The following is a 144,179-nucleotide window of genomic DNA, read 5'->3' as shown; positions in this document are numbered from 1 at the left end:
TTCTGACTACGGGACATTGGGACATCGTCTCCATCCTAGCCTCTGTGTCCTTCCTGTCCTGACAATGTCCTCTGAAAAGGCAGGGTGGGATAAAATCCTCGATCTGTCATTGGCTAGCTCTGTGCCCTTGAGCAAGAGACTCCAACTCACTCAGCTTTGGTTTCTGCATCTGTAAATTGGGGGGTTAAAATTTGCCTCCAGAGGGCCATTGAGAAGAATAAATGAAATAACCTGTGCTCATTGTGTGGTAAGTACTCAATAAATTCTCAGTTGTTTCCCTTTCCCTTAAGGTACCCTTTTACTTATCCTTAAAGCAAATCGACATTGAGACATGTTTACTTTGGAAGGAGGGCAAGGAAGCATATAGAATGGTGGGGAGAGGCAGGGAGCAGGTCCATCAAGAGATGCAATCGTCAGTGGCAAAGCCGTTCTCTGCTTGGAGCCTTCTGCTAGTTTTCCTTGCTGAGCAAAGATTTGGGTCCCAGAAGTGATTTGATTTGCATGCTTGGGGAAATAATAAAATAACCCTATTATGAAATGAAATGGCCTGTGATCTCATTGAGGAGTGTGGGCTTGCTGCAGAGAAAGCTACTGTCCAATGCAGCAAATGACCCCTTGCAAAGAAAAGGCAGGAATTTCTAAGAGCGAGCACATGTGAAGTTGCTAGGGCAAGGTATCCTGCAATGTGTTAGCAGGGACAAGACATAAAGCAAAACTTGTTTTGTGATCATCTGAACAAAGAGTAAAGGTCTCAGAGTGTCCCCAGGCTCAGTAAGTTTTGAGAAAAAGTCATCTTAGATAAATTGCATTTTTGTAGTAGACTCTTATGGAAGACTTTTGGGGAAATTATTTCTGATTTTGTCCCTTGACATTGCCATTTGATTTAATTGTTTGAATGAACATTGAGAGCTGTTTTCCTAGAGAATATCTCCCCCATGGAGAGAGGTGGGAAGGAGACTTGGCCCGAGGAAAACAGTTGATGTGCTTACATCCTTGGTGTCAGTTCTTCCTGGAGCCCAACTGCATCCCTGTCATTTCTCATAATTCAGAAAAACAGCTCTTTCCTCTGGGAGCTGGCCTGGCCCACAGAGCTAGACCTTGGTGCACTCCTGTTGAACATAATTTCACAGAATAGCAACCTCAGACAAGGCCACGCCGTGACCATGATGGATCATGACAAAAACAAGACAGCTCCACCAGGAGCATAAACTTTGTCCAGACCACCAAATAACAAATGTTCCACCACCCTGACTGATATGTGTGACTGTTCTATTTGATCAATTACGGTTTACCCTTTCTCTAGTCTCCATCCTTATAAATGAGATTTACTAAAATATTCAATCACAGAATTGCCCTGGCCACCTGACAGCATTCAATCCATGGTACACCTTCACTTCTTTAAAACTCCACAGAATCACCCAACCAAAGCCCAAACCCTATTCTTTCTACCACCCCTTTATTGAGATGCCCTACAGTTTCCCAAGGTACTCATCTTCCCTTGACTTAACTTGTTTAACTACAGGTGTGTCCCTGGTAGTCTGGCTGGATGGCATTGGCCTGCTGGTCAATCCAATCCCTGCTCTTTTAGTACAACCCCGGTATTCATCTAAATGATTTTCTTGTTCCCCTAAGCTAGTTCAAGTTGGGTTTCTGGCATTTGCCACCAAGTCTCTTGACAATGCGATGCAGTAAAATCTCAGTGTGTAAACCACATAGCATTTGGTTCTTCTCTGAATTAATCAAACAATTTTGCCTCTCTATACGTTTGTGTATTGAAATTTCATTTATTCCATAGATTGAGTTTCCACTATGCACCAGGCACCGTCCTAGCTGCTAAAGGCATGACAGTGAATAAAACACATAGGCACCCTGACCTTATAGACACTACATTTTAACACCATGTGGTTGGCTCTGCCTGGGGTAGGATTCCTTACCTTGCTGAAGTGCTTCTCGTCCTTCAACGCATCAACTAAGTGTCACCAGATAAAAGAAAGCTTCTAAGATCGTCAGCACTAGTTGTTTTGTGTTTATGAACAATGTGGTAAAACATCTATGGTATAAAGCTAAGCAAAACAGGCAGGAAAAATAAGTATGTATGCAGCAGTGAATTCCTGCCCCTGCTCCAAGTCTCTGCTCTGTTGGAGTTTGTGCTCCCATAGGGGGAACTTGATAATAAATATAGATGAGCTATCTCAGGCTATGCAGGAAAATGTTGTCCACTAGGGCATGGAGATAGCCAGTGGCAGGGATATTATTTCAAGTAGGGTGATGGGGGTGAGAAGGTTGCCCTGCTTAGAGGGTGGCTGAGAAGCAACAGTGAGTTGTGCACTACTTGGGGAGAGATTTCTCAGGCAGAATGCACTGCAAGTCTGAAGGCCCCGAGATAGCAGTGAACTCTGCTGCTCGAGAAACAGCAAGGAAGCCAGGGTGGTTGCAAAAGAGGTGGTGAGGGTCCAAGTGGTGGGAAACAAGGCCAGAGAAGTTGTGGAGAGGCAGTTCATACAGGGCCTTAAAACGTATGGTTAGGACTTTCAGTCCCATTACTAATGAGATTGGAAACTCGTCAGAAAGCAGAAAAGGGCATGCGGTGACTTCATGTTTTCAAATAGTCTCTTGGCTGTGTGGACAGTAAATAGTGGTGGAGTTAAGGGGTTTAAGAATGAAAGCAAGGAAATTGATTGTGTTTAGAAGCTGTCTAGGGGAAGATTTTGGCTTCAATTAGAGTGTTACTAGCCGAGGAAGTGACAAGAAGTGGTAGGATCTGGCTATCATTTGAAGGTGGAGTTAATAAAATTCGTTGCTAGATTATATGTGGAGTGAGATAAAAGGAAAAGGGTTGAGCTTGGCTCAGAGAATTTCAATATATGAAACTGGAAAAGTGGAATTGCCATTTACTGGAAGAGATGAGAAGGGAAGGGTCTTTCGCAGGGTAGGAGAATGGGTGATTTAAGAAACAAGAGTTTAGTGTGGAATATGATGTGTCTGAGATATCTATTACACATCCAAGTATGAAATCAGGCCACTTTGTAGATTCTTTAAAAATGTAAGTTTCCTACGACTTAAAACTTTTTCTCCAATACAGACACTTTTTTCCATATTTTCTATCTACAGAAACTCTACTAATTCTTCAAAGAATAGTTTAAAGCCTTCCTTGCCTACAGCTACATTTAATATTTACTCTCTACCAGAAACTGGGGCAGTGAGGTCCATACAGGAGTTCTGCTCCATGAAGTCATTCAGGGACTCAGGTTCCTTCCATGGCGAGGCTCTGTCGACCCCGAGACTGTAAATCATTCTGCTGGATTCCCTACATCTGCCTGCCAGGATGGGATGAGAGGAAGGAAGAACTGTGATAGAGGTGGACATGGCTGTCAATTTGCCTCTATGTAGAACATAGACATATGTTCCTAGCTAATGAAAAGTGAGCCTGGGAAATTTAGGTTAGTTATATGGACAGGAGAGGAAAATGGGATTTGGTGAATACCTAACATTATTTAGGTTACATCAGCTACACCCCAATATTATGAAAAGATACAGTATTTTGTTGAGTAGTCTGATGGGCTCTCTCAAGATTGAGCCACAAGCATTTTAGGGCCCTTTGTTAATAGGGGTTGGATGTGATGCTGTGGCTGGTGGTCCCAGTGGTCCCAGCAGATGGGGGCTTTGGACTCTCTAGCTCTAACTTACCATATGACCAGTTCACAGTACCTTGGCACCCTTTCCTGTCCTTCCCCTTGCATGTGCATATCTGTGTTATGCAAAAAGGAAGAAAGTAAAGTCCCAAGGAGAGAAACAAAGTCCATTTGGGAGCCCTCATTAAGTGATGCCCAATAAATACGTCACTCCCAGTCGGGCCTTTTGGATTTACAAGATTTAATTCTTCTGCTTCTCTGGAATCCCTCGTGGGTAATTGTGGTTGACAGGTTTACACCTCATGACGGGCATTTTGTCACTCAGCTCCAGCCCCTGCAAACAGCTTTACAGTCCGTCAAGCCTAAACCTCTTTAAGCGGTGGCAATTGATGTCAGATAACATCCCTTGTTGTGATTCAAGGCTGAAGCTTACTCTGGCATGAAATAAATGGAATATTTACTATGGAAGGAAATGGGAAACTGAAGGAAGGAGGACGTCTCTGCAGGGAGATGAACAGAGGCTGGCAGAGGTGGGTCCACATGGCACCTGACACATCTGTGCGCTGCCAGGGCAGGGCAGGCTGCGAGGTGTCGTGGAGATTGCCTGTACCTGCCATGAGACAGGCCTGGGTTTCAATGCAGCCACCTCGGTTAGCTGTTAAGAGAATGCGTGCAGGCTCCTACCTTGTCTCTAGTGCTGAGCTGAGAAGCTGGGGCACCTTGGGGAGGTCTGGGGACAGTCTTGCAACTTCCCAGAGCCCTGTTGCTGTCTTCCAAAAAACAAGAATAATAATGCATGCCTCACGGGGTTCTTGGGAGGATATAATGATAGAAATCATTTACTCACGTAAATATTTTTTAAGCAGCAGCTATAGACCACTCACTGTTCTAGGAACTTAGATAGCATCCTAATTAAACAGTCCCTGCTCTTGTCAGCTTAGATGCTAGGGAAGGGGTAAGTGCTAATTGCTATTAAGAAAATGAACAAACTGTCAGCTGAGGGCTTTAAGTGTTATAGAGAAAAATAAGGCAAGGTGAGGAGGAGAGACAGGGTTCTGCAGTTTGTTAGCCAGGGACCAGCCTGTGCTCGTCCAGGGCACCCCCATCCCTTCCTGTGCTCTCCATGGGCTCCTAGGGGCCTCTGGTTCTTGCATGTGGCCCCCTAGGTCTCAGAGCCAGCAATAGTGCAGTGAATTATTTCCATGCTTCAAATCCCGGAGCTCTCCTTCTGCCGCATCTATCCTGTCTCAAGTCAGAGACAGTTCTCTGGGGATTCAACTGGGTCCACCTCAGTAATCCAGGCTCATATTTATTTTAAGGTCTGTAACCTTCATTACATTTATGGAGCCCCTTTTACCATGTACATATTCACAGGTTCTAGGGGTTAGGGTATTGATGTCATTAGGGGGAGCCATTATTCTATCCACTACAGCTGAAGAGGCAAACATCAAGAATGGCTCCAGGGCAATTTGACAGCATCTGAAAATACTTGGCATTGTACCCAGAACCTTCTTATCAGACAACGGTTTTTCCCTAGGACATCTACAAGATGACGCTTGTACAGATCCCCTAATACAGCCTTTCCAGTCTGTCCCATCTCCATTTCTATAGCCTCAGCTCCTGATGATTCCTTGTTGTCATTCTTCTGCCCCAGCAAAGATATCCAGGAGCTACTTTTGACCACTCTGCCGACAAATCATCTCTCTCTGTCCCTCACACTTTACGCTTTCATACATAAAAAATGTACTGAGCACTAACCATGTCCCAAGCCCTGCTCCGGGTTCTGGGGACACAGCAAGCAAATGAAACAGTGCCTCTCAGTCACAGAGCTTACCTTGTTGATGCTCGTCTCCACCTGGGGAACTCCTACTCCACTGCCAGATTCCAGGCCAAATGCTTGCTCCTGTATGGAGTCTTGTCCAACCTTCCTCACAAAAGAATGGCAATACCCCTCTGTGTAAGTAACTCAGAAACAGTTCTCTCTGGAACCCTTAAAAAAGCATCACCAGGAGACAGTACCCTGCTGGTGTAAGCACTGGCTACGAAGAGAGGCCACGATGTTCTGTTCTACCACGAATGCCCGTCGCCCCCAGCACTCCGGAAGTCAAATGACTGTGCTCATTCCCATATTCTAGATGCTAACTGGTCTTATCTCTTATGCCAGCCAAAGCAGAAGGCCTATTTCAAGTGTCCACGAAAGGACACTTCACTTCTATCCCTTAATTCTATGCCATATTGAGTAATATTTAGTTAATCCACCTGGTTTATACGTCCCCCACAGGTCCCCATGACCTCCACACCCCAAGGTGACCATTATCCTCTTCCACTCTCTCCCAGGACTGTCCTTCCTCCACCTTACTGGACTTCAGGCCATACTGACTACTCTCCCCTAAATTAGCACCACTCAAGCCTCCGCAGGGCCGCACCCTCACTCACTCTTCCCTGGCCTGAACTGCCCTCCCATGCACGTGAAAACTGATAAGAGGAGGGAAAAGCTGAAGGGCGTGTTCCCATTCAGGTGAAAGTCTTCTCCCCTAATCCCCCTCATCTTCTTTTTATAAAGGACATTTTCTTTTAATGGGCAAGACCTCCGATGAGAATGAATATTGAAGGTTTTGAGTTACGTTTAGAACATTTATTTCAGAATCATAATGTTTCAGGTTTGTAACAAATGCAAAAAAAAAAAAAAAAAAAAAAAAAAGATGGGAGGTAGGAATGTTCAGGATAAACCTGACACCAGGCACAAGGACATGGTCTAACCCCAAGATAGAGACAATGCTATTGCCACAACACCCCCACCTCCAAATCTACATGACTCCTAACTCATGCCAAGTGAGTGAGACAGACAACCAGCCTAGACCTGTTCCAATCTGCCTCCTAGCCTGGGGTGAATCATGTCTTCATGCCGTTGTTGACCTAGCCCTGGTGTATCTCTCAATCTAATGGAAACGATGGTTTTATAAAGATTGTCCTGTGGTTGTCAGGAATATTGCAGTCTGAAGATAATTTTAGGAAAAAAACAATTTTAAACCTTCCCGGGTATCCCATGGCTTTTGTATCCTATTGGCTTTACTGAAGAGAAATCTCAGTCTGAGGCAGCAGCTTTTGGAAAACTTGATTGCATCCACAGCTCCTCCCCCAGGAAAGGAAGTTTCTGTCCCAAAGCTGAATTTTAGTTGCTACACTAGAAGCAGAGCCTACTTACAATTTTTAAAATCGAAATTCATCTTCTAAGAAATATCTGGAACTCCATACACATTTTTATACATATTAGGATATATGTATAGGATATATATGTAGTATACACATGTGTACTATACATCTATATCTGTAATATGCACATTATGGCATATGGGTTATATACGGGCTTTCAAAATCATGCCATGTAATCCTTAGTCCTATAGCATCACCCATGGTCACTTATGAATTATGAAATTTTATTTTCTTCAGTCCTTCAGTCCAAAGTTTCTATCTCAATCTTTGCTCTGTCTTTGCACTCCTGCGTGACCTTGGGAGAGTCACTTAGGATCCCTGAGTCCCTGTTTTCTCTTAGGCAATTTTAACCATAAATATGCATAACTAATATATGCATGGGCTTTACAAGTCTTCAAATGCTTTCACATGCTGTATCTCTTTTGCTATACAGAACAACCAGCAAATGTGGGAAACTCTGCTGTACTTTAAAGATGAGGAAACTGAGGCTCAGAGAGTTTAAGTTACCCGCTGCATCCCCCAGCTGGACACTGGGGCCTGAACAGGTCAGGGTTTCCCACTCGCGTCTTTTTTTGTGTATCTTGCAGTTATCCAGGGGCTAGTGAGTGGGCTTGGAGGAAGAAAGGCAGGAGGGAAATTCATAGGGCAACAGGTCAAATTATTGTAATAGTCTCTCTCTCTCTCTCTCTCTTTTTTTTTTTTTTAACATGGTTCATGGAGAATAGAACCTTATTTTATTGGCTGAATATATACACTCCCATTTGTTTTTCATTACATCACTGTCTGATAGGCATTTGGAGACCTATTTAGAGAGATTCAACAAGGTAATTGGAAACTCCTTTGCCTAAAGTTGCACAGCTAGTAGTGACACAGAGCCTGATGTCAAGCCCACACTCCTTCAACTATTCCATGCTGCCCTTTAAAGACAGAGCCACATAAGGAGACATACTGCTAACTGCCATGCTATGGTGTGTGTTTACAGCTGAGGGAATTTGACCATCAGCAATGCAGAGTTCTATTTTGTGAGTCACCAGCCAAATAGCCCTGCCTGCAGAAGTTGAGTTAAGACCATCTTATTCCCAGTTTCTTACTTTAATCACGAGCAACGCTGCCCACTACCACTTTCTGAAAAACTTCCAACCTTATTACCTTCTCTTAGATAGTTTTCTGCTGAAATCTCTTGAGGCAAACTTTATCCGTTTTTTTTCCCCCTTCTGCTTTTTTGTGGTTAGGGTCTTTCTGTCACTTGGCTGCTATTAAGTTTCTATTACTCTGCAGCACACATCACACAGAAGCAAGGGCCCCTTCATTTAGACAGAATGCTGCAGCTTTTGTAACCCAAAATACACATTTTAAATACAGCTGCCTCTGCAGATCCTAAGCCAGCATTGGGGTTAGCCCTGGAATAGTCTTGCAAACCTTTATTCTACCTTAGCTAGTGATGTAGAACTACAATTAAGTAATCATGCTGATAGATCAGTGTAGAACAACGTATCTACAATCGCTTCAATAAGCTGCTCAGAGCGAAACATTTGGAAGGAATTGTTCTTTTGTGTGCCAAGAAAGAACTTACTTAAAGGGAATTATGAGCAACAAGGTCTCAGCCAATATGAAAGTTAAAGTATTTACACTTCTACATACTGCTAGTTGACAACTTTGAGACATGTAGTATAGGCATTTATTAGCTACTCAGCCACCTTAGACATTCACATAGTATATTACATCGAAGTAAAAAAGATGAACTCACCCTACAAACACATACGAGCTTATTTGTTTTACTCTTTTTTTTTTTCCTTCTCTCAGGCAAGCGGGGATAGAGATGGAGGATTCATAAAACTCCTATTATATGATGGGTATTTTACATGTAAAATATTATTTCTTTTTCCCAGCATGGTGCAGATTGTCATTTTCATTTAGCAGGTGAAAAACGGAGGCCTAGCTAAGTGAAAGGACTTGGTGATAACAACAATGCTGGGATTCAAACCCAGGTCTCTGATGAAATATATTTTACATTATATCTCATTGCTATATGGGAATTCTCAACCTGGAAAGGCCATTCTTGTGAGTGCTGAAGATATGTTTTATTTCTTTGGTGTCACAGAACTCTTCACCCTAGTGCCCACAGTCACAGCCCTGATTCATGCAACCTGGTGTATAGTGAATGATGATGCCAAGATCCAAAGGTAGAGTAAATAGTCATTGGCCAGCACGATTTCTTTCTTCATATGCTAAAGATGGCTGTTTGATGCTGCTTCCCAATTAGGTGCAGTTATTCTCTCTGCTCTACATTATAATTTCATTTTGCAAATAATTTCACTTTTTCTAGGGTTTATGATTACATTTTACCTGATTCAGCTTTATGCAACTACATCATATTTAATAGACATATTACTAAAATAGGAGTCAATATTTTTAGGGCTACTTCTGCCATGTACTAATGAAGTGATGTGGCATATTACTTCACCTGCCTGAGACTCAATTCCCTCAGTTACAAAATTCAAATACATAAAAACAGTCTGAGTTATCTCTCAAGATTTTAATCAAATATTGCCTGAGAGCAAAGGTCACCTGGGTGCATGGTAAAGACTAACTGTTAGCACAAACATCACAGACACCCATTAATCCTGAAACTACCATGTTCAAAATTCTTGATTATCTTCTTTTGCCAGTCTATAAAATCTGATTGGTAGAGCATGCTTTTCTCTATACTTACAGCTGTTATAATTGTATAGATGTCAACTACCTTCTCACAACTTGACATTCTTGCTTCCACTCTATTTTTCTTATTTCCTTATTTCCTCTATTTTATTTCTTTCTCTCTCTACCTCTCCCTTAAGGTGTAAAGAGGGAGGTGAGAGAATAGAAATGTATTCAATGAGATTACAATAAAAGAAGGATCTTGACCTGTTGCAGGAGGTGTACAAACAAAAAGAAAGGGAACTCTAAGGAGGCAATAATTATATCTAGTTCTGTTGGAGGTGAAAGAGAATATTCTAACAAAGGAAGGACAAGAAAAAGCCTCAAAAGGAAATGACATTCTACATATTTAATAGAAATAGAAACGTATTACTAGGGACAAAATGGGGCTGGGGAAACTGTTTTCAAGGTAGATGAAACGGCATGATCAAAGACTCACATCTACAAAGCACGAGTCCCAGAGAAAGTTTAACACACAGTTTCTACCCCACTTTCCTACCTTCTTGGGTAGTGAGATGAACTCAGACCTTCCTCAAGCACTCTCCCTTTCCAGCTCCATCCACCCTATGCATATTGTCCAAAAACAAACAACTTCCATCAGGAAAAATGATCTGATTAATATATTTGGATAGGGTTCTAAGCTTTGGAGATGGTACACAGGAGCCATCCTCAGCCACACTCATGAACTTTTGTAATTAATGTAGACTCAGCTGGAGGAAGGGCCAGCAGCCACCGCATGCCAATGCAGGGACCCAGCAGGACATGATAAGGTCCCTGAGCATGGACTTCAGAGAATAACCATGGCTGCCACTTCACTCCAACCTCCTAAGTCTTGCACAAAATGTTTCTTGAGGGCAATGTTAGCCATGCAGGGAAGGGGATTCTAGAAGATGCAGTTCCAACTGAGTGCAGCTGACAGAGTAGAAAGCCACCACAGTAAATATGAACTTAGGTCTCAAAAGTAGTGAGGACAGGAAGTTCTGGATCCAACCCACATGAGACTTAGAATCTAGACCTTTGCATAAAGCTCTGAACCCTTTGTAGAATGGCTTATAGGGCCAATTTGAGATATATTGTATTCTCAAGTGAGTCTATTGGTCACCTTCTTTCATTTGTACATATATTGAAAAAAGTGAACTATGATGTTAGCTGCCTGCCTCATTTTAAGACTGTCTTTACATCTTTTTTACAAAGATTAAGCTAATTGGGGTAATATCAGTGATGTCATAGTGGGGAAATTATAGTGAATCACTTTATCACCATGGTAGGTAGGTAAGATCAACCTTATATGATAGACGTAGTTTGTAAGTTATGCAAAAATATACAGTGTAAAATGTACCTTCTAAGAACATTTGTTTTACATCAAGTATAGCCTAGTGCCAGTCTCAAGGTTGCAATTCAAGAGTTCTTGTAACTGCAGTATTTTTGTAAACATGCTTTCAATATAGTAAGAGAGGTCTTTGCCTATTTTACAAGTCATTTAGAAAGAAACTAAGCTCTATGATGACAAGATCCAGAATAAATACAGATTTGACTTAATTTTTATGCTAACAGGTTATGCTGATATTTACTCATATTTCCCTTTTTATCTAGAAGGTATATTGGTTAGCTCACAGTTAATCATCTCAAAGTATCCGAATCAACAGACTCTCAATTATTAAAAGTTCTTTATTAACTGTTAACTGGGTTTCATTTAGACTCTGCTTCAACTATATTTTCTAGCCAAGGATGAAATAATAATAATGTTTATAATTAAAAGTTTCCATAGGACAGAATTTAAAAAACCTAGAAGAGAGAGATAATTTCTGCCTGGGGTCTGGGGAAGGAAAATTAGAGACTTTCCTGAGAATAGAAAACCCAGCACTGGGCTTCATGTGGACCTGGGGCTTGATTTAACACTACCTGTGTGCGGCAAGAAATCCCACTCAAAGAAAGTAGCATAAAAGTCAGCCCCAGCAGCTACTCGGGAGGCTGGGGCAGGAGAATGGCGTGAACCTGGGAGGCGGAGCTTGCAGTGAGCCAAGATCATGCCACTGCACTCCAGCCTGGGCAACAAAGTGAGACTCTGTCTCAAAAAAAAAATAAAAAAAGTCAGCCCCAGGCTGAAGATAACCACTGGAGCTCAGACATCTTGAGGGAAATACAGATGTCCCTTGGTATTCATGTGGAATTGGTTCTAGGACCTCCCATCTGAGGATGCTCAAGTCCCTGATATAAAAATGTGCAGTGTTTGAATATAACCTACACACATCCTCCCATGTAATCATGTCTATATTAATGATACCTATACGATACAACTACTTTGTAAATAGTTGTATTAAGTATGAAATAATGACAAGGAATGAAAGTCTGTATGTGTTTAATAAGGACAAAGCTTGTTTTGAATATTTTTTATCTGAGGTTGGTTGAATCCATGAATACGGAACCCACTAATTCGGAGGGCCAACTGTACTCAAAACACACAACAGGAAGGATTTTCAAGGGAAATTTTTTAAAAAAGTTTCATATAATAAAGTACTTTCATAAAAAAGTAAACAAATAATAACAAAATGAAAAATATTCACTTATGGAATAATGCAGACAAAACAAAACTGATTAGACTACCTAGAGAATGAGATAAAAGACAGTCTGAAAATGAATACAAAATGTGTATATGTAATATAATTAAATACATAAAAATTAAAAATTAGAACAAAAAATCCAGAAATACTAATAAAGAACTGCCAAATTTGAAAAAGAATATATTCAATGTTCTACAATAAAAATATTTCTATTGAGAAAGAAACTCAAAGGGAATAGGTAGATTAAACATCAAATTAGTTACACCTGAAGGAAGAACTAGTGCACTGGAAGCTCAGTCCTAGGGTAATTACCAAGCCTGTAGCACACATTAACAAGACAGGAAATTTGAAAGAGAGATTAGAAGACGCAGATAGTAGTAGATAAAATGATCCAACTTATCTCTAGAAGTTCCGGGAAGAAATGATGGAGAAAATAGAGGGAAAGACATCTTCAAAGGGGAAATGTTTGACCATTTTATGGAACGTGTGAAAAATATGAATTCTCAGATTCAAGAACAATGATAAATACAGAGTCAAAATAGAAAAATGAATTCACTCCTAGACATATCATATTGAAACAGAAGACCAAAGGGAAGGGGAGGAGGACTTTTAAAACAACCAAAGAGAAGATACAGGTTTACTGCAAAGAGGCATCAATTCCACTGATGCAATTTCAGTGATTCCTCAAGAAAAACTACAGCTAGCTATGATGTAATCACATCTTCAATGTGTCAGGGGACCATATCAATCTAGAATTTTATACTGAGCTAAATTATCACTCAAGAATAAGAAGAAATAGGCATTTCTACAACTTCTCCTCTCCCCAAAAGAGAGAAAATTCCAAGAGGATTGCCCCTCACTTATCTCAGTGAAGGATACACCAAAGTCTGGAATACAGCTGCCCTACCCCACATGTGGAAAGTGGGGGCCCTGCCAAGGCCAACTGCATGGGTGATTGATATGGGGTCACAAAATGTATCCATATGGAAGAAGCGTCAGATCATGAGCCCCTGGATAGGTAGTTCACTTTCCTATTGGAAACTGAACTCTGAAAGAAGCAAGGACAAGCAAAGAAATTGATCAACATGTGAGAAAACCCGAGTGAGAATTGATCAAATAAAACAACCCTTGCCATAATGATAATGAGTAATTTCAGAGTTTACATACAATGGGAAATTAAAATGTTAAATAGCATCCTTAGTAAAGCAGGAGAGGTATAACTGGAATTAAAGAGTTTTAAGATCCATGCACAATTCAAGAGAAGGGTAGGGATATTAATTAAATTTAGATTTGCTAACGAATATGTGCTTATAAAAATTTAAGGTCATACACTGAAAAAATATAATTAAACTGTCTATAGATTATAGGACCCTTCTTAATGGTGAAAGGCAGGAAATAAGATTAGAAATAGACTCCAGAGTCATTTATAGGTTATTTATTTATAGGCAGTCACACCTTCCGTGTCTTCACTGGCCCCATGCCCAGCCACATATCCACAGCATGGATGATCTATAAGTTGAAAACTGTAAACTTTATTGCAAGACATCAACCAATGCCAGAATCAGTTAAGATTTTGAGAACTCTTAGAGGGAGAGAAACACAGACCAGAAGAAAACGGCCAAAACGTAAAAAGGAGTGAGGCTGTTTTCACTGCTCTGCTTCCCCCAGCACAGAAAAGGGCCAGACAGATGCCGTATCCCACACTTGGAAAGAGGGGGCCCTGCCAAGGCTGACTGCAGTGGCAATTGACATGGGGGCCTAAAATGTATGCATATGGAAGAAACATCAGAGGAGCTCTTGTAGAGCTAGTTTACTTTCCTATCAGAGATGTGAATCCCTTCTGGAATATCTTTAGGAGGTCAGCCCTTATGCAAGGCAGTGTCCACTGAAATGAGTGAGAGTAAGAACCCAGATGTCCAGAAATGCAAAGGGTCCAACTTAGAGAAAAGGGGGTGCTTCTGAATGGACATCCTTTCATACCTCTTCCATGCTCCCCTTTCCATATCTCATCAGTGAGAGTCAGAGAGGTTATTAACTTTTCCGAAGTCACACAGCATCTAGGGGGCCAATGTGGAACTTAAACTCAGGTCATTTACATTCCAAACTCTTGCCCTTTCTTCTAGACTACACCATATTTCTAAATTTCCTAAACATTTTTTTATTTCTCTGCATTCTTTTCTTTTTGGTCTGTTTTTAGAGAGCAACCACACACACAAATACATGAATGCACATACACACATTTAAATCTGCACATTGACAAGCTCAGGTCCACTCAGCTAGCATAGTCCTGCTCACCTACAAAGAGGGTTTCTGTTTTGCGGGTCTGAACATTTTTACCTTAACATTCTGCTCCTGTGGCAGACACATGGTGCTTAGAATTAGCAAGATAACCAGAAATAAATCTGGCTCTTATCCATCATGTCTTCTCTTTGAAACCAGATGAAAGGGGACCAGGAGGCAATCCAGGGGCTGGCACTTCATCCGTAGCTCTGTGGGGTTTTTAAGCACAGTTTCTCAGCACAGAAAAGCCCCAATTAAGGAGAGAGAAGGAGGAGGTTTTGAAGTCCAGTCTATTGTAGGTGATCCACTTACGGGGAATGAAAGGATAAATCGTGAAAACGTAGCATCAGTGCTGAAGGAACATTAGATGTCAGTGTGAAACAGGGTCTCAGAGCACAGGCTTTGGGGTCAGAGGAGCCTGGATTTGGATTATAGACTGGTCTACTACTGGCCATGTGAGTTTGGGTAGGGGACTTATGCTCTCAACTTCGTGTCTCAGTAAACAGCCTCTGCTTGTTTACCTCTTTGTACGTGGGCTCACTGCCTCACAGAGCCTCCTTTAAGTACATTATCTCATTTATTCTTCGCAGTAACCTAATGACATAGGTCTGTTAGAAAGTTCTTATTCATCCTGCACTAACTTTCTTCCTTGTGGTTAAGAACATGCAACTGAGAGTCATTCAACCTGGGCTTGAGCTCTAGTTTCATCGCTTACTTACTACACGTCTTACCTTGGACAATTCATCCTTCTGGTTCTCAGCATCCTCATATGCACAAGGGAGAGAGATTGTGGATCCTGATAGGCTTGTAGGAAGTTCTATGTGTAAAGTGCTTGGCATGCTGCTTTGTGGCCGCTGCTCAGTATTTGCTAGCTGATACCTCTCACCAGGACCATTTTCCCAGTGTGCGGGTTCTGGCCTTGTTCTTTTTAGACTGCTCACCACACTGTTGTCACTATCATCTTTCTAGTACATTATGAATCATATCACCTCTCTGGCTAACTTTTAAAACTGAGCTCCTCAATAGGATCTGGACTGTACGAAACCTGGCATTTGAGGCTCTTCCTGGCCTGTCCCTGACATCGTCCTCTCTTCTTTGCACTAGAAGACTCTGTTTCATGAACACACTCACCTTTTGGGATGCTCATGCCTGCTGCCTTGAAAGTTCTCTCCTCATTTTCTGACTGACAATCCACCACTCATTTTTAAGGCCACATCAAAAGTGAACCCCTGAGAAATCTCTTCCCTGCCCCATCAGGCACTGATCTGGATTCCAAGAGCACTTTGTCCATTTCTCCAGCACAATGCCTGCTATATGTTGAATTTTTCTGTTCCCTCACTGGACTGCAGGGGAGGAATGAAACCCTATTCACACAAAGGGATTGGAATACAGCAGGTGCTCAGGTCTGAATAATTTCTTCCCCTTCAAATCACACAGTCTTTGTGCCAATGATAGTTTTTCGCTCCAATAATTCAACTGCTGCTAATTGCATTTAACATTTTTTTTTTCCTGCAGGAATTTGGGCAGTGTACCCATGAGTCTCTCCTTATCTCTTGCACTCTTTATGCTAACAGAACATGCTGAAGAACCTATCCTGGCTTCCACACTCACCCTTCAAAAGGCTTTTCTGAAGGTTTTACCTTAGACTCTAACTCCAACAGAGACCCTATGTTAGAAGTCTGGAGTTGAGGGAATCAGAGAGCCTCTGAACCATATACCAATAGTTCCCAAAGTTGCAGATTCAGAATCGGCATTGATGTTGCTTCGCCATGCATAATTAGATGCTGGGAAATTGATTTTAATTAAATAACCTCAACTCAAGCCGATTGATAAATTATAATGTTCTGTTACTAATTCTGACTGAAAATAGTCCAGAGTCAGCACATCTTGGTGCGAGGGTCCCTGTGGAAGATAAGCACGGTCCCTGTGTCAGCAGTAATTGGGAATAAAGTGGGTCTCAACCACAGCTCGATCCTCCCCACTCTCAGGTGTGGGAGAAGGAGTTGAAGATGGGGAGGTGCAATCGAAGAAACACCTGTGATTTTCCTTTACGTACCTTCACCTATCATCAGCCAAGGAGAAAGAGAGCTGCAAGTAGCGTTAGAAAAAAGTGTTTGTTTTAGCAATGTTCAAGGTTTATCTAATTGATTTCCAAAGGCATTGTACATATATTATCACACTTAAGGCCCTTCAAAACCATCAGCAGGCAGGTTTATTTGTATCCATTTTTAAATGAGAAAACTCAGAGCTCAGTGACTTGCCCCTGACTCATAAAAGCTTTAACTTGTGCTAAGTCATACAAGTAAATTTCTAAACCAACTTTGATAGCAATAAGAAACTGTAATTATGTGTTTTAATTTATTTGTTACTTGTTTAATGTCTCTCATCCCCATTTAAAAATAAGGGCCTTGTCGTCCTGTAAAACAAAACAAAAACAACAACAACAAAACCACGCTCACTGGTTTAAAAAGAAAAAAGGGCCTAAAGGTCAGATGTGGCTCATCCTATTCACCACTCTATCCCCCAAATCTGGACTGAGTTGGCATATAAAGCCTTCACCAATATTCATAATGCAATGTTTGATTACATAATAATAAATGCATATATGAAACCTAAGAAATACACTACCCTAAGAAACAGAAACAAAAGATTTGGCTAAATCACATAGCAGACAACAAAGCTGATTTGGAGCAGAGGATTTTGTTGCTCCCTTTTTGTGCCCATCCTCAGTAACTTAGCCCCTTCTACAGAGAAGTGATAGCCAGAAAGAAGTCAGTGCTGGCCTTTGGCACGAAAACTGAAAATATAAGTGAAAGTAAGATGAAACAGATATGTATCCTAAGAATTAATTGTCCAAAGAAATTCTGGAAGGGTCTTGTACAACTACTTCATTATAAACTCAAAGTAGCTTTAGATAGAAGGGTTTCTCCAAAAAAGGTCAGAAAGAGATGCAAAATTAGAAGGAGGATAACATAAGGCAAATGAATAAGGTTAAAATCAAGTAAGTTAGCTACAAGACTGAGAGAAAAGGCATAAAATAGATTAAATTATAAAAATAATTAAATCCACCTTAGAAGCAACTAAATATCTGCAAATGAAAACAGCTGGGCATGTGTTGTCCTGTCTTAAAGAGAATGCCTAACACAAAGTGGAGAGTAGTGGTAAAAATAATTATAGGGAAGCTAATGAGTAGCTAAGGGAAGCAAAGGAGTCACATTCTGAACTTGGTTTAGTGCTTCATCAGATGATAATAGAATACGAAAAGTCCAAGAATATATTTGAAGATCCAATAGAATGAGACTTCTGAAAAATTAGGAAAACCTTTCAAGATGGGTTCATGTATTTCAGAAATATGAAGCACCACAAGTGAACAGAGCAATAAGGTTCCAAGAGAAATTTTTACCCAAGCATTTTACACGAAGTTGTTCCTCCAGCATAGAGGCTGGAGATGAACATCCTCCAGTATACAGTACTCATGAACACTTCTTGAAAGAATTTGAGTAACAAAATTCAACTGACCAAGATGTCCTTCAAAACAATATGCTAAGGATTGGAGAAAACAAGAAATAGAGGTTGGAGAGAAGTAGGAGAAAACACAAGTATGTAGATTTTGTTCTATTTTTCCACTGCTTTTAAAAGTAATGAGCATTTATCATTTTTATTTAAAAAGTAAAGTCTTTATTTTATAAGTAATAAAATTTAGCCCCATCTTGAATAATTCCAGTAAGTCCCTGTTGAGGTATGCTAGGACCTTGTTAACAGGCTAGTAGGAAAAGACAAAATGAAATCACTAAATCAAATATTTCTTACATTAAGCACAGGTTTCTTGTAGACTACGTGCTTGGCTCTGCCCAGTAGGCCATGATACTGGCCTGAGAGTGCTGTTCTTGCAGGCAGAGCATGAACACACTCAATTCTTAGTATCCTGCTTCCAGGCAGGATGGTATGATGATCACAGGAGGGCCCTACTGAGACACAGGATTCAAGGAACAAGGGTTACTCATGGGGAAAAGGCTAAGTGCTAAAGCTCTAAGACTGAGAGGTAAAATATGAGGTTGAAAGGAAAAAAAAAGCAAAATTGAAGGTTAGCCTGAGCGTGCAGAAGTGGTTTAGCATGAAGGCAGCAACTTGGTGTGCTAACAGTTTCTTAGTTCTTTTGGAGTTATTGTAATTCTGGCATTCAGACCTCATCCTTAAGCGAGTTGAATCTACTCTTGCCCTGAGTCAGATTGAGGCTGTAGGTTATGACCACCTGTAACTAAGGTAATGATTGGCTGAATAAGGTAGCACTGAGAGCACAGGTGGTCCAAATTCACTGAGTTGATGGAGGGTGATATGGTTAAGCTTTGTGTCCCCATCTAAATCGCATCTTGGATTGCAATCTTCAGGTGTGAGACCTAGTGGGAAGTGATTGGATTATGGGGGTGGTTTTCCCCATGCTGTTCTTGTGATAGTGAGTGAATTCTCACAAGATCTGATGGTAGATTTTCGGGTGCTGACATGGGCTGTCTCTCACCTGTTGCCATGGAAGACATGCTGCTTTCCCTTTCACCTCGACTGTAAGTTTCCTGAGGCCTCCCCAGCCATACAGAACTGTGAGTCAATTAAACCTCTTTTCTTTATAAATTACCCAGTATTGGGAAGTTCTTTATAGTAGTGAGAAAACAGACTAATACAGAGGGCAGATTGTGATTGAAGAAAGCTACAAGTCTGTGTGCTATAGGTCATTAGCCCAGATGTGATAAACCTCTGCCTCATATTAGGTAAAAGCAGGGTAGACAATAACAGAATTTTAATAACCTAATTATTAACTAACTTCTTTCACTCCTTTCTAAGGATGAACTATTGGAGAGGAGTTTTGCCATAAGCATTCAATAAATACTGGTTGTTTAACTGTATTCATTTTATTTGTCTTCATTCTCTTCTCCAGAATCCTCTCTTCCCTGCCCCAAATTACACTCTTTTCAATGATACTTTGGCAACATTTCATGCATTTATGCCTTTCTCTCTATTCCATTATAACCACCCTAATTCAAGCCATATTCATCTCTCACCTTTGGTACTGTAAAACCTCCATGAAGCAGAGACAGTTCTTGTTGAAGAGCATCCATGTGCTCTTCTATTCTCGTTAGCTTCCCTTGCATTTGGGTTGGCTTTATGGCTAGTTCTGGGCAATGAAGAAAGGAATGTGTGTTACTTCCAGGTGTAGATGGTTTAATGAATGATTTGCCAGATAGTTTTCCTAGGTAATTACCCTCTGACCAATGTTGAGTTCCACTTGCATTTCACCCATGTCAACAGTCTTTTTGCCATTTTAGTGTGTCTATGCCATGGAAACACATTGTGGTCTCAGTTTTTTTGTCCCTGATGATGAATAATGGTGAACACTTTACAGTGTGCTTAAGGGTCATTGGTATATCATCTTTCACAAGTGTCTCTTCAAGTCTCTTGCCCATTTGTTTTTAAATTGGGTTGTCTTCCATTTTATTAAGTTGTAAGATTCTTTTGTATATTCTGGACAAAAATATTTTATCAGACATGTATGCTGCAAATATTTTCTCTCATTCCATGGCTTCTCTATTTTCTGAACAAAGTCTTTTGGTAAGCAACTGTTTAAAAAAGTTTCATAAAGTTCAGTTTCTCAATGTTGAGTATTTTCCCTTACCTCTCGAAACCTATTTTCCTACTCCAATGTTATAAAATTTTTATCTTAGGTTTTCTCTATAAAACTTATAGTTTTAGTGTCTATGTTTAGATTTGTGACTCATTTTAATTTAGTTTTGCATATAGTATAAGAGTTGATATTCATTTTTTTGCCACTTATTGAAAAGTCTTTTCTTTCTCCCATTGAATTGCTTTGGAGTCCTATTAAAAATTATTTGACTGTATAGATGTGGATTTATTTCTGGACTCTCTTCCAATTCCATTGATGTATTTGTCTATTCTTTCAACAATACCACATGCTATCTACTATAGGCTCAGACCAAGTCCACCTTTTTGCCCTTATTATAATTGCTAAGGCCTCCTGTAAGCAGAATGTTAAGTACAAATGGTGAGAGCAGACATCCTTGCATTGTTGCTGATTTTAGAGGAAAGATGTTGATATTTCATAATTAAGCATGAAACAGGCTAGAGGGAATTCTCAGATGTCCTTATCAGATTAAGAAAACTTGCTTTTATTTCTAGTTTTTGGATGCTTTACAACATGAGGGAGTTATATGATCTTTTCTGCGCTTATTAAAGTGATCATAAAATTTCACCTTTATTGTAATCATTTTGTGGACTATGTAGATAGTTTTCATAGGTTATACCATCTTTGCACTCCTATAATAATCCCTACTTAGGATATATTATTTTTTATATAAGCTAAATCTGGTTAGCTAATATTCTGTTCAGAAATTTTGTGCCAATGTTCTTGAGTGATATTAATCTGTGGTTTTCTTTTAAATATCTTGTTCTGATTTTAGTAACAGGGTTTTGCTGGTGTTATATTCGAAATGGACAGATGAAATAGTTAAGATAAGCATAGTGTTCCTTTTTTTCAATGTTGTATAGAATTAACCAGTGCTATAGATCTTGTATATTCTTTGGGGGAATATTTTTAATTAAAAATTAAAATTTCTTTAAATAGATATAGGTTTATTATTTTCTATTTCTTGTATTTGGTGAGTTATGGTTTTTCTAAGTAATTTGTTTTTTATGTGAGATATCAAACTTACTGGCATAAAGTTGTTGATATTTTCTAATTACCCCTTTAATGTCTGTAGAATTTATAGTAATGTCACCTTTGTTATTTCTAATAATGATAGTTTGTGTTCTCTCCTTTGTTATTCTTTCCAGTGATTTTGCGATGTCATTAGTCTTTTTAAATAACCAACTTTTATTCTGATTTCTCTGTTGCTTGTCCATTTTCTGTTTTGTTGATTTCATGTCTTATCTTTATTTAGATTAATTTCTTTAATTTGTTCTTTTTCTAACCTTTTAAAGTGGATTTGAATTCTAACTCTGACAATGCTATAGGTAGGACTTAGGCAAGTAACTAACTCTGCCTCAATTTCTTTTGCTAAAATGAAGAAAATGCATTAAATGGTTTCTGTGAAAGATAAGTAACACAGTACATGAAGAGTATTTTCACCCAACTCTGTTATATGGTAAGTACTTAATAAGTGCTAACAGTTATTAGCCACTTAATAATAACAGCAATAATATGCACTTACTGACTGCTTTAACGATAGGTTCAAAATAATCTCATGAAATAGGTAGTATCATTTTCACCATTTTGCATATGAGAGAACAGCAACTTAGCAAGAATTCCTATTCAAAGAAAGAGAGAAAATAAATGGCAGAACTAGCACTAAAATCTAGGTTATTCTAGCTCCAAAGTTTTATTCTTAATCACCATGTATATTGACCTTTAACAAAATAAGTAACTGCCACTTATTGGGTAAGTAGCCTATACCACCCCCTGTGCTGAATATTTCACGTTCATTTTTTCAGGTCTTCTCTATGCATTGATGTGACTTTGGTAGTATTGCCTCTGAATTACAGATGAGGACAATGAAATGCAGAGAGGTTAACTAACTCATCAGATGTCTTGTGGCAAGGAAGTGGAACAGTAGACATTCCAACAACTCACGTTATTTGACATGACCTTTTATGCTCTTAGCTGGAAAACTAGACTACCTCTTTAGCTCTTTCTCCACTTATTTTTATTGTCCAAGTGATAACTCAAGGATAGGCTACTATTTACCATGAATGGTTACCACATCTATGGTCTAGATGTTCAGCCGATTTTGACATGGCCTATTTCTTCAGTCGTATAAAACAAATATAGGACAGATCATAAGTTCTCCAATATGTGACTTGTCTTCCCCTGTTTTTCAAATATGTTCTTTTAATGCCAATCTCATAAACTGCTGTAGCATTTTATATGTTCCATTTATCTGAGATAACTGTCATGTCTGAGCTACTACACTGTTATAAGTTAAAGATATATATATAAGTTGTGTTTTACAATAAAATGAAATAGCAAATGACCTGATAATGTCCTCTTTATGGAATTAATGCAACTTCAAGTGTGATGTTTATGTACATTTTTAGAAGTCACCCTCCAGATCATTTTAAATCTAGATCATGTTATACAAGCCTATATCTCTATGCTACTCTCCCTCCATTTCTCACTCATGGTTTAAATTTTACATCTCTGGTAGCTGTGATTCTGATATCCATCTTACAATTACTAAAGTATTATAATTACCCATTCAGAGAAATGGTTGGTTGGTTTGGTTGGTGGTTGTTAGTTTTTGTTGGGAAGTACATAGGGACAGAGATGGAGAGATTGCAAGTCTTATTTGTTATTAAATGAAAGAACCCCTACTATACTTTGCATAGGTTATTATTTAGTTCTCACAAGAGCCTTATAAGCTAGCTATTTTCTTTATCTGGTAAATAAGGAAATTCATGCATACAGAAGTTAAGTGAATTTCTCAAGCCCATAGAGTTGTCAAATAGCACACAGGAGATTGGAGTCTGCATCTGTAAAACTGCAAAGCCTGTGTTCTTCTTTTAACATATATTCTGTAAATGAAAAGTCCTCAGATTTTCCTCTGTTCTATGAAGGGCACACATTACTCTTTTCTAGCCCTTTCTAGATTTAAGGCAATAATTTCATATTTCTCTGTACTACAGTGTGTTACCCCAGAGAGCAACAGAATCTTCATTTGGGGTTTTGTAGTGCAGGGTCTTGTAAGGCTTCTCTACTCCATGTAGCCCACATAGATCCAAGTGCCTTTTAACTTACCCCTTCATCATCCCTGGCATGTGACATTCAAATTTGTATCTGATTTCCAGGCAGCAGAATAGAGAAAGAAGCAAAGAATAATGGCACATGCAAGTTTATGGTTTTGTGATTCTACCAGGGTCTGGTAATAAGTTCAGACATCTTTATCACCAAGAGAATTGTTGGTTGCCTAAAGGGCTTGGCTTTTAACAAAAGTCTAGGCACGTACTATTAATTATCCTATTGTAGTTTGCAATAGACTTCATATCTTTATTAACCTGTCACTGACACTTTGAGCACCATTGGATCTGGTGGATCAAAACGCAGCTGCTTGAACTGCAGAGCATCCCAGCTGGAGAGTCTTCATGGCAGCCCCGTCATAAACCTGACAGCCTTATAGTTACTCAGTAAATAGGTCAGATCATCATTAGCATGGTTATTTTTAAGGGGTGCATTTCCATCTAGCATTTATGTCTTACTTTACAATATATTTACGACATTTTTTATTCTGTTATTTTTTAATTGACAAATTGTATACATTTATGGCATACAATATAATGTTTTGATATGTGTATACATTGTGTAATGACTAAATCAAGTTCATTAATATATCCATTACCTTAAAAACTTATTTTTTTGTGATGAGAACACTTAAAGTCTACTCCCTCCACAATTTTCAAGTATATGTTACATTATTATTATTATCATTAACCATAGGCCCTGTAATGTATAATATAGTTATCCTGAATCTTTTCCTCTTGTCAATCTGAAATTTTGTATTCTTGGACTAACATCTCCCCAGTCTTCCCCTCCACCCCAGCCCAGCTTCTGGTAACTACCATTCAACTTGCTTATATGAGTTTGACACTTACAATCTATACACAAGTGAGATCAAGCAGGTTTTCTCTTTCAGAGGCACTTTCTATTTTCTGATCACCAGATCCTATCAGTAAGAAACCAAATGTGTATGTGGACCAGTAATGTGTTCTGTGGCATATTAAAATGATCAAAGTTCTGTAGACTGAGTTTTGAAGAGCACGTTAGAGTTATCGTGGCCTGGGATAGTTTCAGAAGAGGTATACTGATGTTTATGCTAGGTGAAAGCAGCCTGTTTATCATCTTCATTTTGATAGGGCAGGTGTCAACAAACTTTTTCTAAAAAGAGCTAGATACTAAATAGTTTAATCTTTGTGAGCCACAATCTTTCTTGCAGCTATTCAACTCTGTCACTGTGGCATGAAAGTAGCCATAGGCAATATGTTAGGGAATGGGCATGATTGTGTTCCAATAAAACTTTATTTATAAAAATTGAGGATCAGATTTTACCCATGGGTATGGCTGTGGATCCCTGGGATAGAAGTAAATAATTTTTTTTGAATAATTCCATGCTAGGTTCCAAAAGCTATGTTTATTTGATCTAGTAAAATGACTACAGCTGGAATAGCAATAGCAATTTTGGAGTCAACTCTGTTATGTTTGCAATAATCCATTGGCTGTGTCTGAAACCCATCTAACTTCTATAAGAATCAGACAGGCAAGTTAAGTGGAGATGTGATAAGACTCACCTCCACCTTGCTTTTTTCAAATTTTCAATGGCAACACAAAATTCTGTGATTTCCCTTGATATGATTTGGCTCTGTGTCCCCACCCAAATATCATGTGGAATTTTAATCCACATGTGTCAGGGGAGGGACGTTGTGGGAGATGATTGGATCATTGGGGTCGGATTTCCCTCATGCTGTTCTTGGAATTGTGAGTTCTCACTAGATCTGATGATTTCACCCTTGCTCTCTCTCTCCCGGGCTGCCATGTAAGGCATGCCTTGCTTCCCCTTGCCCTATCTCCATGATTGTAAGTTTTCTGAGGCCTCCCTAGCCATGTGGAAATGTGAGTCAATTAAACCTCTTTTCTTTATAATGTACCCAGTCTCAGATAATTCTTTATAGCAGTGTGAAAACAAACTAATATATCATACATCCCTGCAAGGTTTTAGCATTGCTTTTGCTTCTATCATGTTACTCCTTCCATCCATAATAACCTTCACTCTATTAGTGAGGAAGTCAGCACAGGGAGTTTAAATTGTATGTGTTTTTGCAAATTGAAGGGCATGCTATCTTTAGAGACCCTGTAACACGGCCCTCTTGAAACTGTCAAATGGATCTCCATGACATACAGCTCCAATTCCTTAGTAGGGCAGCAAAGACTTCCATAAGGTGAGCCCACAAGTTTACCTCCCCCTAGCCTCATGTCTTCCCCTTACCCCTTCACATCAGAGTCAACAATCAAACTGGGCTTCTTAGAATTCCCCATTAACCAGGGTGTGTTTGTTTCTTCCTTGTTTGTGAAGGTCTTTTTCTCTTACCTGCTTGGTGAACAGTTCCTAGATTGTGCTACTTCTTCATTGAAGACCTCCTTCACTTAAACTGCTGGTCTACCAGCCATAACCATGATTTTATGAGACTCTTTGTAGAGTCACTTTTCATAGAAATGTATTGGACATATTTGTATACATATATTTTTGAACACATAGAGATGTTTTATTTGTATGTATGTTTAATACATATGTTTAATGTTTGAATCCCAGGAAGCTAGTACAATGCCTGTCAGCAGTATGTGATGCTGGTGGTGGTGGCTGCTGTGTTATTCAGCACTTAAAATGTGCTAGAGACTCTTTATAAGTATTTTACACGTTAATAGATTATGTCAACTGAAAGAATAAGCACACCCTCATCTCCATGTAACATAAAATAGCCATCCTAGCCCTTCTCTTCTCTTTGGGGGAATTAACATAATTTCTTAATTTTTCATTTACTCTGCCTGCCAATCTAAGGCAAAGACAATGGCCTTTCCCTCCTTGGGGGCTAGGTTCTTGAGATCCGATGAACTCTTTACCAAGAAAACAGTCAAAGTGGAGTGTCTCAGAAGTCAACACATAAATAGAGAACAACATTTATTAGCTAGTTTGTCTCTCCTGGGCACAGAACTGACTCTAGCCAGACGCCTGTCTGCAGTGCCCTTTCCAGGTGCCACTTTGTATGTTAATTGCACACCCTTAACATTTGTTATCAAATCTGCTGGTTTAAATTTCTCAGATGAAGGGTAGAAGGCCGTCTTCACTCAGGGGACCCATCTTCTGTCACTTCATGGAAATGAAACCTGGAGTTTGTTTACTGCTGATCTGTGAAATCCCAGGTGGGGAAATGTAATTGTAGAGAGGGAGGCTAAGGCTGAGTCAAATGTGTCCCATAAAATTGGTTACCCTGGATGCCTGAATTTGGATTCTTCTCTGCTCACAGTAACACGATTAGATGATGGCATCTTTTTGCTTCATGTGCTTTATATCATCCTAAAAAGCATACATGGCAAATAGATTATAAGCATGCAGGACATCTTATCAGAAGTGTTTAAGTCATGTCAATTATTCAAAGCAGAAATGGTAAGCAAAAGCCAAAATATACATCAAAAACTGCTTGGCCTACTCTCACATGTTTTTTATAAATGCATTTTCCAGGCTTCATTTAGATCTTATTTATTGTTGCTTTAACATAGTAATAACATGTTCAGAATTGATTAAAGCAGATAGACTTTGAGAAGTAACTGATAGCTGGTATAATATTTAAGAAGATAGGCTGTAGGAGAAAGTCAGAAAACTCACAATAATCAGTTTAGGAAAAAGCTGCATTCAGTTTAGGAAAAAATAGCCGCATTCATCCACATAAACTGTTTATAATACTACTTTTATATTTTCATTTGCATTCAATTCTGAACACACTACTATAGTTTGGCATTGAAAGTGGCATCACAGTAAGTACCTTGCACCATAATGTGGAGAACAACACATGTTCCATAACCATATAGAAGAAGAAAGCAAAATGATAGTTGTTGATGGGTATGCTGCTTCTTGCTATTTATTTATGTTATCTCTGTATTTAGATAATCATGCAATTAGGTTAAAATCTGGTCACCTGTTGAGAGCCTCCTCAAATAGGATAGGGTTCATTTCTCATCACCTATTTTCTTTGATAAAATTAAAAATAGACACCTGGTCATTATAACTGTGGTTATTTTGGAGTGATATGTTTGTAGGCAGGAGAGGACTGGCCAACTTTTGTATCTGAATCAAAAACAGGGAAGTGTTATACTGACTAATTTAGGAGAATTTACTTAATGCCAGAAATTTTGATAACTCCCTTATATTGCATTTTTTTCTTATTTTTTTCTCCCTCAAATTGTAGATTGCATATTCTACAATATATCCATTTTGTAGTGAGAGAAACAACAATGGTATTTCAACTTGTGACTCTATGCAGCTTCTAACACAGTCTACCTTATGGTATAAAAGTGTGTTCAAAAATGTTATTGGACCAGAAAGAGGAAGTGATTAATTCTTCCAGGGTTACTTGGAAAGACTACATAAATTAAATGACACTTGGTCTGTGGCTTCAGAAATTATGTTTAATTGTTACCATCTCACTTATTCTTGTCAAACCTAGGATGTGATAGGCTTGAAACTTCATCTGCATTTCATGTGCTATGTGTATAATATTGGACTCAAGTACCATTGAAGAGAGATAATTCTTTCTTCAATAAATGTGAAAATAAGACCTCTTATCAGCTCGATGTTAATGAGACGCAAATGTGTGCCAAGAGAAGTCTGAAATGTCCTTTTTTTTAAAATTAGGTCTCTCAGCTACCTCTTGCTTCTTTTCTTACTGTTATTGCATTATATAGCAAAAATTCTGAAATAGATACAAAGTCCTTCTATAGTGTTATACTTCTAATGCACAGTTCCCAACACCCTTTGACACTGTCTTCAAAAATCTGGTGAAAAAGGTGCTATTTTGTTACGTCTTTTAAACACCTAATTTGGTTTAGTTTATCTCTGTATCTGTGTATCATCTCTCCTATTTGAAATCTTGCCTCTACTTATAACTATTTAAAGAAGTTTAGCATTTAAAAAGAGAATAAATGGGGACATAGACATGATGGGCTTCATGTTGATGATTCTTAGGGGAAACTCCCCTTGGTATTATAGTCTCCCTTTTGAAATAAATCTCTGGGCAGCATGTAGTGATGAGGCATGTGTTGTTTAGCCAGAGAGTCGTCCCTGGACTCTCCTTAAAGTCTGCTTTCTGTTGGTGCTATTGCAATGAGAGAGAAGCTATGTAATCACAATTACCTGATTGTAGGTTATAGAGGCCCAGATTCAACTGGCCTACCCAGGAAAAAGGGCTGTAGCCTGACAACAGGCACCAAGTACTTCTCTCGCTCCTTCTTATCTTTGTTCTTCTTTGCATGTTGCATTGAGTTTCTTTAACTTTAGACCCATTTTTTTTTTGTCTATGATGGGGGACCTGGCCAATGACAGCATATACCCTTATAGGAAAGGACACTTCTTTTCCTGGTGCAGGTTAGAAAATTATCCCAGAGAAGTCCCTTGATTGACCTGAGTTTGGTTATGTGCACATTGTAGAGGCAAAAGAAATTCTAACTTTGCTTTCTGAAGGCTTTCATCTTTACATTTGCTAAAACTAGCAACAGACAGATTAACAGGAGAAAAATGTTCAAATTTATTAATGTGAAAGCACATGGGAGTCACATTCAGCATGAAATTCAAAGAAGGCCAGATGCTTGAAGCTTAAATACCTCTTCATAGGGGAGAGAAAAGTGGGAGGTGTAAGCACTTTTAGAGGAAGAGTAACTAATATTTAGGGGAGATGAATGAGCCTCAAGAACAGGCAATAGCTTGGGACAAATTTCCTCTGGACTCTGGAGGAGGTGGCAAGAAGTTATGGGAAGGTGAGGGGCAGAACTGCACAGCCAACAAAGGTTTTCTTATGCAGATAAAGTCTTTCAGATAGCTGCCCTCAGAAGAATAGATGAAAAGTCTGTTCAAGGGAGTGTAGCATGACCTTTAGTTTCTTCTTCAGTGATTAATCTTTCCTAGTTAATGAGATTTCAGACAGGAGATTGAAGGCAATTATGTTTCTTTTGGAAGTAGTTCTGAGTCAGATAAAGGAACTCAGAGAGAGCCCCTCCCCACACTTGGGGACAGAAACAAGGAAAGGTCAGAAAGATTTTGATTTTTGTGGCAGCTTCTAAGGCCTTCCAATTTCCCTTAGTTCAAAATTCAAAGTGCTCAGCATGCCAAAGCACCATTTGGGGTATTCTTTTCTGAGCCTAACAACATCCTTGGATAAACAAGAAGGCAGCATTCTCTGGTTAGTTCAGTGTCCACCCTTTGACCAATTGCTGTAGCAAGGAGATAAGATCATGTGCAAAGGTTGCAAGTTCTCTTTTGAATCCTATAGCAAGCAAATACAGAGGTAGGTCTTCTCTTAAAAAGAAAAAGGAGGGTGGGGGATGAATGCAGTATAACCACAGGAATATTCTAATGATTGATGATTGCCTTTTGTTTCCAATATATATTTTCTAATTCTCAACCTGACATCCCCAGGATATAGCATGAATTTTCCTTTAGGACCTTGCCTCCTAGTATTTTTTTTTTCACATACCTTAAACTTTCTGCTTGAAGGCCTTTGCTCCTATAGATCCATCCACTTGAAATGTCCTTCATTTCCATTCAGTCACTTAACTATCCAGATATTAATCACCATGTGATGAGATAGGTACTGCTACAGGAGCAACAATGAGACACTGTCTGTATTTTAAAATATTTACAACTGGGGGATAAGACACACATATTACCAAGCAATGTGAAAATATACAGATATAGGGCTGTACGTGGTGGCTTATGCTTGTAATCCTAGTGCTTTGGGAGTCCAAGGCAGGAAGATTGTTGAGGCCAGGAGCTTGAGACCATGATGGGCAACATAGCGTGACTCTGTCTTTACAAAAATAAAAATAAAAGATTAACCAGGTATGATGGCATGTGCCTATGGTCCCAGCCACTCAGGCTGCTAAGACAGGAAGATTTCTTGAGCCTAGAAGTTCAAGGCAACAGTGAGCCATGATCATGCCACTGCACTCCAGCCAGGGCAAAAGAGTAAGATGTTGTCCCTAAAAAAAAAAATATATATATATATATATGTGTGTGTGTGTGTGTGTGTTATATAAAAATATATGTATATAAATAAATATATATTTAATATTTAAATAATAAAAATAGAAAATACATAGATTATCCCTGTTGTAGAAACACAATAGAGGTAAGTGACCAAGCCTGGAGCTACCAGGGGAGGATTTCTGGAGAGGATGATGCCTAAACTGACTCTTAAAGTTAAATGCTGGAGAAACAAAAGAAACGAGGATCACAATGAAAGTAGCAGTGTAGATACTAGTCAGAAGTTGAAAATGTATAGTCATCAGATGGAGAGGCTAAATCCTACACATCAGTCAAGACATAAGATACATGTGGTCCCCTTCAGTAAGATTTCCCTGTCCTAGAGAATTAAAAAATAATTTCTTAATCTCTTATGCCACTTTCTCTACACTTTTTAAAAGCCCTGTTACTTTTTACATGTGTTTAATTGCTTGTATGTGCTTTTCCTTCTCTCTAAAATGTGAGCTTTTTAAAGAAAGGTATTGCATTAAGAAAGGTATTGCTTAAAATGACACATCATTTTTTAAGTATCAACCAAAAGAATGTCTCATATATATATTAATATATGTAGACATTAATAAACATAGCTCATTGAACCTACGCAAAAAATTAGAAATGTACCCATTTAAAATATGCACAGTTTCCCCTGGATTTAACATAGAAGTTGCCAAGGGATTCTTGTAAGACAGAATGCATATAAAGTAGTTTCCACTGAAAGTTCTATTGATCTTATAAGGAAATGAAAACGCATTTGGGGAGGGAGTGGTAGATATATTTTGATCTATGCTGTAGGTCATTGTAATAGGAAGAATGGAGAAAGAATTTCACAGGGAAAGACTCTCCAGCTGCCTATAACTTTGGCTCAGCAAATGTCACCCCACAACTCTTTACTACAATATTTATTGTTCTGTCATTAGCTTATAAATAACATCAGCCTAAAGACCTAGAGGCGATGCCATGCAACAGCAACCATGATAGGATTGTGCAGAAAGGCAAAGAAGCTCACATTGATGTCTGAGGAGGAGGTGCTAAAAGTAAACTCTAGCAATTACCAAGAATCATAACTTTCCCCATAAAAACAGTCTGAGCAAAGCGTAAATGGTGCTTAAAATAGCATTTCTCGCCAAAACTCCCTCATAAAAGCACAGAACCCAGTTGAGATAGCTATATCTGTCATAGGCCTTCAGCAAATAAATCTCAAATTGATGGGTATGATGTCAAATGGAATTCCTTTGAGCTTTCATATTCATGTTGAAATTCTGATTCCAGGCACCAAATGAGAGCTGAGAGCCAACTGGCTTATGAGTTGTGTTTTTCTAAGAGAGAGCTGAGGGTTGTAAAGAAACTGGGTGGGTGGTGGTATGGCAGAACGTAAACCTAATCTTGATCTCCTGTAATATCATTTATAAACCCCGAATGCTTTATTATGGCCTCTTGGAATTGTAAGCTAAATTTACATTTTCCCAAATCAGTTTTGTTTCTCTGTTTTATCATTAGAAAAATAATATTCTAGAATGAGCTGAAGCCATGATTCTAGTCAACCTCCAACCTCTCTGATCACTCACTCTCTTTCAAGCCCCTTAGGTTTCTTTTAATCATCCACTCTTCGAACATCAGAGATCCCCATGCCATTCATAAGTGGAGCTGTATCTCTTTTATCTTTGAGTCTCCAGGGCCTAGTACAGGTCCTTCCCAGCGAAGAAGTCAGAAAATATGGAATTAATGTGAACAGATGGATGAAGAATGCACTTCTTGGTGCATGGTGTGCAAGGCATGAGTTGCTGCTGACACAGGAGGTTTGGTCTGGCCTTCCAAGTAGTAGGCTGTAGACATAAGTCAATCATTGCCTCTCTGGCACTTCCAAGCTGAATGACAGATGAAGAACTATTTAACCTCTCTGCATCTTGGTTTCTTCATTATCAATACAGGGATTGTAATATACTTTTTTAAGGTTTGCTGTGAGGATTAAGAAGCAAGAAAGGGCCTGCACAGCGCTAGTCATGGTGCCTCGTATCCAGGAAGCACACAACAAATGATTGCTTCCATAGGTAGTTACTTAACTCACGTTTAAGTGGGTCTGTTAGAGAATCCTGAAGTGATGAGAATCTTCTCTAGCAATTACCCAGAAAGAGTATGGGCGGACAAAGCCGACACTGTTGGGTTGTGGAGCAGCACTGCCATCATAGCTAGGGTCCCCATGAGCTGCAGGAAGGGAAGAGGCAGTGATCAGAGCCAGCACACCCACAGAAAAAGCAGCAATCTAAGTTTTCCCACTGGGAAGAATTAACACAACCGGCTACCACCAGAGAGTGGCAGTGGATGTCTGGTCAGGGGTGGGTGGAATCACCTCCTAGTCATCAGATTCCTTAAACTATTTCTCCCTAAAGACACAGGATCCCTTCTCTCCAAATCTTCTCTCCTCATTGCTCTGCCACTATTTTGAGTTCAACCACTCTTCCTTTTCTTCACCTACAGCAAAGTACTGAGTTGTCTCTCTTATCAACTCCTCTTATACTCCCATGTAGCCTGCCTTCCTTTCTTTTCTGAGTTGAAACCATCCACTCAAGATGCTCTGTTCCCATGCAAAGGTGCCCATGACACCACACACCCTCCTCCTTCCCTTTCCATTCATCCCTTTTCACTGCCTGCATGGAGGAAGCATATGGTAAAATTCAGTACAAATGGCCTGCATTCCCCTCCTTGTTTGCCCACTCACTCATTAGGAAAGATTTACGATCTTAATTGCATCCAATTTTTCTCATTTGTAAAATGGGGATGATAATACCAGAATCACAGCATAGTGAGGATTACATGTATTAACGCAAGCAAAGCATTGAGACTGGTCCCTACACCTAGGCAGTGCTCAAGAAAGGTTAGTTATGGACCTGGTGCAGTGGCTCATGCCTGTAGTCCCAGCACTTTGGGAGGCTGAGGAAAGTGGATCACTTGAGGCCAGGAGTTTGAGACCAGCCCAAGCAACATGACGAAATCCTGTCTCTACAAAAAATATATATATATAAATTAACCAGGTGCAGTGGTGCATGCATGTACTCCCAGTTACTCAGGATGCTAAAGTGGGAGGATTGCTTGAGTCTAGGAGGTCAAGGCTGCAGTGAGCTGAGACCACACTACTGCATTCCAACCTGGGTGACAGAGTGAGCGCCTTTCCTGTCTTAAAAAAAAAAAAAAAAAAAAGTTACAAATGAAACAAAGCTCAACATTGAAAAATAAGTGAAAAATAGGATCAGAGGATTAAGGGCTATGGCAACCATCTTTACTAACTGACCCCAGTTTTGCTGTATCCTAGACATGTTCTTGATTTCCCGTCTTCTGGATGAACAGCTTTTTCAGTGAGATCTCAGACTGTAGTTCTGAAATTGTTCACCCCCGTTAACTTGCTCCCAGGAAGAACCTCCATCCTCCCACATCTGCTTACCCTATTGCTGCTGCTGCTGAAGCCAGCTCAAACGTTGAAATCTCCTAAGGGCTTCAGGACTTTGAGATTCTCCATTAGTGTTCCTCCAAGGGACACCCACATTCTCAGAAGAACAACTTATCCTCCACAGTTGCATCCTTGGAGTTGTTCTGATAAAGTTTTTATTCTGTCAGTCTAATAGCTACAGTGATTATGTCTTTTGTGATAGCTTTATCTGAGGCATCTGACCCATTTTGATTTATAAATATTTCCTGTGGGATGTCTGAGATAATGTCTACGGCCAACCATTGCCACTGTGCTATATGATGACCCCGTGAGCAGGTGGGGGAGACTTGCATACTCTTTTGCAGAGTGGGAATTATAACAAAGATATTTGGCCCTTGACCCAGCCTTGCTAGATTTTTGTGAAATGGAATGAAATATTTGAAAACTCATTCCTGAGGAAGCAGAGGTGGGGAGGGACAAGGTTCACGTGAATATTTACAAGAAGAGCTCAAATTTTCTGACCACATGAGCCTCTAGCCTTAACCCTACCTCTAGTGAAATGCTTTTTTTTTTTTAACTATAGGTACAAGAAAGATAAATTAAAAGGCAAAAAGGAACAGTGTAAGCTTGAGCAAAATTTGGAAAAGGTCTGTTATTTTACAGTACACACAGAGCAAAATTGTCAGCTTGTAAAATAGAAGCAAAGTAAAAATGGCACTGGGCATGAGCCATCTGGCTGGTCCTGCAGTCTCTTCTCATGGGCCCTATGGGATTTGATAGTAAAGGGCATCTGTGTTCTCCCAAGAGGGACAGCCCAGCCAGAAATATGGTATCTGACACAGATGAACTTTTCTATAAGCATTCTTATTAATAATTTGAAGGCCTTTTCATATACTTTGTTAATAAACTGCACTAGATAAGATCTAGTGCTGGAAGTCCCTTTGCAAGAATGACTGGATCTGAGCTGTGGACGGTCCTTCACCACTTCCGTGTTCTCTGGCCCAACTTCCAGTTGGCAGCACCCATATCTCCTTGCCTGAGGGATTTCCTTAGCTACCAGGGCCCACTTTGCTTCCTGTCCAGCAGGACAGAAATGCCAGGTAATTCACACCTCTTTCAGGGAGTTGCTGTATGATACTCACTCTTCCGTGCTATTTGGGTGAGATAGTCCTGAGGTTTTTCTCACCTGAGAACCCCTTTGATCAATTCCTTCCCTCTCAGTCTCATTTGTCACTTCTCCATCAGCGATTTCACCTCCAAGATAATCTGCTTACCCTTGAATCCTGGTCTCAGTGTCTTCTTTTGGAGGACTCTGAACTAAGGGAGGAGGGCACACAATCCTCACAAGAATTGATGGCAGAAGTGGGATTTGGTTGAAACAATGTTTTCTTTGGAAAGCAAGTTGTATTTGTCCATTGTCATGTTGCTGATAAAGACATACCCAAGACTGGACAATTTACAAAGGAAAGAGGTTTAATGAACTTACAGTTCCACATGGCTGGGGAGGCCTCACAATCATGGCAGAAAGCAAGGAGGAGCAAGTCACATCTTACATGGCAGGCAAAGAGAGAGAGCTTATGCAGTGAACCTCCTGTGTTTTTTAAACCACAGGAAAAGACCCACCACCATAATTCAGTCACCTCCCACTGGGTTCTTCCCATGACATGTGGGGATTGTGGGGGTTACAATTCAATATGAGATTTGTGTGGGACACAGCAAAACAACATCACAAGGCAAGATTAAAAACAGAGTGATCCCAAAAACTTGGATGAGAAATGGACAACCAGTGGTTGATGACAGTGGCCACTTGCTGAATCACTACAAAATAGTCAATGCTAGTGACAATAGCATTGTCCCAAGTCCCAGGCTGGATGGGGATGGAGTACCTGAAGGTAGCAGTCTGGATATAATTAATCATATAATAATTATATATCTTTTATATAGATATTATGCATATATAGTGTGTGTTATAGACACACACACACACACACACACAAAGAACAATTAAAAGGTGCCATGGAATTGTCCATATGATGTAAAAACAAAGAAATTTATAAAACAATTCTAACCATGAGATGGGACTACAAGGGAATATATGGATATTCTATTCCTTTGGAACCTGTTTCTGTTAGTTTAGACAATGAAACAGCAAATTTTCATAAATTAGTTTCCTTTTGCTGCTGTAGCAAATTACCACTCATTTATTGACTTTAAGCTGTAGAATAAATGTGTACTATATCAAGATCTGATGTCAGAAATCAGATTCACAGATCTAAGGTCAGGTTGTCAAGATGGCTGATTCTTCCTGGAGGCCCTGAGGGGAGGATCTGTTTCTTTGCCTTTCTGTGCTTCTAGTGGATGCCTGTGTTCCTCGGCTTGTGGCCCCTTCCTCCATTTCTAAGTGTATGTCTCCAATCTCTGTGTCCATTGTTACATCTCCTCCTCCTCTGATTGACTCTTCCTTCCTCCCTCTCTTAAGGACCCTTGTAAGGTCTTGGGCTCACCTCGCTAATCTGGGATAATCTGCCCTCCTCAAGATCCTTAATTTAATCCCATCTTCAAAGTACATTTTACCATATAACATAAAACTTATGAGTTCCAGAGATTAGGATATGGATATCTTTTCAGGGGGAGGGGGGCATTATTCAGCCACAGCACTTCAGGGTCCTATCACGTGGGTTACTTAGACATAGGAGTTTGTTTTGCAAATTATGATAGAAATATAGCCATTTAAACAGAATTGAGACCGTTTAGGGATAGACATTTGAGGATAGAGACTATACATTGAAATGATACCCTAGGGTCTTCTTGATACTGTGATGGTCAATAGAATGTTGATGAATAGAGCATTCACCCATGTAGGAAAAAATGGCGGTCCTTCTACAACCACTGTTAAGTGCTTCCGTGAAAAGCCATACAGCGTCAGCTGGGAGTGGGAAATGCTGGAGAATGAGAAGGTATTTTTGTTTCAGAATGGCTACATGGGGCTGTGAACTTAGGGAATGTCCTCAGAGAGATTTCTAGGCTTAAATGGAGACGGCACTACTCAGAATGCATCATTATTAAAACAATTGGCTAGAGGTAAGTGAATGCAAAATTAGCTGCAAAGTAGTCAAACATCTTGTGGTATGCTATTAATTGGAAAGGAAAACTTAGTACTGAGGGACCCTGAAGTTATATAAGATACAGATTTCTTTTCCTTAAAACGAAAGAAATGCACATGGTGTAAGCTGAATTAACCTTGTTTTATAGTGTTCAAAGAGAACAGAGGCTTATTTGGGGATCTTATGCAAATAGTTAGCAAAAAGACGATAAATGCAGAAAACAAAGGGAGGTTTGTGGATATTTTTAATTTTTTAAAAATGTGTTTTTATTTTTAATGGACAAATAATAATTGTATATATTAAGTACAATGTGATGCCTTGGTATATGTATACATTGCAGAAAGATTAAATCAAGCTAATTCACATATCTAGTACCTCACCTACTTACCTTTTGTGTGTGTTAAAAACGTTGAAAACCTACTCTTCTAGCAATTTTGAAATAGTTGATAGTGTATTGTGTACGATCACCATGCCTTGCAATAGATCACTAAAACTTATTTCTCCTGTCTACTGAAACTCTGTACCGTTTGACCAACATCTCTCCTTTCTCCGTCTCCCTGCAACCCTAGCCTCCACTATTCACCATCTTACTCCCTGCTTCTGTGAGTTTGACATTTTAAACTGTGTGTATTTGTACTTTAAAAAGGATTGTCAATGGTTTATATTGGTGGAAAGCCCACCAATGTTAAAAGGAGTAAATATAGAAAGTGAAAGCAGAAGATCTCTCTTCCAAGTTATGTAAGCCAGTACCCAAGCAACCTCAAAGCCTCTGTATCACATGAAATTAAACCAACCTAATGATTAGACAGCAGGCTGAGACTAACCTGGAACCTCACTGGTGGAGGATCAGAAGTCTTATACATCAATTAATTTACCTGGCCAGGAGGAGGAGTGTGCCAGTGTTTAATTAGAAGCTGAGGTCCAATTTGCAGGTCCAAAATCCTGGAAATGATTTTCCAGGATTTGAGAAACTTTTCAATGAAAGGATACTATTTTCAGAGGTTATGAAGTCATTGAAATGTAAAAAAAAAAAAAAAAGTATGTTTTCTTCTACAAATTTGTAGTTTTAGCTTTGCTATTTAAGAGTCTTATGATCCATTTTGAATTGACTTTTGTTTGAAATGTGAGGTCAGAGTCAAATTTCATTTTTTTCCATTTGGATATCCAATTATTCCAGTGACTATTGTCCTTTTTATATTCAATTACCTTAATGTCATGTCAAAATGTCAGTTATTCTCTTCTCCTAAGCTGTATGACTATCCTTATGTCTATGGACTGTAATCTTAGAGTAAGTGAGTGTAAGTCCTCTCATGTATTTCCTTTTTTCCCCAAAATTGTTTTGACTATTCTAGGTCAATTTCTACTGATAAAAATTTTTTAAAAATCAAGTATTTTGATTGGAATTGTTTTGAATCTACACACAAATTAGGAAAGAATTGACATCTTAACAATATTCAGTCTTCTGACCCATGAACACAATATATTTCATTTTAATTAAATGTTCTTTATCTTCACTAAGCAATGTTTTCTAACATTCAGTGTAAAGTTATAATATGTTAAATTTTCTGTATTTAATGTTTTTGATACCATGTTAATAATATTGTTTATTTTACCTTTTTTGTAACTGTTGTTCAGAGATACAATTTTTTTATGTTGACTTTGTATTTTTCAGCCTTGTTAAACTCATTAGTTTTAGGAGTTTTGTTTTATAGATTCTTTAGGACTCATTAATGTACCAAAGCTTGTCTATGAGTAAAGATACTTTTACTCCTTCCTTTCCAATTTGTATGCATTTTTTTTCTTATCTTATTGCACTAGCACGAAGAATTTTCAAGACATTTTATATAAAAGTCATGACAGTAGTATCTTTTCCCCCTTCTAAGTCTTATGAGGAAGGCAGTCAATCTTTCACCATTAAAAATAACACCTCTAGAATTTTGAAGATGTACTTATCAATTTGAGGAATTCTTTTATTTCTAGTTTGTTGAGAAGTCTTCTCATGAGTGTTGAATTTTGTCATAAATAGGTGTTGAATTTCATAAAATGCTTTATATATTAAAATATTTTTTTCTTCTGTTAACATGGTGAATTATACTGATTTTTGGATATTAAACTAACTTCATAATCTTGGCATGTACACGTCTTAATTATGGAATATTCTTTTCTATATATTGCTAAATATCTATTTTGAGAATTTTTGTGTTTAGGTTTGGGTAATGAATATTACTGTAATGTCTTTTTGCTGTAATATTTTTGTCTGGTTTTGATAACAGGTTAATCCTGCACTAATAAAAATACTGTATCTGTTTTCTTAAAAAGCTTGTGTAAGAAAGTTATAATTTCTTCCTTAAATCATTAGAACTCACCAGTAAAGCTAGCTGGGTGCTGTGGTTTGGATATGCTTTGTTTGTGTCCACTAAAATTAAATTTGATCCTCAGTGTATGGGTGTTTAGAAGTGGGGCCAAATGGGAGGTGTCTGGGTCATGAGAGTGGATCCCTCATAAATGAGTTGGTGCTATCCTTGGAGCAGTGAGTTATTGCTCTCCCAAGACTGATTTAGTCCTCTGGGAATAGATGAGTTCCCAAGACAGCAAGTTATTATACAGCAAGTTTATTCCTCTTGTTTGACCCTTCTCACACAAGTCTGCTTTCCCTTTGACCTTTGCCATGTTATAAGGCAGGACAAAAGCCCTTGCCAGAAGCCAAGTACATTACCTGAAACTTCCCGGTCTGCAGAACTGTGAGTAAGTAAGCCTCTTTTCTTGAAAAAGTATACTATTTCATTTATTCTCTTATAGGACTACAGGACTAAGATACTGGGCTTGTAATTTTCTTGGTGGGAAAGTATTTAATTGCAAATTTGTTCTCTTTACTAGATAAAAGTTTATCAGGATTTCATTTATTTTCTTTAGAATCTTTATTTTTGTTGCATTTTAAAAATGATATTGAATAATAGCAAATAATTCACATTTAGTAAAATTCATTTTTCTAGTGTATAGTTCTTCAAGTTTTGGCAAAAATATACAGACATGTAACCAACACCACAGTTGAGATATTGAACAGTTCCTTTACCCCCTAAATTGCCCTGTACCACTGAGTAGTCAGTCACCCCTTTCCAACCCTTAACTCCTGGCTACTATGGACCCAGTCACCAGTCCCGTAATCTTGCCTTCTCCAAAAGTCATGTAAATGGAATTATGCTGTATGCAGTCTTTTGAATCCTGCTTCTATCACTTAACATAAAGCATTTGAGAGGCATCCCTGTTGTTGCATGTACTGCTTTTTTTTTTTTCTTTTATTGCTTGGCATTATTCCATTGTATGGATATACTACACTTTGTCTACCTATTCTTCAGTTGAGAGACATTTGGTTTGTCTCCAGTTTGAGGCAATTATGCATTCTATTATTACAAAGTGTTATGTGCATGTTTTGTGAGAATGCTTTTATTTCACTTGGGTAAAAATCTAGGACTGAGATTGCTGAGTTGTCTATATTTCTCTATATAAGAAACTACTAGATAGTTTACCTAAGTGGCTGTGCCATTTTGCATTTCCACCAGTAGTTTATCAGAATTCCAGTATCTCCATATCCTCAGCAGCACTTGATATTACCCACTTTTATATACTTCAGACATTTTAATAGGTATATCTTGTTGTGATTTTAATTTGCATTTCCATACTACAAATTATAGTGAGTATCTTTTTGTGTGCTTATTTGCATCTATGTATTTCCTTTGGCAAAGTTTGTGTTCAAACTGTTTTAACTATTTTTAATCCTATCTTTTCTTGAATCTTGAGACATCTTTAGGTATTTTGGACACAAGTCCTTTATCATAAATATAATGTGTAAATATTTTCTCCCTATATATGGGTTATCTTTTTATTTTCTTAAATATCTTTCAAAAAATAGATGTTATACATTTTAATGAAACCAAATTTTACTGATTTCATTGTTTCTGTTGTTATTATTAATGGACCATGTTATTTGTGTTATGTCTAAGGACTCTGTGTAATCTAATGTCACACAGATTTTCTCTTAGGTTTTCTTCCAGAATTTTTTATTGTTTTAGGTTTTACAATTAAGTTTATTATAATTTTGAGTTACTTTTGTTTTAGAGGTTGCAAGGTATAGATTATTGTTGCGGGAAGTCAGGGACCCCGAACAGAGGGACCGGCTGAAGCCTCGGCAGAAGAACATAAATTGTGAAGATTTCATGGACATTTGTTAGTTCCCCAAATTAATACTTTTATAATTTCTTATGCCTGTCTTTACTATAATCTCTGAACATAAATTGTGAAGATTTCATGGACACTTATCACTTCCCCAATCAATATCCTTGTGATTTCCTATGCCTGTCTTCAATCTCTTAATCCCGTCATCTTCTTCGTAAACTGAGGAGGATGAGTGTTGCCTCAGGACCCTGTGATGATTGTGTCAACTGCACAAATTGTTTGTAGAACACGTGTGTTTGAACAATATGAAATCTGGGCATCTAAAAAAAGAACAGGATAACAGCCATGTTCAGGGAACAAGGGAGGTAACTTTGAACTGGCCTCCGATGAGCCAGACGGAACAGAGCTATATTTCTCCTCTTTCATAAGCAGATAGGAGAAATACCGCTGAATTCTTTTTCTCAGCAAGGAACATCCCCGAGAAAGAGAATGCGCCCTGAGGGTAGGCCTATAAATGGCCCCTTTAGAAGTCTGCCATCTTTTATGGTCGAAGCCGAAGGGATGAAATAAGCCCTGGTCTCCTGCAGAGCTCCCCGGCTTATTAGGAGGAAGAAAATTCCCGCCTAATAAATTTGGTCAGACAGGTTGTCTGCTCTCAAACCCTGTTTTCTGATACAATGTTATCAACGACAATGCGTGTCCGAAACTTCATTAGCAATTTTACTTTCACCTCATCCAGTGGTCCTGTGATCTCGCCCTGCCTCCATTGGCTTTGTGATATTTTATTACCTTGTGAAGTATGTGATCTCTGTGACCCACACCCTATTCATGCACTCCCTCCCCTTTTGAAAATCGCTAATAAAATCTTGCTGGTTTTATGGCTCGGGGAACATCACGGATCCTGCCGACATGTGATGTCTCCCCAGGACACCCAGCTTTAAATTTCTCTCTCTTGTGCTCTTTCCCTTTATTTCGCAACCCAGCCGAGACACTTAGGAAATAGAAAAGAACCCACGTTAAACATCAGGAACGGGTTCTCCTAATAGATTATGATTCGTTATTTTTCATATAGATATCCAATTATCCCAACACTACTTGTTGAAAAGGCTATTTTATTAAATTGCTTTTGCATCTTTATTGAAAATCAGTTGACTGTATACTTGTCAGTTTCTATATTTTATATTTCAATTTTTTATTTATATGTCTATCCTTTCTCCAATACTACACTGTCTTGATTACTGCAGATTTATAGTAAATCTGAAAAACATTTAAGCTGAGTTCTGTAACATTATTGTACGTCAAAATTGTTTTGGCTATTCTTTTTTTTTTTTATTTTTTATTTATTTTTTTTTTTTGAGACAGAGTTTCACTCTGTCGCCCAAGCTGTAGTGCAGTGACACAACCTAGGCTCATTGCAACCTTTGCCTCCTCGGTTCAAGCAATTCGCCTGCCTCAGTCTCCAGAGTAGTTGAGTTTACAGGTGCCTGCCACCATGGCTGGCTAATTTTTGTATTTTTAGTAGAGACGGGGTTTCTCCATGTTGACCAGGCTGCTCTTGAATTCCTGATCGCAGGTGATCCACCCGCCTCAGCCTCCCAAAGTGCTGGGAATATAGGTATGAGCCACCGCACTCGTCCTGTTTTGGCTATTCTATCTTCTTTTCTTTCCATATGTACTTTAGAACTGTAACCGGGGACCTTAATTTTAAAAACATATTTTAATCACCCACTTTCTTTTTCTTACTTCCCTCTTTTCTAACCCATTATTCCTTCCTTCTCTAGACACTCCCCTGCATAATTACATAAACACATGCTTATCTAATTGTTTTTGCTTAAGAAATTCCAGAGGCTAATCTTGAAACAAACCAGGCACAGAGCCCTTACAAAATCTTCCCACTTAGGAAAAGTCATGAACAATTAATCTACCACCATTGGGCTGAAGTCAACATAATGTTAATTAGACCTCTGTATGAATAATTACCCAAAATAGCTATTAAAACAGACACACAGACCCTGTGCCCTGCACTACACCTCCCATAGCAAGTTTCCCTTTAAAAACTCTATGGTAAATTCAAAATCGTAAGATGGTATTTTAGAAAATTAGTTCACCATCTTCTTGGTTTGCTGGCTCTCCACTTAAACCTGCTTTTCCTTCCACCAAACTTTGTCTGTCGTGACTGGCTTTCAAACAATGAGCAGCAAACGCTGGGTCTAGTTACAGAACCAGCTTGTTGATTTCTACCAAAAATTAACATTGAGCATGTTGATTTAAGAGAATTGACATCTTAACAAAATTGGTTCTTCTAATTCATGAACGTAGTGTATCTCCCCATTTATTCAGGTCATCTTTGATTTTTCTTAACCATGATTTTGTAGTTTTCAGCACACAGATCTTGTGGTATTTTCAGAAAACTGTAAGTATTTAATGTATTTTGGTTCTATTATAAATGACATTGCTTTATTTCAATTTCCAGTTGCTTGATTCCTAGGATACAAAAATTTATTGTATATTGATCTGGCGTTTTGCAACCTTGCCAAATACATTTATTAGTTTTGGGGGGTTATTTTTCAGATTCTTTGAGATATTCCCTATGGGCAATCATGTTATGTATGAGAAGAGACAGTTTTATTTCTTTCCAATCTCTAGGCCCCTTTTATCCCTTTTTTCTTTTCTGCTTCATTGTACTGGCTATAACCTCTAAAATAATTTTGAATAAGAGTCATGAATTACCTTGTTTGTAGGTTAGAGGAATTCAGTCTTTTGTCTTTAAGTATGACGTTGATTCTCATTTTTTTTTTGCTATATCTTTATTAAGTTAAGAAAGTTTATTTGTACTTTTACTTTGAGAGATTTTTTTTAAAAAATCAAGAATGATGATTCCTTTTCCAAAGGATTCTTTTTGGTTTGATTGCACCTTTTTCTTATTTAGTCTGTTGATAAGGTGAGTTTTATTAATTGATTTTTTAGATGTTGAACTAGTCTTTTATTTTCAGGATAAACCCTACTTGTTCATAATACATTATTTTATATATTGTGGACATCAATTTGTTAGGTTATTTTTGAGTGTTTTTTATTGATCTTTATAAGAGGTCATGAGATTGTGACCTGCAGTTTTCAGATTTTTATATTTTTTGGTCATTTTTGTCTTTCAAGGAATTCATTTTGACCAAGTTGTTATATTTATTGTTGTATTTATAATATTTTCTTCCTGCAATCTCAATGTTCTGGAAGCTAAGGTAATATCCCCTCTTTCATTATTGGTATTGGTCATATGTGTCATCTCAATTTTTTTAAATCAGTTTTGCTAGAAGCTTATCGAATTTATTAATCTTTCCAAAGAACTAACTTTTGATTTCATTGGTTTTCTCTGTTTGACAATGATTTATTTCATTGACTCACTTTTATATATTTTATTTTTCCTTATTTCTACTTCTATTTAATTTGATCTTCTTTTTCTAGATTTTTCTGATGTAAACTGGCCAGCAATGCAAATTTATTTGGTTAGCTACTAGCACAGCAGTGATGTGTAATGTGTAATTAGCACTTTAAACTGTAGAACCAACTCTACAGACCTGGCAGGATTTTACCCTGAGCTGGCTGCTGGTCAGCTGGCAGCTGCTGGATGTGACTAGAGGATGTGACAAAGAAAATAATGAAAAAAATCACCAGGGATTTAGAGAACCTCATATGCAACTCTAAGTAATTGCACTTTTCTAAAGGCTATTGACAGATTTGAGTTGCACAAACATCGTTCTTTTTTCAATGAGGAGAATAGCAGAGAATGGGCCTGAGTAGAGATCCAGCTCCCAGGTGGATCCTACAGTCACATAGAAATGTGATAACACAACTCTTTATTAGACACGGTGGAGATGGAGAGAAAATACAGGCTAAGAAGACTGGAGAGGTCGACTCGGTGATATGGATGCTAGTGAATGAAAGAGAAGAAAGATCACACTGTGATGGGTGGCTCAGCCAGTGGTCAGAAAATAAACTTGATTGAGAATATAGAAAGTGCCACATATAATGAAAAAATATGAATATATACAGAGAAAGAGAGCATGAGTTGGGTTTTCTAAATCATTTTTATTTTATATATTTAAGGTGTACAACTTTATGTTTTGATATACATATAATTCAGAAGTGATTACTGTAATCAAGTAAATTAACATATTCGTCATCTCATACAGTTACTTTTTTGTGGTTAGAGTACCAAAAATCTATCTTAGCACATTTTCAGTATGTAATACATTATTAACTATAGTCCTCATGCTTTAATTTGATCTCTAAACTTACTTATCTTGTGTAACTGCAACTTTTTGTTCTTTAATGGATATTTCTCCTTTTTTTCTCCAACCTCCACACCCTGGTAACCACCTCTCTACTCTGTTTCTATGTATTAAGATTCTACATATAAATACCATCAAGCAATATTTTTCTATCTGAGATTGGCTTATTTTATTTAGCATACTATCCTTTAGGTTGATCCTTGTTGCAAATGGCAAGATCTCCATTTTTAAGGCTGAATAATATTCCAGTTATTCAATTCCATTAAACATCTGTTTGATCACTGAGCCCCTCCATCAGTCCTCTCTTCCCCACCCTGCCTTGGGAACTGCTCACCCTCTCTGGGATATGCCACAGTCTGCAGATAGCCCACACTCTCTGCAGATCAATCTGTTCAGTCTGTCCCCAGTTGACTGAGTAATTCTTGGGTGTTGGGGGGGTCTACCAACATCTTTCAGAAAGACCCATTATTTGGAAAAAGACAAGAATGGAAGGACTGTCACCCAGAGCATAATCCCTCCCTAAAGGAAACTGCAAATCCCATTTCTTGTCACTCCGAGCTGTGAGGGCAGTATCACTTCAGAGCCTGTCCATTTAGGTGACTTGCTGGGTCCCAGCTAAGTCTTGGCAAAGATTGTCAGCCCCAGCAGAAGCTGTGGGATGGATTAACCCTCACCACTATGTTTTCGAAAGAGTGGTCTGTGCTGAAAGTTTCCTCTGCCCTACTGAGAAACAGATGCCAGAGGAGATAGAAAAAGCCTTTGCCTCTCTCTCCTTTTTTTAAAATACAAAAATATTATCATTTATCCTTTAAATGAAGCAGAGCAAGGACCCAACATGTTTGCCTTAAATCACCTCCCTTGCAATGTGATAATCCAGGTTTCTAGAACAACCACAGGATTAAAGCAATAAAATGCAAAATCTCCAGCTCTAATTAGCAGAAGGCTCAATAAAAAGCTGGATTTTGTGGTCATGGTCAAAGCTACAGATTTAATCAGACTCTCTACATGTGGAGTTGAATCTCAAACAAATTACTTCCCACACTTTAAAATTCCAAACTCATAAGATTTTTTAACTAAAAAAGAAAGCTGACAACGAAACTGTAAACATCACATTTCTTGTCTCTTTCTTGCCAGAAAATTTAAAGCTTGATTCATTAATCAACCATGCCACACATGGCAACTGGCTCTGGAGGCATCCTCCTTCTCCCCTCTCCTTTGTGGAATTTGCTTTGCTCTGTCATTCCTTGGTTAGGTGTTTCTGGCCTCTACATAATTATCTCTTCATGTCTCCCTGACTCTTCTCTGGTCCCTCACAATCTATCACATGGAGTCACTTAGGTTTCCTTCCTGAAGGAATAGCAGGCACCTAGGTCGCAACCAGGATGCCAAGTAACAGTCTCACTCTGGATGGCTGCTGGAGTTGCTGGTAACATTTAAGTTAGGCATCCTGAGATACTCACTGAGCTGTAGCATGGCATGACCTTCACCCCACTAGTACCATAATCCAAATAATTTTCTTCTTGAGTCTTGTAATTAGTGGAGAAACATTAATATCCTTTGCTAGACCAAAAACCCATATGGCTTACTTACTTCTGTATTTATAATGCTATTAGATAAATGCTTATTGAATGAACTGTGCATGATTTCCCTTGGACTAGAAGACAACTGCCCTATTTCTCCTTTTTCTTCCTCCAACAAAACTGTGAGAGAAAGAGAGAGAGAGAGTGTGTGTGTGTGTGTGTGTGTGTGTGTGTGAGGGAGTGGGGGGTGGTGGTTAGAATCACAAACCGAAATCCTAATGCCATTCTAGAAATAGGATGACCAATCAATGTTGGCCATTGATGGTTTGAACCATCTTTTCCTGCACGTGTGAATTTATTTATTGGCATTATACCTAATACTTCATTCACTCATAATTTATCCATTCTTTAAAAAATGGGTTAAGTCTTACTATGTGTCAATCTCTGTACTAAACTGGAAGTATAAGTGGTGAACCAAACAGAGGAAGTCCTTGCTCTCATGGAGCTTACATGTGATGGGGACAGAGGAGGCAGTAGACGGTCAAATGACTATGTAATATACCTACATTAATACAATGTATAATTTTCAATAGAGTGATGGGACACAGTTGTGAGCAAAACAGACATGGTCATTCCAATGGCCAATAAGACAAAAGAAGTCAATAGGTAAAAACCTAAAACAATAGGAAGTTGTAGTTAGTGCTGAGAAGAAGCAGAGGATGAGTAAGAATAGAGAGTACTGTATCTGGATCATTTACATAGGGAAGAATGAGGAAAAATCTCTCCAAGGGACAGTTCCTCTTCCTGCTGCCCTCCTCCCCTCCTGTTCATATCCCATCACAAAACTCAGCATGGCCCATAGGAAGTATTTAGAAAGTATGCTGTGCCCTGTCGGAGCCATTTTAAACTGGGACATGTCACATAACTGCTGAGCCTCACCTATGGAATGGGATTCACCACAGGGTTCCTGAAGGGATTAAATAAAGTCACACAGGTAAAGTGCTTGTACAGACCCTGGCATATGGCAGACTATTCATTGTAGGCTGGGTTCTCTGAGACAAAGACTGAGATGGGACTATGATATAGGAGCAGGAGCTTTATGGGGGTGTGCTTTAGGGAACCAGGGAAGCAGGATGGGCAGATTGAGAAGTCAAATTGGGACATAGCCTCAACAGAGGCCTCCTCGGCTGGCTCTACAGGAATGTTGAGGGCTAGATGACCCTCATGAATTGGGAAAGGAGAGCTGGGCCTTCAAAGCCTCTCACTGATTAGTCCCTGGTGGCTCTTGGTAGGTTTGGGGGTGAACTTTAGCAGAGGGCAGTGCTGGAGGAGGGAGGGATTCAGCTGTGAATCTTTAGCAGTGACACACCCAGCAGCTAAGGAAATGAGTACTTGAGTCCTGAACAGCAGGTGGGGGCAGCTCCCCAAGGCATTCACCACTATGACCCATGTATGTTATATTTTCACTTCTACCCTATGAGAAGTGTCCAGTGCAATGCCTGCCCCCTAGGGGATGGCCCTCATTTTATTGTTGCTCCATGGTGAGCCCTGCTATGAATACACATCTACTGAGAGCCACGGAGTGAAGGCATCTGGACTGGACTTTGAATAGGACATGGCCTTAGTGTTCTCGCAGAGTCTCTGCTGGAACTGATCTCCTGATTGCCTATCAAGGAGGAAACTGAGGCACAGCCCAAAGCCACATAAGGCAGTCAATGGTGGGCTCTGGAATCAGCATTCAACGTGTCGCCCTGACTCCTAAACTCAGGCTCCCTTCGTGACATGTCACTGCCTCTTCCCCTGCATAGCACCTTCTTCCTAAATGAGTTGAGCAATTGAAATCAGTGATGGGCATCAGGGAACTCTGGCTATCTTCTTGGGTCCCCCAGGAAGGCAACATGTTCAAGGCTTCTCTGGAGGTCCTAGAGCTCAGAACACCCATGCCTTTAAGCGGGTGGGCATGTAGGTGGCATAGTTCATTAGTGACTACACTTCGGGTAAATTCTCCAGCTTCAACCTCCCTGCTTTCAATGCTGCCTCTGTTCTCTGTCAGCAGAGTTGATGGGAGCTGCTGAAAATTCATCAAGTTATTATGCCATTTGCCTAACATGACTTATGATTGACAATTATACCTGTCAGAACCCAGAGAAGATATGGTAAGTCCCTAAGGCAAGGCAGCAGCCTGGCTGCCTCTTCACCCCAAGGCCGCCTGCAGGATGGAAGGGTGGTGGGGAGGCTGGGACAGTTGGGGTCTCAGCATTAAGTGTGGCCCCTGGCCTCCCACCGAGAAAGGAAAAAACTAATAAGAATGTTTCACAAAACGTGATCCACCAAATCATTTTTTTAGTGCATGTGAATAACAGTGTCTTTGGGAAGAGTGTTCTGTGGTGAAATAAAGGACAACATTTCTGGGCTAAACACAGATTAACTGGAATTATTTGGCATTATTTATACAGGACTGTATGTAAGCATTTTTCAAACATATTAAATACTCCATTTAGCCTCTTTTGGAGAACATTTTTTGCTTGTTTTTACTGATTTTTTTCTTTTCTTTTCTTTTTTGAGATGGAGTCTCACTCTGTCCCCCAGGCTGGAGCGCAGTGGTACGATCTCTGCCTCCAAGGTTCAAGTGATTCTTGTGCCTCAGCCTCCCATTAACTGGGTATTACAGGTATAATCCTGAGTAACTGGGATTACAGGTGTGTGCCAACACGCCCAGCTAATTTTTGTATTTTTAGTAGAGACAGGATTTCGCCATGTTGGCCAGTCTGGTCTCAAACTCCTTACCTCAAGTGATCTACCCTCCTTGGCCTCCCAAAGTGCTGGGATTACAGAGGTAAGCCACTGTGCCTGGCCTAGGTGATTTGTTTCTATCACATATTCTTTGGTCTCCAAAACAGTTTGTGGCTTAGTTGTATTTATAAGTCCCGTTCTGCAAATGAGAGAAACTGAGGTTTGGGAAAATAAATCTTTCTGAGAGCCTTTTCCAGGAGTTTTCCGGGGGCGCGCAGTTCACAGGAGGCAGCACCTGTGTCCTAGTGCAGTTTGATGCCTGAGGATCGGTGCTGGATTTGCTCTGAGGCCCCTCCTACTCTTGCCATCTTCACACTGGATTCATCAGCACTCACTCTTAGAGGGGTTGATGAGTTTTAAATGTAAAGGTAGAATTAAACACAGAGCTCTGTATGAATGCTAATTACAACTTTGAGAAAGTACATTAGGCCTAACATCCTCATGTGAAAATTCAAACCTTTGGCCTACTTGCATTTTTCCTGGTTTCCTTCAGTGGAATAGCTCTCTGATTTGAGTAAAAAGAGAGCTAGACTAGGGTCACGTCACCAGAGCTAAGGCGGAAACACGTTGTGTTCCTTCTCTGAGTTTCCGATCTGGCTTTCAAAAATCTTTTTTTAATTATTTTTTTGTAAACTGTGGATAATGCTATTTTCTCTGTCTCTCTTACAGAACCTTTTGGAAATTGAATGTGATGATGAACACATAAGTCATTGGATGAGAACACACTCAATTGTCTGTTATTCTCTTCATGAGGACATGACGCCAGTGACTTATGGGTCATTTATGTCTGTGCCCTCTCTTCAAAGAAAGGGACGCACCAATAGCAGGGAGAGACACGGTGGTGAATAGGACTTGTATGAAGTCAGTCTTTCATGAAGATGAAGAAGGGTCTTTGGGGCAGACCCCTGGCTGCCTGGCTGGCTGTTAACTGCTCAGACAGAGCTCCTCCAGGCCTCAGAACAAGCAGCACATTATGATAGAAATGAGAATCATTTCCTTCCAAGGAAGTATTGTCCTATTAAAGCAAAAAGGAAAGGAAGTTGAAAAAAGTACAGAGGACAAGTAAAAATTGGACAGAGTTTAAAATAGTTTATTAAGTATTTTTTAAAACAGAAGTAGGTATTTTTAGGTAGGTATTTTTTAAAACAGAAGTAGGACATGAGTTGTAAAAGAAAAAAACATCACCTAAATTTATACAAACAGTATGATCATAATATTTTTATTAAAAAGGCAACACATAGACTGACTGGGGATTTATCTGTTCCAAACACATTTCACATGTTATCATACATATTCTTCAAAACAACCCAGCTGAGTAAATTTTATATTCTATTTTACAGATAATAAAACTAACAATTTGGAGAATTTTTTGTTTTGGTGGCCACTGTGTCTTTCTTTAATGTTTCACTTTGTATGCAGGTATTGTTTTATTTTATTTTATTTTTGAAATTGACTGATAACTATGTGTCATGATTATTTCAGCTTACTATAAGGTTCAAATTGAGCAAATCATGGGGAACACAATTTTCCTTCTTGTTGTTCCCCCTCACTGACTTTCTTCCACAACAACTTTATGAATGTACCTCTTCCCTTTACCTTTTACTACATTTCCTTTCAACCTTTGCTGTTTTGGGGACTGAACTGTTTAATCTATTCACCTGGCCACATGGTCACATTTCTACATTCTGTGACTTATAAGTTGCTGAAGTCATTTCTAGGGGAACCTTACAAAGTGTTTGCAGAGCCTATTTCTACAAAAGGACTCAGTGAAGGAGAAAATTAGAGGGGATTTCATCTTATCCCAGTGTCTATCCTGCATCCTAACATGGAGTTTTGCTGGGAAGGGCCTCTGCATGCCTTTGTAAAGTCCCAGATTTTCCAATGGCTTAGCTCAGAGAATATGCACCCTCTGAACACTGGTCACCCCCTCAACACCCCCACCACGCTTCTCCCCTTCTCCAGATACTATAGGCCATTCTCACCCAAATCTCTGACTGCAGGGTAGGATAAATCAATCAGTGTAACTTTATAACTAAAAAGTGATAGTCAAAGTTTTTAAATTAGGTGATAAACACTGTTCTTAGTATTTTACACCTATTAGTAAATTTACATTTTTAATGATGCTAAGAGGTAGATAATATTACCTCCATTAAACAAATGAGAAAACTTAGTACAGAGAGTTTAATTAACTCACCTAAGGCAACACAGCAAGAAGGAAGGGGACTTCTATATACATTCAAGTATATTTAATTAGACTCCTATATAAACAGTTTCTTAACCAATACAGCAATGAGAGGAAATTACTTGGGAAGGAAGAAGCAAACCATTTCAAGCCCCATTCCCTCAATAACCAAATATCAAAGCCAGGCTTGATGAGCCTGAGTGACAGCAATGCATCCTATGTACTAGATGCCTGTATACTATCAGTGAGAACTTTAATGCAAAAACATTAATGATACTAGCATCTTCACAATTTTAATCATTCAATTACAGTTATTGCTTTCTAACTTTATTGTACTGAGGTCAAAAAAAATGTTCTGCGTGCTACTGATTCTTTGGCCTATTCAATAGCGGGCCAACAGGCATTTTTTGTGCCAAGTGTGCTGGTGAAGAATGTATGTTCTCTGCTCGGTCTAAGGCTCTATGTCCTATAAAACACATCTATTCTATCTTACATCAAGTGAACAATCCTTGCTTAAGATTTGATATCCTCCTCAACAAGGCATCCATGTCTTTCATCACCTTGGGAAATTCATAGTCATTTGAACACTGTCTCTCAAATCTCTCCTACCCTGCACTTTCTGGGACTCCTGCTAGATGTAAATTAGATTGCTCATTTTATTTATTTATTTATTTATTTATTTATTTATTTATTTATTTAATGTGAAGTGAGTCTCTTGTAGGCAGCATATACGTGGGTCTTTTTTTTTTTTTTTTTTCTTCTACTTTTAGGTGCTGGGGATACATATGCAGGTTTGTTACATGAGTAAATTTTGTGCTGCTGAGGCTTGGCATATGAATGTTCTCATCACCCAGATAATGAGCATAGAACTGGATAGGTAACCTTCCAATGCACACCTCCTCCACCCTCCCCTCAAGCAGTCCTCAATGTCTGTTTTTCCCATCTTTGTGTCCATGTGCATTTAATATTTAGCTCCCATATATAAGTGAGAATATGCAGTATTTGGTTTTCTGTTCTGCATTAGTTCACTTAGGCTAATGGCCTCCAGCTGCATCCATGTTGCTGCAAAAGACATTTTCTTTATCCAGCATTGATGAACATCTTTTATGATTCTGACATATTTGCTATTGTAAATAGTGCCGCAGTGAACATACAACTACATGTGTCTTTTTGGTAGAACAATTTATTTTCCTTTGGATATATTTCCAGTAGTAGGATTGCTGGGTCAAATGAGAGTTCTAACTTTTTAAAGAAATCTTTACACTGCTTTCCACAGTGGCTAAACTAGTTTACATTCCCACCAGCAGTGTATAAGTGTTTTCTTTTCTCCATAATCTTGCCAGCAGCTGTTTTTTTGTTTGTTTGTTTTTTGGGTTTTTTTTTTTTTTTTTTTTGAGTTTTTAAAATAATGGATTGCTCATTTCAGTCTCCATTTTCCCCAAGTTAATTTTCTATGTCGCATTCTGGGTAAATGTATGCAGTTCTACCTTCCAGTTTCCCAATTATGTCTTCATTTGTATACGTTTAGGCTGTCTAGTTTGTCCATTGTGACTTTAATTGCAATAACTACATTTTTCACTTCTGGGAGTCCTATTTGGTTCTTTTCACTTCTGGGAGTCCTATTTGGTTCCTTTCATGATAAGTTCTTGATTGTATCTCACTTTTTAGTTTCATTCATACTTTAAAATGTTAAAAATATATTTATTTTTAAATCTCTAATAGTGATATTATCTTATGGCCTAAGACGTTTAAATATCTTGCTTGCTTGTTTGCTTTGTATTTCTGCTCCTCTCACTGTCAATGGCTTATATTTTTCTTTGCACTTTAATTTTTAATTTTGAGCTCATTCACTCTGATTTCACCTTTGTGAATCCTGAATAAAGTGGATTGAGAGTGTCCCCTGCCAGAGAAGATTTGAGAGTATGTTTATCTTGTGCCTCTGGGGCATTACAAGTCTGGAACTGTGTGTTAATATTTAAGCTTTAAGAATCCTGGACTTTTGCAGTCACTTAAACTTGAGCCCCATTGTGGCAGAACTGTGCTGCTTTTCAGATGCTCTGTAGATCATTTGTTGAATATAGTAACTGAAAAAAAATGAATGAGACAATTATATTTTTTCATGCTTTCTTTGAAAGAACATCACCGAAATTAAGCCAGATATTTTTTAATCAAGAAAAACTAAATGTGGTTCAGACTTTTGAAGAAGACATGCCTCTACAGTCTTTTAAAGTGATGCAGTTTTATAGTTCCTAAATCAGTATTGACTAAATCAGAATTTATATATTCCTCTGATTAATTATAAAACACTGGAAGCTAAGTGGGAGTTCCAAGGTCATGCAGGCCACCCCTCTCACTGCACAGGCAACGAAGGGTCATGCTGCTTCTCTGAGGCCAAGTGTTTGCCAGTTACTCCCAGGAAATGATTCCAATTGTTCATATTGTACATCAAATTGGAAAGAGCAAAACGTGAACAGGAGATAAAGCTTAAAGCTCAAATTCACCTTACCCAGTGAGACTTTGTATCTCAGATCACCAATTAAAACCATCCTGACAACACATTTTTGCTGTGTTTTCTCCCAACAGACCTCACTGTGGATGGCCTCTTGCCTACCAAACTGTAGGGATATTTCCAAAGCAGCACATAATGTGATTGAACAGCCTGCCAGCCTCAGGCTTAAGGATTTCAAAGGATTCAGCCCTAATTTACCACAGAAGCAGGGCATTTCAATGACTTTAGAGATTTTATTTGATCTTTCTAATATTTGCTGATTCTGGAGGTGCAGACCATTTTTATTAGTCTTGTCTCATCTTGGGAGCACAAAAACCAATTCCAGGGCACAAGTGACTTTTCTTTTTACCAATCTATTATCTAAGAGCACTTAGCATCAGATAAGCCTCAGAAGGATTGGTTAATTGGACAGTGTGGAAGTTTGCTAATGAGTATATCTCTCATCTGATTCTTTCTGGCTTTTACCTGCTCCTGATTCTTTGTTTGAAAATCTTGTTTGCCTAAACAAGACACACTGTGAGGTGAGGTGGTTCAGCCATGGTGAAACATTAGCCTTTTCTTGGTGTCCATCTGGCTTTTCCTAGCTGGAGTGATTGTTTCTATGATTGTGTCTGGAATGAGCTCCCATCTAGTCTTCAAGGAGAAGCTGAGAAGGAGCCACCATCCTGAGGCCTCATAGGTTTAAAAAAGATGCCCATCTGGGGGTCCAGGCATGAGGAAGCCAGAAGAGGGATACATAGGGTCCCTTTAGTGAATTTCAGAGAGGCTGGGCAAATGAATGCTACTGATAATGGGACCAAAGCCATTGCAGCCCCTAATGCTCCCAAAGCCTCAAGCCTTTTCTCCCAAACATTGATATTGCATAAAATCTAATCAATTGCCCCGCTTTGTTCTCTTGCTGATTTTGTGAACTGGAAGAGATAATTTGACTTTTCCAAACTTCAATTTCCTCACCTAGAAAATGAGGCATATTAAACCTGATCTCAAAGATAAACTCAAACACCGAAGCTCTGACTCAGGTTTCATCATTTCTTAGGTGGGGAGATCAAGGCCCTGAGAACGAAAATGTCTTCCCCAAATTGACATGGTCAGTAAGTGGCATTACTCAGGCCAGAGGCTAGGGCCCTTCACAGACTCTGACCCCCAGGTCCAGCCCCCTCCCACCACAGCCCACTCTCCTGCAGGCACAGAAGGATTCTTACATTCTGCAGTGAAGGGAGGAGTTTGGAGGCTATGGGCTCATCAGAGACCCTAGTTTTCATATTCACGCAATTTGTCTTTCTCTTTCACAGTTTACATTTGTTAAATTGTTTATGAAGTGTTCGTGCTTTGGGCAAGTCCCTTGTCTCCTAAAAGAAAGCAGAAGTAGATTATTCATCCTTTCATAATTAAAGAGTGTCAGCATCATGGACTGGTCTTCATACACTGATGCTCCTGGTCAGCCCCATCTGGGGCTCCAGTGATGGTGCTGTGGACCCCACAGATGGGGCAGCACCTGCTCCCCTTCCCTTCCTGGATCATCAGAAGCCAGAGCTCAAAACTATATTCCTCCCTGTGCAATTGGCATCTATATAGTAACTCCTCTCTGTGTTAGAATTAAGAGCTGACAGCATTAAAATATGCTGGCCATTTGATATAAAACATACAGGATGTCTAGTGCATCAGGAAAGAAAAACACTGGTCAATAAAGCCTGAGTCCTAGGCCATATACTGTTAATTTACCAGCTGTGCACAAATTATTTCGTATCTTTGACGTTACACATAACATCTGCAAAATTAAGGATTTGAGAAGGTCAGTTTTAAAGATTATTTCATGGTGTAAAACAAGGTGCATTAACCTTGGCACTATTGATAATTCTTTGGCTGAAAAATTCTGTTGTGGAAGCTGTTCTATGCAGCTATATCCCCAGCCTATGCCCACTTAATGCCTGTAGCACCCCCTACCAGTTGTGACAACCCGAAATGTCTCCAGATATTGCCAAATGTCCCCTGGGGAGACACATCTCTCTACTACAAATCTCTGATCTGAAGTAATGCAGAACTAGAATCTGTACATTTTCCCAGGTACACCGTCACTTTGAGATATAAATTAAAAGAAAAACAGTCCTTGAATTTCTCTTTCACTAATTTTGTCAGATTTTTATTCGGTGGGCTAGAAGCATTTTCAAAAGTTTATTGCCTGGGATGTGGAAGTTATTAAGTCATTATCTACTTTAGCTAATGTAAGTATTAATTTTATATTAGTTCAAAATCATATTGTTAGAGATTAAAGCGGCAGAACATAGATAAATTTAGAAACTGCAAAGCTAAGAAATACTTTTTACTCATAAGCTGCTTCACTCCTTGGTGCTTTCCCATCTGGGGCTGTTTCTCATAGCCTCTGGATTGTCATCTCTCAAATGCCATGCCAAAATGTCACTCATTCTTGAAGATGCATCTTACATCCCACTCGTTCCATGAAGCTTCTAGCAATTCCTCTTCATAGAAATAATTTGGTTTACTTCTCTACTCACTGGGAAATGTGTTCGCGTTTCCCTTGTAGTCAGCCTTGTATGGTCCTATCCAAGGGCCAGGCTGTTGCAGGCCAATGACCTCGTCCATTGCTGCATCCCTTTGTAACCCAGAGGAAGCGTAATGGCCCTGCCTTTTCTTCTCTGGACACGTCCCAGGCCAGGACCTCATTTCCTGTTCCCCAGATTATGGCATTACCTTTCCGGTTAATTTCCTCTTCTCTATTGGGTGCCCTGGGCTTTGCTGGCCAGGTCCTAGCTATCCCTCCCCATTTGTCTCAACAACCTGGACTCCAACATTTGTAGACACAGCTTACCTTTCTTGGACAGCTCTTCTTACCTTGCCTGTTGAGAAAACATATTGTTCTTCATAATCCAGCCAAATAATTTGGTTTACTTCTCTACTCACAGAGAAATATATTCACGTTTCCCTTGTAGTCAGTCTTGTATGGTCCCATCCAAGGGACCTTCACAGAGGTGATAATCCTCTGTGAAACCTTCCTGAGTCATGCCACTTTCCCAAACACAGAGAAATTTATTCCTTCCCTTCCCCATGTCACCCACAGGATCTCTGTCAAAACGCTCACCCTGTGTCCTCCTGCCAGTGGGTCTCTCATTCAGTATGAATGCTGTCTCTCCCCCCACCCCTCATTCAGTGAACACTCCGGCAAACTCCAATTCTCAGCTCCAGATGTACTCCTAAGGGAACCCCGTCCTGGTACACGCACTCCCCCAGTGGACAGTAAATTTCCTCAATTGTACACTGTATGAATTTTATTTAGTAACTATTTTTCTCCAATAGATTTTAGCCTTTATGATAGCAGGGACATGTTTTTATCATCACAGCAATTTTTCAGTAATTTATTGATGCAGGTTAGAAGCTCAACAAATAGTATTGAATGAATACGTCTACTGAGACGATCTGTCACTTCTCTTCCTGCTGGACTGCAAGTTTTGTGGGGTGGGGACGTGCTCATTCATCTCGTGACTTTGTGACTTCAGCATCTGGAACAGTACCAGGAAGTTAGTAACTGTTTATTAATTCATCAATATCATTTTTATTGTTACTGGTACTTACTAAATGCTTAATGTGTGCTAGGTAATGTGCTAAGCACTTTACAGAAATTATTTTTTCTAACCCTCAACCACTTTTATGAGGCACGTGTTATACCCACTTTAGAGATGAAGCAACTGAGAGTTAGAGGATTCAAATAACATGCCCTGTTCACATCCTAAATCTCCTCCTCTTAACTGCTGTTTCATGAAGTCTCTCAGATTTATGCTACAAATAAAGGAAATGGCCCAGAGCTCTCTGATACAAGTGATTGAAACCAGAGGTGCATTAGGTAAAGGAAAAATAGAAAATACGGAATATTTCTTTAAATTACATATATAGCTTGAGAATTTTATTTTAAATTACATAAATATAAATGTAATCATACATGTATTTATGAACTCTGAGGTAGACCAAGGGTGCTTCTTTGAGAATGGTTTATTTTCAAGAGTTCTGCCTTATCTAGTGTAAACTACCTCTGTAAAATGTCTCTACCCTTTCCAAATTTTTCTTTCTTTAGAATGGAGAGAGTTTAAGACATTTGACCGGCCAGGCACAGTAGCTCATGCCTGTAATCCCAGCACTTTGGGAGGCTGAGGCAGGCACATCATCTGAGGTCAGGAGTTCAAAACCAGCCTGGCCAACATGGTGAAGCCCCATCTCTACTAAAAATACAAAAATTAGCTGGGCATGGTGGTAGGCGCCTGTAATCCCAGCCACATGGGAAGGTGAGGCAGGAGAATTGCTTGAGCCTAGGAAGCGAGGCTGCGGTGAGCAGAGATGGCGCCATTGCACTCCAGCCTAGGCGACAGAGCGAGACTCTGTCTCAGAAAAAAAAACAACAAAAAAAGACATTTGACCTGCATTCTCAATGCAGGTATCTTCTAGATTTTTATGACCTTGCCTCCAGCTTCTTTTTCCAGGTATAAAGTCCACACGTAATTGTCTGGTGATTTTTAAGGCAATCTATCTTTTTTTTCAAAGTCTTTGAAAGGTGCGAAGATTTTCATTGTAGTTTTCATAGAAACAATATTATCTCCTTCTTCCCTAATGTATCTTTGGCTTATGAAACATTTTTCAGAGAGCTACAGGGAATCTTAGCATGAGGCAGATCTGTGGAGAGTTGTAAAGCATCCCACTGGCTGAGGCGAACTCACCCACTGAGAGCTTTATCCTAGAATGTTTTACAGGGTCATTGGGCTGTATTGGTTAATCAGAGAAGTCAGCTAAATAGAGTAAGTTTAGAAGAACTTTTATTATAAATGTTTTCACTATTCAATTAAACAGAATTGAGGGGTGTAACTGTTCCAGGTAGTCAACAATTACTGAACATCTCAAAGATGCTGTAAGGAAGATGGTTGAGCAGAAAATAAAATAGAAAAATGATATAATGTGACTCCTCCCCAAGCCCGCTGGTTCTTGGGCTCCTAATTGTTCTGTGGAGATTTATGACACTGCTGATTCTTCCCCAAGCAGAATGTCTCCTTCCTCTCATCCTGCAGGGCCTAATGAAGATCTATGCACCTGCATATGGCCAGTCAGCCGTTTTCAATGATGGCAAAAAGGAGAGATGCAGCCAGCATGCTCCATTAGGATTTTACTTTGTGTTGATACAGATTGTCTTTGGCTAAGTGTGATCCTTTGCACCTCAATACAGGAGGCAATGAAGAGAGAATAGGATATCATCCTTGCCACTCTGAACCTCTAGATCAATATAAGCTAAAGATAGCACTGATATGAAGGAAACTGAGTCATAAAATAAACCACAGGGGTGGGGAAAGGGGATTACTGCCTTTGTTGCCTAAGAGGCCAGACCCCTTCAGTTGGGAATTCTGTGAGGTGACAATGAGACCCGCTGGAAATCAAGCCCAAGTGACAGTTTTGGATCCACTAGGACCTCGTCCCACACTGGTGTAGAACTGGCTGGACATGCCTTCCCAGCACATTCTGGAACAATTTCACCTGCAGGAACTTGTGGGGTTTTAAAAGCCTGGGGAACAAATCCCATCCAGATAGCCACACAGCAAGAGGAACAGGAGGGGCAGGGTGTGGCAGCACCTGTAATCCCAGCACTTTGTGCCTGTAATCCCAGAACTTTGGGAGGCTGAGGCAGGCGGATCACCTGAGGTCAGGAGTTCGAGACCAGCCTTGGCCAATATGGTGAAACCCCGTCTCTACTAAAAGTGCAAAAATTAGCTGGGCATGGTGGAGGGTGCTGTAATCCCAGCTACTCAGGAGGGGGAGGCAGGAGAATAGCTTGAACCCGGGAGGTGGAAATTGCAGTGAGTCGAGATCGCGCCACTGCACTCCAGCCGTGGCGATGAGAGTGAGACTCCATCTCAAAAAAAAAAAAAAAAAAAGGAACAGGAGGATGGCAGAGGAGGTAGGGAAGGAGGATATGTACCCAACGACCCCTGTGATCAGCTTTGAAAGGAAAATGGTGATCCCCAAATGGATGGGGTCAGGTCAAGATAATACAACTTTTCACTAGAATCGGGATTTCACATTTACAACTCAAAAAGGTACCCTGTGAAACAGGGTTGGCATCTGTATGAAAAACATACCAGACACTGTATGGGGTTATTATCTAGCATAACAATTACCCACTTTCTCTCAAATTGCTTCCCTCCTGTAAGAGTGGGTGCCTGGGCCCCTGGAGGCTATCCTCTTTAACCATCGGCGGTTAGACCTGGCATGGACTTCTGACCCAGGTGCAGTAACCCACTTCCTTTCTTGGCGATTCTGAATTGGGTCTGCAAGTGAGTAAGTGTGAAATGGTCTTCTGCACAGAGGAGATGGTATCATGGGAGGTGTGGAGTGGCAACTGTTACCTCTGTACAAGCCCGGAAGGGTAGGAAAAACCAGTCCACAGAAGCTGTGAGGAGACAGTGAGAGGTGGAGGGAGACTTCACTCTAGGCTCTTGATACATTTTCATTTTTAAATTTCCAGAAACTTCCTGAAACCAAGTCTCATTCTCAATCTTGACTTGAAAGACAACATTGCATTTCTTGATATAAAAGTTTTCTTTTTGCTTAAGCTAGAATAATTCACCTTATGTCTATCATTTACAATTAGAGTATTAACAAAAATAAGTAACGTAATTTTAATAATTCTGTATTATAGACATTTACTATGTGTCAGATAATTATTCTAAGTGGACTGCTATGGACTGAATTGTCTCCCTCTCTCCACATTCATATGTTGATGCCATAATGTCCAAGGTAACTGTATTTGGAGATATGGCTTTTAGGAGGTAATTAAGGTGAAATGAGGTCATAAGGGTAGGTTCCTAATCTAGTAAGATTAATGGCTTCATAAGAAGAGGAAATTCGCTCAGTGTGTAGGCCAGGAAGGGAGCCCTCATCAGAAACCAAAGCAGCACAGCCTTGATCTTGGAATTTCCAGCCTCCAGAACTGTAGAAATAAATTTCTGTTGTTTAAGCCACCTAGACTGTAGCGTTTTGTGATGGCAGCCTGAGCTGACTAATAAATGGACAAGTCATTATCTAATTTAATCCCCACCACAACCTGTTGAAACTAGTGTCATCATGCCTCATAGATGGGAGATGGAGGCTCTGCATGGTTAACTAACTTGTTCAAGCTCCTCCTGCAGGTCTTTCTACTCAAAGCCTAGATACACTAATACTGCTGCATTTCTTGGGAACTGGATCCTCAAACAGCTAGCTCTAAACCCAGGCTGCTCATTAAAAATAACACTAACCATAGAGAGAGCAGGAGAGACAAATCCCAGGGGAGAAATGCGGGCGTCTACCTTGGGCTTCACAATTGACAACCCTGGGTGAACAGGGCACATGGTTACCGTTTTTGAACAGGAAACCTGCTTCTAGCATCTTGTCCACTAGTCTGAAAGAAGCGTCCACATGTGTAGTGTATGAGCGTGCCCTGCAACCCCAAAGCCCCATGGCACCAAGACTGGATTCATCCATGAGAGAGAGGCAGTTGTCCAGGATGCTGACTGTAGGGAAAGAAGCCTGCAGTAGATTCAGCTTCAGGGCTTGCATCTATGCCTCAGGCTAAACATTTACATGGGCCCAGTGTTTCCCAGGAGCAGTGAGAGGCAGATGGGCTGACAGGCGGAGGATGACAGCCTCATAGATGGGCTCAAAATGTCAACTCAAGATATGCACCAACTTAAGCTAGAACAGTCCTGCTACTTTTCCTCAAATATTTTTAAAACTAAACTTAAGTCAAATGTTTTGTACGTAATTGTAGATTCACATGCAAAGAGATTCCTATGTATCCTTTACCCCCTTGTCCTTAATGATGATAACATCTTGCAAAACTGTAACGTAATATCACAACTAGAATATTGACACTGATACAGATCACTGATCTTATTCTTATTTCCCCAGTTTTATTTTTACTTGTATATGTGAGTTTAGTGCTATGTAATTTTGTTTTATTTTTTTGAGACAGGGTCTTGCTCTGTCTCCCAGCCTGGAGTGTAGTGGTGCAATCATGGTTCACTGCAGCTTCAACTTCCTGAGTTCAAGTGATCCTCCTGCTTCAGCCTCCCAAGTAGCTGGAATCACAGTTGCATGTGACCATGCCCGGCTAATGTTTTAAAAAAGTTTTTATTTGTTTTTGTTTTTTGTAGAGATGGGATCTCACCATGTTACCCAGGCTGGTCTCGAACTTCTGGTCTTAAGCAATCCTCCCACCTTAGCTTCCCAAAGTGCTAGGATGACAGGCATGAGCCACTGCACCCAGCCAGTTCTAAGTAATTTTTTATCACCAGTGTAAAGTCGTGTGTCCACCACCATGTAATCATACAGTATGGAACCTTTTACTCGGTGTAATTATCTGAACATTCATCAAGGTTGTTATAGATATCAATAGTTCATTTCTTTGAACTGCTGAGTGCCATTACATGGTATGAATAAATCAGAGTTTGTTCAACCCTTCCCTCATAGAAGGGCATCTGAGTTATTTCCAGTTTTGGGCTTCTATGAACAAATTGATAAAACAATAGTTTTTTCTTGTTTGTTTGTTTTTTGTTTTGTTTTGTTTTTTGTCAGCACAAGTCTTCATTTCTTCAGGATAAATATATTCAGGAATGCAATTGCTAGGTTGTAGGTAAGCCTATGTATAGTGTTCAAAGAAGCTGCCAAACTGTTTTTCTATAGTGTTTTTTATAGTGGCTCTACTATTTACCATTCCTACAGCGATATTTGAGTGCCTTAGTTGCTCCACATTTGGTGTTATCACAATTCTCTTAATTCAGCCATTCTGCTAGTTTCATGAGCTTGCCATCTCTATACCTCTTCTGTGACGTGTCTGTTCATATCATTTGTCCATTTTCTAATTAAATTTAATTGAATTATTTTTTACTGTTGAGTTGTAAGAGCTCTTTATATATTCTATATTCTAGTTCTTTGTTGGATAAATGGTTTACAAATTTGCAAATATTTTCTCCCAGTCTGTAGCTTGCCTTTTCATTCTCTTAACAGAGTTCTTTTACAGACAAAAAGTATTTAATTATGATGGTATTTGACTTGTCAGTAAGTACTTTCACGAATTATGCTTTTAGTATCAAGTCTAAAAACTTGTTGCCAAATCATAGACACTGAAGATTTTCTTCTACGGTTCTTCAAAAGTTTTTTAGTTTTATGTTTAGTTTGTGTGTGTGTGTGTGTGTGTGTGTGTGTGTGTGTGTGTGTGAGTGATTTTTAGACAGAGTCTCACTCTGTTGCCCAAGGTGGAGTGTAATGGCATGATCTCAGCTCACTGCAACCTCCAACTCCCGGGTTCAAGGAACTCTCCTACCTCAGCCTCCCAGGTATCTGGGACTATAGGTGCATACCATCATGCCCAGCTAATTATTCTGTATTTTTAGTAGAGATGGGGTTTCACCATATTGGCCAGGCTGGTCTTGAACTCCTGACCTTAAGCAACCTGCCCACCTTGGCCTCCCAAAGTGCTCGGATTACAGGTGTGAGCCACTGTGCCCGACTCTACATTTAAGTTTATAATCTGAGCAATTTTAGAGAGCGAACTAAATCCAACCAAACCATAGAATTTAACAAAAAGAGAAATGTAACCTTTTAGCTTTGTATTCACTCATTCATATCTATAGCATAAGTCTACTCTCACCAGGGTTACTTACAGTTCATTTGGCAGAGAACACAGTAGCTGTCTCTGTTATGTGAACCCCCCAAACAATTATAACAAACCCCATCTATGAGCACCTATGGTTACGTCAGATATGTCATTTCTGAGCCTCAGTTTCCTGTCTCCACCTATAGTATCTATACTTCTATAAGAGATAATAAGTAGAAGATTCCAGTAAAGTCAATGGGAATGTTTGCAATTACTGTCTACATGAGGCAAAGATGTGGAGAGAGCAATGCTGAGCTCTTAGTACAGTGACTGATGGGTGCCTGCCTTGCAACAGAGGTGGCTTCACCACACCAATCCAAAGTCGACTAAGTTTAGAAAAAGGAGGATATGACATTTTGAAAGGAAGCAGAGGCCCAAGAAAGAATGACCAATCAAAAGACACATTATTTGGAAGTGAAAGCTCTTCAGACACACTTAACTGTGCTACTTCTGCTAAGCACAGCACATCATTATGGGCAAAGCATGCCAGCCCATAATGATGGGAACTATGACTGTCATTAACAGATGTATGTCAAGGACCTATCCTAATATTCAGCACATAATCAATAATTAATAAATACATATAAAGTAAAGGAATGGACTGACTCTCAGTTATTTTTGAAGGTTTATTTCAGGTTTTGTCTCCTCCAGAAACTCTTCTGCAGATCTCAGAAAAACCTTCCTTCTCACAAAGCTTACTTTGTATGACTTGTGTTTATGTGCCTTCCTCCTCTACCAGACAATGACCTCTTTGAGGGAAAGAAATGTCTCATTTATGATTGTAGCCATAGCATATAGCACATTTCCTGTCACATAAGAGCTGACCAGTAAATACAAGAAAAGGAAAACTAAATTGTCTATCTCTTCATTAGACATGCTGCTCCCTCTGGAACCATTGTATGTCTATAATTGTATTACCTGGGCAAGAAAGGACACAGGTGCTTCATGGCATACACAAGCACTTGAGTGACAGAAGGCTGCTTCTGCCTTCTAGGGACAATCTGATTTATCTAATCAGTGCATGGGTCTCTACAAAGTTCTTGATCACTTTCAGATAATGATGGAAAGGAAGAAAGAAAAGAAAAGTGAGATTTAAAAAGTGTTGCATATTCCTCAGAGCTGTTAGCAGATGAAACAGGCAGAGGTGATAGGTGTCAGTCACCTGTCTTCCCCTCTTGTTTTATAGAATATAAAGTATAGATTTCAAAAACAGAGAAAAAGAGAAGAACACTGAGCCCAATAGGTATTATTACTTATTTATTATTTTAACATCCAAAGTGCACGATTCCTTTTAAAGCTGCGTGAAGAACGGAACATAGGCTGGCTCTCAAATGAGGGTAAACAAAACTGAAGCTAATCACCCCTGGAAAAGGCGATATGCCCTTTATTCCTAGAGGCAGACAAATAAATAAGAAAAATTGGTAACATACCCTTAGCTAGGACCAGCAGAGGGAGGCCCTAAGTGGTTAGTTTACTATGAGAAGCCTGAAAGTATAAGTGAAGCCCCAATACCTGCCTAAGGACAGAGCAAGAGACTGAGAAAAGAAGTGAGGCTCTGGGAATTGGAACTGAGGCCTCTTGAACAAGGCCACAACCCTCCAAGACCTTCCAGAGAAAAAGATTCTGGTTGCCAGCAAAGAGAAAAATGAGAAAGATTGTTTCTTTGTGGGAGTGGAGAAAGGCTCCCAAAGGCCCGATTCACTTGTGTTTTGAATTTAAATTGATCCTATCCTCACCCTACTTTTGTAGTCTGGAGGAGAGAAGCTGAGAAATAAAGTAAAGTCATCTGGGGTTCATAATACCTTTGGGTTCCTGGCAGAGACAAATGTCAACCCCTGTGGAGGTCTGCCGTCCAGACCACTGAGGAGTCTTGGTGGCAAAGGATCTCAGAAGCTGAGTTCACAATCCCAAACTGCAAAACAGGAAGATATCTATCATCATGACTAAGTCAGGAGCAACAACAGAGCTACGCTCCCTAGAACTACAGATTTGTCATTGTTGTATACATAATACACATTATTTTATTTTATTTTTGAGACAAGGTCTTGCTCTGTGGCCCAAGCTGGAGTGCAGTTGCACAATCACAGCTCACTGCAGCCTTGATCTCCCAGGCTCAAGTGATCCTCCCACCTCAGCCTCTAGAGTAGCTGGGACTACAGGTACACACCACCATACCTGGCTAAGTTTTTAATTTTTTATTTACTTGTAGAGACAGGGTCTTGTTATTTTCTCCAAGCTGCTCTCAAACTCCTGGCCTCAAGTGATCCTTCCACCTCAGCCTCCCAAATTGCTAGAATTACAGGTGTGCCCAGCCCATAATATAAATTGTGTGTTTAAAGTGTTAAAGAATGTAAAAAATGAGAACCATGAGAAATGAATAAAATACTACCAATAGCATTTCAGGCATGTTTTTAAGAGAACACATAGAACCTCTAGAGAGAAAATGTGATCATTGAAATTCAAAAGTATTTGAGGCAACGTAAAGGACAGTAAAATTCCTTAAGGAATCGGTGCAAGGATTTGACAGAAAGACATTACCAAGAGTTCAGAACAGAGAGAAGAGATGTAAAGTAGAAGAAGTAGAAAAAAACAAGGGTAGAATGGAAAACTTTAGCCTAATTTGTTTCAGAAAAAATGGGGTACTAGAGGACATAGTGGGAAATATTTTTCAAAAGGAATTCATGATAAAATTCACAAATCATCAGATTTAGGTAGCTAGCTTGATAGAAAAGAAACCCAAATTTAGATGCTCTGTAGTTAAACTGCTGTACTTCAAAAATAAAGATAAAAGTCTTAAAGTCAACCTGAGAGAAATGTCAGATTATTTAAAAGGATGGCCGTTCAACTCAGCTTTCTCTGTGGAAGTCAGGAGTCAGAACAAATTTCCTCAGAGTGCGGAAGGGAAAACTACTACTGTAACATTTCGTACCCAGCAATATTATATTTCAGAGTGAAGGTGAAATGAAAATATTTTACATGAACAAAAACGTAGAGAGGTTACCACCCACAAACTATCACTGAAAGAACTGTGAAAGTTTGTACTCCTGAAGAAGAAAACTGGTCTCGTGGAAAAGGCCTGTGAAGTCACAGTGAATGGTGATGAGGGGAACCATAAGGATGTGAGCAAATCTATGTCAACATGGGTTCTGCAAAACAGCACTAATAGTAATTAATATTGGCTTGAAGAAAGCAAGGTGAAATGAAAACACCCGACCAAAATTTAAAAATTATGTATGAAGGGATGAACTGATTTTTGTATTGTGGGATAGATTTGTAAAGATAAGATTGTGTATATTTTATTAACTCACTAGGTAAAAAACGATTAATGACTAAAAAAAGACAAATACAGTATATACATTTTAGAGTAGTAGAATAAAAAGTAATAAAATGTTATTTTAATAAAAAAAGCAAGAAATAGGGAAAATCAGAAAAACAAGTGGAAATCAAAACAAAGTAGTATAAATAAATCCAAATACCTATATACCTGTGTTAGTCATACACATATATAATTACAGTTAATATAAAATTTACAACTCAAATATATCAGTAAGCAAAAACCCCACAATTATTTACTCATTTATTCCTTCAACAAACTTTTTTTTGAGGACCTACTATGTGATTGGCCTACTACAATAATAGACACAACTTACCAGTTGTTAAATATTTCCAGATGGGATAGACAAGCTAATCTAACAATACATTATTTAACAGAAACTGATCTAAAAGATGTTGACACATGAAGTCAAAAGGAAAGATGTGGACAAAAGCTCTAAAGGGCACTCAAGAGACAATGTAAGGCTATTGTTGCTATAGAGGTATCTGACAAATAGATTTCGAATGAAGTATTACTATAAATATTCTCTTACAGCAATAAAAGGTTCAACTTAGCAGGCAATTATAACAATTTTAAACTTGTATAAACTTGATAATATAACCTGAAAATATATAAAACAAAATCGATAGTTACAAAAATACATGTATAAGTCCTGATTAATAGTGTAATATTTTAATATCACTTTCTTAATAAATAATTTATTGAGAAAAAAGGTAAGACTATAGAAAATTTTATTAAACAGTGCAGTTTATAAAATGACTAACATACAAAGATATCTTGCATCCAAAAATTAGAGAATATACATTATCTTCAATATATCAGGAGTATTTATGAATATTCATGGTACATTAGACTATAAAGAAAATACTCTCCAAATTTAAAAACTCTTTAGCAAACACATCATTTTAAGTATTTCAATATAATTAAGTCATAAATAAAATAGTTATACATTTAAACATTTAATATAATTTCTAAATATCTCATGGGTCAAAAATAAAAATAAGAAAACGCTCAAGACCGAAAGATTACTCAAATATTGCACAAAATCGATACGACTATAAAATTGTACTCAGAGGAAAATTCCTTTATTCAATACTTTAATAACTTTTTATGATGATCTATCCTTTTTTCAGCCTGTAGTTAAGATACATTTGTGAGCAAAACAGACCAAAGTTCTGCCCTCATGGAATTTACATATTAGTGGGTAGAGATGGATGATTATTGTAGAACAATATTCGTCATGAATATTTTTTCAGGTCATTAACTATAGACTTAATGTTTCATTTTCAAAAGCCTGCATGCTATTACTTAGTATGTATATGTAAAACATTGTTTGAGTTGTCTAAAATATGTGCTGTCGCTCTCTAATAGGTCCACATCCACAGGGCCTGTCTGGGAGGCCTTTCCTTTGAAGGGAGATGACGTCACCCCGTACTGACATCAGATATTTCCATAAGACTTATTTTTGCTAATGGAATTGGAGTAGGAGTTATGTAGGCAATGTCCAAGCAGAATCTCAAGAGCCACCCCATGGTTCTATGCTTGCTGTTTGATTTTGGCTATATCCTGACATGTCACAGATAAAAGGTGATCCTTCAGCCTGGATCCTGGAATGAAAAGGATATGAAAAGAGCTGCAATCTGCTCATATGGATGGGAATGGGAGCAACAGCTCTGTTGATTTAAACTACTAGAATTTGTGTGATAATTTGTTTTGCAGCATAATCTACTGAAAGTTGACTGATACATGATGTAGAAAATATGTTCTGCTGTGTCACTGTGGCAGTTGTTTAGATTATGTCCTTTTTCTCCACTTCAAAATATTTTTATAACCATTCTGAGAAATGGTGATTTTGGGGGGCTGCTTTTAGAAAGATTCTTCCTGTAGTTTCAGACATGTTGAGAGGGAGAAGGACTCTAAGGTTAGTTGAAAGTTTCAGCCCTGCCAGTTCCTTGCTGTGTGGTGTTACTGAAGATTCTTGGCACACACACAAAGATACCTGGCTTCTCTGGTCTCTCAGTTTCCCCACTTACAAAATTGAAATGGGAATAATAATAATTATAATAATAATAACAATAATTCTATCACGAAGAGACTGTGTGGGTTAAATGAGAGACCATGCCATTAAAGTAATTTGAAAATAGTAAATATGTCAGTGATTGTAGCGTCTTTTCTGAGTTGCGCTGCCTAACCTGAGCTTTGTAAATGATGGATGGAATGCCCATGTCTGCTACGTAAGCCTTCTTAGGAAATCAGGATGCTTATGACACTCAAGGGTCATTGCTCCATCAAGGCAAAGGGCTAGGTTTTATGAGGAACTTACGAGAGGCTGGTTAATTCCCGTGAGTCATGCTGTTAGTTGACACTGGGGGATTAGTGGCACCTGATTAGGATAACATAGGCAAAGCATTTGGACTTGCTTCAGGGATGGATAACAAGAGGAAGCTGGCTAGATCACTCAATAATTGATCAGTGCTTTTCATGAAGAATTTAGAAAAGCACAGCCATTATTTAACTACACTTTCTAATTAGAAACAATAAAGTACTCCAGACATAGAAAAGTATTAAGGAAAAAAAAAATAAACGAAGGATAAAAGGTTCTCCTTTTCACTAAATGTAAGTTATGTTATTGTCAAGTTTTTAAGGAAGCATTTTGCCTCTTATTATATAAGTGGGTAAAATTAATGGGCATGATTGACATACGTTTTATCCGTTTTTAAGGGAAAGATGTGAAAGACCACATTACCACGAGGTTTTGCACATGCATGTGTGTATATTGTTGTGTGTGTCGGGGGGCAACATCAATGTATAGAACATCCAACAATTTCTGCTTTTTTTCAGTCTCTCATTCTGTATTCCAAAAAGAGGGTAGCAATTCTTTTGCAATGCATTCAGCTAATACCTTATACACATGAGTTCTACATCAACAAAAAATGCTATCCCTCGGTTTGATATATCTGTAAGGTTGCTATAGTTTACAATAATCTATTATATATTTCAAAATGGCTAGAAGAGAATAGTTTGCTTTTAGCATAAAGAAAAGACAAATATTTAAGGTGAAGGATATCACATTTACACTGATTTGATCTCTACAAATTCTATGAATGCATTAAATTACCACATGTATCCTGAAAATAGGTACATCTAGTATGCTTCAATAAAAATGAAATACATCAAAAAAACAGCCAAAAAAGTGGTTTATCTCTCTCTGTCACACTCTGTGTGTGTATGTGTGTGTGTGATGGTTCTTGCCACTGTGGCAAATTTTTTCATATCACTTTGCTTTCCTTCAAAAAGTATTGAACAAAATTTAGTTTATTTTCTAGCTGGTCTCAGAAATAATGGCAGATTCACACCTGACTTTCTAAATCCCCATCATACTGTATTTTGATGGAAGGCAGAAAATTGATGGTCAGAGGAAAGAGATATCAGAAGAGTAGTGAGGAATGTATTTTTTATCTTATCCAGATAAATGTGTAAAACTTCTTGGGTTTACGGAGAAAGCAGAGGCTCACCATAGAAGTGAACCACTTGCGTATGTAAGCCTTTGCGGAGGGGGCGGGTCTTGCTGACACACGGTATAGAGGATGAGCAGTGTGATGGCCCAAAGTGGACTGTCAGATTATGCCATTAGCATCTGCCCCCTGTCCTGCTGACCACTTGAGAAGTGGTCATGGTGCAAGGGGAGAGGCTTTGTTTAATAAATGTCTCTTTACTCTCTACTTTTCTGCCAAAGAGAATTAGTGCCTTTGCCCCAAGTCAGCATGTACCTTCATATCCTCTTATCTTGTTCAACGCAGATATCTCTCACTGGTTTCTACCCACTGCCTCAGGATGCATGCCCTCACTCTCTCTTTAAAACCTTCTCCAACTCTTGAGAGCATATTCATCCCTTGAGACCCCATCCAATGCTGTCGTGTCAGTGAATCTTTCTTCTAGTTTAACATGAGACAAAACAGGGGTCCACAAATTCTGTTGATTATACACTTCATCTATCAAAAAACTTCAAGAAAGTCTCCCAGGAGATGCATATTTATTTACTTCAAATCATGTGCAACTATTATTTATGGGTTGAAAAATATTAAATTGCTAATGCTCAACCTTTTGGCCTTTGAAAATGGCCATTTCATACAGTTCAATCTGATATGCTATAATGATGTCCAGAAATACAAGTGAAAGGGGATGATATAAAAATTAAATAGATGATGTATTTAAAATTATGTCATTTCACTTTGTTTTTCCTAGCACAGAGAACTTTTTTCTTCACTGAAGCATGTTATTAATAATGTTCTGCATACTTAGATGTTAAATGTCTTTCTAATTGTAATGGTTTTATACTCTAGTTAGCTAATATCTCAAGGCTCACACTTGAAGCAAAATTTATCTTTAAGAACAGTGGCTCTTAAAACCATATTTCAAGTAACTGTGCTATTTCTCATCAGTCCCTTTTGGCATTGTTATTACTATATTCAAGCTGTGGGATTTTTTTTTGCAGGATTTTTTGAGACTATTTTTCCATATTGTGGTAAAATAAATAAAACTACAGGTAATCTGTGCATCCTTTTTATTAAGGGCACATGCAACACAATACCTTGGAATAATGGGTAAGCAAATGAACAAATGCAATTTTTAAGTTCTCCATATTAAAAAGCTGTCACCTGTCTCTACAATATATGTTACCATAACATACAAACCAAGTCGAGACCTCAAAGTCAATCTGCATATTAAACATGTGTAGAATTTAATTTACTTTTTGTTTTCATGCTAAAATAAAGAGAAAAATATTTCTACCTTTTGTATTTTTTAAAATGTTAATATATATTTTATTTAACCTCAAATAGCCAAAATAGTATTTTTAAGCTTTTTATTGAAGTATAATTGATGAATAAAAATTGTGTATATTCAAGTTGTACACCACAATGTTTTGATGTATGTATACACTGTGAAATAATCACCACAATCAAGCTAATTGGAATATCCATCACTTCACATAGTTATCCTCTGTGTGTGTGGTGAGAATACTTGAGTTCTACGCTCCTAGTAAATTTCAAGTGTATACACAAGACATTGTTATTAACTCTAGTCACCTATGTTATACATTAGGTCTCCAAAATGTATGCATATGATAATTGCAAGTTTGTTCCCTTTGGCCAACCTGTCCCCGTGTACCCCAGCCTCCAATCCACAGCCACCATTCTACTCTCTGCATCTATAATTTCAACTTCTATAAATTCTACATATAAGTGAGGTAATGCAGCATTTGTCTTTCTGCATCTGGCTTATTTCACTTAGTATAGTGTCCTCTAGGTTCATCCATGTTTGAAGTTGTCACAATTGGCAAGGTCTCCTCATTTTTGTAAAGACCAAATAATATTCTATTGCATGTGTGTGTGTGTGTATGTGTGCATGTTTATGTGTGTATGTACATATATATATATATATACACACATCATATTTTTGTTAACCGTTGTTTTATCAGTAGACATTTATGTTATTTCCATATCTTGGCTATTGTGAATAATGCTTCAATAATATGGAAATGCAGAAATCTCTTCCACATACTGATTCAATTCCTTGTGGACATGTATCCTGAAATGGGATTACTGGATCATCTGGGAGTTCTATTTTTAACTGTTTAAGGAACTTCCATACGGTTTTTCCACAATGTCTGTACAAATTTACATTCCTACCAACAATGTATAAGGGAATAGTAGGTAAGCAAATAAGCAAATGCAATTTTTAAGCTCTCCATATTAAAAAACTATCACCTGTCTCTACAATAGATGTTACCATTTGACATACAAGCCAAGTCAAGACCTCAAAGTCAATCTGCATATTAAACATGTGTAGAATTTAATTCACTTTTCATTTTCATGCACATCCACATTCTTGCCAATGCTTGCTATCTTTTTATTTTTTGACCTAGTCACCCTAACAGTTATGAGGTGATAGCTCATTGTGCTTTTGATTTACATTTCCCTGATGATAATGATATTGGCCATTTTTAATAATATATTTAATACCTGATGGCCTTTTGTATGTTTCTTTAAAGAAATGTCTTGTCAGGTCATTTGCCCATTTTTAAAACATGTTATATGGTCTACTGATCTTGAGTTTTATGAATTTTTTCCATGTTTTGTATATTAACCCCTTATTAGAGATACAGTTTGCAGATATTTTCTCCCCATTCAATAGGTTGCCTTTTCATTTTGTTCATTGTTTTCACTGTTGTGCAGAAACTTTTTTAGTTTGAGGTCATCCCCACTTATTTATTTTTACTTTTGTTGCCTGTGTTTTCATGTTATATCCAAAAAACTATTGTTAAGACAAATGTTATGGAGCTTTTCACCTAGGTTTCCTTTAGGCATTTTACAGTCTTAAGTCTTGTGTTTAAGTCTTCAATCCCTTTTAAATTTTATGTTTAAGTCTTTAATTCCTTTTAAATTGATTATTGTGAATGGAGTAAAACAGGGATACAATTTTTTTTTGTATGTGGGTATCCCATTTCTTTAACATAATTTATTGAAAAAACTATCCTTTCCCCATTGTGTACTCTTGGTGCCTTTGTCAAAGGTTAGTGGTCTATATACGCACAGATTTATTTCTCAGCTTTCTATCCTGTTTCTTTGGTCTGTCTGTCTTTATGCCAACACCATACTGTTTTGCTTAACATAGCTTTGTAATATAATTTGAAATTAGGGAGTATGATGCCTCTAGCTTTGTTCTTCTTTCTCACAACAACTTTGCCTATTCCAGGGTTTTTTGTTTTCTATATAAATCTTAGGGTTGTTTTTTCTTTTTCTGTAAGAAAAAATGCCATTGGAATTTTAAAAAGCATTGCATTGAATCTATAGACCACTTTGGGTAGTATAAACATTTTGACCATTTTGATTTTTCCTATCATGAACATGGTATTTTGAATATTTTCATTTATTTGAATTATCTTAAATTTGTTCAACCAATGTTTTATAGTTTTAAGTACACAGATCTTTTACCATCTTGGTTAAATTTGTTCCTAAATACTTTTTTATTTGTTTTACTGCAAATTGGATTGTTTTCCTAACTTTTTCAGATAGTTTGTTGTTAATGTATAGAAATGCTACTGATTTTCGTATGTTGAATTTGTATTCTGAAACTTTACTGAATTTGTTTTTGTTATCATTTTTCATGGAGTCTTCAGGGTTTTCTCTATATAAGATAATGTCAATCGCAAACAGAGACAATTTAACTTTTCCCTTTCAGATTTACATGCTTTTTATTTCTTCTTTTTGCCTAATTGCTCTAGCTATGACCTCCAGTACTATTTGAATAGAAGTAGTGAGAATGTGCATACTTATCTAATCCCTAATCTTAGAGGAAAAGTTTTCATATTTTCACCAGTAAGATGTGTCAAATGTTGATGTGTCAAATATGGCATTTGTTTGGGTGAGATACATTTCTTCTATACTTACTATGTTGAGAGTTTTAATCATAAGAGAATGTTGAGATTTGTCAAATGCCTTTTCTTCATCAATTGATATGATCATGACTTCATTCTGTTCATGTGATGTATTACATTTATTTATTTGCACGTGTTAAACCATCCTTACATCCAAGTGATAAACTCCACTTTTTATGATCCATTTAATGTGCTGCTGAATTCAGTTTGCTAGTATATAATGTAGTATTTTTTGCATCTACATTCATCAAGGAAATTGATCTGTAATTTTCTAGTCTCATAGTATTCTTCTCTGGTTTTGGTATCAGAGTAATGCTGATCTCATAAGTTGGGAATGTTCTCTCCTCTTACATTTTTGGGAAGAGCCTGAGGAGGATTTGTGTGGATTCTTCTTTAAATGTTTGCTAGAATTCACTAGTTATGTCATCAAGTCCTGAACTTTGCTTTAATGGAAGATTTTTATTTAATTACTGATTCAATTTCCTTAGTCATTATTGGTTTGTTCAGATTTTTTATTTCTTCATGATTCAATCTTGGTATGTTGCATGTATCTTGGAAGTTATCCATTTTTTCTACATTAGCCAATTTGCTGGCATATAATTGTTAATAGTAATCTCTCTTGGGATTCTTTGTATTTTTATGGTGTCAGTTGTAAGGTCTCCTCTTTCATTTCATATTTTATTTAATTTTCTTTACTCTTTTTTTCTTAGTCTAGCTGAAGATTTGTCAATTTTGTTTATCTTTTCAAAAATCCCACAGTTTTGTTATTTTTTTCCATAATTGTTATAGTATATATTTCCTTTATTTTTTCTCTAATCTTTGTTATTTCTTTTCTACTACTAACTCTGGGCTTAGTTTGTTCTTTTTATTCTCGTTAGTTGTGATGTAACATCACAGGTTGTTTATTCAAGATCTTTCTTCTTTAATGTAGGCATTTATCACTATAAAATTCTTTCTTAGAACTGCTTTCACTACTTCTGTAAGTTTTGATACATTGTTGTTTCCATTATCATTTGTCTTCAATTTCTTCTTTGACGTACTGCTGTTTTAGGAGCAAGTTGTTTAATTTTCTTGTACTTGTAAAATTTCCAGTTTTCTTCTTGTTGTTGATTCAATTGTGGTTGGATAAAATAGTTGATGTCATTTTAATCTTCTTAAATTTGTTAAGACTAGTTTTGTGGCCTGATATATGATCTCTCCTAGAAAATGTTCTGTGTGTGCTTGAGAAGAATGTGTTTTCTACTGCTGTTGGAAAGACCATTCTGTATACATATTTTAGGTACATTTGGACTAAAGTGTATTTCAATGTTTTCTTATTGATTTTCTGTCTGGATGATCTATTCATTGTTGAAAGTAGGGTATTCAGGTTCTCTACTATTATTGTGTTGCCATCTATTTATCTCTTCAGACCTGTTAATACTTGCTTTATATATTTAGGTGCTCCAACGTGAGGTGCATATGTTTTTATAATTATTATATCCTCCTGATGAAATGACCTTTGTATCATTATGTAAATCTCTTTTTACAGTTTTTGACTTAAAGTATATTTTGTCTCAGTATAGATAATCAGCTCTCTCTTGGTTTCCATTTGCGTGTGGTATATTTTTATATCTTTTCACTATCAGTCTATGAGTGCTCTTTTAGCTGAAGTAAGTATCTCATAGGCAGCATATACCTGGGTCCTCTTTTTTTTATTTCTTTAATTTAATTTTTTAAATTTTTATTCATCCACACTCTATGTCTTCTGTTTAGAGATTTCAATCTATTCATATTCAAGGTAAATAATAGGTAAGGTATACTTCAAGGTATTATTAAAATGTAAGGATTTACTGTTGCCATTTTGTTAATTATTTTCTGGCTGTTTTGTAGCTCTTTTGTTCTTTTGTTCCTTTCTTGTTATTTTCCTTTGTGATTTGATGATTTTCTGTAGCAATATGCTTTGATTTCTTTCTTTTCACCTCCTATATAGCTACTGTAGATTTTTGCTTTGTGGTTATAGACTTACATAAAACATAACAACTTAACTTTAATTGCATATAAAACCTCTATACTTTTAATTTCCCCTCCCATATACAGTGTAGAATGATGTCAATTGTGACAACAAAATCACAATTTACATCTTTTTACATTGTATATTCTTTAACAAATTATTGTAGTTACACTTATTTTTAATAGTTTTGTTTTTTAACTTTTATACCACAGATAAAAGTGATGTATGCACCACCATTATGATATTATTCTGAATTTGATCTGAATTTGGCAATATACATATTGATATTTTCTTCTTAAAGCCAGTGGAATGTATTGCACACTCCACTATGAAACTACTAATTTAATAGAAATTACAAGCTTTATAGTCAGAGAGATCTGAGTTTAAAGCTGCATACTCACCAGTTTGATAATTTGATGGGCTTTGATTTTCTGGGTTTCAAGTTCCTCTTCAGCAAACTAGAGAGACTATATGTTCAGTAGAGATACTATGTGAACAGTAGAACCTTTTTGGGCATCTGTTCAATTCACAGCCTCTAATACAACTGTGTTCCCTGCCCTCCAAAGAGGGAGAATTGTTTGTGCTTCATGAGCTTTCCTCCCTGGCCAGAACTTAGTAAACAGGGATGGTCCCTGGCCCATGCTGGGCTAATTAGATTCTCTTTTTCTGAAATTTAGCATTGGGACATTGCATTGAGAAACCATGTAGTTGGGTGTGGTGCCTAACTGAGATTTGAGTCTGTTTTGTGCCTGAACTAAGAGGTCATTTACCTGCCGTGTGTGCAGGGGAATAGAAAAAGCAGTTTTGCAGAGTGCAATCCATGAAGCAGACACCCAGAGCATGGCAGGGACAAGAGTTACAGTTGAATAAGCTCTCTAAGCCAACTTGAAGGACAATTCTGTGGCTCTATTACCTAAACACTTGCCTGCTTAGCTTTTCAAGGGAAAATGATAATTTCTCTAAATGGACTTATTGTCAGAAATGAAAGACTGAAAAGGTTTCATGGAAAGAGGCAGAAAGAACAAAATGATATTTTGGGTCTGTCCAAATTCTCATCATAAGGTACTTCTTCTGCGAGACTGTAATTACAGCAGTGTTTACCCTGAGTTGCAGTAAGTCATTTAAAAAGCAATTATTGCCAGCAGCCATTGTTCTCTGACTGAGAGTTGAATGGGAAATTTAATAGTATTATGAGAGTTTTTCCCCTACCAAACTAATTCTAAGAAATGATATAAATTGAATGTGTGTTTATTTTTTTAAGACAAGCTTATCTTAATTGAGTTTTTCATAATTGTGTTCCACTGGTTACATATGAAATGGAAAGAGAGGTGGTGTAGGGAGGTGAGCACTTGAGTTTCTAAATTCTTTCTCTCTCTGTGCTTCATTTCAGGCCTTTTCTTGGATCTTTCAAGGTACCTTGTAGCACTCAGGACCGGGCACTGCACAGAGTGGTTGCATAGGCTTGATTACTGATTAGTACCAAGATAGTTTGGAATAATGACCAGAGAGCATTGTGGGAATAAATGTTCCTGGCTCTGACTACTGATACACTTGGGAATCTCTCATACTATCAGTAACATCTGAGTCAATGGCTGAGAGTATCAATGAGAACACTATTTATTGATCATGAACTATGCACAATAGTAATATTGAGAGTATTGCTTATATTACTCAGTTAACCCTGACAACATTCCTAGTATCATGCTAATCTTAAAGGTTAAGAAAACTAGGCTGGGGATATTTAAGCTGTTCAAAGCCACACCATTAGTAGATGATAATGGGTGTCCAGCCTGGGACTTGCCTGCTATGAAGCCAGGATCTCAGCCACTCTGCCTTGCTGCCTTTTAGCTATATAATATTTATTGAATGGACATTTATAATACCTGTGATAAAAAGAAAACTTCAGCCGAATTAAATTTAAAGGAGTTTAATTGGGCAATGGATGATTCACGAATTGGGCAGCCCCCTAGAGTCACAGCCAATTCACAGAGACTTCAATGCAGCAGCATGGTGGTAGAAGATTTATAGACAAAAGAATGGCCGGGCACAGTGGCTCATGCCTGTAATCTGAACACTTTGGGAGGCTGAGATGGGTGGATCACCTGAGGTCAGGAGTTCGAGACCACCCTGACCAACATGGTGAAACCCTGTCTCTACTAAAAATACAAAATTAACCGGGTGTGGTGGCGCATGCCTGTAATCCTAGCTACTTGAGAGGCCAAGGCAGAAGAATTGCTTGAATCTGGGAGGCAGAGGTTGCAGTGAGCTGAGACTGCGCCATTGCACTCCAGCCTGGGCGACAAGAGCAAAATTCCGTCTAAAAAAAAAGAAAAAAATAAAAAGACATAGGAAATGAGGTACATAAATTGGAAGTGAGGTATAGAACAGCTAGATTGGTTACAGGTCAGCTTTTGCCTTATTTGAACAGTCTGAACCCTCAGCAGTGTATGAATGACTGAGGTATGGCCACTCAGCTATTGTTACAGGTGCATACTCCTAAATTAGGTTTTCGATCTTGTCTACCTATTAAGCAAGGTTGCAGATCGTCTGCAAGAATTCAAATATAGAAGTATGGAGTCCTTCTCAGGCCATATTTAGTTCACTTTAACACCTGATTGAGTCATACTGTTTGTGAGCACAATAAATGTTTAAATTGGAAGGCTGTTAATAATGATTTATATAAATTCTGCCTTTTATAGTGATTCCTTCTTAATTAACAGTGTTCAATGAGTTACCAATTTGGGTTAAATTTGTATAACTGTTAAAGAAATTCAGTTACATTACATGAATGTTCAATGACTCCATGGAAAAGATAACAGTATGTTTCAGGACTTCGTCATATAGAAGTGAAAGAAACCCATTTTTAACCAGCTTAATGACAGACAGAATTAACTGGAAAGATACTAGTTTGGTTTATATAATTGTATTGGGAGCCACAAGAACCAATAAAGTTCTGAGGATATCAGAGACCAAAAACTGAGAACTCTATGTTGGGTTCACCTTGTCTCTTCCCCGCTTGATTTTGTCTTCCTCAAATCGGTACATTGGCCACCAAATGGTTTAGGGATTTATCTTTGAAGCTCTAAGACTCTTGAGAACAGAGGAGACCATCGCTCAATGGTTGTAGCAGAAAAGTTCCAAATAAAGATACAGGCTGACCCTGAAGCATCCTCAGGAGACAGAACAATTTTAGAGACCTAAATGAGGATTTGCCCATATCGGTGGTAGCCAAAGGAGATTATTTCCAATTGCCAGAAGAAAGGAGTCTTGTGTACTGTTTACAATCAAGTCTTTACTTTTCTAGACTACTTACAAAATCTTTTTAGCATACAAAAATTGAAAAAAATTCTCCTTCCCAATATAACAGCTACCCATTGTAATTGTTGCTTCCAAAATTATGTCCAGATGTTACTTCTTCCATGTTTAAATGTTATGCCTTCCTCTCGCTGAGCTCTAGTTGGGGCATAAAAAGATTCTGTAAACTTCCAGCTAATGATAACTATCACTATCTGTTTTCTCTAATAAGCAGTCCTGAGGTAAAATATTAATCAACATAATTGTCTCATGGAAAGAGGGAGGAAGAGGAAGTAATATGCAATAGCCACTGGCCAGATACACAATACTCCAATGGATAAGGATAGAAATGTACACCCATTCATTGTCTTGCTTGTTAATAACAGACTGAGTTCCTTTTTCAACTGATATGATTGCCACAGAATCTGCCTACTGGGTGAATTCACTTATTTGGAATCATTCTGGACCATTCATAAAAGGTGTTGTGCAGTGAGAAGAAATCCAATTCTGTGGTTGAATCTTTGCTAAATATGCTTGAATGAGCCTGAGGACTGTCTTAGGGAATGTGCCATCCAAACCTCATTTTTTGATATTTGGCATTTGTCTAGCCTTAAGTGTTCTTTAAAATTCTAGTCTGGAAGACTGATGCAAGAACATATGTCTGGTCATTATCTTTGAATAAGTACCGTAACCCTTTGATTGCTTATCAATAGACCTGACATTCTGACCATCAGATTAATGGCTACTGTCTTGACTCCTACCTCAGAGTAAAGTGAAAGAAAGGATAGGATGATAAGGTAAAGCTAATTCCCTTTCCTCCCCACCACTGCATCCAAGTTGCTTAGGCCGTAGGGAATGATTACCTCGGGTAGGCAGGGAAGAATCTAATCTTCTTCCACTTTTCTCACTGTCCTGTTTTTGCTTATACTAACTTTATCATGGGGTAAAACACTTAGTTTTCCAATTCTACAGAGGACTTTCCTGCCTTAACCTTTCCAGTTTAGCATTGCTGAGGCTGTGTAGAAAGAATTTTTTTATATAGAGGTACATACAGATTTCTTTGTGATTTCAGATAAATCAATTTGTCTTTTTGTTGTAGAAATGTACTGAAGAATGCAGAACAAAGCCTACAGTCCAATATCATCACATTTTTCTACTAAGTCACTGATATTCTGGTTTTGTTGGACACATGGTTGAAGTTTCAAGATACCACAAGAAACCTGTAACCCAGTGCTGTCCTACTTTGCAACAAAATATTTCCTAGCTGAGGATGATGAGGGAAGTGGAGAGTGATTAATAAAGATTCCCCCATCTCATCTTGACAAAACCCAGTTTCACATTTCCATTTTCAAAATTATTGTCCCCACTTCTGGTACCAATTCCAATTGCTAGTCAGGGTTCTTTCAGTTTGCAGTGTCAAAATCTCAACCTGATCTAACGTAAGCAAACAAACAAATAAATAAAAACTCTCTTACATTATAGATATTAACTAGAGAAATCCAGGTATATCTGAGACAGGAATAAATGACTTGATGTTGCTAGATATCTTTCTGTCTGCTTCTCATCACCACTTTTCTCTCAAAATCACCTTTATTTTCATGTGTTTATCCATGTGACAGTATATGTGCTATCACATTGAGTCACATTCCTACAATTTACTACCTGCAAGAGGAAAAGAAAACCTCTTTGTTCTTAGTTCCAGCCTAAAATGCTCAGAGAGGGCTTCCAGTTTGTATGGTTTGGGTTATGTGGACATTCCTAAATCACTTATGTTACCAAAGTATGCTTTACTGTGATGGGTCAGGTCTCAGTCACAAACTCATCCTTGCAATCAGAGTGGTGGGGTCTGTAAACAGAATAGGTAGAAGAAGAGCATTAGGCAAATAAAGATAATAGTTGAAATAATTATGATTCACTGTGTTGTGATGCAATCATGTAGGGGCTGCCTTAGGAGCACAGAGAAGAGAGCAGGGAAAAACTTAATCTCTTGCTTCTCATCTAGACCAGAAATGCTTGAGGTCAGAGACTGGGTCACATTTGCCTTTATGTTCACATAACTTATCACAGAGAGTACCTTATAGAAGATATTTTTAAAAATTAATACATATGAAGAAAAGCTATTAGGAAGAAAGCAAGGAATGAGAGTCCATTCTAGAAACAGTTTAGATTTCCCCCAGGAAACCTTATGCTGGCACAGGGGATAAATGGATGGACTCAAATTATTGTTCAGTAGAATCTGCAGTGGGATAAGGAAAAGGAAGCAAACCATCCATTTCAAATCATAGAGTTTTAATAATTTCCCTTAATGCCAGATATGCTCACAACTGCTTTTCAGCACCCAGTGAGACTGTGGCATGCCATACATAAAATCCTCTCTGAAATCTTCTTACAGTGCACTTGTGGTTTGACAAGTACTAAGCTTATCTTTTTCATAGTTGCTGCTTGTGTCAAAGCAATTTAAAAATTGAAGAGCAATTTGGCAGCTTGTTCATACCTCCAGTGAGTGGCTCTACCCCATTATTTACAATTTCTCCAAATTTTAAGACATGTTGGAACAGGTAACGTTGTGACCATGGTAGAGATTAAGCAGAATTACTGCAGATATTTCTGAAATAAGCCAGGAATTATTTATAAACAGGTCATTAATTGGTAAGTATCAATGAGACTACCATTTTTGTCATGGAAGAAGTTAACTAATCTTTCTTCTTCTGATGGATAACAACTAAAGAGTGATGAAGGGAAGTAGCTTGCCTTATACATTTATAGCCACATGTATTCCTTTATTCAAATCCATTCAATGATACTTCTAACATATATGATTCTTTTTTCCAACGAGAATAAATGTAACCTCTTTTATAACAGGGGACATGGACTTCCATCAGTGTATCATTGATACCTGTCAGGTATCAAGAGAAAAGAGACAAAAATCAAAATGATTTTTAAATAAAGGTGAAGAGTCAGTAGATAAATGAATTTAACATAAAATATGGTGCTATAAATACAGAGAGGAATAAAACCAATTTCTTGCTCTCAAGAATTTGTTCTAGAGAGAGAGGGAGTAAACAGCTGTCCACAGTTCAGTGGGCTGGGTATTGAGGGTTTTGGTTGGAGGTTTACAGGGTGCTGTGGTTGCACAGAGAAGCAAACCTTTGCATCTGCATGGAGGATTGGTGAAGGAATTTCTCACAAAGGAAATGGCATTTGAGGGATTTCAAAGCAATACCTTTCACATAGTAAACATTTAATAAATATTTGTTGACTAAATAAGCAAGCACTGAAAGATGAATATAAGCTTGTCAGAAACAGAAATGGAGAAATAAATAGCAATTTAGATGTAGGGGAATGCAATGTGCAAAGACCTAGAGGCATAAAAGCACCTGGCCTGATGGGAAAAGAGCGACCCTAAAAGTCCCCACGCTGAGGCAGCAGTGACCTTCCCACTGCCAAACCTAAAGGACATGTTTCTGTGCCCTTCCTGAGCCTTCAGAGCCTGTCGACCACCCCTCTACCACCAAACTCTTACTTCCACTGGCTTCTAACATTGCATGTCCTCTGCACTTCGCTCTTACTGTCTTGGTAACCATGACTTCTCTAAGAGACCCCCATTCTCTCTTCTTCCTGTAACTATTAGTGTTCCTTAGGACTTTGTGTTCCTGACACACATTCTGTGGATAATTTCAGCCACTTCTTTGGCTTTAAGTATCGTCTCAATGCAGATAAATCTGAGATGTATGTTTCTAAATTGAGCCCTTTTCCAATTGTTAGACATTTAAATTCATTTACCTATTGATAATTTACTTATTTATTGTAAAATAAGTTTAAGTGATGTTGACCACTTACTTCATGACAGATATTGGGGAGACATTAATAATAGTTCATAGTGATAATTGACTCCAAAGAAGTACATAAGATTGTTCAGTAAGAGGATGTGGGGAAAGAAAAGAGTAGGGAAAAGAACAGAAGAGAGAGGAGATGAGAGGACTTACAGCAAAAAACAGAGATATAATCAAAGCAGCCAGATGATACGCTGCAGGCAATTAAGTCTCAGGGCAATCAGAGATAGAAAGAAAACATGAAAGTGTGGTTCATACAACCAAAACAGAAGTGGTATTTCAATAATTAGGGAGATTGAGAGTACATACTTTCACTTGTGAAATGAGGGAACACACCAGGTTGTGTTCAGTTGAGAAAAGAGTGGAAGGTAAGTGAAGCCCAAAAACCTAGCTTGCATTTAAACAAGGCTGATGGATGGGGAAGTGAGCTACAGCAATACATGGAAGGACAAGGGTGTGGTTGTCCTCTGACACCCAGACACACCATGTCTGCCCATGTGGATTTGCATCTCTCCCTTCCCTCTTCCCAGAGAATTGCCTGCTAACATCAGAACTCTGAGAGGTATCCTGGGCTTCCCACTCCCTTGCATCCAACCAGTCACCAGGGGAACCCCACACGGAGGCAGCATTACATAATGAAGGCTGAGGCAGAGGAAAAAGATTTTTACTAGGGTTCAAGTCCTGGTCATGCCACTCACCAACTCTGCGGCCTTGGGCAACTGCTTGACCCTGTCTGAGTCTCAGTCTCTCTTCATCTGAAAACAAAGAGAAGGATATATATTTTGAAGTGCAGGGGTAATTATTACTGCTAAATTGTAGGCAGTAAGCCAAGTGATAGGCAGTTAATTGGATGTTATTATTACTTTTCTTTCCACTTCTTTATTTCTTCCAGCGCCACTGCTACTACTGATTTTGGACTCATCTTAGGTTCAGAAAGGTGAAGTTATACAGAGAACTTTACACTTCCAGTGGAGAGCAGGCCAAAGACCAGAAGGTTTCTCTGTCAACTCGAGATGCAGTTGAGTACCATTTTTTCCCAGTGCAAGTGATGGCCTGTAGTAGGGTCAGGAGGATGACACCACATCAGAACATCCTGGTTGCTCTGAGGAAGGGGACACCCCACCTTCATGGACTAGGGCAGGACTCTAAGAACTTACTGCTTTCCAACTTGCTTCTGGGCTCTTTCTAAAAGATTGCTAAGATATAATGCTTGAAATTCATAGAAGGTAGGGTATTCGCTGTCTTATTTGGAGCTTCAGGCATTTCATATTTTCCACATAGCATCTAATCCATTATTAAAGCAAACAAGTGTATTGACCATTCTGCATGCACTTTCTCAAGTGGCAGATGAATCTTGGTTATCTATTTCCTTCACCATTACTAATGCAGCCATGTGGACACTGGAAGAAATTGAATCTTTTTTGTAAAAGTCATATTTGCTCACTTGCTCCTATCCTCCACCACCTCCCTCAAGGGACAGATGCTCCAGTGCTCAGCAGTAGCTCTGGGAAGGGAAGGTGGTAGCAGTTCATCCTCATCTGAAACTCATCTTCTTCTGTTCCAGCGTATGCTTCAGCTATGACATTGTCCCTATCATGACCAATGCAGGGGAGAGTATTTCTGATGGCTTTTAAGCAAAGCAAAGTGACAATGCACTTACTAATGTTGTCTCACTTGAAGTAACTCAGTGAACTATGCTGAGATGGGCTTTTGAGATTGAGCCTGAATCTTGGTTGCTGGAGCAAAACAAAAACAAAAACCGTAAGAGGATGGTGGGCTCTAGGACTCCGGAGGTGTGCTGAGATGTAGCACTGAGCTAGACTAATGTCTAAAAATCACTAGAGTTTTTCCTTGTCCTTCTCCCTGTACCCCCTCTGTTTCCCCTTCTATCTCCCCTTCTTTTTCTCTTCCTTTCCTCATTTTCTTCTTCCTTTCCTTCTTTTTTGCCTCCCTGTGACATCATCATCACCATCACTGTCACCATCCCCATCATCATCATCATCATCTTCTTCATCATCATCTTTATCATCAGAAAAAGCATACACTGGGCATTGCTCTAATAATATATTCATTATGTGGGTCTCTCTACTAGTTTTGTAAGTTCCTTGAGGACAGAGGGCAAAGCTGTCTCATCATCTGTGTATTCCATGCATACACAGAAACTGAATGAATATGTCAAGTAAATTAACAAATGGACTTTTGAAAGTCAACAAGATTAAAACAATTAGGATAACTGAATTAATCTGTGTAAGTTGATCTTTGTGTCGGGGCCTGATTGTATCCCCATGGAGAAGCAGCCTCTGTTTAGGGCAAAGCAGATAGACATTAGAGTGGGGATTCTATTGCCTCAAATCTAGCTTTTCCTCCACTGCTGCTCTGACTTGGGATAAATTGTCTGTCTTCCTCTCTTTTAAAATATGGCACTGATGAGATGATTGCATAAAGTAATCAGTTTCTGGAATGTAGTGGTTTTCCCATCCAAGTGATTTCTTTTTGCAGGGCATAATGATAAGTTTCATTTGACAGTTATGCCTTTCATTTTTTCTGCAGGTGCCACCAGAAACCTCAGGTTTGAAACTCACATTTCATTGGCCTGTCTATTGCTACTCCATTACTTGCTAGTGTGCACTTTCATCTCATTTTAATAGACGTATTGGAGCTACAGTGTTTACTATAAGCAGCTTCATATTGCTTTTAAGAGTGAGCACTGGAGGAAATAATGTGTGGGAATGTAAGTGCTCATGATGGTGAGTGAAATCTCCATTATTAGTTAATCCCTATTTTAATATGAGTATTACATAATCTGAGCAAAAGCCAGGGTGCTACCATCATTTCATCATTTCAGTGAAGGGAAGAGTCAGCCGGGAATAGGAGCGCATGGTTGTGGTGATTTCCTTCTTGCTATCAGCTGATAGGCAGCAGGTTTGACAAAGCCCCCAGCATGAGCTGGAAAACATGACTCTAGCCCTTTGCAGTAAGTCTCGGATGGCAAGACTACATCTTTAGCCAAGTTGGACATTGGCTGGATTCTCCCCTATGGTTTTTCGAGTTCTGATTTATTCTAGCTGCCATTTACCATGCCAGTTCTAGCTTGGCTTAGCATTTTGTGTCCTCTGTTCTGACACATAGCAATAGACTTTGGTGTGGCCCCTGAACTTCGGTTTGACTTCCAATATTAGAATTAATAGTTGGCCTCTGGCGTGGACCCTGAAATGCAATATGATTCCATTGCAAAAGTTAGTAAATAGTGACCACCAATATGTGCAGCCCAGGCAGGAGCAAGGAACAGGCAGATGGAATAAAGAAATTATCTAGCATGACGCAGTCACATAACCCCCAAATGTGCCAGGGGGCCTGCAGTCATAGCAGCAAGAGCACGGTAGATCACAGGATGCTACTAGCCACAAAAACCGAGGCACCCTGGAAACTTCATAGTGAAACTAGAGGATTGGAAAGTCTGTGATTGAGCCAAACAAAGGCAGGCTCAGGTCAACCCAGGTCATGGGTTGAAAAACAAAAATTGCCATCAGCTACAGAGAAATGAGTGCAGAGACTGAGCCCCATGGACCCTTTGTTAACCACTGAAGGTGGGCCTTGACTGATGAGCACCCCTTCTTTGGCCAGTCTTTTAAGGGACAATGCTCTTGTGTTGCTGCCTGGGAGGCAACATGTATGATTTCTGTGTCAGACTATAAAATAAAGAACCTCTGGACTTATTTTGGTGGGTAAGCCTGCAATCATAAAGACCGCCTTCTTCATTGTTTCTATTAGTAACAGTTTTACTTAAAAACACATATTTGTTTGCAAGGAATCCAAGTTGGTAGCATTTCACATTACTTTTTTTTTTTTTTTTTTTGACTAGTGCAGACTACACATCACTATACAGGTGTTAGACGAGGATAACACCAAAATCTCCCTTTGTTCAACAGGTATCTGCTCTCTTTCTCTCTCACTGTCCTCTCTCTGTGCCCTTACATATCAATGTAATGAAAGGACTTGTTCAGTAATCATATTTCTAATACTGTGAAATATTTAATTTTTGTTTCGTTAAATATTGTCATAATATGACATTGTTTCTCTTTAAGGTGGGAATTCCACTGTCTTATGATACTGCACCATTTTAGGTAAGAGTTGTCTTTTGTTTCAATGAGTCTACATGAGATGAGAAACAAGCAAGGGATTAGGCTGCCCTGCAGCCTCTAGGAAGTCATTGGGTCCATCCACGACGGAAACTTGGAACCAAATCCAAGCATTGAATGAACTTATGTCAGGTGACCTTGACCGTTGGCTCCACTTCTATGACCTTCAGTTTTCACACTGAACAAGCAGAGATAATATTGTCTTCTTAGCCGCTTCAAAGAGGATTAAATGAGATGATATTTATAAAATGGGTAGTGCAACGCTTGGTTCACTGGATATAAAAGGTAATTATTATTTTTAGATTATTGAGATTACTTATGTGTTTGGGAAACAGTGACAAACTATATGTGCCTGGAGGGTAGCATGCTAAACCAATGCACTACAGTACAAGATAAAGACTAGAATGAGCTGGATTTTTAAAATTGGTTTCCTTTTATTCATAATATGAGTACTTTCTATCTCCTGATTCTTCTCTCTCCCACTTATGTTAGATAAAATGATGCTTAATCTCATGATGATGCAAAAGATAGGTTTCCCTATCCAGGCCAACATGAAGAGAAGACAGCCTATTATATGCCAGGCTCATACTAGTCACTTTTACTCATCACACACTTTCCATCTATCTTAGTCCATTCAGGCTGCTGCAATAAAACAATTGAGTGGCTTATAAACAACAGAAATTTCTTTCTCATAGTTCTGGAGGCTGGAGGTCCAAGATCAAGGTGCTAGCGGATGTGGTGTCTGGTGAGGGCTGCTTCCTAGTTCATAGATGGCACCTTTTCACAGTGTCCTCACATGGTGGAAGGAGCAAGACAGCTTTCTGGGGCTTCATTTATAAGGCCACTAACTCCATTAGTGAGGGCTCCACCATCATGACCTAGTCACCTTCCAAAGTCCTCATCTCCTTCACCTTGAGGATTAGGATTCCACTTCTGTATTTGGTGTCATGGGAGACAAATATCTAGACCACAGCATTATCATATTATCTATAACACTATATTACATTTGTTCTGTTATGTGTCTGATGTCCCCTCAGTGTACTTTGAATCTCTCAAGATACGGATCTTTTTCCATTACTTTCTGCATTTCCTGCACCGATACCTACATGTATTCAGGCCAATGATTAAACAAAAATTCAGCATTGAGCTGAAATTTACCTATAGTTTTTGTTTGTTTATTGTTTTTTATTTTTGTTTTTGTTTTCCAGTGGGCAGCATCTATTATGATTGGGCAATACCCATATCTTATTAGTTGTTAAACAGTGTAAATATTGATACTCGTTAGGGGTTGAATGAATATAGTTTATCCTCACAGTACTCATGAAGTTAATATTATTCAATGTGCATATAAGAGGAAACTGATGCTCAGACAGGACTTATGCAATCTCCACATTCTTTCAGAGTGTGGAAGGGGGCCAGAATTTGAAATCTCCTTTGTCTAGTCCAAAGCCCAAATACTCTCTCTATTTTTTGTTGACAGCTATGACTCTTTAATTTTTTAAACAATCTGGTATTGAATACTTAGGATATTTTATAATTCAAGTCTTAGTTTAAAACTTTACATCGGCTGGGCGGGTGGCTCACGCCTGTAATCCCAGCACTTTGGGAGGCTGAGGCAGGCAGATCACGAGGTCAGGAGATCAAAACCATCCTGGCTAACACAGTGAAACCCCATCTCTGCCAAAAATACAAAAAATTAACCGGGTGTGGTGGCAGGCGCCTGTAGTCCCAGCTAATCGGGAGGCTGAGGCAGGAGAATGGCGTGAACCTGGGAGGCAGAATTTGCAGTGAGCCAAGATCGTGCCACTGCACTCCAGCCTGGGTGACAGAGCAAGACTCCATCTCAAAAAGAAAAAAAAAGAAAAAAAAAAAGAAAAAACTTTACATCATACAGGCAAGAAAAGCCAGATGGATCTGTGCATAGAGTTAAACCTGCCAGTCAGGCAAGAGCAAAACATTCAAGGTGATTTCAGGCAAAATGTATCCTAATCTATTAAGTGTGAGGCATTTATATACAAATAGAAAATCAAACTCAATAATCTAAACAAAGTCAACCCTCACCTCCTTTGAAAATCCTGTGCTTAAATATTTGCATGTATACACAATGAAAACACAAGCTTAATTAATACTTTTTATAGTTTGTTCTAGATTGAATGTTTGCATCACCCCAAAATGCATAGGTTGAAGCCCATATCCTTAGGGAGGCTGTATTTGGAGACTGGCCTTCTAAAGAAGTACTTACAGGCTGGGCAATGTGGCAAAACTTCATCTCTACCAAAAATACAAAAAATTATCCAGGCATGATGGCATGCACCTGTAGTCCCAGCTACTCAAGAGGCTGAGGTGGAAAGATTGCTTGAGCCCGGGAGGCAGAAGTTGCAGCAAGCCAAGATTCTGTGACTTCCCTCAGCCTGGGTGACAGGGTGAGACCTCATCTCCTCAAAAAAAAAAAAAAAAAAAAGTAATTAACATGAAATAAGGTCATAAGGGTGGGGCCCTGATCCAATAGGATTAGCGTCCTTATTAGAAGAGGCACCAGAGAGCTCTGTGCCAAGGAAAAGTCATGTGAGAGCATAGCCAGCAGGCAACAGTCTGACAGCTCAGAAGAGTCCTCACTGGAAACTGAAACAACTCTGCACCTTGATCTTGGACTTGCAACTACCACAAGTATGAAAAAATAGAGTTCTGTTATCGAAGCTACCCAGTCTGTAGTATTTTGTTACGGTAACCAGAGCTGACTAACACACAGTCAGAGCAGCTTCTTCCAAGGGAAGCGTTGTTGAGTTGACCAAACCAATCTTAGTTAACATAGACACTGGCGAAGAATGGGTGGTTATCAGATTACATATGCTCATGCTTTACAATCAATATTGCCAATCAGTACATATTAATGGGACTCAACTTTGTCCAGTCATTCCTGTAAGAAGAGTATAAAAATGTTTTTGTGACTATGTTAGCCTTAACTGAAATTTTCAATATGTTTATGAGTAAATAAATTTTCTTTCGTTCTCATTTTCTTTGTAAAAATCACAGGCGTGGGTAAGAAGGCCTCCAGGGTTTTCTTCATGTATGGGACTTTTTGGGGTACTTGTTCTTCCCCATTTTCTAAGGAATCGATATACTCAATACTAACTGTTGAAAAGCGTAAGGCAATTTGAATTTCCACCTACCTTCAATAAAGGCAGAAGATCTGGGGATCGCATTCAGCATCCATACTTTTTATAGTTCACCCCGTTATTATAATGTACTGTCAAGGTTCTCAACAGCAACAAAAACTCTCTGCCTCCTAAGAATACTATGTTCTTTCCACTCGTTGGCCTTGTTGTGTGCTCCCTCTCTGCTTGCAATAGAGAATTATTTTTCATCCTCCAGATTTCCTTTTTGATATGTTTACCACATATTTCAGGCAGAATTTGGTTTCTTTTCCCTGATCTAAAGAACCAATTCATAGTTAAGAAACAACACTAGCCTCACATAGGTTAGAGAATATGTTGCATCCCTCTTCCATGCTCGGCCCAGCATAGAACTCTGCACACATCAAGTGTTAGCAAATAAATAGTGTATTTGACTGTAGATAAATTAGTTCAGCTCTCAGAATCTGTTGACTCATCTATAAAGAACTCTTGCAATTCTGGCATCACTTAGAAATTCAACATAAATAAATCTTTGTGTCTGAACATAAAAGCATACGATACAAAAACTCTAACCGCACTTTTAGAGAACTGTTCAATTAAAAAGCTGTTAAAATGCATACACTTTACAACAGAAGAAATTCAAATCTGCCTCAGTCTTGACAGAAAGAGGATGCTGAGGGACACCTGCATTTAAGTGGTGGCTGTCAGACAAGGCCAGGAGAGCTGTGAGCAGCATGAGCTGTCTACACCCTGACTGCTGGGTGAGAAATCAACAGGAAAAGAGCTTTGGCTAGAGGTGGGTTGTCTTCATATTATCTTGCCTCATGTCTGGCTCAGTTGCAGTTAAGAACGCATACTGTCTATAATTATTTAACTACCCTTATCTATTCTTGACCACAAACTAAAAGTCAAGTCATTTATGATACAAATATAGTTAATGGGATAAGCAGGAAATTAGGAATCTACAAAGCCATTCACATTTACCATAATGAATTCAGGTGATAAAAATCCCAAACAGACTCATTAGTGTATCCTTTATTGTGTCTGCATTTTGAGTTTATGTTAGACTTTCTCCTTTGCTTTCTGGTGATCAAGAAAATCTGGGAGATGTATCTGTGATGATACTGAGGAGGATTTTCTCAACCATAAAATGTCAGGGCTGAAAGGAACTGGAGTAAGTATGTGGTATACACCTTTACTTCACAGATAGGTGACTTGGAGCTTTGAGAGAGCAAACAGCTATTCAAGGTTTTAACCAAGGATTCCTTGACCAGTGTTCTTCTGAGTACAATGGGATCTATGAAAATTTCTCTTGCATCCTAAGAGTGTCTCTGTCTCACAACTGTCCCTGAAACTCTTAGAGAAAGAGTGGTTCCTGGTTTAAGTTCATGATTCCTACATGCTGCCTTCTTTAACCACATCCTCTAAACACAGTCTTAGGCAAACCAAAACAGTTGCTCACCCTAGGAGAAATGAATAATTGGTGAAGAGTATTACTGTCTGCTACATCCACCATGCAAGATACTTAAGCTTTCACAGTCTCAGTAACTTTGTGCAAAAAATGGGAATAATACTGGCCTCAAAAGCTGTTTGTGATATGTGAGTGATGTCAGGTTGTGTTGTCTAACTAAGATTAATGAGGAGAGGGGATTGATTTATTCTAAAGAATTGGCTCACAGGATTGTGGAAGCTGGCAAGCCCAAAATTTGCACAAGAGGCTGAAAGCCTAGAAATTCTGACAAGAGTTGATATTTTTGATGTTGCAGTCTTGAGTTGCAAGGCAATCTGGAGGCAGAATTTCTTCCTCATGGAGGAACCTCAGTCTTTTCTCACAAGGCCTTTGGCTGATTGGATGAGGCCCACCCATATTATCAAAGCAGGAGGTTAATCCACTTTATTCATGTACTGGTTTAAATGTTAATTGCATCTAAAAATAACTTAGCAGCAACATCTAGTCTGGTGTTTAACCAAACAACTGGATACAACAACCTAGCCAAGCTGACACATGATTAACTATGACACATATTCTTAGCATAGTATGAGCTCCTAGTAAGTGTCAAGTCAATGTTAGAACTTTTTCTTGACTTTCTTTTCAAAGCATTTATTACTTTCTTTTATTATAGGAGATGCTAATTTTAAAAATTCAAAATTATCAAACCAAAATTGTGTGATATTTCACAATACAAAAATTATCCTGTGTCATTACAGTTATTCTATAGGCCATTTTGTTAAACACAATTAACTGTATGATTGAGAGGTATGTTTAACAAACATTGATTAAATATTCATTTCTTAGAGTTCTTCAGCGTACTAAGGCTATAAATAAGAAGGCAGGGCCCAGTGTCATCAGATATCCCCAAATCCGGTGAAGGATTGGAAGCATGTTTATCATTAATTGGGGTGAATCTTGTAAGAGCATATGTACGAGGCAACACACCAATACTGTGGAGGGAGAAACTGACTATGCCAGGAGGCTCAGAAATAGTTCCAAGGACATGTGACTTTTATGCTGGCAGGCAATGCTTTAAAAGCAGACTAAGTATAGCTCATTGCACCGCCCAAAGCAGTAAGATCTGAAAGAACGTTCATGGTATAGTCAAGTGATGGCAAAAGACACTCACAGGGCCTTCAGAGCAGAGTGAACAGAATGTTATCTTTCAAAACCACACTGGACCTTCTCATCCATCTCTCTAGGAGTCTGCTGGGCTTGCCTCTTTACGCTGAAGTTGAGCATCATAGCAGGGCCTGAAGTTCCTTCACAAATGGGGTCTTTTGAATGTTCCCATAATTATCTCTGGGCCTTTCTGCACACAATATGCCTGTCCAGGACTGCATGCTAATGATTCTTCCTATAGTACTTTCAGCTCATCCCTGTTTCTCATCAGACAAAACCCACATGTACTTCAATGCTCAGATTGTGTGAAATCTTCCTTCGATGCTTTTCTATCTCCTAAACAAACTTTAGCATTTTCTCCTGTGGTCTGCCATATGACTCCAGACAGATTTCTATTGCAGCATATGATACTCTATAATGTAAGGTTTTTTTTTTTGTTTTTTTTTTTTTGAGACCTGTCTGTCACCCAGCCTAGAGTACAGTGACATGATCACAGCTAACTGCAGCGTCAACCTCCCAGGTTCAAGCTATCTTTCTGCCTCAGCCTTCTGAGTAGCTGGGACTGCAGGCATATCCTACCACATCCAGCTAATTTTTTTTCTTAATTTGTATTTTTGTGGAGACAGGGTCTTGCCATGTTTCCCAGGCTGATCTCGAACTGTTGGGCTCAAGTGATCCTCCCATCTTGGCCTCCCAAAGTGCTAGGATTAAAGGCAAGAGCCACTATGCCCAGCCCTGTAATGTAATTGTTTATGTATGTCTATTTCCCATAGGATTAGAACTCCTTCAGGGAGGTAGTTGTTTTACACATTCTCACATAGTGGGATCAAGCTCTGTGGCCAGCACAAACTGGAAGCTCAGTATATGCTGATGGAATTAATACATTTTAAATAAAAACCAGGTGCTAAACACATAGTTATTGTTGAGTAGAAGCAAATGTATTGCAAGTTAAATTAAATATTTGTGACTATTTTGGAATTAGTATTTTTTCACGATGTCAATATCATAACTGGTAATGATCCTGAAAAAGACAAATGTGTTGAAATATTTTTCTGTGGGTTTGAAACAAATTGCCTGTCTTCTATTATGCAAATCCAGAATGTTGAGTCACAAACTATGGATCATCGCCCCTCAGATTAATGAAAAGAACAATGAAAATAAACCTTAGCTCTCGTTTAAAAGCACTTGAAAAGTGATGCCTCAAACAAATACAACTATAGCATAACCTGAGAAGGACCAAGAAAAGTATTCTTTTTAAAATTTTCCTTTATCTCTGGAGCAAAATTTATTTCTTTTACAAAATAGTTATTCTTCAATCAGTGCACATATTAGTAGAACCATTCTACATACTGATCATTCAATCATTCTACATACTAGTCCCAGAGAGATCTTTCCAGAAGACAATCAGATCATATCAATTCCTTGCTCAAAAGCATTCAGGGATTCCCCATTACCAATTGATTGAAATTGAAACCATCTGGCACTAACCCACTGCCTGAGGTCGATAATGTAAAAAATATTTATTTACATTATTTATTACATAAATATAAATATATAATTATGATTTAAAATAATAGTGTAAATTATTTATTTCTTGAGTAGATTTGCTATAGAATTGCTGTTTTATTATTTTATTTTTGCCTTACTTTTTCCCCCAAAAAACAGCTTTTGGTTTATTGAGTTTTTTATCCTTTTGTTTTTTCTAACAAGAATTTTTACTCATATCTTTATTATTTTCTGACTCTATATTCTTTAGGTTTTGTCTTTTTTCTAGCATTTGTAATTTTTTTTACTGAACTATATAATATATCCAGAAAAGTTCATAATTTATAAGTGTAAGTTTGATGCACTTTTAAAAAATGAAGACATGCATGTAACCACAACAAAGATTGGAAATAGAATGATACCATCACCAGCCCCAGAATGCACCTCTTCTTAATCCTTCTTTTGCCTCCTTTATAAAAGTAACCACCACTCTGACTTCTAGCAACACAAGTTAGATTTGTCTATTTTTGCAAGATATTTTGGTAGAATCATAGGACACTTACTGTCTTATATCTGGCTTTTAAAATTCAATATTATACTGAGATTTAAACCCATGCTGTTGGGGAGATACACACACACACACACACACACACACACACACATATATAGTTTATTTATTTTTATTGATATATAATATGCCTTTTGATGAATAATAAATATATTGTGATTTCTTTTTCTATTCTATTTTTAATAGAAATTTCCATTTCTCATTATAAATCAGATGTTACTATAAATATTCCTGTGTTTGACTTTTTGTTGCTCATTGGTATGAATTTCTGTTGGATATATATCTAGAAGTAGAAATGTTGGGTCATAATTTAGGTCTATGTAGATACTGCTAAACAGTTTTCCAGAATGAAATGAAGGTTACGACTGTTTCACATATTCAATAATCCTTGCTTTGGTTCGACATTTTTAAAATGTTGCCCATTCCTGTGGTGGGTAGTGATATTTTACTTGGTTTGAATTTGCATGCCTCTGATGGATCCTTTATTGAACACCTTTTTAATCTTTATTGCCTTTTCTTTCTTGAAGTACCTTCAAATTTTTAAATTAACTTTCCTATTGGGTTGTTTGTCTTTTACTTATCAATTCGTAGGCCCTATCTATATATTCTGGATTAGATTTTTGTTAAATATATATCTTAGACATATCTTGTCTCTCCCAGTGGCTTTCCTTTTTGTTCTCTTAACAATGTTTATTGATGTGAACCAATGTTCTTAAATTTTAATGCAATCTAAATTTTTAGTCTTCTCTTACAAAACGAGTAACTTTTATATCCTATTTAAGAACTCCTTCAGACAAGCAAAAGACCCTCAGCCACAACCACTACTAAGATCCCTTACTCTGCTGCCTCCAAATTGGAGAGGAAACATAAACCTTGAGATCATGCCAAAACTGTGGTGGGCAGCCTGGGGGTGCCAATTTGTAATCTATAGCCACGACTTCTGTGGAGGAGGAACCCTCACTTTCAGACCATTGAGAGGAAACATGGTTGCAACTATGAGGAAATACAGGGGAGCCACAAAACTGAGCAAGAGTCCACCAACTGACCACTATGCCTGAGTGCCACCTACTGGATCACACCACAAAGCTTCAACACGAAAAATATTTTGTTAACATACCTCTTTGTGAAACCAAATACAAGAAGTCAGCTACAAATAAAAACCCTGCACAAACACGCCAAAAACAATTGCAACAAAAATAAAGATTGACAATTGGGATCTAATTAAACTTAATAGCTTCTACAAAGGAAAACTATCAACAGAATAAACAACCCACAGAATGAGAGAAAATATTTGCAAACTATGCATCTGACAAAGGTCTAATAGCCAGCATCTATAAGGAACTTAAACAAATTTACAATTAAAAAAAAAAAACCCATTAAGAAGTGGGCAAAGGACATGAACAGACACTTCTCAAAAGAAGACATACATGCAACCAACAAGCATTTGAAATAGGCTCAATATCACTGATTATTAGAGAAATGCAAATCAAAACCACAATGAGATACCATCTCACACCACTCAGAATAGCTACTATTAAAAAGTCAAAAATAACAGATGCTGGGAAGATTGTGGAGAAAACGAAATGCTTATACATTATTGGTGGGAGTGTAAATTAGTTCAACCATTGTGGAAAGCAGTGTGGTGATTCCTCAAAGAGCTAAAAGCTGAACTACCATCCCCCACCAATCCCATTACTTGGTATACACCCAAAGGAATATAAATCATTCTACCACAAAGACACATGCACCCTTATGTTCATTGCAGCACTATTCACAATAGCAAAGGCATGGAATCTGCCTAAATGCCCATCACTGACAGATTGGATAAAGAAGATGCGGTACATATACACCGTGGAATATTATGAAGCCATAAAAAAGAATGAAAGGAATTAGCTCATGTAGTTTTAAAAGCCAAGGAGTCCCAAGATCTGCAGTTTGCAAGCTGGAGACCCAGGAGAGCCAATGGTATAGTTCCAGTCTGAGGGCTGGAAGACACAGGAAGTGCTGATGTTTCAGTTGTAGTCTGAAGACGGGAAAATAACTTATGTCTCAATTCATGCATGACAATAAAGCAGGAGGGTTCCCTGTTACCCTCAGGAGGGTCAGCCTCTTTAATCTATTGAGGCCTTCAACTAACTGGATAAGGCCTACCCACATTACAGAAGGCAATCAGCTGTATTCAGTCCAGCAATTCAAATGTTGACCTCATCTAAAACATCCCCTCACAGATGTAGCCAGAAAATTGTTTGACCAAGTATCTGTGCACCCTATGGCCCTGTCTAGTTGACATATAAAATTAGCCATCACAGTTGTGCATCTAATAACAGAGTTTCAAACTTTATAAAGCAAAATACAATAAAATTAAGTTAAAAATGTATATTCATAATTATAATTGAGGTTTTACTACCCTCTTATCAGTATTTGGTACAATAAATAGAAAACTTCAGTATAATCATCCAGTGAATTTTTTACTTTTGATAACGTACTTTTCAGTTCTAGATCTTCCATTTGGTTCTTTTCCATAGTTTTCATTTCTCTGCTGAGATCCCCCATCTATTTGCTCATATGTCCATCCTTTTCTAGAACATAATTTCAACAAAGTTCTTGTCTACCCATTCCATCATCTGAATCACCTCTGTGACTGTTTCTATTGACAACTTTATGTCTTGACATAGGTCACATTTTCCTTCTTCCTTGCATTTCTAATGTGTATTTTTTATTGTGTGCTGGACCTCTTGAACATATGATCCAGATGTATAACTCATTTGGACTATGTTCCAATAATGGCATTTTTTATATCAGAATCGTAAAGTTTCAGATACTTGCTCAAACTCTCATAACAAAGATGCCTCAGAGACCAACTTCACACCTAGATCTTTTTATCTTTTCACCAAAGTAATGGCCCTTCAGGATAGCATGTACTGGCTAGTCTGCTAACACATGCCCTATGTTATTATTGGAAGAATAAATACTGGTAACATATATGTTCCCCAATGGTTGTAATAATTAAATGATTTTCTTCCTAAATGTCTCTTTCAGTAGGTCCTCTAGACAAAGGGAGAAAGATCATAAAAGACTAAAATATCGGGAAAGATGTCAGATGAGAAAGTTTTTCCAAAGAGAGCAGAAAAAAGGCCAATTTGAAGAGACCTAGTTCTTGAGGAACTTGAATTTCTTCCTTGTATCTCTACTGACACCTAGAATAAAGCCTCAGGCACTTTTTTGTTTTGCACCCCAATTCCCTTTGTTCTAAAAATTTGGAATAATAATACTGACCACATAGGATTATTTTAAGAATGAAATACGATGAGTTACATCATAATTTGGTAAATACTTGGTAAATATTTGTTGAATTCTAATATAAGACTATTACTAAGGTCATTGAAAAGAAAACATTCAGACTTTGAGTTTAAATAACAGGGATTCTCTGATAGCTTGTGATCTGGTACATTTTTGCATCTTACTTTTCTCATTTATAAAATAGGCATAACATTAACCATCACATGGGGAAATAGGACAGATTAACTGAAATATAATGTAAAATGACCAGCCAGGTGCCATCTATAAAGCTTCCTTGTAATTAATATGAAAACTTTTTGCTTAACATTAATTTTTTTGTGCTCTTATACGGATGCATTATGTTCTCATTTTCTGAAGGTTTAGAGCAAAAAACCACACTGTTTCATTTAATTCATCCTCCCCTACCCCCCACATTCCTTACTACTATTCCCTCCCTCCCAGCAATTTTCCTTTCTCTATTTTCTTTCTGCTTTAAGCTCAAGTGGATTAACTACTTCTGAGCATTAGAGACTGAGTTGAATCCTCCCAAAGAAATCTCATCACAGATGGTTGGGAGCCATGCTGATTAGAATGCTAACTGTTCCAGCACTAGGACACGTTTAGAGGTGAGAAAGATAAAAATATTTCTTTCTTAAGCTGAGGATTTCCCAGAAGGTAATAGAAAAAGAGTCTAAATCAAGGTTGAAAAATGAATACATTATCTGTCTGATGTTTACCCATTGGCAGGTCTTATAAGTTAAGAAGAAAGTAATATCTTTGAGGAGGTTCACATTTAAAATCAGTTATGAACAAAATCTGATGGCATTGAGTGTTTGCATTAGATAAGCTCCCCAAAGTCTAATTCTCAAAGTCAAAGATTTTTTATTTCCATTAGTTTCTTTTCCCACTATTCTACCAATGGGATAAAAAGTGTGCTGGACTAAGGTTCTGAACAGCTGCTTATTAACTTAGCAATCTTGGCAATTCACAAAACTTTGTGGACATCCTCCTCTTACAAACCAAGGATGTAAACCAAGAGAGTTAATACCACTTACGAGCACTTCTTCTCTTCTATTCCGACTGTTCCTTTCCCATTTCAGCTCCTCAATAGTGCTTCTCCAGGCAATTTCAATAACCATCCAGCCTCTAGCATTGCCCCTCTGGTCAATCTTCCATATGGCTTCTGGAATTACTTTTTTGTAAAATGAAAATGTGATATTTTTAAAGAATCCCCAATCTTTGACTATGGCAGAGATCTTACACCGCCCACCCTTCTGCCAAATACAATCATTATTAATAGGATCATATGGTATTTAAAAACAAAATGTTTGTATTAGTTGGCATGGCAGATATAGTTGAGTGCTTCTTAAATACCCATGTGTGTCATGATACTTCCTAGTCTCCTTTAAAGTTAGATTGAGGGCAAGTAACTCATTTCAGCCAGTAGTTGCCTGGGTCAATACTGTTAAGAGGCAATGCACTTCTCCACCCTTGTTTCAATGACCTTGAAGACCCTGGTCTTCTGACATAGGTACCCGCTGACATAGGTACCACATGGAAGAGAGCCGTTCTACCCATTTGGGCTTTGTGTGAGTGAAAAATAAATCCCTTTTATCTTACACCATTGAGCATTGTTTTTTGTTTTGTTTTGTTTTTTTTGTTATCACAACACAGCATAGCATAGCTTAACTAATAAAATTGCCAACATTTTATAATTAATAAGTTTTACATAAAAATCTTGATTCCTAGTTTTATTTTCAAAACTAGAAAATCTCTGATCCTGGGTTTAAACATGTGGATGGTAAGAATCTGCTGCACCACAGGCACCTTCTGCCCAGCTCCAGCATGTGCTCTTTCATTTACCATCATCTTTCCCCCTCCTCTTCTCTTATTTTTGAGAATCTGACTGACTGAGCTATGTATTTGAGTTTGTGATCCTTGGTGTGCAGAAGACAATTCAGACCTCCTAATGTGGTAAATAAACCCTTCCTTATTTGGGCTGATTTGTCCCTGCAGTCTTATAATTTAGCACCAAATGCACAAGCAAAATTGCACAATCTGCATTTGCTAGAAGATTTCACTGCCTTCCATGCCTCTGTTATTTTAGGTATTTCAGGATCTGCCTCTAGCACCCTTGCTGAATCATTTGATGGACTCTGCTTCAGTTTTCAATATCCATCTTCTGTTTTACTTTTCTGGGAATTCTTTCCAATGTCCTTCTTGCACTTCTCCCAACCAGAAAGGCTCTTCCATTCTAACACCTAATGCTTTGTTCTTTTATTCATCTTCTAATTCCCAACCTAAGGGCAGTGCTGAGTACAGAATAGAAACACAGTTCATGTTAATGGGGCAACTGCTGAATTGTGGGATTTCTTTTTCGGATTTCAAAGCAATGCCTGCACATTGTAATGGTTCAAACAGAAAAGCTCACGATGGAAGTGAATACTTCCCTCTCCTCACTCTTAATGCCACTGCTCACAAACAGTCTTTTTTCCATTTATTTCTGCCTTTATTTATGCTATTGTTGGCCTCCATGACTCTATGTACTGCCCTTGAAACTGTATTTTTTGATTTACTGTTTTTCTTCCTTCTCACTCCATCTTCTTCCCAGCATTTGATAGTACTATTGTTATGCTTTAAGTTTTGTCGGTTCTCTTTGTAACTCTAATAATAAGCTTAAACTCTTTTTCTACTCTTTGATAGTGTCTATTAAATTTAACTTCTCTTTCCTCCATTTCCCCTCCCCTCCACCTTCACAGCTTCATTCTGTAGGCAACACTTTATGCTGTCAAGAATGTTGAAATTTATATTATAGTCTTTACCCTAATCATCAGCGATTTATTTATTCATTCAAATTCAATTCCTTTGTTCTCACTTCAAAACAAGATGCTCCTTCCCCAAACACTCTTATCTCTGTCTCTCCAATCCCATGTTGCACCTCCTTCTTAGCCAATCTATGTCTGGCCTGTGCTTCAAAACTAAAGAAAAACCCTCCTCTGCTGGGAAGGCTTTCAGCCAAATGGTTTTCTCCCTCCCTTCAAGACTCTGTTCTCTGCTGTTTGCTAAATCATCATGAAAGCAGGGCAGCTGAGAGCTGAGTCAGGGACTGTCCCAGGCACTATGCGTGTAGCAAGAAATATAGTCTTGTAAGCTAAGTAAATCAAGAGTCAACATTTTTCTTTGCAGACACAGATTAGACTTAATAGGTTGAATTAGTAAATTCAGAAAGAGACCTGTCTTCTAGCCAAGTCTATCATTTTTATAATAATGTGATGTTTTTAAAGCATGATTCTATAGTCTTTGCAATTCAGAGCTGCTGGGCTCTCTGAGGAAATAGCCACTGTGAGGGAGGAATGGGCAAACAGAAGGACCTTGATTCTGCGCTGGAAGGTTGGAGTCTTGGGTTTCTAATCCAGAACTACCAACTGTTGTCTGGACCACCTCAAGCTAATGGGCTTAGTCTCTCTCTGGACTTCTACAATAATTTAAGTTTTGGTGAAATCATTTCCCAAATCACTTCCAATCCTAACAGACAATGATATCACTCCCCTGGTAAAGATGTTCCTTTCTCATCTCTGCTGTCAGAGTCACCTGTGCTATCTATAGATGGAAAGACTCTTTGGTGGTTTTCTTAATGAGCGTATGTTGTTTGACCTACCTAACATTTATTCTCTCTCCTTTTAGTAATCTAACTGATTTTCCATGGAAACATATTCCAACTGTCTGCACATGTGACACTGGTGAGGCCAATTACAGCTTCCAGCTCTGGGCTGACCGTGGGACTCAGCTCAGCTAACTGGTGTGTTCCAGCTCCCTGGCCACAAGATCCAGTTCAACATGGGCAAGGACCAATCATAGTGACTCACACCATTTCTCAGGTGCTCTTGGGGAAAGGCCTCTTGGAATGGAACCAATACTGAGACTACAGAGCTGAGAGATGGATTATAAACCATGTCCTCGTGTTATCTGTCTTAATTTGAGCTCTCTTGAAAGCAGAGCCTGAGATAGGAACTTGGTTATAGGTAGTTTACTTGAGAGGTGTTCCAGAAAGAAGGAGTGAGGAAGCAGGGAGAGTACGAAAGAGAAAAAAGGGAAAACCAATATAAGTGTGTGTTGTCATGTTTCAGCAAAATAATCAAAAGGACACATTGTTATACCCTCACCGCTAGACTTATTCAGTGATGCAGGGGAGGCTGGAACATTGAACCCTGGATCCCACCTTGGATTGGTTGTAATTTTCCACACTTCTGAGCTTCCTTGCTTTCAGTCTAAGAAGGCTCCCGCAACATCACAAAAGGCACTGGGTCAGAGAGTGGGTAGAATCATGATACACAATTGATGTGTGATATTGTCAGTGTGACATGAGGCTGAGCTCCCCTATATAGCTGAGAGCAAAAGAGAACGCACATTCTCTGCAGGCACGCTTCTTCACAGGAGGTGAGGATGAGGCCAGCTTAAATGTGCCTGACTTCTCCTTTCAATCATGTCAAATCACACTTTGTCCCTGGGGGGAACTGGCTATGGAGATAGAGAAAAAAACAAACATTTTTCTAATAGGTTTCTTCCATGTGGAAGAAACATCAGGAGTGGAGGAACAACACGAATGACACCCCTAATGCCTATGAAAACACGTATGCAAAGCTCTTAGCTTACCGGTGAGGGATTGATGCATGGGCAATGTTATAAGTCTGCAGAATGCATTCATGCAATTAAATCAAAGATATGCTTTATAGTAACTTGGACCCTGTACATTTCTCTATCCTTGAAATCATTTTTTTGTATGTCTACCTCTCACACTAGAATGCATACCTCTTGAAGATAGCAACTGTGCCTCGATATCCTTATCACATAGTAACTAGCACTGTCTTGCCCAGAGTATATTCTCAAAAAATATTTGGATATTTTGGTTGAATGTAAACCACAGGGCTAAAATGCTGTGAAAAAATGAGCAAAGAAAGAACTTGTCTCTATCATGAAAGAGTTGAGACTCTGGCACAAGTGATGGATTTGTGTGACAATCAAATCAAAGAATCACAGGGAAAAGAGAAATAATTTTGACTGGAGTTGGTGGTGTCAGAGAAGGTATAAAAGTAGGACTGAAGGCAGAGGTATAGAGGTGAACATTCTGGGCAGTGATAGCAACTTTATTAAACCCAGGAAGACAAAACCTTACCAGGCTTCCTGAAAAAAACACTTAAAACGTGTGGGATGACTTGTATGTAGGGTTTAGGTGGAGGCAAGAGGAAGGTGATGTGCTTTAATGGTTAGGAACACAGGCTTTGGAGTCAGACAGCCCTGGTTCTAAACTTCAGCTGTACAAGTCTCTAGGTGACTTTGGGAAAATTACTTGACCTGCCTTAATCTAAACTTCCTTTTCTATAAAGTGTCAATGTCAATAGTATCTACCTCACAGAGAACTGTGCAGAGTAATTGAGATATTGCATGGAAAAAATTTAATATGAGCTGGGTGCGATGGCTCATGCCTGTAATCCCAGCACTTTGGGAGGCTGAGGCAGAGGATTACTTGATGCCAGGAGTTCGGAACCAACCTGGGAAAAGTGGCAAGATCTCATCTTCACAAAAAAAAATGAAAATAAAAAATTTAGCCAGACATGGTGGTGTACACCTAGTAGTCCTAGCTACTTGGGAGGCTGAGGCAGGAGGACCGCTTGAGCCTGGGAGGTTGAGGCTGCAGTGAGCTATGATCACACCACTGAATTCCAGCGTGGGCAACAGAGCTAGACCTTGTCTCAAAACAAAACAAACAAAAAACCTGTGGCTAGGCATGGTGGCTCATGCCCGTTTTCCCAGGACTTTGAGATGCCAAGGTGGGTGGATCACCTCATCTTAGAAGTTTGAGACCTGCCTCAGCAACACAGCAAAATGCTGTATCTACCAAAAAATTTGCTGGATGTGGTGGCACATGCCTGTGTTCCCAGCTACTCAAGGAGGCTGTGGTGGGAGGATCACTTGAGTTGGGGGCAGAGGTTGCAGGGAGCTGAGATCGCATCACTGAACTCTAACCTGGGTGACAGAATAAGATTCTGTCTCAAAAAGGAAAAAAGTAGCATAATATATAATGCCTTGCTACTATGAAATCATATAGACACAACATAAACTGTTAAGATTAGCAAAAAATAGTAATAAAAAAGGCATCGTGTCAAGTTTTGAAGGACTCAAATATCCAACTGTATAGTATGAACTCTATCCTATGATAAAACATGAAAGTGTTCTAAGAAGTGACATAATGTGACTCTATTAGAAAGTTATATTTGTTGAATGTACAAAAAAGGATTGCAGTGGGGAGTTGTAGAAGATATGAAAAACAGCAAGGCAGAAATTTATGGTTCTGGTGAGAAGTGCTGAATGTTTTAACTGAAGTCGTAACATGGGCAGGAAGAGGTTCAAGGTGTTGAGGAGGTAAAATATGTGATGCTCGTTAGATTTTATTGTCGAGAAATGGGATTAAGAGTAACTGGTGTTGTGGTCCACACGTGGTACATCTATCCTCTTTGCTGGTTTAGGAATGGACCTTTGAGCCAGTGAAACATCAGGCAATGTCTATGTAGGGGTTCCTCATTCCTAAGAGAGACAATTCTGCTGATGGAAGTTCTGGGTGTTATTTTACAGACAATGATGCCTGGAGTTGCTATGGCCAGTTTGTGGTCACTGTGGCAGTGAAGCTCACACAGGGAAAGTAGAGCTGGAGAAGCCAGGAAAATTGGGGTAAAGTGGTTCTGAAACCCAATAGTTGGTGGCTGCTCTCCCCTAAACTAATTGCTATGTTCTTTCTGTTTGAGCTGGTTGATGTTGGGGTTTTATGTTGCTCCATAGACAAAGTCTTCTTGACTAGACTACATATTGAATGGATTATGATCATGAGGGAAGAGGATAAATCAAAGGCAACCGTGAGATTTTAAGTTTTGTGGCTAGATGGATGGTGAAGCTGTTCACGGGATAAAGAACACTGGAGAAGTGCAGATGCAGAGAATGGACTCTACACTTAGTGTTTAATACATCGTATTTGAGATACCAGCCTGATCCTCATTTAGAAAAATCCAATACGCAATTTGACATGTAGATACGGATCTCTGATTTGGATACAGATTAGAGTATTACATACACAGAGGTGAGTGTGGTGAGTAGGGCCACCCATGGATAGAAAGCAGGGTGAGTACCCAAAGCCATGAATAAGCAGAGATGTTTTAGAAGATCTTTGGAGTTGTTAAAGGCAAGATGATGTGCTTAGGGGAAAAGCAATCCGAACAAGATGCATAAGATGATAGGCTCTAAAAAATGAGGTCTCCCATTTACAATTGCTGCAAAGAGAATAAAACACCTAGGAATACAATTTACGAATGACATGAAGGACCTCTTAAAGGAGAACTACAAACCACTGCTCAAGGAAATAAGGGAGAACACAAACAAATGAAAAAAAAAAAATTCCATCCTCATAGATAGGATGAATCAATATTGTGAAAAATGGCCATATTGCCCAAAGTGATGTATAGCTTCAATGCTATTTCCCACAAGTTACCACTGACTTTCTTCACAGATTAGGAAAAAATACTTTAAATTTCATACAGAACCAAAAAGAGCCCATATAACCAAGATAATCCTAAGAAAAAAGAACAAAGCTGGAGGCATCATGCTTCCTGACTTCAAACTATACTGCAAGGTTACAGTAACCAAAACAGCATGGTACTGGTACCAAAACAGATATAAAGACCAATGGAACAGAACAGAGGCCTCAGAAATAACACCCCACATCCACAGCCATCTGATCTTCAACAAACCTGACAAAAACAAGCAATGAGGAAAAGATTACCTATTTAATAAATGGTGCTGGGAAAACTAGTTAGCCATATGCAGAAAACAGAAACTGGACCCCTTCCTTAAATCTTATACAAAAATCAACTCAAGATGGACTAAAGACTGAAATGTAAAACCTAAAACCATAAAAACCCTAGAAGAAAACCTAGGCAATATCATTCAAGACATAGGCCAGGGCAAAGACTTTATGACTAAAATACCAAAAGCAATTGTGACAAAAGCCAAAATTGACAAATAGGATATAATTAAACTAAAGAGCTTCTGCATAGCAAAAGAAACTATCATCAGAGTGAACTAGACAACCTACAGAATGGGAGAAAATTTTTGCAACCTACCCATCTGACAAGGTCTAATATCCAGAATCTACAAGGAACTTAAATGCACAAGAAAAAAACAACCCCATGAAAAAGTGGGGAAAGGATATGAACAGACACTTCTGAAAAGAAGACATTTATGTGGCCAAAAAACATATACAAACAAGCTCATCATCACTGATCATTAGAGAAATGCAAATCAAAACCACAATGAGATACCATCTGACACCAGTTAGAAGGGCAATTATTAAAAAATTAGGAAACAACCGATGCTGGCAAGGCTGTGGAGAAATAGAAACGCTTTTACACTGTTGATGGGAGTGTAAATTATTCCAACTATTGTGGAAGACAGTGTGGCAATTCCTCAAGGATCTAGAACCAGAAATACCATTTGACCCAGTAATCCCATTGCTGGTTATATACTCAAAGGAATATAAATCATTCTCCTATAAAGACACATGCATACAAATATTTATTGGAGCACTATTTACAATAGCAAAGACTTGGAACCAACCCAAATCCCCATCAATGATAGAATGGATAAAGAAAATGTGGCACATATATACCATGTAATACTATGGAGCCATATAAAAGAATGAGTTCATGTTCTTTGCAGGGACATGGATGAAACTGGAAGCCATCATTCTCAACAAACTAAAACGGGAACAGAAAACCAAACACCACATGTTCCCACTCCTAAGTGGGAGTTGAACAATGAGAACACATGGACACAGGGAGGGGAGCATCACACAACCGGGGCCTGTCAGGGAGTCGGGGGCAAGAGGAGGGAGAGCATTAGGACAAATACCTAATGAACGTGGGGCTTAAAACCTAGATGACAGGTTGATAGGTGCAGCAAACCATCATGACACATGTATACCTATGTAACAAACCTGCATGTTCTGCTCATGTATCCCAGAACTTAAAGTAAAATTTAAAATAAAAAATGAGGTCAGACTCGTACCTCATTCCTTGAAGATTTCATGTTAATGAACCATACATCAAGGTGGCCCCCAAATAGAGATAAAACCAAGCAGCTAATGACATCCACAGTTTTTAGCAAATGATGGGATTACATGCTCTGTAATTTGATCTTGACAAGGGCATAATAGGGCAAAAGGATGCAAAGAGAGAGAACCAGTGTGTATGGAGGGCTTATTCTGTGCCAGGCATAGCACATTTTATCTTGAGCCATTTTATCTTGATGTCAGCCTATGAGATGTAGGTACTGTTATCACACCGATTTTACAGGGGAGGTAGAAGAGACTCAGGATTTAAACAACTACCCACAATTAGATGGTTAGCAAACCCTGGTCTGCCTGACTCTAAAATCTTTGCTATCTCCTCTATGATATGTAGTCTTTGGTAAGTATATAACATAATTTCTTGTAGAATAATCATCTGTATAGATGTTTTATCTTACTTGCATGCTGCTGGTGGCAGATTCCATGACTCATTTTCTAATTGTGGGTTTTGCAAGCAATCTAGCATAGTGCAGTATGAGTAAAATCTATTTAATAATTGCCTATGTGAAAAACAACTTCATGAAATAAATATTGGCTAGATTACAGATTGATCCTTGTATCTTTAATGGTTATGGTATCTTGGATTATTGTTAAACAGTATTCAGTCCTCTCAACCATTTCCTGTAGGCAGAGTATATTTCCCATTCATGAGTGTGGGGTTAGCCGTATGACTTGTTTTGATAACGGAATGTTAATACACATGAAACAGGCAAAGGCTTGAGATCCCCTTGTGTGGTTGAACTCCACCTCTTGTACTTCTGTTACTAACATGAGAAAAATCTTCCCCAGGTGACCTGCTTGCTATGCCCAATGGGTTATTCCTGCTTGCTGCACAGACAAAATTAATTCACTGAAACTGTGGCATTGCAGTAAAGAAAGAGTTTAATTGATGTGAGCCTGGCCCATGTGGGAGAACTGGAGTTATCACTCAGGTCGACCTCCCCAAGGCTCAGAGGCCATGGCTTTTATGGACAATTAGATTAGGGAATAGGTGCTGCTAATTGGTTGGAGATGAAATCATAGGGGTATGGAAAGCAGTCCTCAGGTGCTAAGTCTGCCTCTAGGTGGGGCCACAGGTTCAGTTGAGTTATGAATCATGAGTCCCAGTGGACTCAGTCTTAAACATATTTCAAAACACCAATTTTAGTTTCTATAATAATGATGTTGTCTATGGGAGCAATTGGAGAAGTCACAAATCTTTTGACCTCTGGCCACATGACTCCTAAGCAGTAAGGGATTACAGAAACTATGCCTATCGCATAGTAGAGTCCGTGCTCCTCCCATAATCCTATTTTTTTATGGTATTTATCAGGCTTACAAAAGTAGTTTTCATCCCTGAGCAAAGAGCGGGTTAGTTTTAGGGAGAGACTATTATCATCCTTGTTTTTTTTTTTTTTTTTTTTTTTTTTTTTTTTTTTTTTTTTTTGAGACGGAGTCTCGCTCTGTTGCCAGGCTGGAGTGAAGTGGTGCAGTCTTGGCTCACTGCAACCTCTGCCTCCTGGGTTCAAGCGATTCTCCTGCCTCAGCCTCCCAAGTAGCTGGGATTACAGGCATGCACCACCACGCCTGGCTAAATTTTGTATTTTTAGCAGAGATGGGGTTTCACCATATTAGCCAGGCTGGTCCTGAACTCCTGACCTTGTGATCTGCCCGCCTCAGCCTCCCAAAGTGCCGGGATTACAGGCGTGAGCCATCATGCCTGGCCATTACCCTTGTTTTAAGTTAAACTGAAAACTAAATTCTTCTCAAAGTTAGCTTAGCCTACACCCAGGAGTGACAAAGGACAGCTAAGAGATCAGAAGGAAGTTGGAGTCAACTATGTCAGATTGCTCTTACTGTCATAATTCTGCAAAGGCAGTTTTATGCTGGCCCCAGATGAATGAGAGACATGTAGAGCAGGGCTGTTCCAACTGACCCATGACTCGCAAGTTGAAGCAAAGACATCACAACCACCTGCAGAGATTTGAGTGTGAGAATGAAAGTTGCCTCCCATTTCATGCCACTGGGCTCTGGGCTGGTTTGTTACATTGCAATAACTGACTGATGTGATTTTTCTCACTATAAATTATATTTACTGATGATTCTGATTTATTTATTCAACTAATATTTATTTTGTAATTACTGGACTGGGCTCAGGAATAAACCTCTGAACATAGTAGCCACAACCCTGTTGTCATGGTGTTCCCACCCTAGTGTGGAAAAGAAGATGTTTGAATAAAGTATGAAAACATGTATTTGTTAGTGATAAGGGGAAGTCATAGACTATGAAAAGCATAGTAAAGGCATCATCGCATTGTAGGTTTTATAGTCAAGGAAATAAGTAAATTAGTGTTATCTGAAGTAGAAATGGTGTTAAAAGTCAGGATAAGAAGACATTTTGAAAGGAGAGAGAGAGAGAGGAAGAAGGGAAGTCACAGGCAGAAGAAAAAGAAAACATATGCAATGTCCCAGGGAAAAGAGAAAACAGACTATTAGGGGATGGGAAGACTATTCGATAAAATGAAAGCAAAATGAGTAGTGGGAAAGGATAAGGTTGGAGAGATGACTGAGCCCAGATCATGTAAGCACTTGAAATGTTTTATTAAACTTTAAAAATACAAGTATTTTCCCCTGCTAAAATTATAAAAAACTTAGTCTATTCAAATAACACATTTTGCAAATTTTAGGAAAAAATTTTTTAAAGTTTTAAAGATCCCTTCCAAAGTCAACACACCCACTCCAGTGATGAGGTCCTACCACATTCCTAATTAACCAGCAGCTCGTTTTATGTTCCCAATCACCACACTCAGAGGGCCACGTGGAAAAGTCAATATGAGGGTGTGAACGTGTGCTTTCCTCAGCTCTTTATTGCTTGCCTCAGACGTTGCCATGGGTAACCAAAGTATCTTCAAGAAATTGACAGTTTGTGCTTACAGAAGGCAGGCAATAAACAGAGAAGGAAAATCTTCTTTCACAACCCCCAGTTTTCCCAGGACCCCTCCTCTTGGAGTCTTCTAAGACACCAGGGGTCTCATTAGCTTCTCCAAATGGAGACTACAAACTCCATGAGGGTAGGGACGGTGTCCCTTTTGCTCATTCATAAACTCTCATTCAATGATGTTGACATTAATGATAACAATAATTACCTAGACCATATTATCTTTTATTTTTCTTTCAAAGGCAAATGAGGAGAAGATAGGCATGAACAGAAAATAAGCTTTCATCACCAGGGTATAGCACAATTCCTGTCACATAGCAGGAACTCCATGCATATTTGTTGAATATATGAATTAATGAGTGAACAAATAAATGAATGAGTTGCTAATATAAGTCACAATTGATGATCCATGTCTGCTTCCTCTAGTACTAGATTGTAGTTTCCATAATGACAAGGAGCAGGTCTCATGCTTCTGTGTGCCTTCAGTACCTATCATAGTGCCTCACAGGTAACAGACAACTTACCTCACAGGTAAGCAGATACTATGGTGTATTAGCCCGTTTTCACATTGCTATAAAGATACTATCCAAAACTGCATAATTTATGAAGGAAAGAGGTTTAATTGGCTCACAGTTCTGTATAACTGGGGAGACCTCAGGGAACTTACAATCATGGCAGAAGGGGAAGCAGTCACCTTCTTCACAGCACATCAGGAGAGAGAAGGGTAAAGTGAAGTGGGGAAGAGCCCTGTTTTATTTTCATCAGGAAAGAGAAGGGTAAAGCAAAGTGGGGAGAGCCCCAGATCTCGTGAGAAGTCACTCACTATCACGAGAACAGCATGGGGGAAACCCCCACCATGATCCAATCACCTCCCTCCCTTGACATGTGGGGATTACAGGTTCCTCCCTCTACAAGTGAGGATTAAAATTTGAGATGAGATTTGGGTTGGGACACAGAGCCAAACCGTATCATATGGTCTTATTGAAAGAATGATTGAATGAAAGAATGAATTTGTGACATATTGCAAGGATAGCAATTGCTAACCAGAAATAGTTTGGAGTCCAGAGTTAAGTGTCAACACAGAAACAGATTAAAGAAAGTGGATTGAACAGGTTGAAAGACATGGACAAACACAAAATAACAGATGAAAAGTGGGGAAAATTAAGTAACCAAAAAGAGATTATGGTGGAGCAGCATGCCTTAGCTCACTCTGCACTCTCTGCCTGGGATGTTTTCAGCTCCCACACCCCCTAAGTCCTTGTCTGCCTTCTCGATCTAGTTGCTTCTTCCTCAATTATTAAGATTCAGCCTAGATATATCGCTATATTTTAATTCCTTGTAAGGATGAAGATGACAATGTTGACAATAACGATGATAATAATTAGCTATCTACACCAAATTATCCTTTGTTTTTTCTTTCAAAGCAAATAAGGTCATGGTAGACATGGGCAGAAAATAAACATTTCCCATTTGATTTCTTCAATATTGTCAAGCCAAGCCTTATGTTTTTTAAGGGAAGTAGATCTGGTCCAGTGACCTTGACATTTCTCTGTGGTTTTGTAGAACGGCTGGGTTCCTTTAAGTAGTTGACTCCTTAGGAATTCAGGGATTTCTGACCCTTCTCGAGGGCAGACTCCACCCATTCTCCAGACTGTCATTCCAAAACCTCTTTCAGGGTACACAGCTGGGTTGTGTGACATTTCAGTAGAAAGCCCCACCAATGTGCCTGGGAAAATCCCAGCCAGCGTAAGAGGCCCTGTGTTTACAATCTAACTCCAGACCCCTGTGTGTCCTGGTGGGGGTGCTCCTAGCTGAGTTTCAAGCATGATGCTTGATTTCAATCTAGTAACAAGACGGTGGGGAAAGAAAGGTTCTTGGTGCAGAGAGGTCTCATGACAACTGGTCTGTGAATGTCTTTCAGGTGCTTTGTGGGCTTTCAGAATATGAAGGTTGCTGATGAGGGAATGTCTCTGGTTTTATTTACACTATGAACTGTGTGTTTACTTGTCCTTTTTAATTCAAATGATAGACATTGCCTCACCCATGTGCACCACCACCCATCTTCCATTTATTCTGGAAACACTCAACTGGGGAGTGCAGGCTCATTCTGGGCATCTCCAGTCCTGATGAGGTGTTCTATAAATCTCCCAAATTGGAGATCCAAATTCCCTGAGAAGGCAGCTGATGGGGAGAAAACATCGTCTCTTTCCTTTCTTCCACCCCAAATGTTTATCAAGGCATAATTGTGGGCATAGCACTATGTTGGATGTGAGGTTTGCAAGAAAGAACAAGAGAGGATGAACAATTTTTCTTTTCTTTTCTTTTCTTTTCTTAGACAGAGTGTCACTCTGTCACCAGGCTGGAGTGCAATGGCATGATCTTGGCTCACTGCAACCTCTACCTCCTGGGTTCGAGCGATTCTCCTGCCTCAGCCTCCCAAGTAGCTAGGACTACAGGTGCACACCACCATGCCCAGCTAATTTTTGTATTTTTAGTAGAGACAGGGTTTTACTATGTTGGCCAGGGTGGTCTCAATCTGACCTCATGATCTGTCTGCTTTGGGCTCCCAAAGTGTTGAGATTACAGGTGTGAGTCACCGTGCCCAGCCAGGTTGAACAATTTTTATTTTTATTTATTTATATTTTTTTGAGATGGGGTCTTGCTCTGTCGCCCAGGCTGGAGTGCAGTGGCGTGATCTCAGCTCACTGCAAGCTCCACCTCCCAGGTTCACGCCATTCTCCTGCCTCAGCCTCCCGAATAATTCGGACTACAGGCGCCCGCCACCACGCCTGGCTAATTTTTTGTATTTTTAGTAGAGATGGGGTTTCACCATGTTAGCCAGGATGGTCTCGATCTCCTGACCTCGTGATCCGCCCACCTCGGCCTCCCAAAGTGCTAGGATTACAGGTGTGAACCACTGTGCCCCACCCAGGATGAACAATTTTTATGGAACATATGCAGAGAGACAGGCATGCTCCTCAGCCCACTCATGTGAATTTGTTTTTAATCAACAAAACACTGTAAGATACATATTATTATTCTGATTTGTTCTCCTCAAGAGAAAATAGCCATGTAGGAATATTAACTTGTCCACATTCATACATCCATAAGCAGCTGAGCAGTCAAGGGAGGAATCTCTTGACCTGGGTCTAGCATCTGCTTCCGACATAGCCCCCACCCCTAGAGCTGGCTCCTAGGATCCCACCTCTCATGAGGTCAGTTAGATGGCTCCATGCTTCTCCTCCTGGAGATGTAGTCCCAGCTCCAACAATGTCCAGAACTGGTGTCTGCAGTCTCCTACCTTTCTCTTGGGGCCTTTCTTCTGCTGCCTCCTGTTCCTCTTCCACTCCTGTTAACTGCCTCCCAGAGCCTTTTTTTGAGCACTCATTCACTGAGCATCACTGACTCTTTGGTGTCATTAGGTCACAATGTCCCTTTGGTTAACAGGTCTCAGTTCCCCACCAAGTGTCCCTTGTGGTAAGGAAGTCTGTTCATTGCAATGAGTATTTGAAGTACCATCTAGTAAGAGAAGAGGATGTTTTAAAGAGATTGTATAAGGTTTATAATAATGTCCCCACCAAGTTATCAGAAACCACACTGTAGACTCAGTCATCCACCCTACTTATATACCTAAGTTGAGTCAAAATGAATATCCTAAAAACTAAGAGGAGAAAATTGTCCTAATTAATAGCTCCCAGAGGCATGGAGAAGGCACAGCTGTGGATTATGGTGGGAAGGGGAGGAGGAGGAGCCTGACAATGTCAGGGAGCTAGAAACAGTTCAGTGTGTGGAGCTCAGCCCTAGAAATCTACAGCCCAAACAGTAAATACAGGAGCTTAAAATGCAGGGGTTTATGTACAGCTGTGCTCTTAGCAGCATTATTCACAGTCACCAAAAAGTAGAAGCAATCCAAGTGTCCACTGATGGAATGAATGGAGAAAGAAAATGTGGTTTATATGCACAATAGGATGTTACTCAGCCTTAAAAAGAAAGGAAATACTGGCACATGCTACAACATGGATGAACCATGAGGGCATTATGCTGAGTGAAATAAGCCAGACATAAAAGGACAAATGTTCTATGACCCCCCTTATATGAGGTACCTAGAGTAGTCAAAATCATAGAAATAAAAAGTAGAAGAATGGCTGCCAGCGACTGGAGGGAGGGGAAAGGGGAAGTTGTTCAATGGGTATGGAATTTCAGTGTTGCAAGAGGAAAACATTCTAGAGATTGGTTGCACAATAATGTAAATGTGCTTAACTCTACTGAACTGAGCACTTAAAAATAAGATGGTAAATTTAATGTTTTTATGTTGTGTGTATTTTGCCACAATTAAAAAGAAATACAAGTTTTATCCAGATGGGTTTCTACAAACCCTAAGGATATAGTCTGTGAATTGGGGTAGCAGCTCTAGCTTTAGGTCCAGACAGTAAGTGGGTTGATGAGATAGAGGGAAAGAGAGGGCGAGGAGCAGAGAGCTTTAGGTAGTGGGGAGGTGGAAGGGAAGGTTCCCGACCCAGAGGTTGAGATGGAGCCTGCCCTTTGAATAGCCAGGGAAGAGCATTTCAAGGAGAGAGTGCGGTGAGTACAGACTCTTCCACACAGGGGAAAAGCTCAAATCATAGAACAAAGGTGAGTTCCAAGCACATGAGCTTGCTAAAGGGAGAATGGGCAGAAGTGAAAGAGGAGGTAAGAGACAATTGCCTATTTCAAAGCTTCCAATGCAGTGGGAAGCAGCTGAAATTTTATGCTAAAAGTAATTGAGCATGATTTTCAATAGTAGAGCATTAACTGAGTATTAATGTTGGGATATAGCATAGAATAGCAGTATTTCCAAGGACCTGAGCTAGCAAGACTGCACTGGTAATGACGAGATAAAACTCTCTCGGTCAAACTTCTTCATGGGGAAGGAGTCAGGCTGAGTGAGGTCAGATCTGACTCTAGAATGCCCATAACCCCATAAGCTTCCAGGGAGCCCTCCCATCCCCTCCAGAGCACAAAGCCTGTGATCAGAGACTCCCTGGGTTCAAATACTGACTCTTCCCCTTAGCCACTGTGTCACCTTGAGCAAGTTACTTAATCTCTCTGTGCCTGACTTTCCTCACCTGCAAAATGAATGTGCTAATAACAGGGTTATTGCTGTTATTACTGCATTGCTGATATGAGGATTGCTGATATGAGGATCACATTGCTGATATGAGGATTTTGTGAGTTATGAGTTATCCTATGTGCTCATAATCATGCCTGTCACCTAGTAAGAGGTATTTGAGTGATAACTGTCAGGATTACTGTGGTTACATTGGATTCTCAGAGCCCCCGGATGAGGCCAACACACAGGAGAATCTTTGCCTTCAGTTCAGAGATGAGGAGACATGTTCTCACATTGATGAATAAAATAATACACGTGCTTAGGTCTAAGGCACCCCGTGAAGCAGCTACACAGAGATGGTGTTTGAATGAGCTTAATGATGGTACAGTGTAGGGAAAAGAGATTGCTCCAGGTGACCAGTGGGCAGAGGAGGATTGGGACTTTGGTTTAGCAGTGGAATCTTCCTGTTTCTCCATTTGCATCAGTTCTTCCACAAATTTGGGGCCTGAAGGTCCACCTCGGTTGCATCACATTACCTCTCTAGGCTTGAGCACAGAGGGGAGGCCTTCTAGCTACTCTTCTGGAGCCCGGGTGGCATGTGCAGGATTGGGAGTCATCTAGCTGGCCTTCCCTAAGTCTCAGTTGTTGCATCTGTAAAGTGGGGTCATATCATCCATCTTGCAGGATAGCTATAAGGAAGGATTAAATAGCATGAGGAGCCATCAAGTGTCTAGTGTATGATATGTGGTCAATGGGTGTCTTGCCTTTCCTTTCAGGGGTTCATGCCAATGTTTCACATAAGAAAATGACTGAAGGAAAGTCTTCCTTAGTCTACAGCCACCTCAGCAGACTCACAATATCTCTATTGTATTAGTCTGTTTTCACACTACTATGAAGATACTGCCTCAAATGGGTTATTTATGAAGGAAAGAGGTTTAATTGACTCACAGTTTTGCATGGCCAGAGGGGCCGCAGGAATCTTACAATCATGGTAGGGGAAGAAAGGTATGTCTTATATGTGGCAGGGGAGACAGATAACACAGGGGACACTCAGATCTTGTGAGAACGCCCTCGTTATCACCAGAACAGCATGGGGAAAACCGTCCCCATGAACCCCATGATCACCTCCCACCAGCTCTCTCCCTTGACACATGGGGATTAGCGTAAGAGATGAGATATGGGTGGGGACACAGAGCCAAACCACCAGCTCTCTCCCTTGACACATGGGGATTAGCGTAGGAGATGAGATTTGGGTGGGGACACAGAGCCAAACCATATCACCTATTAACTTTGATGCAGCTGACTCCAAAATCACAGGAAAGACTCATTCTTTCAAAAAACATTGATTGATCGTCTACTTTGCAAGTCTTTGCAGCAGCCTTACCATACAAATGATATTATTATCTCCATTTTATAGATGAGAAAACAAACTCAGGCAGAGAAAACTTTCCCAAAATTGGAGTTTTGAATATGCCTGACTCCACAAAATTAGCTTTAGATGACCACCCATAGGCTTTTATGTATTGCAACACAGGGCTACCTGTAACTTTTGTAATTTCCCCAGCAGTGTCTTGCCTTTTCTGGAAGTCGGCTTCTCTCCTGGATTCCATCTGTTATTAAGGTATGAAGTTTAGTGGCTCATGGAAAAACAAGGACAAGGTAGAGGAAAAAGCATATGACTTATGGGAAGCCTCCCCACTCACATCCAGCACCCATCCCTCAATAAAAGGATGGGTAGGGTTGCTAGTTTTAGGAAACAGAAATGCTGCACACCCAGTTAATTGTATCTATCAACCCCAAGGGTTGGGGGCATCTCTTGTGTCGGGCAGGGGATGGAATCAGAGGGGAAAGAGAAGAGTTTCCTTCAATCTCAAGGACAGTTATTTGAACTGTCAATCCTCTTTTCTCAGCCTCCAGAGTAGCTGGGAATACAGGTGCACCCATCACTCAGTTATTTGAACCTGGTCCAGAACAGCAATACCAGGAGAGAAATGGTGCACCTCTATTTCTGAGTAGCTGGAAATACAGGTGCACCACCAAGGCTAGATAATTTTTATTTTTTTTGTAGAGACGGTGTTTCACATTGTTGCCCAGGTTGGTCTGAAACTCCTGACCTCAAGCAATTATCCCACCTTGGCCTCCCAAAGCACTGGGATTACAGGCGTGAGCCACCATGTGGCCCTACACTCATTGAATCCTCATAACAACCCTGTGAGCTAAGTACTGATTTTTTGACTATGTTACAAATGGCGATATTGAGGTTAAGGTAGTTAAATAATTTGCCTAAGATTGCACAGTTATTAAGTAAAAGAGGTGGGATTTGAACTGAGGCATTCTGGGACCCAAGTCCATATTCTTAACCATTTTATTATACTGCCTCTTATAATAGGGGATACTCACATATTGATTTAATAAGTTTATGAATAAATAGGTCATTTTGAATTGAGTTAAAAGATAAAGGGAGAGTCAAAAAAAAGTAAGTGAGGAAAGATAAACATGCACTTGCTTATAGAAGTCCAGGCACAATTCTCCTGGTTAAAAAGGTACTGCCTCGTCTCTCATATTTCTTCTCACTCTCCATGCTTGCTCTTATCTTATCTCTGCTTTTGAGGGTGCTGCAAAAGGCTTCTGACATTTAAGCCCCCAGAGTAAAGCTATGACTTCCTTGTGTTAAAATGGTAATTATGGTGGATTTTATACTGACTGTGTTTTAGACCCTGCACAGTCTGAGCCTCTGCTACATGAGCCTTTCAGATCACTGCCACCTGCCAGCATGTCCAGGACCCCGCTTTGGTTTCTCTGAGATTATGCCTGAGCAATGGGAAAAAGGAAGGGTTAATTTCAACACAAGATCGTTTGGATGGGGCTCAGTAAAGTCTCAGGGCAGTATGGTCTGGAGTCCCTCTTCCAAAAAATCTTTTTGCCCTCACGATAACCACTGAGATTGAGGATGTCATTGTTGTCATTTTTAGGAGTAGGTAACAAGACTAAGAAAAGCTACATAGTTTGCTTAAGAATATGCAGCTTATAGGGGTAAGACTTGAATGCAAGTCCTCTGATACCAGGCCTAACCCTTCATCCATTCACTCTGCTCCATTGTCACAAGGCTGAACCACAGAGACCAGGCTAAGTTCACGTAACACTTGAACCCACTGACTTCAAAGGTGAACACAGCATGTAAGAACTGCCTGAGATTGGCAAATTCTGATTTCTAGTTTGCCATTCAATATTTGTTCATTCTATTATTGTATTTGCTGTTAGTCATAAATTAATCAAATAGAAGATATGTTATCTACAGTTAAAAACGACTTTCCTTTTCTCTTTCTCTTTTTGTACCAACAACATTCATATTTTATCCAAAGGAATGTAGTCAATCATGTCCAGAAGTGTTGACTCTAGATGTCCTTATCTTATCAGAAAACAACAAGCTTAATCTCTGTTTGCGCACAAACTTATCATGGCAACTAAATCTAAATAAAATTTAACTTCCTTGAGATTTTACCATGCATTGCCACTTTCGTGTTTAAAAGTGATTTTCGGCTATTTCTGTCAATTAAAATAATGAATGTTTAGATTTTTCTAATTTTTAAAAATTCAAGTCACTGTGGTAGGATGAAGAGGCCTCTTTTCTTACACATTGGCATGTGGTGCTCTGCTGCAAAGATGACTATTATCTGAATGGTAGGTTGCTGGTGAGAAGGGAAAAGTCCAAATTGGTAGACCTAGAGTTCAGTGCACTCAGCTAATTACGGAGTTGGTCAGGGAATGGTTGGTCCCAATAGCAGTGTCTTGGGGAAGCAAAAATCTCTTCAGTGTAGGAAGTTGAATATAACAGATGTAGCCTGGCAACAGAAGATCCAGGGCAGCTGGGGACTCGTGCTGTGAGCAAGACAGCATTATGACTCCTGATGGATAACCTATATCTGTGTTGGAGGTGCAGAGAGCAGGCGAACAAGTGGCAAGGAAACAGGGGGTCAAGTTGGAGATGGAGTCACAAAACCTAAGCAAACATTCATGTGACTGGCCTCTGGTGCCGGGACACAACACAAGAGTCCTTGGGTCAAGTACAAGCCAGCAGCCCTGGTCTAAGGAAAATTCTATAATTTTGATAACCATCTGCTGGTGGGGTGAGAATCTCTTGTACACACCTTGTTCAGTATCAGCTCAAGGACTAGCTAGAGGGATGTCTTCAGGGGAAGATGTTGACTAACTATAGCTGGGTGAGAATGGTGAAGAGAGGAACTGAAAACATCTAAATCACTGAGAAGTTCTGAGTTTCTGATTCATTTTAATGTGTTTTGCTTTTCTCAGTTCTGATAGCAGCTGTTTTATCAGCCTGGTTGTACAAGTAATGAATCCAACGACCTCAGCCATGTTATTGACCAAGTTACAAGTCTACTTATCTGCCCAGTTGAGACATGAGGTCTGCCATGAAATTATCTAATTCCTTGGTACTCATAGTGTGGTCCAGGGATCAGCCCCATTGGCATCACCTGAGAGCTTGTTAGAAGTGTGAAATCTCAGGCCCCATCCTTGACCTCCCAAACCAGATTCTGTCTTTAACATTGACTCTGATGATTCCTGTGCATAACACAATTGAAGAATCTCTGATCTTCTTGGTTTTATGATTGGAGGGAACTATGTCCTTCATTCTGTCATTGTCTATTCTTCAGCATAGAGGGACAGTTATGGGCAGGAAGATGGAGTGCATAATACAGCTATGGCATTTATTGGGCTTGGAACTTTGGGCAATTAATCCCTGTATCAATCTTGATCTCCTTATCTGTAAAATGAACACAATAACATCTCTATCCTGTGGGTGTGAGGATTAGTAAAACGATATCATGTGTATAAAATGACTGCATATGGTGCTTGAGAAATGACAGATGCTCACTGCACATGAGTATGGCAACACTGGTGATGCTAGTGCTAGCTATCTCCATTACCACCTACTGCAGCTTTCAGGCAGCTCTCCCTTTGTACATTCCGCTGCAAGGCTCTGTGGAAATTGAATAGCAAGTTGGAGGGGAAGAAGGAGGAAGATAAGACTAACAGAGTTGGGTACAAACAGCACAGGCTTCTGACAGGTAGGAATCTCTGTCTTCATCCCTTTTTCCTCTTACTGATGTACACAAATGGCCTCATTTATGGTCTCAGCAGGTTCTAACCCCTGGTCCAACCACATGCACTAGTTTGGGAGGGGGCTGTTCTTGAAAGGGTCTAGGTGCCTTCAGCTTAGGATTTGTTCTCTCTTCAGGCCAATTTGCCTCACCATATTAAACTGCTAGACTTGAAGTTTTCAATCCTTAGTAGTCATCAGAACCAGCTAGAGACCTTCTGAAAAACAGAGATTCTTGGATCCTACCCCTGAGATTCAGATTCAGTAGGTCTAGAATGGGGGCCAAGAAGCAGAGTACCCAACCAGCTTTGTCTTAGGCTGATGCTGCTGGCTCATGGACCTCATTTCCAGCAGCACTCAGGGATTCTGATGAGGGTGGTCTGGGGAACACACACTGAGGAACTCTCCACAGTTGATGTGGTTTGGCTCTGTGTCTCCACCCAAATTTCATCTCGAATTGTAATCCCCACAATTAATGGTGTGGGAGGGACCTGGTAGGAGGTGATTGGATCATGGGGGCAGTTTCCCGCATACTGTTCTCATGATCATGAGTGAGTTCTCATGACAGCTGATGGTTTTAAACTGTGACACTTGCCCCACTTACTTGCTCACTTGCTCACTCTCTCCTGCCACTATGGGAAGACATGCCTTGCTTCCCCTTTGCCTTCTGCCATGATTGTAAGTTTCCTGAGGCCTCCCCAGCTGTGTGGAACTGTAAAGTCAATTAAACCTCTTTCCTTTATAAATTACCCAGTTTCAAGTCATTCTTTGTAGCAATGTGAGAACGAACTAATACGAGGCTGTGCACTAAACTAGTGCAGGTTATGGCTTACTTACCTTTTCTCCATGCATACTCCCAATGCCCCACTACTAGCCCAGAGCCCAACACATACAGGCGCTCAGTAAGTATTTATTGAATAACAGAATTCCCACTAATTGCAACATTTCTGTTAGTCTTTATTATATCTTACCATATACATCTTACCATAACATCTTTTCCCAGAAGCTAGAACCTAGCCTCTGCCTGGTATATTAGTTTCTTGTGGCTGCTGTAACAAATTACTACAAACTGAGCTGCTTAAAATATCAGGAATTTATTATCTCACGATTTTGCAGATTAGAGGTTTGTAGTCAACGTGTCAACAGGGCTGTGCTCCCTCCAAAAGCTCTAGGGGGGAATCCTTCCAGGCCTCTTTGTAGCTTCTGGTAGCTCCTGGAAACCCTTTCTGTTCCTTGACGTGTAGCTATCTCACTGCAATCTCTATCCCCATCTTCATGAGGTCTCCTACCTGTGTGCTTGTGTAAGGATGCTAGTCGTTGGATTTAGGACCTATCCTAATCCAGTATGACCTCATCTTAACTAATAACATCTGCACAGAGCCTGTTTCCAAATAAGTTCACATTCTGAGGTTTCAGGTGGCATGAATTGGGGATGGGAGGGTACTATTCATCCCATTACACCCAGCATGTGTACACCAGACCCATCTGATTTGAAGTTCAGTTGAGGCAGGTAGGTCACCTCTGCATTCTCTTGGTCACATCTCCCCTCCTGAACCTGAGCAGCAGTTTCAAGTTTGATGCATTGTGGCTTTTGCTTTTATTTTCACTCTGTCCTGCTCTATATGTTCTCATCTGACTCTGATGGAACACGTGTTAAGCTTTGAATTTCCCATACTTTCTCCTGCTGGGACATCTTCTCATAACCCTTCAAGAACCCCCACATCAGCAGTAGTTCTCAAACTGAGACAACAAGGGTTGGAGAGTGGTATACAAACTTAAGGAAAAGAAGGTAAATCTTTCTGGATTGTATGTTTTTTCTAGGAAAGCTTGATAGAAAACAAATTTAGATGAAAGAAACAGCTATTTTGAGAAAAAAAAAATGAAGGCTCAATGTACATTGTTTTTGCTTGTTTGTGTGTTTGTTTTTTAGATGAAGTCTTGCTCTGTCACCCAGGCTGGAGTGCAATGACACAATCTTGGCTCACTGCAACCTCCACCTCCCAGGTTCAAGCGATTCTCCTGCCTCAGCCTCCTGAGTAGCTGGGATTACAGGTGCGTGCCACCACGCACAGCTAATTTTTGTATTTTTAGTAGAGACACGGTTTCACCATGCTGGTGAGGCTGATCTCGAACTCCTGACCTCATGATCTGCCTTCCTCGGCCTCCCAAAGTGCTGGGATTATAGGCGTGAGCCACGATGCCCCGCCCATTGCTTTTTTAAAGAATAAATATGACAGATTTCAAATCAATTTCAAGCTAGCGTTGAGCTACTCGGGCTACTTCTTTCTGAGACTTCTCAAACGTGACCATGTGCCTCTGCTTTGGAAAGAACTTTAGTGGGAGAGGAGAAGATTCCAGTTCCTTCATCTCTTGAGCAAGACTGTCTTTGATGTGGCCCTACCTTCCTGTCTAGCCTCATATTCTCACTTTCCTACCTACTCTGTACCCTATGCTCCTGGGATACCAAGCTCCTTAAGAAGTCCAATGTCGGCCAGGCACAGTGCCTCATGCCTGTAATCCCAGCACTTTGGGAGGCCAAGGTGGGCGGATCACTTGAGGTCAGGGGTTCGAGACCGGCCTGAACAATATGGTGAAACCCCGTCTCTACTGAAAATACAAAAATTAGCCAGACATGTGGTGGGTGCCTATAATCCCAGCTACTTGGGAGGCTGAGGCAGGAGAATCACTTGAACCTGGGAGATGGAGATTGCAGTGAGCCGAGACCATGTCCTTGCACTCCAACCTGGGTGACAGAGTGAGACTCCATCAAAAATAAATAAATAAATAAGCCAGATGTGGTGGTGTGCACCTGTAGTCCCAGCTACTCAAGAGGTTGAGACAGAATTGCTTGAACCCAGGAGGCAGAGGTTGCAGTGAGCTGAGATTGCACCACTGCACTAAAGCCTGGGTGACAGAGTGATATTCCATCTCAGAAAGGAAAGAAAGAAAGAAAAGAAAGAAAAGAGAAAGAAAGAAAGAAAGAAAGAAAGAAAGAAAGAAAGAAAGAAAGAAAGAAAGAAAGAAAGAAAGAAAGAAAGAAAGAAAGAAAGAAAGAAAGAAAGGAAGAAGGAAGGAAGAAGAAAGGAAGAAAGGGAAGAAAGGAAGAAGGAAGAAAGAGAAGAAAGGGAAGAAAGGAAGAAAGAAAGAAAGAAGGGCAAAGAAAGAAAAGCAAAGAAAGAAAAGAAAAGAAGTTCAAGGTCTTTCATGCTTCTATGCCCCTGCACACACAGTTCCTGCTGCCTGGATACCTTTGTTCCTCTCACACATGACTGGCACTTATTCATCCTTTAAGGCCTCACTCCAGTTTCACCTCTTCCAGGAACCTTCCTGAATGCTTTGTGATGAAATTAAGTTCCCCTCTACTGCACCCCTGCTGGGCTTACCTGTGACCTTATGCACTCCAGTGGGCTTGCGTGCATGGCCCTTTGCTGCTAGCACCCTGCCAACTTCCCGTAAAGGCTGAACAATGAGAAGCTGTCAACACAACATCATTTCCCCAGCCTCTGACAGATGGCCTTGCAGAGGGTCTGCTCTCACTGTTTGTGTATGCACCAAACGAGAGAACACAGCAACAGGCCACGGAATGAGTGAACACCTTGCTTTGAGGGCTCTGACGTTTTCACTAAGACTTCTGTTAGCTTATACTGCTGTTATAACACATTGTCACAGTCTTAGCAGTTTAAGACAACATAAAATTTGTTATCTTCCAGTTCTGGAGGTAAAAGGTCTACAATGGGTCTGACTGTGTAAAATCAGGGTGTCAGTAAGGTTGGATTCCTTCTGGAGGCTTCAGGGGAGAACCTGTTTGTCTTTCCCAGCTTTCAATGTTGAAGGAATATGCCTGCCTTCCTTGATTGTGCCCCCTTTCTCTGTCTTCACAGCCAGCAGCACATCTTCCAATCGCTCTGCTTCACTCTTCTGCCTCCCTAGTCTACTTATAAGGACTTTTGGCCGGGTGCAGTGGCTCATGCCTGTAATCCTAGCACTTTGGGAGGCTGAGGCGGGCAGGTCACCTCAGGTCAGGAGTTCGTAACCAGCCTGGCCAGTATGGCAAAACTCCATCTCTACTAAAAATACAAACATTAGTTGGGCACAGTGGTGGGCACCTGTAATCCTGGCTCCTCAGGAGGCCGAGGCAGGAGAATTGCTTGAACCTGGGAGGCAGAGGTTGCAGTGAACTGAGATCATGCCACGGCACTCCAACCTGGGCAACGCAGCAAGACTCTATCTTAAAAAAAAAAAAAAAAAAAAGACTCTTGTGATTACATTGGGCCCACTTGAATAATGCATAATAATGTGCCCATCTCAATCACATCTGTGACATCTCTTTTGTCATGTAAAGAAATAGTTGCAGTTTTAGGCATCAAGATGTGGACATCACTGGGGGGCCTTTATTCTGCCTACAACAAGTCCCATATCTCCAAGTCCCCTCCTGAGCCACCCTCAACCAGCGGCGCAAAAGTAGCCAGCCTGCCAGCCCCTGGGCAAAGGAGCTCGAACAGTGTGTGAAACCCACGCAGGCTGGACTCCAGAACCCCACCCCCTGTACCTGACTATGCTAAGACGGCCTTCCCAGCTCCCTCGAACCGCACAAATGAATGAGTCTCCAGGGACGCCATCAAATCTACCCGCTCACCAAATACGCAAGTAAATGAACTGCCGGCTCAGAATAGCTCTGAAGGTGAAAAAGTGAACTGTCTGAAGGAAGGATTCCTCGTAGAAGCTGATGCGACAGAGGGAACATGTTCATTAGCGTGGCAGCCTGTGCTTCTGAGGAGGGGGTGAGGGAGTGTGTGTAGGGGCTGGCAAAGGCCCAGATGGAGCATGAGTTCTTGCCATGCTTATTTCTTGCCAGCGCTCGTTCTCTGCTTCGTGCAGAAAGCAGTCTCGTAAGAACGTATGCCAGGCCATGGACGGCAGAAGGACTGGGCAAGTAGACTCGTGTATTCTACTCCTTTATTTCCTGATTTCCCAAAGGTGTGCTAGAAATCAGCTGTATAACAGTACTGGGTTTGGAACTCAGGGACAGACAGAGGAGGCGCCCAGAACCCCATGGGGTGATGAGTGACCGCAATAGAAGGTAGAGAGTGAAGGGATGGGACTGAGCTGAGTGGCTGGAGAGGGCGAGGCTGATAGAACCGAGGAGAGGAATCATAGCCTCTAAATTCCGAACTGCAATGTTAATGTGGCCAGAGCACTTTGAGGCAGAGCTGCTTGATGTGAAACAGCCCAGCATTCATGTCCAGAGGCAATGGAGGGTCCAGACAGAGCAGCAGGGGCTGTAATTTCTCCCCACTTACCAGAGAACCCTGGCTACCAATCATGGCAAGCGGTTGGACTCCAATCTGCCCCTTACTCTGTGTCATCCCTGAAGTAGACGTTGTACTTAAATGGATGCGAGGATTAAAGGAGATGAAATGAGCAGAGAGCAAGCCCCAGCCTCCGGCTCCAGCTGTAGGCAGTCACCTTTCCATCCTTAGGGACTTGTCCGTGCTGTTGCTGAGATGTGGGGGCTTTCTGTCACCTTTCTGTCATCCTGGTGACATTCATTAAATATTCCCCGCTCACAGAAATGACCTGAGACCCTCTGCTAAAGTAAACTACCTGCCGAATTTAGACTCCGTCTCAGGACCATGCCCATGTCCTTCCTTTTCCTCTCCCCGAGGCTTTGTCGGCATCCCTTTGCGTGTCCCTCTGCATGACCACAAAGACCTGTCTCTCTGGTCCACTGCTGATGCCCCAGGGTCCAGGGTTCCATCAACTTACACTGAATGAATAAATCAGCACATTCACACCCAATATATTTGTATTTGTTTGTTTGTTTGTTTGTTTTGTTTTATTAGAGATGGGGTCTTGCTTTGTGGCTTAGCCTGGTCTCAAACTCCAGGGCTCAAGTGATCCTCCTGCCTTGGTTTCCCAAAATGCAAGGATTACAGGTGCAAGCCAACATGTCTGGTCCCCAATACATTTGTAAATGTCCCTCTTCCGTTTTATAAGAAACTTCGGTCAAAGATGCCAAAATGACATGTATCAAATACTTGCTTGAAGCAAAGCTGAGGGTTAAGGTTGACAGGATGGGTGGCAGTCAGGAAGCAGAATTGTTGGAATTCGGGAGTCCAAGTACCCAGGTGCGAATTTTGGCTCAACATTAACCTGGACACTAGCTCCTTGAGGACAGAGGCTGTGTTCCAGCACCTACCACAGTGACCTGCCCCGACTATTTGACAAATACATAATGGGAGTATATTTGTGTCTGATCCCTTTTTCAACTTTTGCTTCTAGTAGAGGTTTTCCTCCTTGGTCCAAAGAAAGCCTGAGCTGTTTTTACATAATCTCATTGCATTTGTTCCTTATATTTCTATGTATTTTGAGGGAAAATAATCCACTGTGATTCCAGTGTGATTATATTTAGTGAGTGCCCCTCTCTCCCAGCCCAGGAAAAGGGTGATTACTTAGAACTTTCATGTGTATTCCTAGCTCTTTGAACTAAATAGATGTTGGAATGTTATTTGGAGATGCTATGTTCCCTGTTCCCTGGAGTTTCTCTTTCCAGCATGCAAAAAAGCCCAGGGCTGTGGCAGCTTGCACAATCCTTCTCCAGTCTTTTGAATTTGCAGACAGTGGCCCCTGCTAACGAGTTGGCCCATCAAGCTTGTGTTCTCCATCCCTGTTAGCAAGCACGAACCTCCAGCGCAGTCTCACTTCTAATTGGAGTTTTACTTTCTGGGGCGGAAAGTTAAGCTTGGCACAATCAAAGTACCTCTTTGTTTATGCCCATTTGCCTATGATAGAAAAGCCACTAATTTTCTAACAAAGCAGCTGGCAGTCTGTACTAGTCATTCTCTAAAACTAACTTTCCTCTTTTCCTCTTGTTTTTCTTCCTTCTCTTCTCCCTCCTAAGTTCTATTCCTTGTTCTCCCAATTACTTACTGAGTGACCTTGCTTAAGTTATATAACCTTCTCTAGTCCACTTTCTCCTCTGTAAAATAATAGTAGCTAACTTATAGTTCTATCCTTAATATTAAATGAGAACATGTTTGTGAGGTCCTCAACAACCTGTCTGGATCATAATAAATGCCACATAACTGACAGCTTCTATTCTTTCTAATTCCTTCATTCTTAGCCTCTCTCATTCCCTCTCTTTCTCCTCTTCTCTTCCTTATGCACTTTCTTCTTTCTAGCACACACATAATTCCTCCCTTTCCTTCTTTTTATACCCTCTTCGTAATTCAGCTCTAGTGATTATCTGATGATCAGCTTGATCAGAAGTTGCATTATCACTCATCTAAAATGTACAACCAAATTCCAGGGCCCTTTGAACTACTGTGCATCAATAAAGAGTTGGTGTATAATGTTATCAACATTTATAGCATCAGGACCTTATTGTTTTGTTTCTTCTCCAGCAGCTACTAGATTGCAGAGATAATCACAAAAGAGTTTATGTTTCTCTAATCAGGATGTAGGAGCAACAAGGAAACCACCTCTTAATCTAGAGTAAGATTTTATCTGGACAAAGGAAGTAAGAAATATGGTTATTATGCTAGGACTTGTATCCCCTCCCTTTCTGAATTGAGCAGAGGCTCATAAATTGTTTCCCCAATGTTTTCAGGCCAGCTGTTAGCTGTGTTTGCTGACTCTATGAATTATTGGTCAACGTGTTGCCACCTTGTTAATCATGGGAACATTTCTGTTGCCTATTTTGGTGAGAAAGTCTGCTTTCTCAAGGAATATACCATTCAGCAAATCAGAGTTTAATAGCCAATGACGGTCACACATCAACTCTGTATCATCTACTTTCCTCAGCAGGCATTGCATTATTCTTCCAATTTTCAGTGCTGTCGATTAACATTTTCCCAATTTGAGAAAGCAGAGAAGTTTTTCAGAGTCGTTTTCCCATTGATATGCCAAGGGAGCCTGTTTTTTAATGTCTTCTTTCAATTCTGTATGTATACATTCATGTATGAAATAGGGACCGTTGTAGACAGGATATTTATGTCAGTGCCTAAATGCAAAGATTGATGCTTATTGGCTGCAGGACAATCGCTACTAGGTGGAGTTATAATAAGTTGGTCATCCTGCCTGTTACTGAGCACTGCACTCACACAGGGCTGAGGTCATTGCTTATGCTATCCAATCAACTCTGCAAGGTTGAACTATGGTTGCCATTTTGCACATGAGGAAGCAGGGCAGTGAATGGGTAAGTGAGGTTTCAGCAGGAACAGGGGAAGGTGGAATCGATGTGGTATGTGGGGCAATGGAATAGAGCCTACCTGGCACTCCAGGGCATGGATCCTAGGAACAGCCCAGGGCAACTCTTACTTGCTGTGTGGCTCAGATGAGCATTTTGTCTCCTTGCACCTCAATATGCTCAGGCATGTATGCAGGTGGGGATGCCTGCTTCTTTCCTGCCAACCTCACACATTTGGAGTGAAGATCAGGTGAAATAAAAATCCATGAAGCCAATTTATTATGTACATAAAATAATGTGGAACTTTAGTAGTTATTATTATATCCTAAAAGTTGAGATGGCGCCTGAGGGAAGATCTGACACGTACTGAGTATTTAATGTCATTTGGCCGAGTTCCAAACCCTTCCAATGTGTTCTCTTATTTGAACCCCACACAATGCCAAGTTGAGTTACGACTCTTATTTTATATACGAAGAACCTGAGGGTGAGAAGGTAAAGTAACTTGCTCAGTGGTATACAGCACATGAGCATAAAGACGAGGCCTGAACCTCTCTTTCCAATGACAGAATAACAGCCTGGCTCTTTTCACTCCATCATACTGGTAAAGCCAAAGCCATGCTTTTGCCCCTCTTTGAAAAACAAACAAACAAAATCAAGCCACTCAGTAAAGGATATCTTTATCAAAAAGTTGGAAATATAATGTGGTTGGATCTGATCACCTTCAAGAATTATTTTTTAGCTGTGACCATGTTGTTTGTTAAATATTTATTGAGCAAGAGCTGACCACAGAAACTGTTGTTGTTCAATTGGATTTTATTGACTCACTTACCTCCACCTGGTCCCGTGGTGATGAATAGTACAAATAAAGTAAGCAGTAAGTGGAGAGAGCTCTATTTATTCTGCAGACAGGTAAATGAAGGCTTTAGACAAGTTACAGTGATTTGACCATTTCTGACTTCTGCCTCCCTGATGTTACAGTAAGCCAGATAAACAGTTTGCTTGCTTGGAAGCAAACAAAACACAGTGGGTAGTGGAATCCAGACTTTGTATTGAGAAACAGCCAATCACTAGTCAAATACGGAGTCTGGAATAGACTCACCTATGTTTGAATCTTGGATTGTCCCTTAATAAGTTCTATCACTGAGGCTGAGGCTCTTATCTGAGCCTATTTTCTCATCTCAAAAATGCAGATAGTCACAAGTGTCTGACCTATGGAAAGCAGATGACCCTGTTCCTGGACACTGTAGGTCCTCAACTGGTATGGGTTTCTCCTCCCCCAGTGCTCCCCCTACCCTCTCATCCCCATGGTGGAGGAAGCCTCCTGGTTGAATTCTTGAGATCTAGGATCTCACATAGTTGTTTTCCCAGATGAAATTCCTAGGTTGTTTTAATGACTTCCCTCCACCTCCTTTTTACAATGAAGTCACAGAGATCTTTCTGGTTGATTTGTCTTTCCTTTTCATAAAGTAGCCACGATAACAAACTTCATGCAAAATTGGTTCTGCAATACATTTTCATACTAATTAATAGCAGCCTCAATTGAGCAAGTTTTTTTAAGAAAATAAATTACATATATTCAGGTGTCTGGTTTTTACCGACATTAAACTTAACTACCCTGTTTGTGTCTCTTTATTGCTCTTCTTTTATAAGGATTATAAAAAAGAAGCTCCAATACTTCAGCCAGGGGCTGGTAGGAAGCTGCCTTTTCGTATTCCTAATAGCTTCAAATAAAATACGTTCAAGCACTCCTGGCCATCTGGCTGCTAAGGGTTGTTTAGAGAGGGCCCCCTCCTCCACTTCTGATTTTTATAAGCATCAATTCTATTTTCCAATTCCTTTGCTGGATTAAATTTATGAACTGCTCAGCCCTTTGGGTGATAAATCTGTTGATTGTGACCATTTCCTCATTCCAGTTTCCAATTAACATGATTGGTTTGGAATCTACAGAGACAGCTTAGGTCTTGTTACTTTCATCTTTCAGCTCAGTAGCTGAGTCAGCACAGATTTCAGCGATCGCCTCCCCTCTTTAGTCATTTTCCTACTCACACACCTTTTAGAACATGTAACAATAGTTCAATATTCTTTCTATCCATTTGAAAAAAAAAAAAAAACTAGATTTCAAACCTGTAGGTGCAGCTTGTAATTTTTCTTTAAAAATTTCCTTTTAGTACAGGTAATTTTCTATAACATTTTCATACAATGGGAAACTTCACGTTTGCACGGGAAAATGGATTCAGCTTCTAATCAGACAGCATTACAAGTGATTGCGATGCTTTTTACAAATGCAAAGTGACATGGGGAAGGTAGAATCATAAAGAAGTGGAAATTTGCTTCAGGGTGTTCATGAGTTGCTGATTGTCTTTAGCATCTACATTATTTTAAAAGCCCAAGTCCCAAGAAGAAGGCAGAAGGTCTAACAGAAGCCTGCACTTTCCCTGCACCCCACCTTTTTCTTCTTGTCATCTTCCATAGTCCCTTGACCATCAGTGTCACCATCTCAATCGCCAGTTGGCAGTTTGGCAATGTGAAAAGGATCCAGGTACAGGTTATGGAACAAGGTTGGTTCTTTTTTGACAGTGCTACTTGTGACCTTCATGATTTTGGTTGGAGGCATTTCTATCCCTCAGTTCCAATTATACTACCTATTAAACAAGAAAATAAAATAGTACCTACCTCTCCCATGTGTGTTATGAAATAATGCAAACATAATAGCTAGCAGAAAGCTGGTGCATGGAAAAGAGATGATTTTATCCATTAATGTAGTCACTAAAAACGAACTCTGGAGCCAGAAGGCTTAGGTTCAAATTCCAGCTCCACCTCTTCTGGATGTATGACCTTGGAAAAATTACTTAATCACTCTGTGTTTCAGTTTCTTTATCTATAAAATGAGACTCTTAATAATTATAGAATATATTTTATTAGTGTGAGGTTAAATGAGATAAAATGTGCTAAGGGCTGAAACTGCAATGTATGTAAATATTCTCATCTACAACATTTATCAATAGCCTATTACTATTTCCTTCAGCCAATATTTTTGAGCACTTACTTTGTGCCAAGCGTTTTTCTAGGTATTTGGCATGGTCAAAAGGGGAATTAGAACTTCAGATTCAGCTCAAACATCACATTCAAAGGGGAGCCTTTTTTTTTTTTTTTTTTTTTGAGACAGAGTCTTGCTCTGTCACCCAGGCTGGAGTGCAGTGGCGCAATCTCGGCAAAGGGGAGCCTTTTCTGTGCTTAAATCTCCAACCAGATTAGCTCCCCTGTCATGAGTTCTTATAACACCAAGACCTTATCTTCTCAACACCTTTGACCATTAGTCTACACTGTTGTGCTAATTTAAATACTATTTCACCCACTAACCCATTAGCTCCATGAGAACAGGAAGCGTGTCGGCTTTGGCTCAGTAACCATGTTTAGTGAAAGGATTGGCACATGACAAGGGTTCAATGAATACCTATTGAATGTCAAAAGGAGGTAGATTTCTTTCCCTTGAGGACCTTACATTTTAGCAGAATTGTGGAAGACAATGTTGTGATTCCTCAGGATCTAGAACCAGAAATACCATTTGACCCAGCAATCCCATTACTGGATATATACCCAAAGAATTATAAATCATTCTACTATAAAGACACATGCACATGTATGTTTATTGCAGCACTAATCACAAGAGCAAAGACTTGGAACCAACCCAAATGCCCATCAATGGGACAAAGAAAATGTGGCACATATACACCATGGAATACTATGAAGCCATAAAAAAAGGATGAGTCCCTTTGCAGGGATATGGATGAAGCTGGAAACCATCATTCTCAACAAACGAACACAGGAACAGAAAACCAAACACTGCATGTTCTCACTCATAAGTGGGAGTTGAACAAGGAGAACACTTGGACACATGGAGGGAAACAACACACACCAGGGCCTGTTGGTGTGGGGGACTAGGGGAGGGATAGCATTAGGAGAAATACCTAATGTAGATGAGGGGTTGATGGGTGCATCAAACCACCATGACACGTGTATATCTATGTAACAAACCTGCACATTCTGCACATGTAACCCAGAACTTGCACATGTACTCCCAGAAAGTACAATTTAAATATATGAATAAATAAATAAGAAAAGCCAAGTCTGGAAAGAAGAGGAATTCATGGAACTCATTTCTTTGGGACAGGAGAGAGGATGAGGCCGGTGGTATTCCTGGGGAAAACCCAAGACCAGGAGTTGTGACAGTGATAATTCTGTGCAGTTCCATATCTTACATTAGGTGATTTGTCAGCAAGTTTTTATTCTCCTCCCCCTCCCTGTGGGGTAGATTATATTTTCCTGCTCCACTGACTCTTGCTTAAACAACAGAAAGTGAGCAGATTTAATAAGAGCACATCATGCAGGGACTATTTAAATGTGCTGGCACGGTTTGACTGAGTTCCTGAACTCTAGCAATTTGCCTTGAGAAGTTTAATCCCTGGAAAGCAATGACACCTTCAACCTGGGCCCCAAAATGAATAAAGGTGGAGAAGACCCAACCTCAGCCTGAAGCCAAACCTGCTGCCTGGAGCAGATCAGCCAGCAGAGAGATTAGCCCACAGAAGCTGAACTGTAGTTGGCAGCAGATCCATGAGCACAGGAATAAATGTGCTTGTAAGCTACTGAGTTTCGGGTTGCTTAATCACGCAGCATTAGTGCACGAATAGCTCACTAATATACCACACTTCTGATTTTTGCTTTCTATTGTCTTCCTATATGCATCACATATTGAAGACATACTATTTGTCATAGATGCCACAGTCCATTGAAGATTACAAGGGGTGGGGTGTGAGTAAAGAGTCTGCTCTACACAGCCTTTATCTACTCAGGCTCCTTGTATCTGGGGATCAGCCATGCCCCAGGTTCCCAAAATCTTCCTTCAGACTTCAGGCATCTGTCAGCAGATGAATGAGGAGAGGGTGCAGAGGATTGTTTAGAGGTTTTATGGGTTCTATACGCATTGCATTGGCCCAAACTAATCGGTGACTGACCTAATTGCAAGGAAGACTGAAAGCAGTGGTCTAGCACAAGGATTCCAGGGACAAGTCAAGGAACACAGAGGAACATCCATGCCATGGAGCTCAATAGAAGGAATTTAATGGGAGGGCCTAACTACAGAGGTGTTGGAAAAGCAGAAACCAGGAGAAGGTAAGGCAACCCAGAGATTAACAACTATAGGAGGCTGCTGCCACCCCTAGAGCTGATGGGCCAAGGAGCATGACAATGCTATCAAAGTCCAGGAGCTGGCATTGTCCAAAAGATTCAGAACCTTGGAGGAGAGGCCTCCCAAGGATCCAGCCAAAATGTTGAGCACGTGGGGCCAGAGACAAACTCCAAAAGGAAGCTGAAACCATAAAGAACAGAGCCATCTCATAGGATCTAGAATGACCAGGACGGAGCCAGAACCAGTGCAAGCTACCACGGCAAGGGCAGGAATAATGAAGGAGCTTGAACTACCACATCAGACTCCACCAGAGGTAGAGTGAAAAGGGAAGACATACCTTGGCTTCTCTCCTTGACCTAGGCTGGTGTCCTGGAAGCAGAGCCTGAAACAGGGAATTGCATGTAAGTTATTTACTAACACAGGCTCCCAGGATAAATCGGAATGGCCAGGGAGGCAAGGATGAAAAAAGGAAAGAATGTAAGCAAGGATAGGCGTCTAGGTGACATGTAATTATAGCCAGATCCTGCAGGAAGCTTTGGAGGTAAAAATTGCATTCCAGTGTTTGTCCTGCCTTGAGGCAAGGGAGATGGGCTTTTGTCCACTGCACAGAAGTCAGTGATTAGATATGATTCCAAGGGGGCTGTGTAACCTCAAAACATCTCTGGTGACATGGCTCCAGCCACTAAAGACCAATTCCTCAGGGAAGATCACAAGTGGGAGCCTTCAGCAGCGTGGGGATAGGCACCCTGAACTGAAAAGAGACCCTGGGAATCTGAGTGAGGCACCAACAATGCCAATTACACACTTCCTACTCTCCTATCTCCTAACAGACTTTCCTTTGGCTGAACTTGACTCATAAAGTCAAACATGGAGAACCTATTTGCAAGAAAAAGAATGGGAGAGGGGCAAATCTGAGAGCAAACAATCAAACTGCTCAATAATACCTGTGAAGCTGAATTATACTTCCGCACATGTTTTAGGCTTTTTGGCACTTTGCAAAAATTGAATCTGTCAACAGTAGTTGGAGATTTACCATTACTAAGGAAATAGTTTTCAGTAGAAAATTATCATTTGCCTAAGAGTGCATGACAGATACTGATTTTGTGTCAAACATACTACAATGTACTCATCGACCCAAAGGCAGTTTGAGAAGAAGTCTAGATTCAAACTTGGATAGTGTTTATCTATCCCCAGCCATCTTTGAAGTGTTAAACCAAGAATATTTTAATTTTTTTCTTGCGGATATAAAGTATGCACTTTAAAGAAAAGTCTAAAAATCAGATAAGGTATAGGTATTGTGCACACTTTGTGTTAAATGCCTGGAATTACAGTGCATGGTTATTTACTGATTTATAACAGGCTTTCACTAACTTGTGAATTTGTTTTATGGACCCTTCCTGGAATGAATAGTGTGCACCTTTACATAATAGCTCAGGAGGACCTCGCTGTGTGGCCTGCCAGTTGGTTGCTCTCATGTAATTATTACATATAGCATATTTGCCCAGCTTCTCATAACTCTTTGCAAATGTTAGTTGTTGGGAGTGATCTGGTGTCTAAGAAGACTCTAGAATCCAGAAAATTTTTTTAAAAAGTTAAATTCTTTGAAGAGGATAGAAAGAGAAATATGTTGTAGCACTTGTAAATGCCGGGAAGAGAGTTGGGTCTGTGCATCTGCCAACTCATTTTCTTTTCATTTCACTCTTACAAGTTATGTAGGGTGTCGTTGTGATGCAGAGAGCAAGACAGAGGCTCAGAAAGATCAGGTGGCTCACCCAAGGTCCCACATTCAGAGGTGGCAAAACCAGGATTTTACTGATTCTCAAGCCCATAACACCAAGTGAAATAACAATACCATTAATAACTGACATAAATGATTTGGGCCTCTGTACATTCTGCTGCCTCTACCTCCTCACTTGTTAGATGTCTCGGCTAAGACATCACCTTCTCTGGGAAGACTCCTCTTTAACCCCCAGTTCATAGTCCTCTCATGTGCCACCAAAGCACATTGTCCTCCCCACATAGTAATACTTACAGCTTCTATCACTGTGTTCCAATCGATTTACTCTCTCTGGTGCCCTGTAAGAATAGGGGCTTTCTTAGATTGGTTTCCCCAGCAGAGTTCCCATTACACAGAAGGTGCTCTACTAATACTTGTGGATTGCTGGGGGCCAGGCAGAATCTAGTCATGTTACATTTCCTACTCCCTAAAAGGTCACCAGAGAAAAACATGCACACAGCACTTAACACAAGAGTTTTCTTAATGAATGCTAATCCTTCACCATTTCTGTCTTCCCAATACTCCACCCGACTGCCTAAGGAAAATACATTTATACACACATGCAGGCGCACACACATGCTTTACTTCCCCCTCAGCTTTACTGAGATATAATTTGCAAATAAAAATTGTGTATATTCAAGGTATAAAACATGACATTTTAATATGCATATACATTGTGAAATAATTACCACAATTAAGCTAATTAACATATCTATCACCTTACATGATTATCCTATTTTTGGTAATGAGAACATTTAAGATCTATTCTCTTAGTAAATCTTAAGTGTATGATATGCTGTGATTGACTGTCATCACCACGCTGTACATTGGATGTTCACAACTCATTCATCTTGTAACTGAAAGTTTGCACCATTTCACCCAAATCTCCCCATTTCCCTCACCTGCTAACCCCTGGAACCACCCTTCTACTTGTTTCTGTGAGCTCAACTTCTTTAGATTCCATCTATAAGTGAAATGATGTAATATTTGTCTTTCTGTTTCAGGTTTATTTCACATAGCATAATGTCCCCTAGGTTCATCCATGTGTTTGCAAGTGGCAAGATTTCCTTCTTTTATAAGGCTGAATAATATCTCAATGTGTACGTGTGTGTGTGTGTGTGCGTGTGTGTGTATCACATTTTCTTTATCCATTCATGCATCAATAGGCACTTGGGTTGTTTTCATATCCAGGTTATCATACACACTTTACTTGACTAATTTATTCTTTCTTCCCCTGCAAAACATTTATTTTAATTGCTAAAGCTTGGAAGGCATTTATCAATAAATCTTGTATGTATCAAGTACTGCAAAGAACTCAGTCCTGTAGCAAGTAGGTTCAGTGAAGTAAATTAGCAGTCCCAACATCTCCCTATCCTTCCCTCCCTCCTACCTTTCCCGCCTCTAGTTACCTTGGTCTCACTCTCTTTGATCTCGTAAAAGTAGAGAGTAGAACAGTGGTTGCTAGAGAAGGAGAAGAGTAGGTGTGCAGGAGTGGGAAGATAGGGAGATGTGGGTTAACAAACACAAAATTGCAGCTAGATGGGAGAATCAGTTCTAGTGCACTGAGGGTGACCACAGTTAACAATAATATACATTTTCAAATAGGTAATACAGACAATTTCAAGTAGGTAGTAGAAAGGATTTAGAATGTTCCCCAAACAAAGAAATAATAAATATTTGAGGAGATAGATATGCTACTTATATGCAATTACACATTGTATCCATGTATGGAAAATCCCTCTGTACCTCATAAATATGTATAATCATTATATGTCAATTAAAATTTTTAAAAATAATTATTCCATCCCTGCAGGGGGTACACTGTCTAGTTGTGAAGTGTGCAGCTGTACACTGTAAATGCAGTGAGTGAAGCAGGCAGTGATTTCTGAACACGTGCCTTAACTTCCACCAAAACGTATGAAGTGCCTTTCATGTGTCAGGCTCTGTGCTAGCTCCTGTCTCCCCTGGGGGATTTTAAACTTTTTCTCGGGCTCTAAAGATTCTTTTTGCCTAGATAACACCTAAAAACTGAATGTGAACTAAGTCATATGATGTATAAGTGACCTGGGTAAATTATTGAATCCTTATAGTTTTCAGTTTTCTATACAAAGGGAGTAGTAAGAATGTAATTCTAATAGGGTTGTTTAGAGAATGGCACATAAAGCACTTAGCACAATGCATGGACCAGAGCAAGTAACTAATCAAAAAGCATTGCCCATCATCATCATTACTTTATTAGTGTGTACTCACGCTGCTAATAAACACATACCTGAGACTCGGTAATTTATAAAGGAAAGAGGTTTAATTGATTCAGTTCCACATGGCTGGGGAGGCCTCACAATCACGGCAGAAGGCTAATGAGGTGCAAAGTCACATCGTACATGGTGGCAGACAAGAGAGATCACGTGCAGGAGAACTCCCATTTATAAAAGCCTTTGGATCTCATGACACTTATTCACTATCATGAGAACAGCACAGGAAAGACTCATCCCTAGGATTCTATTACCTCCCACCGGGTCTCTCTCACAACACGTGGGAATTATGAGAGCTACAATTCAAGATAAGATTTGGGTGGGGACACAGCCAAACCATATCAATTACTATTCCTTGTTTTGCCTTATTTGATATTCACAATTATGGTGAAATGCAGATTTTGAGGGGAGGGTGCTCTTTAATTTGTTCCTTATATTTCTATAGAGGTTGAGGGAAGGAGGTTCCTTCTGGATTTACTAGAGATAAACAGTTTTAGAAGAACGTTTCTGTTCCCTTTGCCCACTCTCAAGCCTGCAGGAGTCCTGTGTTAATGGGATTACTCAACTGGGTTGAGGGAAGGGGTTTCCTTCTGAATTTACCAGAGATAAACAGTTTAGAAAAACATTTGTGTTCCCTTTGCCCACCCTAAAGCCTACAGGAGTCCTGTGTTAATGGAATTGGTCAACTAGTAATGACATAGCTATCATATTTCATTATCCTGAGACTCATATTTTTTTCTCTGTTTTTTAAAAATCCATCACAGAGGAAGGGTATAATTAATTATAAGATTTTCTATAAACTATCCCTTTTTTCTCTATTTCACAAATTTAGAAAGTGAGGCTCAAAGAAGTTGGGTCACCTCAAAAGGCAGAGCTGGAATCTCAACCCGTTTTATTCCCAACTCTAAGTCCAGAATCATCTCCTTTCATTCTCTGCTGCATTCATTAGCTAAGTAGCCTGCTTTGACTCTGAGCTTGTGAAAACACTTCATTTGTAGGTAATCTCTACTTTCACAACTCAAATCCAGAAAGAAATTTTGATTCATTTACTTAGAAGTACTGTAATAGACACACTCATGCAACTTCAGTTTCTGGTCTGACATATGAAGCGCTTGGAAGTTGTCACTTCCATCCTCACAACTAAATAAAAACCAAATAAACTAAAAATATCAACAACTCTTCTTAGATCCTTCAGAGAACTGAGGTCACTGGGCAAACTTCTGCCCCTAAACCTGGAGTAGCAGAGAGGTGAGTACAGAGAATCACAGCTTATGGAGAGCAGAAGTCCACAGCTGGAACCAATACCAGTAGGAACACTCAATTATAACTGACAAATTTCTGGAGGCTCCATGTGGACTACTTTGGGAGTTAATAAGTTTGGGGAGGGGGCAGTCTTCAGGAAGACCCAAACTTTCATGGCTTTACCTACAAAAAGGACCCTACAGGTTCTCAGGATGAATTTGGGGAAACATCCCCCTCATGCTTCCAGGAGGGGAGGAGAAAAGTAGACATTTTGAATTATGCCCAGAGCTCTCTGTTCTCCTTATTAAAGCCTGCCCTCAGGAGAATCTATTTTACCAGCATCTAACTGACCTGGGAGAAGGGGAAACATCCAAGTCCAGACTCCATTAACCTTTATGTCTCACCTAAGCAGGGAGGAAAGGGAAAGCCGGGAAGCACTTGTGAAGGTCATAGCTTAGGGACACTGGCTACGTAAAAGCAACTGAGACATAGTCAAAGGAATAGAGAACATTTTTCCTCCCCTCATTCCTTACCATCCCATGAATGAGTGGGCTGCCTATATAATAACAGAAGTTACAACTAAGAAAACTATAAGCTTCAGATATTATTTTAGAAGGATTTTGTAAGGACACCCAATGACAACAGATTAAGACAGAAACAGTAGATACATCAGAGGAAATTTTAGCTTATGACACCACAGGTACAACAAACAGTAGACAGCCTAACTTTTAGCCGTGTAGTCATACAACCTCACACTAAAGGCGTATCTACTTAAGCTCCTTCTACCACATACCCCATGTCCTGCATTCAACAGAGAGAAATTATAAGCATTACTGAAAGTCAAAAACTCAATTGAAGACACAAAGCAAGCATCAGAACCAGACTGAAATACAGCAGAGATTTTTGAATTATCAAATGGGGAATGTAAAACAACTCTGATTAATAGGATAAGGACTCTTATGTAAGAAGTGGACAACATGACAGAAAAAATGGGTAATGTCAGCAGAGAGATGGAAACTCTAAGAATCAAAAAGAAATGCTAGAAATGAAAAACACTGTGACAGAGGCTGGGCACGGTGGCTCACACCTGTAATCCTAGCAGTTTGGGAGGCTGAGGTGGGAAGATCACTTGAACTTAGGGGTTGGAGACCAGCCTGGGAAACATGGCGAAACTGAATCTCTATCAAAATTTTAAAAAGTATCAGGGTGTCATGGCACATGCCTGGAGTCCTAGCAACTCAGGAGACTGAGGTAGGAGGATTGCTTGAGCTTGGGAGGTCAAGGCCGCAGTGAGCTTGGATCATGCCACTGTACTTCAGCATGGGCAACAGAGCAAGATCCAGTCACAAACATAAGCACACACACAAAAACACTAACAGAAATGAAGAATATCTTAAAGGGCTCATTAGTAGACTGTGCACAGCCAAGGAAAGAATCAGTGACCTTGAAAATACATTAACTGAAACGTCAAAACCCAAAGAGGAAAGATAAAAGAGGGTAAAAACAAAACAGAAGGGAACATCTAAGAGCTTTGGGACCGTTTAGAAAGTGTAACATATACATAATGGGAACACCAGGAGGAGGAAACAGAGCAGAAAAGAAGAAATACTTGAAGTAATAATGGCTGAATGTTTTCAAAAATTAAGGACAAACACTAAACCATAGATGCAGGAATATCAGAGAACACCAAACAGGATACATACTAAAAGATTTACATCTAGGCATATCATATTTAAACTATAGAACATCAAAGACAAAGTAGAAATCTTAAAGTAAGCCAAAGGGTAAATAATTCCATCTTACCTTTAGATGAGCAAGGAGAAGCATTATATCAGTCTTGTCTTCAGAAAACATGCAAGAAAGAAGAGGGTGGGGTTAAATGTTTAAAGTGTTGACAGAAAAAAAATACCTTGAATCCTATATTAAGCAAAATTATCCTTCAAAAGTAAAAGGGAAATAAAGACATTCCCTGACCAGAAAACAAAAATTGAGGGAACTTGTTATCAATAGGGCTACTTTGCAAAAAACAAACAAAAAAGTCCAAAAATAGCACTTTAGAGAGAAGAAAAGTGATATTATCCAGAAAGCAGGATCTACATAACGGAAGAGAGCATTAAAGAAGGAATAAATGAACATGCATTGGTTTGCTAGGGCTGTCATGACAAAGTACTACAGGCTGGGTGGCTTAAACAACAGAAGTTTATTTTCTCACAGTTCTGGAGATGAGAAGCCCAAGATCAAGGTGTCAAAGGGCTGGTTTCTTCTGAAGCCTCTTTATTTTCTTGACTTGTAAACGGCCATCTTCTCTCCCTGTGTCTTCACAGGGTCTTTCATCTGTATGTGTCTGTCCTAATTTTCTCATTTTATAAAGACGTGGGTAATACTGGATTAGGATCCACCCTAATGACCTTAATTTAACTTAATTACCTCTTTAAAGACCTTGTCTCCAAATACAGTTCCATTCTGATATGTTGTCTCTATGCTAATTCTATGCTAATTCCATGCTAATTCCAAGGCTGAGCCCTCAATAGGCCCCACACCCCTTCATAAGGCCATGTGTTTTCTTTGGGGTAGTGAATACTATGGGCATCCTTCCATTGCCTAACTTCATTGCAGTGGCAACTGTTCCTTGGCAAAAAAAGAAAAAAAAAAAAAAAAAGACAGCAGCGTGTAAGGCATTTGATAAATCCATACATTGGCTAAGTGTCAGAGACTGGAAAAGCATATTCAGTCACATAAATCTAGGTTAGGTGTCAATTTCAGTGAGAGCAAATTCCTACCTCACCAGAATGAACGTTTTAATCAGTCTGCCTCCAGGTAGGCTGGCTGATTCTCTCACTGAATTAGGCACCATAAAAGGCCTCAGGGCTGGTTGCTGTTTCTGTAACAGTGCTCACTGGGCAATGGCAGTAACTGTGTCAACCCAGGTGAGGGGAAGTCCTGCTTACAAGAATAGCCTCAGTCCATGCTACTATGAACACTTGTCCATAGACCCTTCGAGCAAGCATGGGAATTATATGGAAAGGAGACTGAATGCTATCGGTAGAAAACCCCAGCCACCTGATTATTAAAGACCTCTTCTGAAAAAAAAAAAAAATCCTATCGGTGAATATTTTCAATGGGCGCAGTTCAAATTTTTGTTATTATTCTTAGCAAAACACAGACTTAATTAGTTTGAGCAAAAAAATAACTTACTGGAAAGGTAGGAGTAATTGAAGTAATTGAAGGAGATGCTGGAGATTCAGGCATCAGAAGGCATCCAGGTGGCAGGAACTAGAATGGTAGTTAGGCTGACTGTATAGTTTATCATCTCAACCAGAAGCCTTTGGACAGTGACAAAAAAGTGCTACTGATAATTGTGTTGGGATAACAGGCACGTATGAGGACTTTAGTCCACGTCTTCTGACTCCAGCGCTTTCGGCTGGTGCAACCTCATGCAAGATACTTGACTGCTTTTAGACATTTCTAGACTCTGCTACTTTATCTCTAACTTGGCAATGAAAAAGCCTGGCAGGAGTTGGATTGTTTTAAACACAAAATGAAACAATGCATATAAATGCGATAACAATGCATACAAATCCAGCACATTGTGAATTTTCAATAACTCTATTCCTCTGGGGCCTCTACCTTATTCTTTTTTCAAAAAGGATTTGAGTTTTTTGCAATAAAAAGAGTTCCAGTTCAGTCTTAGGAGATGGACAAATCTGGATTTGATTCCTGATGCTGCTGTTGGTTAACTGTGTGACCTTGGGCAAGTTTCGTAACTTCTTCAAGCCTTAATGTACTTCAAGGAAGAAAGATCTCCACCTCCAGGGTGTTTTATGAGATGAGGCTTAAATGAGATGAGAGTTTTGGAAGTGCCTGGTGCCCTCTCCAGCAGCAGTAGGTGCTCAATGAGCACAGTGGAATTGGCATGTTCATTTCCAGCTCATCAGAGCTTCTCAGTGCTTCCGAGGTAAACGAGAACCCCTGCAGCAAAGTAAAATGTTCTCAAACCACAGAGCAAATAAGCAATTTGTCAGGAAGTCCATAAGATAAGGAGGCATGAATAATTCCAAGGTATCCTCTGTGGTACCACAACAATCTCTGGTGGTTCTTGGAGAATCTGCTATAATCAACCACCAGCAGGAGCTTGCATTGAACAGAAGAGAAAGGATCACAATTGCAAAAGATACAATCACAAAAGTTTAAATCCCAAAAGATCAAAATCCTGAAAAAATAATTAAGAA

The 144,179-nt window shown here is 39.4% G+C and overlaps 1 long non-coding RNA gene across 1 annotated transcript; it reads right to left on the bottom strand.

Annotated features, from left to right (window-relative positions):
• Positions 1 to 53,112: 53,112 nt before the first annotated feature.
• On the bottom strand, positions 53,113 to 115,066 carry LOC108587381. Its single transcript, XR_004185950.1, has 6 exons — positions 114,397 to 115,066; positions 100,062 to 100,198; positions 84,486 to 84,542; positions 81,731 to 81,800; positions 55,416 to 57,728; positions 53,113 to 53,788 (listed from the first exon to the last, which is right to left on the bottom strand). It is a non-coding gene; the product is annotated as an uncharacterized LOC108587381 (long non-coding RNA).
• Between the last annotated feature and the right edge of the window lie 29,113 nt (positions 115,067 to 144,179).

Source organism: Papio anubis, chromosome 8 (genome assembly GCF_008728515.1).
Source record: "Papio anubis isolate 15944 chromosome 8, Panubis1.0, whole genome shotgun sequence".
NCBI classification, from domain to species: Eukaryota; Metazoa; Chordata; class Mammalia; order Primates; family Cercopithecidae; genus Papio; species Papio anubis.
Note: the sequence above shows the minus strand (reverse complement) of the source record. Positions and strands in the feature narration are given on the sequence as shown.